Source organism: Pogona vitticeps, chromosome 14 (genome assembly GCF_051106095.1).
Source record: "Pogona vitticeps strain Pit_001003342236 chromosome 14, PviZW2.1, whole genome shotgun sequence".
In the NCBI taxonomy this organism is placed as follows: domain Eukaryota; kingdom Metazoa; phylum Chordata; class Lepidosauria; order Squamata; family Agamidae; genus Pogona; species Pogona vitticeps.
Genome location: NC_135796.1, coordinates 1,576,660 through 1,720,838, shown reverse-complemented (window position 1 = coordinate 1,720,838; position 144,179 = coordinate 1,576,660). Strand labels below are relative to the sequence as shown.

Below are 144,179 nucleotides of genomic sequence, written 5' to 3'. Positions count from 1 at the left end.
ACCACGAGATCCCTGTCTCCTGATCCCCCTCCCCTGCATCTGGCATTTCGAGGTACCTTCCTTCTAAGCCTGGAGATTGTACATCCCCATCATGGCTTGTAACTTGCAATTGACTTTTCCTCCAGAAATCTATCCAATCCCCTTTTAAAGGCATCTAGGCCAGAGGACATCACCACATCTTGTGGCAAGGAGTTCCACAGACTAATAAAACACTGGGTCAAGAAATAATTTCTTTTGTCTGTTCTCATCCTCCCAACACTCCATTTGAGTGGATGTCCCCTGGTTCTGGTCTTGCATGAGAGGGAAAAGAGCTTCCCTCTATCCACTTTATCCACCCCCTGCATAGTTTTAATTATAAAAGTCCAGCTTAATAGAACTTCTTATTCAATGTAGTGAACCTGGAGGCCAATCAAGACATTATCGGGAGTGTATCCCAGGGTTCTGGACCAATACAAGAATGAACCCTTTCCTATGTGTCTGAAATGGCGCCCTCATTGATACTCAAAAAGGCCTTAATAATCAGTCAGGTTGGTCTCCAAGCATGGAATCCTACAGATAAGTCAGCCTCGGACCATTTGAAACCAACATCCTAAGATGAACCAGTGAGAGAACTGGAAAACCGTTCATGTTCAATATAGAAATGGCATACAGTGGTGCCTCGCTGGACGATGATAATCCATTCCACTGAAATTGCTGTTTAGCGAAATCATTGTCTAGCGAAAAGCATTTCCCCATTGGAATGCATTGAAACTCGTTTAATGCGTTCCAATGGGGAAGACTCGTCGTTGTCTAGCAAAGATCGGCCATAGGAAAGCCGCTTTGCGAACTGCCGATCAGCTGTTTAAATCGCTGTCTTGCGAAGCTTAGGTTCTGAAAACACCGGTTTTGCGAGTGCGGAGGGAGCTGTCAAAATTGTCGTCTAGCGAAAATCGGTTTGCGAAGCAGGGACCAAACATTGTCCAGCAAAATTCCCCCATAGGAATCACTGTTTTGCAAATTGCTATAGGGATCGCAAAAAGTCAATGTATAGCAAAAAAAACCAACAAAAAACTGTCATACGGGGTAACTGTCTAGCGAGGCACCACTGTATTGGGGAATACCTATGTACTTGCTCCTGAGCCTCCTGTCCAGGTGCTGCTCCCTGTGGGCCATGAGTGACTTCACAACTTTTATCTCCTTTGTTGACTTCATTGTGTTTAACTTGGACTTGGGACAAACAGCCTTCCAAAGGATGACACCTTTGGAAAGAGAATTGTCATCTGGCAGGCCTTCAAATGAAGGGCCATCTTCATTAAGAAGAGATGTGGCCATGTCAGACATTATTGACATGGAAAGCAGAAGGCTTGGCTGCTGTTTTGCTGTTTCTGGAAGACTGAAATGGAGAAAAACAGTGATCTGATTCCCATTGCCTCTAACATCCCTTCCACAGCCATTGCTCCTCCACCCTGCTGTCTGACAGCCTTTATTTCTCCTACTTCCTTTGCAGAAGTCTAAGAACATCTGGGGACCCAAAGTTGGGAACCACTGATTGAAACCATCGGACTAAATGCTAGCTCCAAAGTTCTCAGCTATGCTCTAGATACCACCTTTGGAGCACAGAATTAATCTTGGCAACACGCAAGGTTTTGCTAACCGTTATTCATAATTTGCTTTTTTTGGGAGCAGGATCTTCTGCCCACCACTCCTGCCACGAATTATCCATCTGTGAATGCAATGAAATATATGCTCAACAGCATGACTAATATTTTCAAGTCCTAATGGGATCACATCTTTTGTTTGCATCTTCTCCGATATTTCTCTGGTTCGTAAGCCTTAACCACAAAGGATACATATAAGAACAGGATACCTGTAACCATCTGAATGACTTTCTTCAGGAGCCAAATGCTTTTGGTTCCTGTAATGGTGGGATCCAGTTCCTTTGGCAGAGTGATCTGCAGAATGAAGGACACTAAAGGTTGAGAACTTCTAGTTTAATCTTACTCTTCATCTTATCTGGAAGGGACTCAATGGATCAGCAAGTCCAGCCCTTGTCAAGGACACACTATGAGTAAATGAGCGCCCAAACTCTGGCTCCACAACCAGAGACCTGTCCAGTGAGCTGTCCAGTAATTCTTAATAATAATCTTAGACATGCAGACCCTCTGGATCATCCAGTCCATCCCCTGTCAAGGCACTATTAGGGAATCGAACTCCCACACTCTGGATCTGCAGCCAGAGACCTAAACCACTGAGCTATCCGGAGACCTACACAATTAACCTTCCCGTATTGTACAGTAAATTGCATATGTTATTATCCTTATCACTGGTTGATTAAAGATGGCTTCTCCTCGTCCAGGTACCCTAATCCTTGCTGCAGTGCATGCTTAGACACAGGTTGATAAGGTCTCATGACATCAAGGGGCTTCTCGAATACCTGGAAAACACCGGTCCCAATCCTGCAGGTATTCCATTTCAGCTCTATTTTATTGTCTAGACTGGGTTCTAGAGGGTCTAGACTGGGTTCTAGAGGGTTCTAGACTGATGGTCAATGCCAACAGGAGCTGATCTTTCTCCATAGCTTTTTCTTCTCACCTCTAGATGTGAGCAAATGACTTCTACTCAGCCTTAATACTGGCAAAGAGAGATCTTACAGAAGCTTGAGAAACAAGGCAGAGGACAGAAAAAGAGAGAGATGAATAAAATCATGAATTATAACTCACAAGAACAGGAGCACACGAGGTCAGTGACTCAGCTAAACTGATGCTCTGACATGTGTTAAAAATGAATCCACCTCCCTGCATGGGAGTCAGAAATATTAACAGTCAGCATGCCCAAAGAGGTAAAAATATGTTGTGGTCCTGAGGTGGTCTCCTCCCAGCCTTGCGTTTTGTGCAGACCGGGAAAAAGGGAAATGCATTTGGGCATGGAGACGGGAGTGTTATGATTAACAATAAATTAAGCAGGCAGGAAAAGGAGAGGAGGTACCCGGATCCAAATTAGCTTGCAGTCGAGTCAGCAAGACTGGGTAGATGATGGACGTTCTGTGCAATAACAAGTCAATTAAAGAATCTGAGGGGGTCAAGAGCGTATCCAGTGGGGTCATAATTCCTCCCTTAAAAGCTACAGAGGCAGTGGAAGCTGGTGGCTATGATGCCAGTGGGGCGCCAATGCACTTCAAGTGTTCATTTCAACTTTACAAGAGCTGTCCATGGTACTGAAGGCTGTTTTCCAAATAGGTTTGGCACAACCGCAACAACAAGAATCTTAGACCTGCAGAGCTGGAAGGGACTGTCACGTCCCCGCCTGTCCCTTGGTTGTTTCACCAACCACAGGGCACAAGTTACATGTTGTTTCGCTGCCGCCAGTTGATTACATCAACATTGTTCATTATTAATCACAGAGGTCCAGGCAATGTCATTTTCAAAAGAACCAAATAGAAATTGTTTATTGTTACAGGAAATGAAAGTTCAGTCCGTGTTGTTAACTCTCAACAAAACAACCTTCCTTTCTTGTATTCTCTACCACCTTCCCAAACTCTCTCTCAGCTCCAAACTCCCAAACTCAAACTCCAATCTCTTATCTCCAATCTAACTCTCTCCTCCCCCTGCAGAGACTCTTATACCTCGTGACTCCACCTCTCCAGCACTCCCATTGGTCCATGCAGATAGCACATTAATATTCATGATCTGGGCGGACCCTCTGGATCATTGAGTCCAGGCGCTGTCAAGGAGGCACAGTGGGTGAATCGAACTCCCAACCTCTGGCTCCTCGACCTGAAACCTGAGCCACTGAGTTATCCATAGCCAGGTTTCACACTATTACACTGCCATCAAAGACATGAACCTCCAGTGTTGCAAATAACATAAGAGGATGGGGAAATATATATCTGTTTTGTTGTGGTGGGGGGAGAGGAGAAATGTTGAGAATATACATTTTCTACAGTATTGTCTCATCTTGCTGCTAGGAAAGCTGAGCCCAGAGGCAGAATCAGTTCAGGCTCCAGGACATGTCAATAAGTACAGAGGGAATGCAGGAGTCATACCAGTAGATGAGGGAGGCCAGGTACATAGGAGGAGAGCCAAGGTCCACAAACAGTCCAACGGTCAAGCCAGGCCAGAAATACCAGAAAACAACATGAGTCCATGGAAGGTAGTCAAGCAGCATGGAAGCTAGCAGCAAAAGACAGGACCTAGAACAAGAAGTGACATCACCACCATCAAAAAATGCCAGTCCCATCCAAGGTTTATATAACTGAGCTTGTGAAGCACCACTCAGAATGCATCTACAGGGAATTAGCCCTCTGGGGACAGAATCTCTACGCAGGATATGGCTCACGGGTCTCTGTGGGAAGGAGAAGCTTCCCTCAATACTTGGCTCAGTAATATTACAAGTAAGAAGGATCTTGGAATTGCTGTAGATCAAAAGCTGAATATGAGCCTGTTACATAACAGCACTGATGTTACCTGTCTGTCATGGGTTTGGAGGGAAAGTTCCATCCTATGGGGAGTGGAAGGCGGGACATCAGGAGGAGGGGCTGTACTGTATAAATATGTGATGCCTGTGTGGTGAAGAGGAGATGCTGAGACAGACTGTGAGACACTGGGTTGGGACGAAGCAGCAGCTGGGGAAGAAGAAGCTGTTGTGGGAGTCTGGGTGTCTGACAGGGTACTACTGTGTGTCAGAGTACCAACCTGATAAGTTCAGGTGTCTGTTGGTTAGCCAGAACTGATGGGTTCAGGGTCTGTGCTTTAAGTTAAAGGTTCTAGGTGAACCAAACTGTATGCTGGTGTGTGTGAAAATAAGCCACGTTACTTTATTTTATTCACCTGATTGCATATTTTTCCCTGTGTGTATTTAAAATAAACTTTATTCTTTTTGTTGTTTAAAAATCCATCCCTGGTCTGTGTGACTTATTATAGGGAATGGTTGGTGGCAGCTTAGTAACTGTGTGATAGATCCCAGTAGGTCTGGGTTTGTCACATTGATTGGTGTCCAGCGTGTGGGATACGACTGGTCCAGTTGTCCAGCGGTCCAGCAAAGCCTTGGCAAGTGTGCCCAGAGCAAGGGGGGTCTAGTCAGGGACAGTCTGAGGCGCGTAGGTAATCTTCTAGGTGTACCTCACGGGGAGGTGCACTAGTAGAAGAACGTGCCAACTGGGGAGACTTAGATTAAGGTGCTCTGAGGCAGCCTGATTTTGGCGGGAAAACGCTGAGGCAAAACTGCGTAGCAACAGTGAGCTAGCTTGCCAGCTGAGAGGCCCAGCAGAGGGGGGTAGGCTCTGACTCGATACTGTTGCAAATTTAGTGCTGAAGAACAGCAGCAATCTCTAGGGAGAGCTGGTTCTGAGGCAAAAAGGAAAAAAGTGGTCGTTTTATTTTGAGGCTTGACTTTTTAAAGCAGCCTGTTCTGAGGGGGGATTATGCCCTTGACTCGAAGCAAGATAGCAGACATGAGTGAAGTGAAAGACCCCCAGATTGACCAAGGTTCTGAGGATGAATTTGGCTCAGTGCAAGGTGACAGCACAGGAGAGCAAGACCCAGAACTCAGAAAAATACTCATAGCCCAACAGCATGAACTGAGGGTGAGGGAAATGGAGGAAAGGGAAAGAGAGAAACAGCGGCAATTTGAATTAGAGAGAGAGAGAATGGCGTTTGAATTAAAGAGATTGGAACTGATGAACCAGAACAATAATAATAATAGGGATTCTGAGGGGGGCCAACTGTCTAAGGCTGACCTGAAGAAATTCCCTGTGTACCACAAGGGAGATTGTCCCGAGGTGTTCTTTTCCTTAGTGGAAAGAGCGTTTGTGGACTTCTCAGTGAGGGAAACTGAGAAGATGACCATCATGCGGTCTTTAATCAGTGGTAGCCTGGCTGAGGTTTATGCCGAGATGCCTGAGGAACGGATGAAAGATTTCGCAGAGTTTAAAAAACTGGTGTTTGCAAGACATGGGATAAATGCAGAGCAGCTGAGACAAAGGTTCAGGTCCCTCACCAAGAAGCCAGAACAGACTTTTACCCAAGTGGGGGCCCAATTGGTGAGGCTGCTTGAGAAATGGCTGTCGCAGGAGGGAACAGAGACCTATGAACAGCTTAAAGACTTGATAGCCCTGGAACAGTTCTATTCAGTCCTGCATGGGGAATTGAACTTCCAGGTGAGGGAAAGGAAACCGAAATCTGTGGCAGCAGCCGCAGAAATCGCGGATTTTATCTCCCAAATAAGAAAGCCCTTGGGTGAGGGGAAATCTGTAGGTAAACCCAAAGAAACCTACAGCAAGTACTCTCAGGGACCAGGGAAAAGCCAGCAAGGGGGAGGGGCCCATGGTGAAGGGAAGCCCTCAGGCATGAAACCAAGCCCTCAGAATTTGGAGGGAAAACCCAAACAAGAGGAGAGAGAATCAAAATACACCAGAAAATGCTATTTCTGTCAGGGAAAGGGTCATCTGATCTCAGAGTGTGAGAAATTGAAGCAGCTAAAAGGAATGGTGCCTCAGAATTCTAGTGGGACCAAGCCAAAAGCTGTGTTCTGTGTCCAGAAAGAGCAAGGCTCAGTGTCACAGAGGGGGCCTGTTGCCATAGCTACTCAGTCTGGAACAGCTACCTCTGCTGATCAGGCTGAGGAAAATGGTCCTCTGGTGGAGGTAAAGCGCTGCTTGCTGATAAAAACAGATTCTCAGTTGTTTGAGACAGCAGGGGTGGACGTAGGAATACTTGACCGGCAGTATAGGGGGCTGCGGGACACTTGTTCCCAGGTAACCCTGTGCCATCCAGATATTATTCCTCGGGAGTTTATAATCCCAAATGAGAGCATAAAGGTAGCAGGTATTGAGGGGCAGGTAATCTCTCTGCCAGTAGCAGAGGTACCTGTCAACTTTCAAGGCTGGAGGGGAGATTGGCGGATAGCGATTTCATCTACTCTGCCAGCAGCCGTGCTCGTGGGAAATGACCTGGCTGAACATGTGAAAAGGGTGCTAGTGATTACACGCTCACAAGCCACCACGGGGACAGTTCAGGGGGGTAATGATGAGCCAGAGGCGGAAGCAGAGGGGAGTTCAGAAGCTGTGGTGGAAACCTTAACCACAGACAGCAGATTTGGACAGGAGCAAAAGGCAGACGCCACTCTCCAAAAGTGTTTTGAACAGGTGACTGACGCCCAGCTAACACCTGAAACCCCAGTGAGATTTCTGGAGAAAAAGGGGATTTTATATAGAGAAACCCTGAGGAATATCTCAAAAGGGGGAGATGGGATCAGAAGTCAGCTGGTGGTACCTGAAAAGTATCACCCCATGATCTTACAAAGGGGTCACTCTGACATGTTTGCTGCACACTTAGGGGTGAAAGGGCCCCTCGATTTGATCAAACAAAATTGGGAGCAAATCACCCAGGATGACCCACAAGACGTTGTGACTTACATAGACACCTTGATGAATGACCTAAAGAGAAATCTAGAGCTGGCAGCAGAAAACCTGCAAGCTCAGAAGGTCAGACAGAAAACATGGTATGACCACAAAGCTAGAGAGAGGCACTTTGACCCAGGGGAGGAAGTGCTTTGGCTTAGGCCCTGCAGGGAGAACAAACTGCAGCTCAAATGGGCAGGACCATATAGGGTCATTTCCAAGATGTCAGACCTGAACTACCTAATAGAGCAGGAGGAGAACCAAGCAAGGAGGGTGGTTCATGTGAATGCCCTAAAACCCTACTACAGAGGGGAACAGAGGGTTTTATTCGCGATAAAAGCAGCTGAGAGTGAGGAAGCGGAATTACCCTTCTGGGAGGGTAGAGGGGAAGTAAAATACAACCCAGAGGAGGTAAAGATCAGTCCTGCACTCACCCAAGACCAGCAGCAAGAACTAAAAATGCTGCTTAGTAAATATCAACAGGTGTTTTCCAACAAGCCGGGGATAGTGAAGGGAGTGATGCATCGGATCCACACCGGGGATGCACCCCCGCAGGCAGTATCCCCATACCGAGTAACGGGACCCTATAGGGACAAGGTGCGGAAGGAGCTGGACGAAATGCTGAGGGAGAACATAATCGTCCCCTCTTCTAGTCCTTGGTCCTCTCCGATAGTCCTTGTGGACAAGCCTGATGGGAGCATTAGGTTTTGTGTTGATTACAGGAAATTAAACCGTGTAACCACTCCTGATGCCTACCCAATGCCCAGGCTAGACAACCTGATTGAAACCATAGGGGGTTGTCGGTTCATCTCATCATTGGACCTGGTAAAGGGATATTGGCAATTAAGAATTGATCCCAGGGATCAAGAAAAGACTGCCTTTTGCAGCCCTTTTGGTCTCTATGAGTTTCGAGTCCTGAGCTTTGGTCTCAGAAACGCACCAGCCACATTCCAAAGGCTGATGGACCAGACCTTGGCAGGGCTCAGTGACTTTACAGTGGCCTACATTGATGACATAGGGATCTTCAGTAATACCTGGGAAGATCACCTGATACACCTGGAGTTAGTGCTGCAGAGGTTAAGTGCAGCAGGGCTAACAGTAAAGGCCAGCAAGTGTCAGCTGGGTAGCCCAGAAATAAAATACTTAGGTCACATGGTAGGGGGAGGAATGATAAAACCCCTGGAGGCCAAAATAGAAGCTGTTCGAGATTGGCCTAGACCCACCACCAAGAGAAAAGTCAAATCATTTCTTGGGTTGGTGGGCTACTACAGAAAGTTCATCCCGAGGTTTAGCGAGATTGCGGCTCCGCTGACCGATCTGACGAGGAAGAAGGCTGATGACCGCATCCCGTGGACCAGCGACTGTGAGGCGGCGTTCCAGAGGTTGAAGGAGGCGTTAATCAACTATCCTGTCCTGCGTGCTCCAGACTTCGACCGGGAGTTTATCATCTACACCGACGCGTCTAACAGCGGGGTAGGAGCAGTTCTGTGCCAGGAGGATGAGAATGGTGACCAACATCCGGTGTCCTACCTGAGTAGGAAACTTCAAAAAGGTGAGAGACATTTGGCAACCGTGGAGAAGGAGTGTTTGGCCATAGTCTACGCGATCCAGAAGGCCAAGCCTTACATCTGGGGAAGACATTTTATTCTGTGCACTGACCATTCACCATTGCAATGGTTAAAGACGATGAAAACCCACAATAGCAAACTTATGAGGTGGGCTTTGAACTTACAGGACTATGACTTTGAAGTGAAGGTGGTCAGAGGGTCAGTGAACTGTGTTGCTGACGCCTTATCAAGAAGACCTGAAGAATGAAGACGGCGAAAGAACATGGACTATGTGTATATAATGATGACAAAAAGTTAAAATGTACCTGGTTTTGAATTTGGTTGGTATTAATAAAGGTAAATTGATGTACTGTATATGGTAAAATGTTTAAATGCATATTTGCTATGGTTAACTTTGGATGTAAGTATTATTTGGTATGTATTACTGTTGTTGTGTATTTTATACAGGTTGTTTTTTGGTGAAAAGCACTTTTAGCTTTCCCCCTACAAAACAACTTATAAAGAGGGGAGGTGTTACATAACAGCACTGATGTTACCTGTCTGTCATGGGTTTGGAGGGAAAGTTCCATCCTATGGGGAGTGGAAGGCGGGACATCAGGAGGAGGGGCTGTACTGTATAAATATGTGATGCCTGTGTGGTGAAGAGGAGATGCTGAGACAGACTGTGAGACACTGGGTTGGGACGAAGCAGCAGCTGGGGAAGAAGAAGCTGTTGTGGGAGTCTGGGTGTCTGACAGGGTACTACTGTGTGTCAGAGTACCAACCTGATAAGTTCAGGTGTCTGTTGGTTAGCCAGAACTGATGGGTTCAGGGTCTGTGCTTTAAGTTAAAGGTTCTAGGTGAACCAAACTGTATGCTGGTGTGTGTGAAAATAAGCCACGTTACTTTATTTTATTCACCTGATTGCATATTTTTCCCTGTGTGTATTTAAAATAAACTTTATTCTTTTTGTTGTTTAAAAATCCATCCCTGGTCTGTGTGACTTATTATAGGGAATGGTTGGTGGCAGCTTAGTAACTGTGTGATAGATCCCAGTAGGTCTGGGTTTGTCACAGAGCCAACTGTGTGATGCAGCTGCAAAAATGGCAAATGTGATTTTAGGCTGCATTAACAGAAGTATAGTCTCCAGATCCCATGATGTACTAGTCCTCTCTATTCAGCACTGGTTAGGCCTCTTCTATAGAGTCCTGTGTCTGGTTCTGGAGGCCACATTTCAAGAAGGATGCCAACAAACTGGCGCAACAAGGCTCAGGGGATTGGAAACCGACCCCTGGGAAGAAAGATGGAAAGAACTGGGCATGTTTAGCCTTGAGAAAAGAAGACAGAGGGGTGATATGATAACACTTCAAAATACTTGAAAGGCTGTCATTCAGCTGAGGGGCAGGATCTGTCCTCAGTCATCCCAGAGTGCAGGGCATGCAACAATGGTCTCAAACTACAAGAAGCCAGGTTTCGATTGAATATCAGGAAAAACTTCCTGACTGTTAGAGCAGTATGACAGTGGAACCAAAGACCTCGGGAGGTGGTGAGTACTCCAACGCTGGAGGCTTTTAGAGAAAATTGGATCCCCGTCCGTCAGACCTGCTTTGATTTGGATTCGTGCCTTGAGCAGGGGGTTGGACTGGATGGCCTCAGAGGCCCCTTCCAACTCCATTGTTCTACGATTCCAGGCAGCCACTTTACTTCTAAGGCAGCCCTTCTCCTGCAAGAGTTCCATAGCTTCTGTTGATTGGGCAGCATAGACCTGGGGCTTGGGACTCACTCAATGTGGGGATCTGGGCAGGAGTAGGCAGGTATTGTGATGTCTGTCCTTGGAATCTGCACAGTGGTAAGCTCCTCTGCAGGGGGTGGGAAGGTACCTACTCAAGAGTTAATACAGGTCTGGCCCCAGTTAAACTTCTCCTCTGTGTCTTGCTTCCTTCATTTAGGCTTGGGTGGTCAATGCAAGGCTTATAAACTGACTCAGACCGTGGAGACAGTGACATGGGTCCCGGATCACTCCTGGGTGAAGATGGATACGTTGCCCAGCTCTCAGAGGGGGTCCAGATCCGATCTGAATCACCGGGCACCCACCCTGCAGGCAACTGTCTTTTAAGGCATTTTGTTTGTAAAAGGTTGCATTGCAGGTTATTTTAGAAGGAACAGGTCCAGACAGAGCCGTAACAAGTAATTTGAGTTCCTCGTCTACCCACTCAACCCTGGTGCATGGGTGTTCATCTCTCCCACAAGAAAAATGGGAGAATGGGGTGATGGCCACCCCAAAAGGAAAACCTCAGCTTAAAAAAAACACACCCTGAGAGGGGTTATGTGATCAGGATCTTTTCCTAATACCTTTCCTAATACTCACCAGTAGCTTCGACTGCATATTGTTGTATCCTTTAAATTTCGGTGCCCTGGAGCCCAGCTTCGCTGGATCCACCCTAATTAGGGCCCGCAGTTCCATCATCGGTGCTAGACCAGCAGTTTCAAGGCTGTCGAAGGGGAGCGACCTCCTCAAATGACAGGTGATGCGGGGCAGGTGAGTAGGGTGGGGGGGACTCTGTCTCGCACACCCCCTAAGCCCGTCTCTCCCCCATCTGTGCTGATTCTTTACAGAAAGCCGTTGTGCTTGACATGTAAGGGAAGAGGTTGGAGGCTTGGGGATGACACCGATTCTTAGCCTCATTAAATTCCGTAATAAAAGTCCCATTGATCTGATGGAGATCAGCATTGCTCCAGGTTTCGGCTGGGCAAAATCCTCCCCCCTTCAAATACACACACCTCTCTGTTACCTGTGCATGCATGTGTGTTTGCGTGCCTCTGTGTGTGTGTGTGTGTGGTTTTTTTGGCACACCTTTTTAGCAGGAACTGCCGGGCCTGGCGGTCCCTGGAGAGCAGACCTCGGCAGAAGCTTTCTCTCCTTAACAAGCAGCAGGATGGTATGTTGACTGCAGGCAGTGCATCAAAAATTGTAATTCAGCCCCAGCTCCACCGATGGGGAATTCTCTTCCCACTCACAGAAAGCCAGGAAGAAGAAAAAGGGGGGAAGAGAGGGAGGGAGAGAGAAAGCGAGCAAGTGAGCGAGCAAAGGACCTCCCCAGCACTACCTCCCCCACAATCAAAGCCCAGTAAAGCCCAGAGAGATGAGGGAATCAGACACCTCCAGATTTTGCCAGCCTCCCCCGCTTTACTTCAGCTGCTCTGGAAGGAGGCAGGACCGCCTTACAAGGCAGGAGACGAGGAGGAATCTCCTGCACACTTGCAAGAGGCACCAAAGTGTATTTTGAAGGCTGCAGCCAGGGTGTGAAATGCCTCCTCGTCTTTCCAGCACAGCTTTTTTGTGCTGGCACCGGCGTCACTCATGGGTTGTGCAGGAGCCGCTTTTCGCTCTGCCTGGATTCCTCTCGCCATGCCGTGGGATCGCACAGAGAGTGAGATGATTCATACCAGGAGTCGTGGTGGGTTGGGTGGAATACGTAACAGCCAATGTTGGGGAGACCCAGGGTGCCAGGGACAAAAGGGAGTGTTCCTAGTGTGAGGGGGAAGCTCAGACCATCCCGGACAAGCTGTTTACCCTCTCCACCACTTGGGCGAACAGGTGGAGGATGGGTCAGGCTCCTTTAAGGAGGAGGAGGAAGAAGAGGAAGGAGGAGGAGACAGAGGACTCATCACCCTCAACAGTCAGAGAGGAGTAGGGGGAGGTAGTGGGGAAATTGGACCCCATGTTTTGTGCCTTGAGGGAGAACCACTGACAGAAGGTGGAGGACTCTTGGGTGAGGGAAGAGGTCCAGGTCCATCTGGCCAAGAGATGAGGATGCAGGAAGGGAGTCCTGCCGATCTTCAGCAGGCCATGGATGCCAAACCTCTGGAGATGGCAGAGACCTGGTGGGCACCCAGGGGCCACCTCGACCCAGGGAAGGAGCCCTATCTAAGAGGCATCAATGGGCTGGCATTAGTGCAGAAAACTAGACCCCAGCCACAGATGGTGGGCTGCCCTGGCCTCACGAGTGGCACTCAGGCTCAGAGGAAGACTCGGCTGATGGCCGGGACACCATATACCAGGCACCCAACCCTATCTTGTGCCCCATCCCATGATGTTCATAAAGTCCAGATCGAGCCATTCTGAAGGAGGCACCTTCGCTTGAGGAGCAAATGAGAGCGTAAGAAGACTGGAATGGTGGAAGACGTTATTGGCCATAAGCCATGACTAGAGATGGTATGATGAACCGTCGGTTCACCAGTTTGTGGTGGTTTGTTTCCCAGCCAGCCAGCTGATCTGCAATTTGTACAGCCAGGAAATGAACCACACCAAACCAGTGATTCAATGCCCATCTCTAGCTCTGACTACCAGGGGATAGGAAGTTCCCTCTTCTTAGAGGGCACAGACCCCATTTCCCACAAAACCGATGAGGACTGAATCTCTTTCTAGTCTCTTTGAATCAATGCCTCGAGCACCATCTTCTTCTTCATCCCCCAAACTAGAAGGGGTGTGCTTGTCATGGCAAGGTGGTCCTACGGGTAAGTGTTTTTCTCCCCAAAGTTCTGATTCGAGACACAGAAACAGGGCCACGTTTTGGAAAGACCACCCGGACTATCGTCTCGACGAGCAGGCAGATGCCTGCCATGGCAAACGGCCACTCGGAAACCACCCTGTGATTTACTGGTGCTGCCGTTGATGGAAACCTGGGCTCATCCCTGCTGGCTGACCTCCCTGAAGCCCAGAGCTTACAGCCGCCCGGGTCGCATGTGGCAACTTCACGCTTTAGCACAGTAAACAACATTTGTGCCCATTAATAAAATGCATTAGGAGAGGCTTCTCCATCTATTTAGGAGGAGAAAAACGGATCTGTAGCGCATGGCACAGAAGCCGTCTCCGCCTGTGCTCCCGTTCCGGCTCAGGTGGGCAATCAAGAGAGGCCAGACTGGAAGCAATTGCTGGGAGAACTGGATTAAGATGCTGAACCTGCCGAGTGTAAGGGCGGAGGGAGCCAATTTGGGCCTGAATCAGACCCGGCTGGGAGCCGGCAGCTTGTCATTGCAAGACTTTTCATTCATTTTTAATAAGGGAGCAGCGACTTTGGAGATGGGATCTCAAAAATAGCAGGCATCATCACACGTGCGGCTTTGTTCTCTCTGTCATCAGTTGCTCCTGCCCGATGAGCAAGGCTGCTCCTGAAGAGCAAATGGGTAAAGATCCCTCTGTGGGGCTGATCGTGGCTTTTTGTTTAACGCGCCGTTCAGAATATAGATGTAAAATCAAATTCTCCAACAGCCCGTGCTCCAGCAGTGTGCCAGTCTCTTGTGATCTTGCGCCTGTCACAATCATCCCATTTGATCTACCTCACGGGGTTGTGCTGAGTTCAAATCTGGGAGGAGAAGGACCCTTTGCACAACCTTGAGTTCGCTGAAGGAAATATGGAGTATAAATAAAACAATCCATCCATCCATCCCTCCATCCATCCCTCCATCCACCCACCCACCCACCCATCCACCCATCCACCCATCCATCCATCCATCCATCCATCCATCCATCCATCCATCCATCCATCCATCCATCCACCCACCCACCCACCCATCCATCCATCCATCCATCCATCCATCCATCCATCCATCCATCCATCCATCCATCCATCCATCCATCCATCCATCCATCCATCCACCCACCCACCCATCCATCCATCCATCCCTCCATCCACCCACCCACCCATCCACCCACCCATCCATCCATCCATCCATCCATCCATCCATCCATCCATCCATCCATCCATCCATCCATCCATCCATCCATCCATCCATCCATACATACATACATACATACATACATACATACATACATACATACATACATACATAAATGAACCTCTTAATTGTTAGTTCAACCTCACAAATATCAGAGACTTATAGAAGCATAGAATCATAGGATAATGAAGTTGGAAAGGGCCTCTGAGGCCATCGAGTCAAACCCCCTGCTCAATGCAGGTATCCAAATAAAAGGATATCTGCCAGGTGGTTGTCTAAATTTCTCTTGAATGCTTCCAAGGTTGTTGATTCCATTGTCATACTGCTCTAACAGTTAGGAAGTTTTTCCTGATATTCCACTGAAATCTGGCTGCCAGAAGTGCCGCAAGATGCTTCCAAAAGTGCTCAGCTGCAGAGAAAAACTCCTTGGGATAAGAGGCTTCCTCAAGAGGAGGAGGCATGAAGGGAAAGCGCATCTATCCATGGAGATCAACAGCTCTCAAAGGCCTGCAGCTCAGCTCAAAGTGGGGCTCCTGCAACCCAGCATTATAAGCCTTACCTTGGAACTGTGTTTCTCCCAGAGAACTCCTTTCTTCCTGGTTCCATCTTCTACAACGTCCCAGTCAGTATTCCGAAGATTGTAATTCAAAAAAGTAACTTTTGTGAGCTCCGGCTCTTTCCTTCTGTTCTCCTTGCCGAAGGCGAGCCAGTGAACCTGTGACAGAGCTGGAATCCGAACTCAGAGCAACAGCTCCATTGCTTTCTTATTCCCCATGCTGCGAAAGCTCCCTCTTGGAGCCATTTGTCCTCTGTTGCGGCAGGAAGAGGCAGACCTTCTGAAGGCATAAGCAAAGGGAAGCGCTGTGCGAATGTGAATTCTCGCCTCTGCTCCAGCCAAGTGGCAAACTGTGTCTGGGCTGGTTAACTCTCCTTCTCCACCCCAGGTCTGAACAACCGAATGCGTGTCTTGAGCTTGGAGATGAAAAACTATGACCATTGAATGTCTTCCAACACCTCACTAGTGCAGCTTTTCTTAAATCCAGCTGAATTCTTGACTTGTCCTTTGTTTGTACCAAGTGGCAAGATTTCGTACGTGTTTTCCATGCATAATTTCCCCACTGTTTCCATTTTTGTTTGCTCCACTCAGGTGAGAAGCCTTCCTTCTGATCCTGTTGTCTTTCCTTTACGTTCCTTCAAGTCAATTCTGACATGTAGTGGGCCTTTCCAGGGTTTTCTAGCTGGAGAGTACTCAGACATGGCTTGCCATTACCTTCTTCTCTGAGGGTGCCCTGGGACTGTGCAGCTGGCCCAAGGCTACAGAGGCTGGTTGTCCCTCTTGGGGGCACAGAACTGAGCTCTTGATGTCTGGCTTCACAGCCAGCTGCTCCAACTCACTGAACTATCCATTTCTCAACATAACAGCACACACATTGTTTTATGCTTTCTTCTAGGCGTCTTCTGGTTGATGGAGGCACATCTTTTGAGGGTGATCAGGAGCAGGTTTCCGTCCATCTGCTGTTGGCCAACGGTCAGTACAGCTTGCTTTGGTGCAGGGTATGGAGCTGGCGTTACGGCGTCCTTTGCGTCACACAGCAAGAAGTGTTGAGTGAACTTTGACTCAGAGAGGAGCTGCAAAGGTGTCCACATGGCAGAACCGCCGCATCCCTGCTGCAGAGATGACCTAACAACCAGGCCTGGCAGGCAGAGAGACATGGCTACGCCTGAGGGGAGACGGCTCTGTTGGATGCGTTGCAAAAGGTTAGTCTCGTTGCAGAGGAAACCAAGGAGAAACTTAAAAGGCCACTTCTAATCTTCAGAGGCTGCCGGTGAGCTTAAAGTGGGAAGCCGTGTGACAGAGAGGCAGCAGTGACACACACACGCGCACACACGCTGTCTCTGGATTATTTATTGGGGCCAGTTCACAGCTAAGCTTGTTATAAGGATGGTCTAATCAGATCTGAACCTGACCAGAAGCTGTGGATCATCTGATGTTTATGATTTCCCCGAGACCTCTGGGCAAGCGTAACTTAATTATTTCTGAACGGAGACACTGGGAGGCCTTTTTTCAGATTCGCTGTGCCTGCCTCAATTGCCGCTAAATTATCCCACCGTAATTAAGGCCATCGACAAAGCATAAAAAGCCCACACTGTGCTAACTCAGCACCAGCAAAGAGAATGGACCTCCAAAGTGCACGAACCACAGATGATGGTTTGAAGATGGTTTTAAGACAATAATTGTTGGCCTCAAAGGTTACCTGCTTACATCTCTTCTGACTGATGGTCTGGCACGCTTAGACCAGGCTCTAGATGATAATCTTTTGCAGCTAAGCAAACTAGAGGAAGAAGCTGTTGCAGAGTTTTGAATTTTAGTTAGACTCTTCTAGCTGTGCAGGAGAAGTGCAGGAACTTACTGAGCAGAATTAGCTTCAAGTCACTCCAGAGTAGACCACCCCTTTTCTCTCTCTCTCTCTCATCAACTGGCACTTACAGTCTCAGTAACTCACTCTGAGGCATTGGTAAGAGATAGAGGGGAAAGGGTTCCATTTACTCACAGCTGAGTAAGTCAAAACAACATTCTGTACAATAATGACTGCTTAAAAGTAGCAACAAGCCTCAACACGGGCTGCTCCCAACAGACTCCTGCAGACTGCATTCTAACTACTCTAACTGTATAACAGACTAAAAAGAAGGGCAAGAGCGAAGCAGAGGGGCATGGCTATCTTTGACATTAGTGAAAGGGAAGGAACAACTGCTTATGGCTGGATTGATTGCCAGTCACTCCAGCCCCTAAAGGTTTCTCCCAGCCAAACCTACTAAAAGCAGCATGCGTGATTGTCAAAACTCCCACAGAATCAAGCAGCAGGCAAACGAAGCGACTTTTTTTTCACAATGGCTGCGTTAAAGTACAGCTGTGGGGAAAAAAACCTTCCTAATTATTTTCCCAGAGATTTCTGCTTCACAGAATATTGGTATCACCTGTGAGGGACACTTCCCAGCTAATGAGGACCCACAATATTTTTTTGCAAAGACAGGGCTTTCTGAGCGGTTCATTTGCATATTAGTCTTCCACATCTTAGCATCTCTGCAATCCGTTCCCTGCTCAAAATGAAGTTATTACACATGATTGATGTTATTTGGGAAATGATGCTGGAGCAGCAAAAACAGTGTGCGTCTACGTGTGTGGCATTCAATACACCTGGAGAGGTCTTCGTGATGAGCAAAAGCTGCGTCTCTAGTTATGGATAGGCTGATTTCCCTTTAAATTCTTTGCTCTCCTCAAGATGGGCTATCTTCTTCCCTGGGTGAGACTACGAGCCAAGTGTCGGTTAACCCCTGGTGGCTCAGATGTCCGCAGGCAGGGACTCTGTTTTTTTGAATGCCAGCCTGAACTTCGAAAGAGCTTGCCTGGGTGCTGAACCAATTTGAAGGGTAGATTTCAGCACCTTGGACAGCCACTGGCGAACCAGACCGACATCGAGATGCGACTCTGCTTACCTCGGATCAACCATACTCCATTGTCTGCAGGATTTCTCCAGCAGAAGAACAACATAAAAGAGGAGGCAGGATCTGATCAAGGTTTCTCCAATGTACACAAGATGTTTCTGCATAATAGAAACATCTGCATACCCATTCTGAAAGAAAACACAAACACAGAGAGAGGAAGAGAGAGAGAGAGAGAGAGACTGCAAACACAGGCATATCTGATTGACCCCCCTAAAAAGACACAAGAAAGCCATCCAAGGCTTCATTCTTTCGAAGTCAGGGCTTTTGGCTACTTTAGTATCATTCAGTTCATGCGAGGGACATTATTTGTGCAAGTTTATACCAACTACACCAAAACAACTCCCAGGAATATAAGAATTCTTGTGAAAGACCATCAGAAGAATCTTGCCATCATGTAGGAGGCGACAAATACAAAGTTGTAGTTTCTCATCTGACACAAAAGAAGCAAAAGTTTGCCTCTCTACTTTTAGCATGTCCGGAAAATGTGTGGCCTCGAACATTTGGAAAACAGTGTGCCCGACGTTCCGAATGCTCCTGGAGCAGCCCCTTATGCATCTGCAGTGATTCAGACAAAAAAAGTTAGTGTAATTTGAACTCATCTCACCTGACCAGTCTCTCATTGCTAACATTAAGACCTCTAATTTGTAGAATAATTAATGCTTCCTCCATAGCCCTTGATACCATTAAAGCAAATAAATGCATCTCCAGAAGACCGCATTAGCCAGATTCATTTTGGTATAGAGATAAAACTGTTAAGTATCAAGCCAGGGGAGGTGTAATATCTATCTGTAACACTCTCGGCCTTCCATACTGTTTTATCTGCGCTGTGATAGATTTTGTTGCTGTGCACAATTCTTCCGGTGAGTCCCAGCATTAGCGAGAAAGCCATTTCAGCAGACATCAGATTAATCACTGCTCATTGGCAGACAAACTCTGTTGGAGGCTTTTCTTGTTTCTCCCGAAACACCGGATGACTTTTAGAAACAAGCCGAGAAGCATCGGTACAGATCTTCCCCTGCCGACGTCCTGACACCCGCTCGTTTATAATCGGGTTTGATGCAAATCCCATTGGGGTGGCTGATGCGGAAGAAACCAAATATTGTCATGTAGGACATATAAATAACAGGCCTTGGGATGGAGTGGCCAAAAAAGAATTGCACCCTGCCTGGAAGAGGAAAATGAGATACAGATTCTCTCAGGAGTGCTGTGTAACACAAGATCTGTTTTATTCAGTTCTGTGGTTTTGCACAAGGTAGGTCAGACCTTAGAGAGATTCATTTAAATGTAATGTAAAAGGAAAACCTCTCAACTGTTAGAGCAGTATGACAATGGAAGCCATGACCTTGGGAGGTGGTGAATGCTCCACTGCAGGAATGCAGGACATGTTATGATGGGCTTAAGCTGCAGGAAACCAATTTTCAGCTGGATATCAGGAAAAACTTCCTCACTGTTTGAGCAGTACGACAATGGAACCTATGACCTCAGGAGGTGGTGGGTACTCCCACGCTGGAGACATTCAAGAGACAATTGGGTAACCATCTGTCAGGTCTACTTTGAGTGGGATTCCTGCCTTGAGCAGGGGATTGGACCCAATGGCCTTAGATACCCCTTCCAACTCCATGATTCTATATGATTCTAAATCATTGCTGTTCACAATGTTGGTAATAGTGACAGCTCCAACACAGTTACAGCTTCTAAAAGCAAACACTTGAGCATTTCACAGAGCAAGTTCAAACACTTACCTTGCAAAGTTGCTTGCTTTAAAAGTAAGCTGTGAGCATGTAAGGGAGATGATATACCAATCATGCTCTCCCTGTCATCACTGTGAGATACAGAAGAGAGTGTGAAATAGAAGCATAAGCCGGCGCTTTGGCTAGTTCGTCTTCCTCTTCCAGATTTTAGTGAGGCCAGATCCCATAACAAAGCTAAATTTGCTGCTTATACACTGCCTATAGCACATAAAGTGCTCTCTGGTTTACAATTTAATGAGGTAGGCGACACACTGTCCACCCACCAACCCAGCCAGCTGAGTACTCATTTTACTGACATCAGAAGGATGGAAGGCTGAGTGAACCTCAAGCCAGCTACCTGAATTCATTAGGATAAAATTCAGGCCATGAGCATAGTCTTCACTGCAGTACTGCAGTTTAGTCTCTGTGCCATGGGACTCCAATAACTAATTACAGTAAATGCAAAAGAACAAAGCTACTCTTCTTAAATTGCAACAGTAGTGGCAGCTGATGTGGAAAAAACAAAATATTGTTGTGCGTTCGTTATAGGAAAGGAGAATCAAATGACATCACTCAGTTGAAGGAATGTGAATATCACAGCCTCCACCTAAGGTATGGGCAGTGGGAAGTCCCTCCTCAACCATGGGGTCTATAACATTGAGATAATCAGGGCTGCTGAAAGTAGACTTGATTAAAGTAGGGGAACAGGTTACAAAGAAAATTTGGGCACCAGCTTCAGCCAATCCCACCAGTTGACAGCGGGCTGAGTTGACTTCACTACCCCCACGCCAGGTCCAGACTTCGCCTGACTCAAGTTCTGCCCTATGGCCTCAGCCACTGCAGAGTCCATGGTTACTGCAAGGTCTTGCAGACACAGACTGGGGGGAGATAGGATAGCACTTTTTAAATACATGAAATGCTGTCCTACAGAGGAAGGCCAGGATCTGTTCTCCATCATCCGAGAGTACAGGGCATGCAACGACGGGCTCAAGCTACAGGAAGCCAGACTTTGGTGGAATATCAGGAGAAACTTCCTAACTGTTAGAGCAGTACAACAATGGAACCCATTGAGAGGTGGTAAGCACTCCAAGGCTGGAGGCCTTCAAGAGGAAATTGGTCCGCCCTCTGTCAGATCTGCTCCCATCTGGGTTTGAAAAGGGAGTTGGATTTGATGGCCTTCGAGGGCCCTTCCAACTCTATTATTCTATGATTCTGAGATTCTACCAAATGACATCCTTTAGTGAGGGCTCGTATGAATGGACACCCATCACTATTGACCTGCTTAGGAAGGAGTGAAGGGAGTTGTAATTCACCAACATCTAGAGGCCCACATCTTCCTTATTTCTGATTTGGACAGCATGGATGGATGGATGGATGGATGACTGGACCCAAAGTGGCTTCCCATGTCCTTCAGAGCTCCTGGCTCCGCCTGAGAAATTCACCTTGAAATATCCTTCTGGGCAAAACGAAGCTGTAACGATGGAGTTTCAAAGCCTTGCAAGGCTATTTCCCACCCACCTGCTTTCTCGAAAGCATTTCTTTTCCTGCAAAGTGTAATTCTGGCCTCAGCTTGACGGACAAAGACGAATTGATCAGTGAATCCTTAGCGATTGCCAGCTTGCCCGTAATCTTGACTTCAACGCATTCATTTTGTGCCAACGCAGGGCCCTCCAAACAAGTCCCTGATATATACTCGGAGTTTTTAAAAGGCTAATTTTCCAGAGCTGAAATCAATCACAGGGAAGCGTTGCCTGAGAGCAACGGGGGAAAAAAAACCCAAAACAAAGCAAAACAGGATGGTAAATAGGAACAAGTATTGTTTAACTCGGGTCCAGAGTGAAGGTAAAAAAGAAAAAAGAAAATTGAAGATCATAGAAATGAAAAGTCTGCTCTGATGAAAAAGAAAAACTGAGGGTAGGAAGTAACCATCAGAGGACATATCAAAATCCTAAGCTGTCAAACAACAGCTTGGATCCAGACCATTTTAAGGATTGTATCTCATCGTACGAGCCTCCCTGAAGATCTGAAGGGGGCACCATTCAGTCTCACTGCCATGGCAGGCACATTTGATGGGGAGATAAGACAGAGCCTTCTCTGCAGCTGCTCCCGGGCTGTCGAAGGCTCTCCCCCGGGAGGGTAGGTTGTCTCCCTCCTTTTTATCCTTCTGCTGAGCGTTGAAGACCAACATCTAGGGATACATTTTAATAAGTATGACTAGGTTCCCGGATGCTGGGTTTTATTGTATTTTCCAAAGTCTGTTTCTAAACACTTTTTAATGAATGTGATGTAAAAAAAGAGTCAGAACAAAGTCAAATTTGGTTAACAAAGGGTTTATTAGGTGCACTTTATGATTTCAAACATTTTAAACAGTAAACTTTAACTTTATAACATTTAAAAAACAGCAAACATGAGGCTGTTTAAACCATTGTTAAGCAAAACAGGGGACCCCAAAATATAATCGTTATGCGAAGCATGGTCTCAGCATCGCCAAGCGAAAATCGCCCATAGGGACCATTGTTAAACAGAGTGCAAAAACGCTCCAAAAAAGTCATCGCTAAGTGAATTCATCGTTAAATGAAGCGCTTGTTAAGCGAGGCACCACTGTAATGACTTTGATGACCAGGGGGTAAATTCCAGCAGTTCTAGAATGTGGAGGATAATGAAAAAGGCAAGGGTGCTTCTGAGCATGTATACATGCCATATCTAGAAGAAGTCTGAAGATAGTAGCTGGTTAGGTGAGCAGCATCTCACGTGAGGTCAAAGGCATGAGCAGAGCTTGGAAACACGTTAGCTGTAATGCCTTAATGTTAAATTTGTTGCCTTCTGAGCATGAGGCCCTGAGAATGAACTTGGAAACCTTGGACCTGGCAACCAAATCTTCAGCTATGGCTTCTCAAAGTTTCTTTGTAGACCTCAGGATGATGGAAAGGACACACGTGGAGGCACAAGAGGCCCGAGGTGGTCTCACTTTGCTCTTCTCCATACAAAGACGGGCATCTTCTCGATGTACGCCAAGTTGCATCCATACTGCCAACCTAGCAGAGGAAGCCATCATCCTTCTCCAGGGGTGAAATGCTGACAAGGAGGCAAAAGAGCCAATTAAGGCCAGATGGGGGGATAGTGGAATGTACAATCTCACATATTTTGGATTTTAGGAAACCGTAAGTCACTCAGCACCATGTTAGTGGGCATGCCTTGCTTAGTCACCCCCAGGGGGGATCGAAAATCTCAAGGTCCTTCCTCTTGACAAGAGACCTGACATTTGATAGACATGTAGTACCAATGAATAATATATGAAAAAAGGACAGGCAGTGTTTGCATAAATACCTCATGCAGAATTTACTCCGCAGCTCACAGAGGAATGAAATGCTCGGAAGGGTGTGAGGATCTGATAGTCTTCTGGTTTTATATTCCTTAAAATTGCTCAGTGTTCTTCTCTCATCCGACTTCGATCTTGAGTCATGAGGGTGTTTTTCTTCCTCTATGGACACGGTCCACAGCGGGCTGGATCGTTCAATGCTTTAAGTCTCCGGGTGCAGAGCCAGAGGTTGGGAGTTTGATTCTCCACCAGGAGAAGAGCCAGCCTGGGTGGCCTTGGGCCAGCTGCGCAGTCCCAGGGAGGACTCAGAAGAAGGGCATGGTCAACCACTTCTGAGTATTCTCCCCCCAGTGAACCTTGGAAAGGGTCACCTAAAGTCAGAATGGACTTGAAAGCATACATAATTATGATTCACAGGTAGGTGAATTCTTGTGGTTGTTTTTCTGAAATGTGTGAATTTTAACACTATTTCTAACAAGGTATGTATTTTGACCCAGATATTGCAGTTCTTACTTGGAAGGCTACCACAAGATTGAATGATTCTGAGAGTTACCATAAAAAATAAATAAATAATTATTCTATATTGTGGTTTGTGTGTGTGTGTGTGTGTGTGTGTGTGTGCTTGCACTTGGGTTTAGGGTAACAGGAATGAGCTCCTTTTAGAAAGTAACTTTCTGAGTTCTGCATTGGTCATAAGGCCCGATGGGCAGATGGATCCTTCACTCTGACAACCTCAGAGTTTAATTTGCCCTCGCTTGGTCTCAGTGGATACTCTCACAGCTATCCCGTTGGAAATTGCCTTGAGCCAAAGATGTTCAGCAGATATAAATGGAGCTTCCTATAAACCACCCAGAGGGAAGCCATCCTGCCTGGTGCAATGAGTGGTGCTCTGCTGAACTGGTATCTGAGGAGACATTGGGCTCAGCCACCCAGAATATGACTCCTTTCTCCATGATGGCACCAAAGCTGTCCAAGCCAGAACTTCGCAGAGTTCACCATGGCTGAGTTTTCGCCAGCCAGGCCGTCTCCTCCCTCACCTCGTTTTCCTCGTTCGCATTTACTGCAGGATGAAAAATGCCTCCCGACTTGCTGGTTGTAATTTGGAGCTAAGCTCCAAAAATAGTAGAAGCAACGGTGAGGAAGTTTCTCATGAGCACAAACCAGAAGATCTTTTCCCTACAAGGTGCTTGTGATCCTGTGTCATCAGGAGGAACACCTATCCATGCCTGTGGCTCATTGATATCCTGCTTAAGTATGCTTAGGATTACCGCAGCATCCTTAACTTTACAGAGGTGACCTTATGGTAACAGGGATACCTCAAGGGGTCCATCACTCTTACCTTATTCAAGGTTGGCTGTAAAATTATACATCCATTCAGACCGGTGCTTCCCAACCTTGGATCCCCATGATGTTCTTGGACTTCAACTCCCAAAAGTCCTGGCCAAGTGGTGAAGGCTTCTGGGAGTTTTAGTCCAAGAACATCTGGGGACTCAAAGTTATGGGAACCATTGGCCCTAAGAGTCCTGCAGGTGACCAGTCCTTCAAAAGAACTTATCAGAACATGCTTCCAAGATTTGGTTCGATGGATAGGAGAGAGCAAGGATCTTGCTCACTGCCATGTTTTCCTTGGAGACAACTGCAGAAAGAAGCTGAAGTCTCACATTCTTCCTGACCAGGCTCCCAGTTCCAGAGAGATGATTCTATGAGCTTGCTCCAGACTCCATCAGACTTCCCATTGCATGCTTCCCTTGCGTCAATTGCATGAATGATTATGCAACCAACTATGTGCCCGATTGTACAGCAGGGGGTCTGTCAGAGCCAGGCTAAGCTTACGCAACTTCTCACGTACTGGAAACAGGGCATGTCTTACTGTCTTCTCCTGTGGCAGCATTTATTACCCAAATACATGGTTTTTGGGCGACGGTGGAGTGGTTAGGACAACATTTAGGCTGAAAGCAAAACTATATTTTGAAACACATTGGTATTTTCTCTGTGTGTCTGATACCCAGTGTCATGTAGTGGACAGAGTGACAGACTAGGACTCAGGAGGTCTGGGTTCAAATTCCCGTTCAGCCACAGAAACTCTTCTATCTTCTAAGTGAGACACATAGCACATGTCTACCAATTAATCCAACGATCGATCCATTGATCCATTGATCCATCGATCCATCCATCCATCCATCCATCCATCCATCCATCCATCCATCCATCCATCCATCCATCCATCATCCATCCATCCATCCATCCATCCATCCATCCATCCATCCATCCATCCATCCATCCATCCATCCAATCTCTCAGTACATCCATCCATCCATCCATCCATCCATCCATCCATCCATCCATCCATCCATCCATCCATCCATCCATCCATCCAATCTCTCAGTACATCCATCCATCCATCCATCCATCCATCCATCCATCCATCCATCCATCCATCCATCCATCCATCCATCCATCCATCCATCCATCCATCCATCCATCATCAGTCTATCTATTTACCGACATACGTTAATGCTGCCGGGGGGCAAAAATAACCACTCTTCTGTTTGACTTGCTGTATTTCTGTGTTTCAAACATTGTTTTGAATAGTGTATTGATTTCAAGGGGCTGAGCCTTTGCTAAGAGTTTTTCCAGGAAAAAAAGGGCTTATTTCAGGATGTCTCAGATGTGCAGTGCAAATTACAACTCCATTTAATACCCAGGTCTTCACAAAGGAAGCACTTTTCACCTCAAAGATCCGTCCACCACCAAGAGAAGCAGAGTACATGGTAAGGCTGCATAAGTAGATAGCCAGCAGAAACCATTCTAGCTTTTGGGCTTTTTCCTTTCCTTTTTGCTCCTCTTGTACCAGCTTAGCAAACATTTCTCAGACTTGGTCAGACAAACTTCAGCATTTTCACAGTTCCTTCTTTCCAAAAGGTTCAGAGCATCCCTGAATCCAGGCTAGCACTCCCAAGAGTGCTAGAATTCTTTTGTATTGCTTTTGCTTCAGGTGAACGTCAATAGGTTTTCTGGACTCGAATTAAAAACTAGTGTGATTAGAATGTCTTTGCCTTCTTTCTTTCCCCCTTTATAACCCTCAGGGGGATTCTACTGAGATAAATTAAAATGAGGGGACAGATAGATGGCTGTTTGGATCTTACTTGTTTGTTTTTAATTTATCTAACAAATGAAAAGCATCTCTCTTCCTCTCTCTTCCTCTCTCTCTCTCTTGCATTCATCACACTTATTATTATTTTACTGGTCCTGCCTTTTTGATTATATATATTTTATTTGCTACATCTGTGGTGGTGGAGATCGTGGTCATCTTAGAACTGCAGAGCTGGAAGGCACCAATGGATCATTGAGTCCAGAAGGAACAGGGAGGAATCAGACTCCCAACATCTGGCTGTCCAATCCTGAGCGCCATCCCAATTAGGACGATTCCATCCAGCATATGGGATTCCTCTCAAGGGGATATGCAGTCCCCAATTCTAGCAGTGTGTTTCCTTTTCTTCTCTGGCTGCGTTGTCCAGAAGTTGTGGGCTTCCCCGGAGTCAACTGGAAGTGACCGGAAGACTCATGGTGGCATCAGGATGGGAGGGCGCCCTGTATTACAAGGTGGTACCCAGTCCCTAAGATTGGTTTGTGGACCCCCCCCTCTGGTCTTTTCGTTATGGGAGGAAGAGAATGAAAACTGAGATCCCTGTGTTGAAGAGAACCTCCCCTCTCTCTTGGTTTGGAGCAACAGAGTCCTGCCTCAAGGAACGGCCAAGGGGGCTGGTCTGAGATGACCCAATTCTTCAGCCCTTCCAAAGATAAGAAGCCCTGTGATGTATTTTTAATGCAGCAAGTGACAAGACGAGGCAGAAGAAGCTCTAATCAGGCTGAGAGCAGGAAGAGGATCGGAGGTGATGGAGGTTGCCCAGCTGTTCCTCACAACCGCGGTTCAATCTGGCAAAAAGGGGGGGGTATTATTTCCTCAGTTCCTTGCTGAGAAAAAGAGGCTCCATCAGCCTCCATCCCTTGAAGTTCCTTTCTGGTTTTGAACTTTCTCTGTTTTTAAAAAGGGGTTGAGAAATCACATCCATGGCTGGCTCTTATTCCTGGATCGATAGAGGCAGTTTTAGTCTGAACTTTACTAGACTATACAGGGTCCTGGACCTATACAGGGGATCAGGTTCATCAGCGTGGGCAGCTGCTTTAAAGTTTGGATTAAAAACTCAGAGTGGATTCTTTGCCCTGGACAACACCTGTTGCAGAGTTTGAATGTCTGGTTAAAATTCCTTCTGCTACACAATAGGACAGCGTTACACAAAGGAGAATTGCCAGAAGCTCCCCTAGATAATCCACCCCTTTCTCATTAACTGGCACTTACAGTCTCAATAACTCGCTCTCAGACATTTGTAAGAGAAGGAATAAAAATGTTTAATGACTTACGGTTGTGAGCAGCTGAATAGTGGACGAAGAGCACTGCTTCGAAGAGAAGGGAAAGAAGACTCAGAAGTGGAAAGAATGATTGGTTAGTGCTGGATGGATTGACAGTCGCCACAGTCCAGAAAAGGGATGACTGTCAAACACCTACTAAAGGCAGCATGCGAGTTTGTAAAAACTCCAGCAACATCAAGGCTCCTAACCTCCATTGACACCAATTGTGAAGGACCTTGTGCTGGGCTGGTGCTCTGGACCAGGGAAGGGTGTAAACTTGTTTCTTGCTCCACACAATGGCGGCCATGCCATTCCAGTATCGTAAAAATGTATGAAAATATTTGAGGGTACGGAGCGAGCAGCCCATATGTGATCTTCTCTTTATTATGGTTGCTGCCACCCTCTCGTTTACATCTAACTTCAGAAGCATGCCCTCATTGCTATGCATCACGAGCGGCTGCCTTCCAGGTAATCTGGTCTTAATTCCATGCCGTGATGATGGGGGAAAGCACAGAAACAGTCTACGTGTGTGTGTGAGAGAGAAGCTCTAATGAACTAGTAAAAATGATTGATGCTGCTTTCTTTGTCAGCCAGCCGAGCGGGCTGTTTGTCAAGAAACAACAAAAATGTCACAGGGATTTGTAAGCAATTGTAACCATTACATAAAAGCACTTTGACTAAAAATCACATCAGATCGCTTCCCGGGCTTGCTGCTCAAAGTGTGTTAATATAACCACTGGCTCTGCCTGACATTTCTGCAAACAGCTTATAAATATTCCATGGAAGGAGAGATGTTGCTGGTGGTGGTCGGGTTGCCGGATGGAAACAGCAGAGATAACAGGAGGAGGAGGCGGAGGTGGGCAGAGAGATGCTCAGGTGAACCGTACCTGATCAGGATCGGCTTGTTCTCTCTCTCTCTCTAACAAGACCAGCACCATGCTTTCGGCGCACGATGCCCAGGAGAAATCACAAAATGGCAGAGAAAAGAGATACACCTTAATCTCATCTTCCCACGCTGGAAGATGAGACTTTACCAGGGCATGAAACACTAGGGCTGTAAGGAGGGTGGGGCAACTAGACTTGGTCCCTGGACACCAGATTTAGAAGGCGAGGCCCATGGACACAGGCTTTCGACCTCCCCCTGGAAGCCAGATCCACCCCCTCAGGAAAAGAGAGCTGTTGGCTAGGCCTTCGGGGTGATGTTAGTAGAAGATCAGAAGATCAAGGGGAACATCAACCAGAAGATCAGGGTGAAAGGGCAGAGCAGAGGACAAGTGGGAAACAGACCGGCCTTGTTGAGACAGTGGAGGGCAGTTCCACCCAAATTTAGGTAGACCAAGCCTCTGTTCTCTAGACAGGATGGCTGCTCTTTGTACTTCAAGTGAGTAGACCCTGACTCCCCTTTCAGAGGCATAGTCTACCAAAAAGTAAGAGAGAACATAATTATAGGCCAAACAATATACGGCTGCAGTCACACGAGCCAAACGTTGCCTTCCTATCCCCCATTAGTTCATATCATAAATTTGCAGTCACACGACACGCTCTGTCCTGCTCCTTCATTAATGATCACTTTTTAAAAAAATCCATACTTTCACAAATTGAGATTCAAACCATTATTTAAATAGCTTTTAGGTACTCAATGTATACACTTTGGGGACTGCAAATCATCACATGCTTCCTTGGGTATAAAATCCATTAACTACCATGGATAGCTTGTGTTATAGATGTACTGCCTCTTGAATAACATCCCGGTAAGTGTGCTTTCTTTCAAAATTCACATTTTAAAAACTTTAAAAACATTTAATCATTTAAATATACACTAGGAACCTCATATCCACAGGCTCAGTATCCACTGATTCACTTATTCAGAGTCTGAAAATGTTAAAAATATATTTTTTTGAAATTCCTGGAAATGCATATTTTAATGATGAAGTTACCAGAACTGGCCATTAGATGGAGCTAGAGGCCATGCTATGTATAGAAGTTGCTACTGTAGTTTAATAAAGTTTTTTGTAATCCTTGTTTTTCAACATCTATGGGGGAGGGTGGGGCTTGGGACCAATCCCTTGTGGGTACAGAGGTCCTACTGTAATGGAATGTTCAGGAATCCTGGAGAAAGATTGATACCTCCAGGTTCTAACCTGGGATTCCCTCTGGATTGGATTTCAGTCTCAACCTTGCAGGAGCTATCCTTTATCTTGAAATGCATCACTAAAATAGATTCAGCACCTTGGACAGCCAACTGATGCCAGTGTCACCTGCCTCCCGAGTCAAAAGGACTTTATTACCGTTGGAGATCAGTAAAGCTGCCCTACACCATTCGTAGGTTGAAAATCTGGGTTGGCACTGCAGGATTTATCGAGTCCCAGAATAATGACGTTTGAAGGCACCTCTAAGGCCATCACATCCCAGCCCCCGCTCAAGGCAGGAATCCAAATCAAAGCAGATCTGACAGATGGTGGTCCAGTTTTCTCTTGATTGTCTCCAGTGCTTGAGTGCTCACCACCGCCCATGGTAATTGGTTCCATTGTTGTACTTCTTTAACAGTTCAAAAGAGGCAGGGATATATACCCTGGATTTCCACCGCAAAGCAATTCTGCTCCCTGCCTTTTCTTTTAATGCTCCTTCTGACTCAAGTAGACAGCAGAAAAAGTAATTTCCAAACACCATCACTTTACTGGTAAATTACTTCCACAGGTCTGGTAAAGATGTTCTCCAGCCATCAAACTGCAGAAGAAGGCAGCTAAATAATGTAAATAACAGCCACTGCACAAGGTTTCAGAGCACATTGCTTATTCTAGGACAGCCAGCTTCATTTCTTTTCTAACACCCTTTTGCACATAGAGAATTTTATTTTCTGTGCCTCTTAAGATGGAGTGGAAAATCTCCAGTGGGTTTCCCTTTGGACCTTAGCCAATCCAGACCTAGGCCCAGAAATGACCGCTTTTGGTTATTTCCCCCAAAAAATGCAAACAGGAAGCATCTGAAGGGGTTCTTGTTTTCATTTTTCAGGTGTAGTGGGGCCTTAGGAAGGGCCCAAGCACCCAGAGTGAAATCGATTACAGTGGTGCCTTGCTAGATGATGATAATCCATTCCACTGAAATAGCTGTTTAGCAAAATCATTGTCTAACGAAAAGCATTTCCCCATTGGAATGCATTGAAACCTGTTTAATGTGTTCCAATGGGGAAGAATCATCGTTGTCTAGCAAAGATCGGCCATAAGAAAGCCGCTTTGCGAACCGCCGATCAGCTGTTTAAATCGCTGTCTTGCAAAGCTTAAGTCCCGAAAACACCTGTTTTGCGAGCACGGAGGGAGCTGTAAAAATCGTCGTCTAGCGAAAATTGGTTTGCGAAGCAGGGACCAAACATTGTCCAACAAAATTCCCCCATAGGAATCGCTGTTTTGCGAATCACTATAGCGATTGCAAAAAGTCAATGTCTAGCGAAAAAACTGTCATGTGGGGTAAAACTGTCTAGCGAGCCACCACTGTACTCTTAGATCCTTCCTGGGGAAGAAAGAGGCCCTGAGGGAATGCAAAGCAAAAGTCTTTGAGATTCTAAACTTTGAGGTTCAGAGGGTATCTCTAAAAGGCCACACGGGACACATGATTCTCATCTCTGCTCTAAGGAAGGAAGCTGGTGGTGGACCGATCTTTGTGATTGATCAAGGAGTGAGTGAGGATCGTCAAGGTGATGGAGAAGGTTATGGTCCCAGCAGCAATGTTGACTCCACCCATCAGGTTCCTGAGTGGATGTTCATCTGATGTGCCGAGCCTCTTCATCCTAGGAAGCTCCTGCTCTTTCTTCCTTTCTTAGGAAAGGACAACCTTTAAACCCCATGCTTCATCAATCTCACAGCTTGGTTCCTCCTCCCCGACTTTGAAACCCTGTTGCGCTGAAGGTTGGCTCATGTTTCTTTTGTAAAGTTCTGGTCCTACAGTTGACGGAAAAGGTGAGCAACTTGGCAGGCATCCTTAATGAACAGAGCATCGTCTTGGGAAGGTGAACATTTGATGAGTACTGAGGACAGGTCAGTCATCCAACTCCCCAGGGTGATTTCTCAAGCTCCTGGGTTATCCCAATCAATGGGCGCTCTCTCACCGATTCTGGAGCTGGTGAAGAATCTTTCCGGGATCTCTACAGACTTGATCTGAAACTCAAATAACCTCCAACTTTCAAATAAAGTGGAAGCACAAATGGTAATTTTTCCCCATGATGGAACAGCCAATTGATTTCAAGAAGAGCAACATGACATGAAAGGAAGGTCCATCTGCCTCATATTTAGGAAAGCTGAAGGTGGCAGTAAGAAAGTCCAAATACAGTGGTGCCTCGCTTAACAACGTTCATTTGTTCCAGCAAAATCGCTGTAGAGCAAAAACATCATAAAGCGAAAATTAAAAAACCCATTGAAACTCATTAAGAGTGGTCTTAATTGACCAGATAGGTGGGATATTAAATAAATAAATAAATAAATAAATAAATAAATAAATAAATAAATAAATAAATAAACAAACAAACAAACAAACAAACAAACAAACAAATAAATAAATAAATAAATAAATAAATAAAAACCCATGCAATGCATTCCAATGGGCTAAAAACTCACCGTCCAGTGAAGATCCTCCATACGGCAGTCATTTTCAGTGCCTGTATAGTGAGGGATCAGTCCCTAAGCACGGAGGGGAGCCATTGTAAGCACCCGGCGGCCATTTTGAAAACCCGACTATCAGCTGTTTTGATCATCGTAATGAGAAGAATCTGTTCCTGAAGCCAGGAACCAATCTTTGCAAAGAGAAAAAAACCTATTTAAAACATCGCTTTGCGATCGTAATTGCGATTGCAAAAACATCGTTGTGAAGCGGATTCATCGTAATGCGGGGTAATCGTTAAGTGGGGCACGACTGTATAAGATCATAATAGTCATGTGCCATCAAGTCAATTCTGACTTATAGCAACCCTTTTCAGGGTTTCCCAGGTAGAGAAGACTCAGAAGTGGTTGACCATTCCCTTCTTCTGGCACTGTGCATCTTGCTCAAGGCCACACAGGTTGTTTCTTCTGGGATGCACAGTTGGGGGATCAAACTCCCAACTTCTGCCTCTGCAGCCGGAGACCTCAACCACTGAGCTCTCCAACCAGCTCAACCACGAGATAGATTGACTTTTTTTTTTAAAGGAAGTCACAGCCTTTTGGTTTTTAGGGATGAGATATTTTGCACGCCATTACCCCATAAAGTTGCCCTAAGTCCAAAATGACTTGCCAGCACATAAACAACACTCCCTCCCTCCTGAGATTGACCGTCATTGATTGACATTTGAATGGCGCTCCTTTCATTTCTCTCCGTTTGCACTCTCCGCCTTCCTTTTCCAATTTTCCTGCGGGCACCTTGCAGCCCATCGAGCAGATGGCTCCTCCAGATGGGCAGCAGCTGGTCCAAGAGCAGGGAGGTCATGCCACCTGCACAACAGGCATATGCTGAGGTGACTCACCTTTGGGCTTGTGGATTCATGATGGACACAAGCCTACTTTTGCTTGGAGGGCGTTAAAGCTCCCGCCGGCGTATAACAGGTGTACAGAAACACGGTTTGGACTATGGCAGAAGGCGGATGCCTGCAGCTGTATGTTTTTGGATTTAGCAGTTCTCAGAAGCCATGGAGGTGTTCCCTTGTCATTTACCAGTGGGCAGCCTAGATTTCATAGAGATGATTGTTTGGCAGAGGTGTGGAGGGGATCTTGTGAAGAGGCAGGATCTCCAACATTTCCCTCTTCCTGTTCTGGGGATCTGAATTGCCTGCCCTTGTTTTCTACATGTAACAGACACACTTGGAAGTCTTAGCATGGTAAGGCTTGTTAAGGCTCATCTCGTCCACTGGTTCCCATAACCTTGAGTCCCCAGATGTTCCAGGACTAAATCACCCAGAAGACTTCACCATGAGCTGTACTGTCAGGATTTCTGGGAATTGCAGTCCAGGAATTTCTGGGGACCCAAGGTTGGGAGCCATCGATCTTGTCCAAGCATCTTCCAGTGCAGGAATCCACAGCTAAAGCATGTCTGACAGACAACAGTCCAAACTCTCTCACAAGGAAGGAGCAAAATGGGCTACTATGCACTCAAAAAGCCATAATACCTTCTTCCATGTGCAAATGCTGTTTTCTGTGATTAGAAAGCACCCAGGAACACATGTTACATGTCAGAAAACAATCACCTAAAGAAATAATGAAGTAATGGCATCATCAAGACACTATGTTTTATGTGGCCCAGATCCTGTTGCTCAGTGAAGTACATTACACTAGAGTAGGTTTATAGCATCAAAGGAGATGTAATAAGTCAGCTCCTCCAGACGTTCCATAGATTCAAATGGGTCTACTCTTGTTGCAGTTTACTATGCTCAAGTGAGTCACAATTGAGTCATTGGAACTCACCAAATGCCCACTGATTTTGTGGGTCTACTCTAGTGCGATTTACTACACTAAACAACTGCTTTTCGCCTCTTTGTTCAGATACTACACCCCGATAATGCCAAAGGAAGAGAAAATGCAAATAAACTGAAAGCGGAGGCAAGAGAAATAGGTTTTGGTTTTTGGAATTTGTATCATCAGTTCTGCTCATGAAATCAGAGTTTAGAGGGAGTGAAATGCTGCCCCTAGTAGGTATGGCTGAGAGGACCTTTCTGGGCTGGAGTGACTGTCAATCTATCCAGCAGTAACCAATCATTCTCTCCCGCCTCTGAATTCACAGTGAGCCCCGCCTCTTTGCTTTTGAGCTTTTCCCCTCTCCTGTACTCCATTGAAGGTTGCTGCTGAGAGTAGTTGTGTTGGTCCATTTGCTGTTTGATCTGTTCAATATTAAGTAATGGAGCCTTTTATTCTCTCTGCCTACTGTATCTGAGTGAGTTATTGAGACTGAAAGTTCCAGTTAAGGAGAAAAAGGGGTGGGCGACTCCGGGGAACTTGAAGCTAATTCTGCTCTGTGAATCCCTGCACTTCTGCTGCACAGCTAGAGGAATTTAAGCAGAGATTTAAAGCTCTGTAATAATAATAATTTTTAAAAAACACCTCCACCAGTGAAGTGCTTTGTTATTTTAGCACCTATGTATCCTCAGAGACACTCAGAATATTTCCGCAGTGCTTGCTTCAGAGGGCAACAAGACAGGGAGGAACACTTCCATAATTTTTACAAACCCTTTGTAGTGTATGAAATTCCTTCCCTAATACAGTGGTGCCCTGCATAGCGACGTTAATCCATTCCAGGATTAACGTCGCTATCCGGATTCGTCGCTACGCGGGGTGGAAAAACCCATAGGAACACATTAAACTCCATTTAATGTGTTCCTGTTGGGGAAAAACTCACTGGTAAGCGAAGATTCCCCCATCCGGCCACCATTTTCGCTGCCCGGTAAGCAAGGGCAGGGTGCAAAAACGCTGCAGGTGGCCATTTTCTGCACCTGGCGGCCATTTTGGAACCGCCAATCAGCTGTTTTCTAAACATTGCAATGTGAAGATCGGTAAGCGAAACACTTACCGATCATCACAATGCGATGTTTAGCCTATCTAAACATCGCAATGCGATTGCATTGGCAATCGCAAAAAACGCGTCGCTATGCGGATTCATCGTTAAACGGTGCACTCGTTAAGCGAGGCACCACTGTACTTGGTCGCTTTGGTCACCCAAAGAAGCAAATGAAGGAGCTCACTTATTTATAGGGACATTTATTCTTTCGGTCGCTCCCAGGTGCATATTTTCATGCAAAGAAAATATGTGCATGATCTTGAAGTCGTCTTAGGCAGGAATTATTTTTGTCGTCCCATGGCACACACATTCCTGAACACATTGCATTATTAGAATGGAGCCAGACCTGCAGGTGGGCGCTTTGATGCTGATGTTCCTACTGGACAGCAGAAAAGTTCCCTGCTTTCAAGTCATTCTCAATGCTAGAGTCAAAAACTAGTTCCCTGTCGGGAGATACATAGCAGGACAGATGTTACCTTGAGACAGAGAGAAGCAGCTACACCAGGCAGAGGATTTTGGGGCTCAAGAAAAAAAACGAGAGCTTTTGCCATGTTACTTTCCCACACTCCAGGTCCCAGAATCCCCCTGTGAGATTCGCTGGCCGTGGGTTTTGGAAGTTCTGGTCCAAAATAACTTTTTGAGCCTTGGCCAAGAGCGGGACATCATGACCGCTTCATTACCGTGGATTTTATTGTCAGGAGAGAGAGAAGGGCTGTGTGACTCTTCCTTCCAAAATTATCTGGCTGGCATCAAGTTATGCATGCCTTGATTTGGATGTGTGCCTTTTTTTAGAGCTGTAAAATCTCCAGGAATTTCCATTCCCCCCCCCCTGGAAAAAATGGGGGGAAAACGTCTTTTTTCCCAGAAAAAAAATGAAAATTTCTGGAAATTTTACACCCCTAGCCTTTTTCTGCCTGGCCCTCGGCAGCAAAAGATCTAGCATGAAGATTTCAGAGAAGTCAAGAATGCCAAATCACCCACGCTGAACATCTCTCCTTCAGAAGACACATTCTGTATTGTTTTGTCTTTAGGTGTGAGCAAGTATCTAAGAACTCAGAGATTCTACCACCATATTCTGCTTTGTCAGGGCTGTGTGACTGTCTCTCTACCTCCTTCTGTGTACAGTCAGTTTTTAATCGGTTTCTAAGAATATCACAGATTCAGCAGCTTCTAGAAAGTTGTTTAACCACTCTCAGCCTTATTTTGCAATTAACAGAGAAGCGTTTGAAAAGGAGCGGTTTTGCCTGTGTTTAACTGAATGTCTGTTCCAGAACACAAGCTTCCTGCAGTTTGTGTGTGTGTGTGTGTGTGTGTGTGTAGAAGCAGCATAGTGAGGTGTGAACATAATTTGCATGCAACGGGCTCATTTCTGCAATGCACTCCCACATTTCTCTTGTATATATGCATATATATACAAGAGCTTTGAACCTAATGAATGAATTAGCTAAAAATACCACTCATGGGGCCAAAATGGATACCCGGTGTGGTGTAGTGGACAGAGTGATAGACAAGGACTCTGGAGAACAGGGTTCGAATCCCCACTCATACATGGAAACTCCCTAGGAGGGCTAGAACTGGTATAACCATGCCTTAAATCCCTCACTTATCTTGAAAGCCCCATTAGGTTCAGCGTAGGTTGTTTCTGTCTGAATGGCGCAGAATAACGCAAGAAAAAACTGCTAAAACGATGTGAATCGAGGCAGAAGGTTACAAAAAAAGAAGGTACCCACTTCGCATCATATCCCATCGTCTACAAGGTCTAGTGAGTTTTTGTTTCCTTTTGCTTCGTCTTCAAGGAAATTGAAAATTTGGGGGTTGTGGCTAATGGATGGAGGTCACAATCCGCTCCTCTTATTTCTAAAAATGTAGCTAGCATTTTACAAACTCTCTGCTCTCCTGCAGTTATAAGAAAGAGGCTATACTATAATAAGGAAAACCGAGATGTTACCACTAGCTATCCCTCTCTGTTTCTACTATTCCTGTATTTCTAGGGCACCAAAATACCATAATGGCTGAAAGAGGAGCCTCAAGAGATCAAAACAAGCAGTGATGGAGACAAACAGCCTTAATCTGAGTTTCCCGTTGGCTCAAGCTGGTCCTCTCCCAGAACAATGTGGGGTCAAACTATCAATAAGAAGTGTCCTTGCGATGACTCTGAAATAGCGATGGGCGTGAATTGAAAAAAAAACAAATCTCCAAATTTGTTCAGAAATCACTAATTCATTGATTTGGATTCGTACAAATAAATGCTCCTTACAAATACGAATCAATGATTTTTTTTAAAGCAATCTTTGATTCATCAATTTGTTTCACTGTAATATTAGCCCCCCCCCCCAATTAGAGACACTAAAATTGCAGGGAAACTTCCTCTGACGCTCTGCTACAATCAAATCACATGTTTGGTGAAGATTGGTTTTCAGATGTTCAAGTTATACATCCACAAAGTGGTTCCCTCCCCCCCAAGGAAAGTCTTATACTGACACACCTCTATAATTCTTCTAAGTTTGGTGAAGATTTGGTTTCCACAAGCCAGTTGCTAAAGGGCACTTTCCGGGGGGGGGACCTCACTTTGGGAGTGCATGATTTGGATGTCTGAAAACCAATCTTCACCAAACTTGGAGGGATCTTAGAGGAGAGTCAGGGGAAGCCTCTCGTTGATTCTGGTGCTTCTGGATGCCTGGGAGGAACTTTCTTGGTGGTGATGGGGGGCTCCTTCAGCTGGGGGGTTGTTTTATAAGAGTTTAAAGTAAAAAAAATGAATTGACAAATCAATTTGTCGGAAAAACTCATGAAATCATAATTCGTGATTCATTGACCTTGACGAATCACGAATAAAAACAAATCACATTTTTTTTTCTGAATTTCTAGCTGTCTGTACTCTGAAACCTTTCCCGAGTGGCTGGAAGTATCCATTGACCTTGCAGTAAATAAATTAATTCTGTATTGAAACGGGGTGGTGGTGAAGAATCACCTCTTTTCATGGATACACAGGCTTCCATCACAAAACATATTACAACCCCCCCCCCATTCAACTGAGTAAACTTTAGGATCTGGTAGATCCCACTTGGCCAGAGTTGCTATCTCTAAGCACTTTTTAAAACTCCGGAATCTCTAAGTCTTAGGTGGAGGAAAGGAGCCATTAAAGAAGAGATGAACACCCCTGAATCAGGATCAGGCCAATGACTGACCTACTGCAGGAGCTTCTCATTGTTTTCCTAACAATCGTTTGCCCCATACTTTCATTTCCCCTCTCCCACATCTTTGGATGTCACTTATAAAAGGGCAAGCGTCCTAAGGGATCACATCAAAAATAAAGGGCTCTTTAAGGAACTTCTTTCTCCTCCTCTTAACCCCCTTCTACTGCAGGCTGGGCATCATCAGACAAATCTCACTCGGGGTGGGGTAGCCTTGTGCACTTTGTTGCTCTTTTGTTTTACCTTGATAAACTTTAACAAACTGTCTCTTCTCCTCCCCAACCATTATAATTATATGGCTGAAGAATTGTAAACTTTCTGCTTCTTGTGTTTTTCGTGGTCATAAAATCATGGCGTTGGGAGAGGCTTCTAAGGCCATCAAGTCAACCCCTTTCTCAATGCAGGGATCCCAAACCAAGAAGATCTGACAGGTGCTTGTCCAGTTTTCCTTTGAATGCCTCCAGTCTTGGAGTGCTCACCACCTCCTGAGGTCATGGGTTCCATTTTCATGTCACCCTAACAGTTCAAAAGTTTTTCCTGATGTTCATCCTAAATGTTCAGCCTTCTTGTAGCTTGAGTCCAGATCTCCTGGTCTTTATCCATCTGTTTTAGGATTAGGACTAGTGTTAAGGTTAGGGATAAGGATAGGGTTTTATTTGTATTTTTTCTCTTCCCCACTCACACTTTTTGGAATTGTGATTAGAGATGGGCAGGGACCACTGAACTTGTGGTTTGTGCCAGTTTGTCCTTCAGCCAAACAAGTGTTCAGTGCTTCCCAGCCCCACCTCCTCTGGCAGGAACCCACTCAGAGGCAGTGCAACAGCTTCCCTGCCCCGCCTCCTCTGACAGGCACCCACTCAGAGGCAGTGCAACAGCTTCCCTGCCCCGCCTCCTCTGACAGGCACCCACTCAGAGGCAGTGCAACAGCTTCCCTGCCCCGCCTCCTCTGACAGGCACCCACTCAGAGGCAGTGCAACAGCTTCCCTGCCCCGCCTCCTCTGACAGGCACCCACTCAGAGGCAGTGCAACAGCTTCCCTGCCCCGCCTCCTCTGACAGGCACCCACTCAGAGGCAGTGCAACAGCTTCCCTGCCCCGCCTCCTCTGACAGGCACCCACTCAGAGGCAGTGCAACAGCTTCCCTGCCCCGCCTCCTCTGACACGCACCCACTCAGAGGCAGTGCAACAGCTTCCCTGCCCCGCCTCCTCTGACAGGCACCCACTCAGAGGCAGTGCAACAGCTTCCCTGCCCTGCCTCCTCTGACAGGCACCCACTCAGAGGCAGTGCAACAGCTTCCCTGCCCTGCCTCCTCTGACAGGCACCCACTCAGAGGCAGTGCAACAGCTTCCCTGCCCTGCCTCCTCTGACAGGCACCCACTCAGAGGCAGTGCAACAGCTTCCCTGCCCTGCCTCCTCTGGGAGCTGTCCCTAAGCGGATACCTTCCAGAGGAGGTGGGGCTGGAAAGCACTGAACCCCTGCTCATCTGAAGAACAAACTAGGACAATCTGTCAGTTCAGCAGTTCATGCCCATCTCTACTTGTGATCGAAAGCTTCCAGGTGGGTAGTTCTTTCCAGGCATCGGCTTCGAAAGGGAGCAGCCAAAGTACTAAACTCTGCTTTTCTCAGGAAAAAAAATACTAAACATAAATCATGCTTTAGGGAGGGAGGAAAAGTGTGCAAAGTTATAGGAAAATCACTGTGTGTGAAGCTGCTCATTTACAACATGGTTTATTCAGATTTTGAGGTCAACAAACCAAAACTGGGAAGAATTCAGTTCAGTCTTCTATTTTGCAATTGTAATCCCACCCTCCCAGTATCTCCCTCTTCCTCCTCGTGAGTTTCACAGGGGCAGGATAAATCACAGCTTCTTTCATTCTCCCAGGTGAGGGAACAGATTCAAGTTTCCCCCCGTTGGACCCCCAAAGTCCACAATCATTGCAATTCTGGACCTTTTTTTTTTTTTTTTTGGCCAAACCAAAAAATGTGGGAGTTGCCTTGTGTTGTGTTGAGTTCTGTGTGTGTGTGTGTGTGTTGCAAAGTCATGTCTTTTTCCCCAACCCACCCACCCCCAGATTTTTGCAAATGCTTCTTTCAAAACAAAACAAAGCCCCCCCCCCAAAAAAAAAACTCACACCGGGAGGGCAAGAGTCAAAGATCTCGCTGCGATTTCATCTACGGATGCAGGCAGCCTGTTTGGCCAAAGACATGCGCCTGCAATCCATTACATCTCGCCTCGTTTCTCAGCACTTAAGGATGGCTTGCACTTTGCTCTCCTGCTCGAAGGCTTTGCAGGGTTGGCTCCAGGCCTGCCTTCAAGATCCCTTCCCTATTCTGGGCATCTTCAAATATGCATGAGGCCAGGAGAAGAGAGTTTAGGGCAGCAGGGAAAGGAAGCGGGGCCATTAGCGCAGTGGGTTTGGTGTGAGGGAACCCTCTGCTGATGCTAATTAGAGATTGCATAATGGCCCACCGCGCATCGCTTATTCATTACCTTCTGTCCAGCCGATTCTGCACTGCAGGTAGAATTTGCAGGAGCTAAAACAGGAGGCAGAGGAGGTGAACTCAAGCATCATTGAATATATGACGTGTGTGTGTGTGTGTGTGTGTGTGTGTGTGTGTGTGCGTGCGCACTTGTGCGTGTGCGTGATGACACCATAAAGGGAAAAAAAAAGAAAATCTTTATTTCATATCTTTCTTTTCTGTACTTGTACACAAGTAAAATAAAATGCATATCTATATCTCTCTCTATATATATTTATATTTTTATATATATACGGCAGCCTTGAGTGGATGAAAAGGCAGCATTCTTTAACAAATGCCCCTCATCTGTAAACACGGCATAATGGAAACGGAAGATGATTAAACCTCGAGATTCAGAAATGCAGGAGTGGAAATGACATTGACGGGTCACTTCTGTGGCATGGGGAAAACTTACAACATCATCCAAGAGCCGTTTTCAAATTACAAGCAACACTTCCTTTCTTTTTTTTTCTTTTTTCTTTTTTAATTATAAAAAAAACATTTGAATTTCTTGCACCTTTTTTTCCCCAATTTTTCGCTTCTCAACGGTGGCTCGTTTGCTTTTCTGTTCTCACCCTCCGCTGCGGCTCAAGCCTTGCGGAAAGGAAAAGTGCCGTTTCGACGACCATTTAAAAAAAAATAATAAAATAAAACACAATCCAAACACATAGAATTCCAAGAGGAACAAATAAATTATATACAATTTTGTTGTGGCTGAGTTTTGCTTTTTATCGTCTGTCTGTCCTGTTTTGTGTTTTTGTTTTTTCTAAGAAAAGGCATCCAAGTTAACATTGAGTGTGACCACGTTTCCCCGCAGGGCGTAGAGCTTCCTTCCTTCTCATTTGCAACATTTGGAGAGGTGGCTTAATTTTTATTTAAAGGTTCGGGGTTGCTTGGGAAGCCAAAGGGCATCGCTCCGAAACGAAAAAGGCTCCCTTTCAGCAGAACCAAAACTGGCCCCACACCAAAGGGGCGATCAGGAGACTCGGAAGGAGCGGTGACGTGGATGAGTTTTGTGCTACCTGAGCAACACGGCACTGCGACCGGGATTTATTCTTTCGGGAACAGCCCTGCCTCTTTTTGGTGGGGACTGTAGAAGGTTCTATGGGACCTAATAATTCTGGCTTGAAATTGGTCAAGGGAGGGTCAACGGCACTGGGGAAAGTCCCAAAAGGGGAGTCATTGATCTGCTTGTTGCTGCCATTTTTAGAAGGGTCCACCTCCGCCTGGTGCTTCGTTTTGGCCATGTTCTCCTTGTCCTTGAGCGGATTGTTCAAGGAGGGCCGGCTGCTGTGGGAAGAGGGCCCCGCTTTGGCTTTGGCTTCATAAATGAACGACTTGTCCATCTCTGGCTGGCAGCACTTCCGGGAGCTGTCCGGAGGATGGAGGGGCGGGGCGGAGGTCGGCAACTTGCCAGATCTGGTCTTGGTGCTGAACACGCTCGTTCGGATCTGGTTGAAAGAGTCCACGCACCCTTCGAGGTCGGTGCTCTGCAGCCGCTTGAGATCCCGGCCCGCCAGGTGAGCCGGCAGGTGGCACTCCAGTTCCGACGACGAGCCCTTGAACTGTTTAAACCAATTCCAGAGGGACCGGGCTTGACAGTCACACACCCACTGGTTGCCGTTCAAACGTAGATACTGGAGGGACACCAAGGGCGCCATTGTCTCTCCCGTGAGCACCGTCAGGTTGTTATTAAAAAGATACAAGGTCAACACTTTCCCAAGGTCATGGAAAGCCCTTCGGTGGACCGCGCTCACCCGGTTCTGGTGCAAGAGCAACCGGTCCAGGTTGATCAGCCCCCGGAACACATTCTCCGACAAACTTTTGATTTTGTTACCATGCAAAAACAGGTACGTGAGGTTAGCAAGATCCACAAAGGTATCGTCCAGGAGGTTCTGCAGGTTGTTCTCCTGTAGGTAAAGGTACTGCAAGGAGAAAAGCCCTCGGAAGAGGCCCGTGGAGAGTTCCTGTAGCCCGCAGCGGTCAAGGTGCAAGGTATGAAGGTGGACGAGGCCTTGGAAAGTGGTGGGGTTGATGGACCGCAGGTTCATGTTGTCACTGAGGTCGAGCTCCTCCAATTTCTCCAGCCCGTAGAAGGCCCCGGGTTCGATGAGGCTGATGTTGTTGGAATGGATCCACAGGATAGACAAGTTCCGGCAGGAGGTAAAGCTGGTGGACCTGACCAGGCTTATTCTGTTGCTGTGGAGGAAGATCCGCTGGGTCTGGATCGGGATCTCTGCGGGGATGGCTCCGAGTCCCTGCTGCTGGCAGCTGATGGTGATCTTGGGTTCACTGTAGCATACACAAGCCCCTGGGCACGACTCCACCTCCAGCGGGAAGTTCAGGCAAAGCACCAAAATCAGCAGTTTGCTTGCTAAGCAGCAGCCCAAATGAGGAGAGAGAGAGAGAAGGAGACAGGGAGGGGGGGAGAGAAATGCAAATGAGAGATCATTAGCATATTCTTTTTTAAGGATGCATGATATTAGCTTGAAAGGCATTACAAAAAAGGCATTAACGGCCAAACCTCAGCAAACACTGGCTAGAACAGGGGACACATCAAGCATTTAATCCATTCCACCACCCTTACAGCCAGAACGAGGGATGCTAAATGAAACCCTGGAGGGAGGGAGATCGTTCTTACTTGCACCCATGCCCGTTCACTTGTCCTGAGTTCAAGTTGGATGGATTTGGGTTCTAAATGGGAGACATGTCTGGGGCAAGTGAGAGAGAACAGGAGCAGAGCAAAAGAATCCAGAGACTTAAAGCCTTTCCCTCCTGATTTTTCAGAGGGAAGAAACCATTGTCAGTGTCACCTTCATCATCTTCATCCTCGTTTACTCTTTGCGCATATGCATGGAAGTTTGTGTGGTCCTCGGCGAGTCTACTCTCCAGCCTGATCTGCTCCTACACATGCCTCTCTCGTGAAGGCTGGGAGGGGGTCCGCCGGGGTGTAAGCAGCCCTTTTGGCACCCAGGGTGGGCAGGGCCATCTCCCACGAACTCCCCACCCTGAGACAGGGTTGGAAGCCCCTCCCCAAGCCAGAGGAGAAGAAGGCGGCGTCTCCCTCACAAAAACGAGAGCATGAGGCTTAAAAAAGAAAGCGGGCAGGCAATCCCATTTATTTTCCTAGCCCTCACCAGGAGATTGACCCCTGGATTTCAGTGCTTTCCGAATGTTGGTGCCCGAAGGGGAAGCTTCACTCAGCTTTGCCTGGGATTGCAGGCTGAGATGGAAATAATATTGCATGAATTCCTCCCCCCATGGGCTTAAACTGTCTCAAAACAATGACATATTTTAAGGGTGAATTTTGAAGTCTTCAAGATGCTTTGCCTCCTGCCAAGAGTGAGACAACGAGGTCCTTCACCCCCCAAAAATGTTCATAATTTGTGCAAATTATTTCGTTTCTCCTCTCAGAGGAGCAAATCAATCTCTCTCTCTCTCTCTCTCTCTCACACACACACACACACACACACACACACACACACACACACACAAACCAAGCACAGACTAAGGACGAATGATTGGATGTTCATTAGGAAAGACAAGAATAACCCATCCGGTGCTTGAAATCCTTAATCAAAGCAGCAGCCATACGAGGTCTGGATAATTCACACAGGTGGTACATTGTGGGAATTCCAATATCACACCAGAATGTGCAATGTGTGGAAGAAATTGCTATTTTGTATGGAATATCTTTCTCACTCTCTACTATGAGAATTCAAGAAATATTTCCTCTTCCTTCGTGGCATGGAGGGGTCTGGGCAGCACACACTTCCTTTCAATGAGGGGCATCCATGGGCTGTTTTAATCCCACACTCACTTGATTTATCCTTTAACAAGTTAATTGTGTTAGCACTGTTCAAAGGAATGGTATGAAGGAGAGAGAATGCCCACCCCATGAGTCACTGCCTTTCTCCACTGAACCCATAGGGAGCAGAGCCATATGAACCCCTATTGCACCACTCTTAGAAGGGAAACCGGGTACAAGTCACTGGCAGCTTCTGGAGAAAACAGAGGAGGAATTAAGGTCATTTGGAGGGGCCCAAGGGTTAAGACCAGCAGTCGTAAGATCAAATCCACGCAACGGAGTCAGCTCCCGTCGCTTTGTCCCAGCTCCTCGCCAACCTAGCAGTTCGAAAGCATGCAAATGCGGGTAGATAAATAGGTACCACCTCGGTGGGAAGGTAAACAGCATTCTGTGTATAGCCGTGCTGGCCACGTGACAACAGAAACTGTCTTCGGACAAGTGCTGGCTCTACGGCTTGAAAAACGGGATGAGCACCGTTCCCTAGAGTCGGACATAACTGGACTAAAAATGTCAAGGGGAACCTTTACCTTTAAGGATTAAACATCACACCCAGGATCTCCCCATCACCTGAGTCATCCTGACAATCAGCAACAAGATATGGCAAATAATATACATTTCAAGAAGAAACACAACACAAAATAAAAGGGTGGAGGGGAGAGAGAGGACCTTGTGGCACCTTTAAAACTAACTGATATATTTTGATAGAAGCTTTTACTAAATGTTCTTCATATGGATGAGTTAGAATAAAGAGACTACAGGGTAAAACACTCACTCGAGGTTCTAAGATTTGCCTTTTCAAGCCTAGCCACGATTTACGGTCCCTGTTTGGTATTCTGTTCTTTTGAAGTTTGGTTCTGTAAACAGCAATACAATTTAATTTAATTTAATTTAATTAGTCAACGTTCACTTGTGGTTTTGTTTTAGAAGGCTTAGGAATTTTGTGGAGAGTTTTACTCATTTTATTTCCTGGAAAACGCTTACCTAGTAAGTTCCTCCTCTACGCCTTCCTTCCTTCCTTCCTTATTTGCCTGCCTCTTTCTGTTCATTTTCCTTCCTTCCTTTTCATTATCAGCTTCTTCTTCCCTCCCTCCCTCCCTCCCTCCCTCCCTCCCTCCCTCCTTCCTTCCTTCCTTCCTTCCTTCCTTCCTTCCTTCCTTCCTTCCTTCCTTCCTTCCTTCCTTCCTTCCTCTCTCTCCCCTATCCCTGGATAATAATACTGCCCAGAGTAGACCTTGGGTCTAGATGGGCGGGATAGAAATCTAATAAATAAATAAATAAATAAATAAATAAATAAATAAATAAATAAATAAATAAATAAATAAATAAATAAATAAATACTCGCAAATGGGCAGAGAAGTGGGCTCCAGCTTCACATTAGTTTTGGTGGGCAGGGTTTATGTCTCAGCCCTGCGACAGTCAGTATAATTTTCACCTTGGCCTGGACTGACCCAACTCTCCAGGTGCCTGTCTAATTTGTCTGGCTCCGTGTCATTGCCTTAGCCGACCTGACTCTCCAAACTTGGCAAATCAAGCAGCTGCTTGGCATTAAAGAGTAATGAGGCATTAAAATGCATGAACCACAGCCTCTTAACGAAAGTAGCCTTCTCGAAGGGAACCTACGCATAAACACAAATATAGTGAACCTGGAGGCTTGGCATTCCCCAGGTAGTCGTGGTGGTTGCTACCAAACCTCTCCAAACACGGGAGAACTACGATATTCATTGGAAAGGACTAGAAACAGTTGAGGGACCTCAGTATGTTAAACTTGGAGCACAAAAGTCAGAGGTGATAGAATGGGCCCCCTCCAGATGTCTGAAGGGTGTCCTGTGAAAGACAGAGTTAGCTTCTCCGTGGCAGCTCAGAAAAGGAGGACATAGAAAAACTGCTGGACAACTGGTTTAGCTGTGGTGCCAGAGGTTGGGAGTTCGATTCCCCCACTGGGCCTCCTTGGCAGGGGCTGGACTGGATGATCCATAGGGTCCCTTCCAGCTCTGCAATTCTAAGATTATTTAGTATTATTACTATATAAACCAATGGATTCTAACCGTAAGAAAAGACACTATGACTAAACATTGGGAAGAATCTTCTGATGGTAAGAGCTACTCAATAATAATGTCTCAGAGTGTAGTAGAAAGTTACTCAAGGGGGAAAATTGGAATTTTCTGGTTTGTCTCCTGTTGTGTCCTGGATCAGATTCAAGGCTCAAATGCTCACGTATAATGCCCTCCATGGTTTGGGACCCCAGTACGTGTCAGAGCATCTCTCCCCAAAGTCATCTGCCTGAGCCACCAGGTCCTCCCAGGCTGAGGCTCCTCTGGGTGGCCCGAAAGTCACCCACAAGAGGCAGGGCCTTCTTCGCAGTGGCACCGACCTTGTGGAATGAAGTCCTGGAGGAGCTACGCCGGGCTCTTTCTCTGCTAATGTTGAGGAGGCAACTTAAACTGCAGCTTTTTAGGAGGGCCTCCCACACCAACCCTGGTTGACTGTCCCACCATTATGGAAAGATGGGTGCCAAAGCCATTTTGTTTTAACAATTTGAATTGTTCCTAATCTGTTATCATTTTATGTATGTTTTGGCATATGTTTATTCTTCGTAAGCCACCCAGAATAATGCCCAGCACTAATGCAGTGGTACCTAAATAGAATTTTTTAAATGAACGAATAAATGAATAAATGAATGAAAGAAAGAAAGAATTCCAGAAGTCCTTTGCTATGGATTGCCGAACAGGATGCAGGTTGGACTAGATCAGAGGTCCCCAAACCCCAGTCTGCGGCCCGGTATCGGTCCATGGCCTGAGCCAGACTGGGCTGCGGAGAGAGACTTCACCCCCCCCCTGCATACACTCCCCCACACACAGCCCATTTGCACCTGTGTGCGCATGTAGAGCACTGCACCACCCTTCATGCATGCACACGTGTGCCCGCACGAGCGCTGCACTGCCCTTCATACATGCCCACATGTGGAGAGGGCTGCCCCACCTTCCTCAGCTGGTCCGCGGGGCTAAAAAGGTTGGGGACCACTAGACTAGATGACTCTTCCAACTCAAGCATTTTATGATTCTATGAGAACTTGTGAGTCTCTGGAAATGCATAGCATTATCCTATTTTATCTCAAGAACACAGAGGGGAAAAATTAGCAGACCCAGTATCACCCATTGTACAAATTCAAGCCAAGTTTTTCTCATCCATCTCCACACACTGGCTCCTTCACCACACCACTCTGCTACCATCGCACACAAACATTGTACGGAGGAATGTGTTTACAGAAGCCCTGTAGCCTACCGCAGAGAACTAGAGGGAAACTGGGTTATAAATCACCATCTATAAATTATTATCATTTCCTCTGTCAATAACACAGATATGGCTCAAATGTTTTACAGGGGCAATGAGCACGGTATTGAGGGAACGATCAGACAGAAAAAAGATTCTCTCTTTGGAGTAATGAAAAGCTGGGAATCTAAACCAGAGCTACAATCTTGTCATCATAACTCAACCCGAGCCGTTAATAAAGCTGAAAATCTGAGACAGACATGTGTTTCCTTGCCCGCTCAATGGGAGGAGGAGAGAGACGCTCACCTTTGCAGGGGAAGCTGATCCGTATTGGAGATGATTACCTCCTCCTGCACCGTCTGACAATGCTCTACGTCAGTCTCGTGGAGTCCATCCATCCGCGGGCCGGTTTGTCATGTTTTGACACATCATAGTCCATTGTATGGCATAAAATAATACAAGGCCCATGGAGTCCCCCGCTGACAATGTGTCACGCCGGGAGATGTCCCTTGGGAAATTAAAGCGATGCGGACTCGGTTCTACCCAGCATGATTTCCTTTCCAAGGCAGGAGAAGTAAAGGGAGGAATTGTTAAAAACACAGCCAAGAGACACCAAGACAGACACATTTTGAGGCCCAGTGAATCACGCTGTGTCAGGGGACAATGGGGGATATGAAATGGAGAATCATCATCTTTTCTTCTTAGGCATGAAAGGAGGACACTGGAAATATACTAGAAACCTAGAATAATGAAGTTGGAAGGGGCCTCTAAAGCCTCTGCTCAAGTCAGGAATCCTGGTCAAAGCAGATCTGAGAGAGGGTGGTCCGGTTTCCTCTTGAAGGCCTCCAGGAATGAAGGACTCACCACCTCTCGAGGTCATGGGTTCCATCATTGTACTGCTCTAACAGTTGAGACATATTTCCTGATATTCAGCCGAAATCTTGCTTCCTGTCCCTTGAGCCCATTGTTGCATATCCTGCACTCTGGGATGACTGAGAACAGATCCTGCCCTTCCTCTGTAGGAATACCTTCCATGTCCTTGAAAAATGCTGTCCTCTCTCCTCTCAGTCTTCTTTTCTCAAGGCTAAACAAGCCCAGTTCTTCCAGTCTTTCCTCCTAGGGCTTGAGTTCCCGGTCCCCTGCCCATCCTTGTTGCCCTCCTCTGAACCGGCTCCAGTTTGTTGGCCTCCTTCTTGAAGTGTGGTGCCCAGAACTGGACACAGGACTCTAGAAGAGTGCTGAAGAGAGGAGGATTAATACCTCATGGAATTTGGAGACTATACTTCTCTTAATGCATCCTAAAATAGCATTTGCCTTTGTTTGCAGGCACATCGCACTTGTTGGCTCATAGTACTACCATGGACACATTTGCTATTGTCTGGTTCTGGAACCTAAGCAGGATCTGACCTACTTAATGTCAGATGGGAGGCCGCCGGATGATGCCAGGGATCTATTGGTGGGCCTTGGAAAGTATCCCAGGTATTCCACAGTCTCTTTTGGACAGCGTTGATGTGAAAGGACAGGAATGATTTTGATTGTGTGGAAAAGAGAACCCACCCTCTGTGGAACTGATTCCACGACACCTTTCTACACAAGAAGGTGATTTCCTTGAAATAATGCTTCGCCTCAAGAAGAGTTACTTTTCAAGGATGGGAAGAAACCATCTGCCTCCATCTGGGAAAAACGAGGCCCGTCCAAGAGCTGCTTAAGCTGCGGTCATGTCTTTCCCATGAACCCAGTGAGCAGAACTTGGGTTCAGGAAAGGACTGGACAGAGAGCTAGTTAAGTCAGCACAGCTCCCCAGCAACCTAGCAGAATTGGATCCCCCTCAACACCTGTCCTTTCTTGCACTCTGTTCCCCTGATTTAGTAAAAATCCATTTCTAGAAGCTCTGGGAGTCTTTCTGTGCTGAGAGTCCTTCCTGACACCTCCATCTTGGTGCTCACCTTAGACTCTGGGTGGGTTAGGCTGAAAGAGAGTAACAAGCTCCCTTCCCAGCAAGGAAAAACAAGAGCATGCCCCTCGTACAAAATATCCAGGGCGCAAAGCAAATAACACCCGTGATGAGTGAAAAGAACTTTTTGGGTTCATCTATTGAGGCAAGCCCCAGCTTTCTGTAGCTCTACATTCTAGGCTCGGCATCTCCTCGCTTCGTTCCTATTGATCGCCTTCTCTTGCATCCTAGTTCAAACCTTCTTTCATGAGCGGTCTTTGGGCATTTACCGAATCCCTTTTACCTCCGCCTGGAGGTGAGAACTTGACAAGCTCTTCGGGGGGTCCCAAGCACCTCTTGAAATGAAATGCACCAAACGTGGAAAATGCGGCATCTCCCTCCCAGAGCCTGGCTTTGAATGGTACCTTTGTTCCTTCCGAGCTCTCTTCAAAGCGGGTTCCCTCCTCCCATCCGAAGGGCCTCGTGCTTCCCCTTTGCCATCTCCAAAGCGTTGAATGACTCAGAGGACTGGGAAGCAATTAGAGAAGGTCCATTATCTCCTTTCCCCGCCAGTCCCCGTGCGATCGCATTGTCAGACATGGCAATTAGACAGAAAAGGCTCCAGGGACCATTAATAGAGACTCGGGCACATTGGTTTGGTTTGTTGTGTGTGTTTTTTTAAAAAAGATGCCTGAACCCAACGCAATTTTCTTCCGTTTGCCCAGCCCTGGCCTTCTCCTCCTGCTGCTTTGCCTCTTGATTCTATTGATCTGGAGATATGATAATGCAGCTTTCCTTCAGAGGAGGGTCAATATCCATTAGAATTCTCCCCTGCGTGGACATAAAGGCGCTCGGATGCAAACTCAAAGGCGTTTGCTGAGTCAAACAGCCTTTTCTTCGCCTTTGTTTCTGTAGGGAGCGATGAAAGCCAGCCGGAGCGCTTTGAAACGTTTGCCGCCTGCCATTCTCAGCTTCGCCTCTCGGGCCATCGGGGAAATGGATGCCACGTTTTCAGAATGTGAAAACAGCGCACGAAGATGCTGGGAACCACATCCGTGCTAGGGACATAGCTGGACAAGGGGGGACGCAATGCCCCAACCCATGATTTCATGGGCCATTTTGTAGAAGTCCATTCTGATCATCAGGTCTCTAAGGGGCCAGCTGAAGGCTTTGCTTTCCTTCATGGTCCTTGACCTGGAAAAGGATAATCTCCCTTGCTCAGAACTGTAGCCACCAATTTTGCCACTTGGCGTACTACACGCCGTTCTCACCCCTCTCTGTCCCCAAAGCAAGGGCATAAGGCCTGCCCCACAAGAAAAAGGAAGAAGAGAATGTCTCACAGTTTTTAATTTTGGTTAAATTTCTCTAGCTGCATAGCAGAAGTTCAGGGAGTCACTGAGTAGAATAGCTTCAAGTTCCCTAAAGTAGTCCACCCCAATTGTCTCATCAACTGGCACTTTTAGTCTCAGTAACTCCCTCTGAGACATTAGAAGCAGAAGGGGGATTTTTTCCCCTTTAATTACAATTGAACAGGTGAAACAGCAAACTGACATACATGACTGCTTTGAGCAACAGACTTTGACGGACTCCAGGTGTAGAGAGACGTGGTTCTCTTTGATTTCAAAAGCAGGGAAGAAAAGATGGGTTGCTGCTGGATAGACGGACAGTCATCACACCCCAGAAAAGTTTGTGCCCTGGGGCAAACCCTCAGATGATAAACCCTCGTGACCAGCCTGCCCTCACCCAACTATTCTGAAACCTGGATTCAGATCCCCTATACAATGGTCAGTCTGGTGCCATATAGTGGGCAGACAGGAGCTTATTTTCCGCTCTGCATAAAATACCCCTGAGACAAAGGCGGTAAAACATCCGGCCGGCTAAACGCGCACTCCGAATGCTCAACAGTAATAACTGTTGTACAGGAGCTTAATCATGCAGCATTTAATAAAGCGTTTCAAGTGGGTGCTTGCTGGAGATTTATTGTTGCAACGGGTTGCCACTGTAGATATTAAAACCTTTTCTGCGTGATCCGAGAGGAAACAGCTGGCCGATTGTTCTGAACACGGGCAGCCTTATTGGGTCTCCCCAAGAATAGGAAAGAAGAGGAGAAAGTATGGAAGATGGAGAAACTGCTGTTGGGGTTTTATTTGCAATCTTGCTTGCTGTCTGTAGTTTGAGAGAGTGGGAGGGGTTTTTGCTGGGCCGGGGCAACTATCGATCCAGCACGAACCAATTGTTTCTTTCACCTTTTGACATTCAAAGAGAGGCCCGCCTCTTTGCTGAGGATTCCCTCCCTCTCCTTGTCAGTAAGTGACAGTTGTTTGCTGCTGTTGATCTGTTCTGTTGGTTGCTAGCTTGTGTGTAGTAAAGAAAGCAGTATACACAAGTCTCCAATTTCGAGCAACTGTAATAGAAATGTTTTTTCCCCCTACAATTGTCTCAGATTGAGTTATTGAGACTTTAGCGTGTCAGTTACTGAGAAAAAGGGGTGCACTACCTGGGGGACCTTGTAGCTATTCTCCTCTGGGGAATCTCTGTACTTCTGCTGCATAACAAAAAGAGAATTTTACTGGAAACTCAAAACTCTGCAACAGCTGCTCCCAATTTTACAGACTAGGAAATTGTCATGAGATTAAAGTGAGGGGTGGAGAATAAAGAAGAGTTTTAGCAGAGGAAAGTGCTGATGGAAAAATGATAAATGAAGAAGAAGAAAAATATTCCAACTCTCTCTGCGTCCTGAAAAACAATGATCTCTCTCATTTCTCCAACAGACTCCCCTTACAAAAGGGCAATCCGGCAAGCAGAGAAATCCCCTCCCAGGAGGACTCTGATTGGGAGTTCCCAGAGCAGCCTGAGTTTTTCATTGGTAGTTGAGCTGTCAGTTTCTTCAGCTTTGGCCTTTCTTCTTCTGTTCACCTTCACCAATGATCATGTCCCATTAAGTCAATTCTGGCTTCTGGCTGAATAGCTCAGTGAGTTAGGTGCCCGGCTGTAGATCCAGCGGGTTGGGAGTTCGATTCTCCACTGGGCCTCCAAGTAGAGCGAGGGAATGAGAATATTCTCCATCAAGAGGACCCTGAAAAGGGTCACCATAAATTAGAATTGACTTTATAGCATATTATTATTATTATTATTATTATTATTATTATTATTATTATTATTATTATTATTATTATTATTATTATTATTATTATTATTATTATTATTATTATTATTATTATTACTATTATTATTATTATTATTATTATTATTATTAATTATTATTAATTATTATTATTATTATTATTATTATTATTATTATTATTATTATTATTATTATTATTATTATTATTATTATTATTATTATTATTACCACTTTCCTTCTAATTTCTCTATTTCCAGATTGTAATCCTCTTGGGGCAGGGATTTGGACTCTGATTTCTCAATGGTGTACACACACACACACACACACACACACACACACACACACACACACACCAAGACTGTCCTGGCTGTTTTCCTGGCCCAAAATAAACTTGTTTGCGTGGATTATTGCTTTAATGAGGCTGAAGGAAGAGTTTGCCAACTCTTGATGATTTAAACCCTGAACAAACTACCCGAACAGGATTATGGTCTCCGTTAATAGCCAGATTCATCATCTGCAAACATTCACTTATTAAAACAATCACACCCACAGTATGGATTGAGGCTGGCCCTTGAATAAATATTTTCAAGTTCTTTGATAAAAGAGAATCCCATTTTAAAAATGTAGATTTGTAGAGGTCACAAGCGAAGGATCAGGGATGCGAGAAACCAGGAATTCACCTTGGGTACAACGTGCAGCTTTTCATATCTGCATTGGATGAACGACGGCAGAATGGATTGTCGTTGTGGGAGTGGCTGACGATGCAAATTGAAAGCTTTCTCCATCCATTCGCAAACCAACTTCAGCTCTCACACTTGCAGAAAGATCTCCTGCCGTCCCTTTCGAGTTCGAGAAATTATGCCGTGCACGACTTGAATTAATTCAAGTTGTTGAATAATTGAAGGTGGATACCGGCTCGCTCGTGGTTCAAGTTGGAGGGCACCTCACCTCCAAATAGCAGGTGACACCTCCTGCCCTTACATGAGGCATCGCTGAATGGAAGGTCGATGGGAACAGATGCTGAAGCTTCTGTTTTGCTTTCTGTTAAAGGCAAGTGTTACTAGTCCCTGTGCTTCAGATTTCTGAGCCAAGAAATTATGAACTTCGACACTGCTTGTAGAATTTCGGTGTTTGTCACAAGCGATCCAGGAATACCTGCTGCCCTGGAAGTTGTGTCTTCGTGGTCTTGGGCTTCCAGATGTGGTGTGGGAGGACAGAAATGGCATTCAATGGGAGAACCATTTCCTCACAACTTTGCCGCCTTGACGTTAATGTTCTAAGCCAGCGTAAAAAAAAAAAAAGAACTTAGAAATGCTTTCAAATGACTACAATAGAGAACCAGTGAGTTGAAACGACAGACATCCTTTCACTGATAGAACATAACTTTGCAGAGTCACTTGGAAATAAGATGGCAAGACCTTGGACAACCCCAGGGAGTGGATATATCTTGCAGTAAATGTTCTGGATGAAATCTACATGTAGGACAAACTCAACTCTTCATTCTCTCTCTCTCTCTCTCTCTCTCTCTCTTTCAGTCTCTTAATCTCCCAGTTCTCTGAGATCTCAGCTGGAATCTTGAGGTCACCAATCCTGCACTGAGAGTGAGCACCAGGTGTGGGACTTTGGGCTGAACCGGAACGGAAGAACCTATGAAAGAGGAGACTGTTATTTGCCTGTTCTGAGAGCCTTCCATGGCTTTTGAGAGCCTCTGAAATATGATAGAACTGGGATTCTAAAAGAGAGGACGACGAAACCATTGGATTTCATTCCGTTTTTCTCTTTCGGAAGGTCAGCGCTCTGGTGAATGGTGATGATGAACTCTGATGGAGCTTCCCTTTCTCATCTGTGCCATTTCCTGATGATGATGCTGACTAGGATGTGATGCAAAGGTCCAATGATGATCTACTGTTCCTCGGGCATGGTTGCTGTGTCATGAGCTTTTGGAGTAGATGGTTGTCGGTTGCCCCAACCCTGATTTTGGGGGTAGTTTTAAGGAGTTCTGTAGGGCTACAGTTGGTCTGGCGCTAGAGACTTGAAAGGGGAAAACTGAAATGGAGGTGCATGAAAGATCCGGAGCCCTTCCAGGTTTATGAAAAGACCAAGGAGCTGAAAATGAAAGAGGTGCACCAAGAAATGATAACAGATTGAAACTTTTCCCGCCATGCATCCCTGGTGAGTGCCGTGTGAGCTAATGGCTGAAACATTTGTGGGATGAGAATCCTTTTTTTATTATTTCAGGGTCTAGCCCTGTAAACTCTTCTGTAGAATCTTCTAAATCCAAGCCTTCTCTCTCTCTCTCTCTCTCTCTCTCAATTTTGACTTTTGGTGACCATTTTCAGGGTTTTTCAGGTAGAGAATACTCAGAAGTAGTTGACCCTTCCCTTCTTCCAGAGGCATTTCGGGGACTCTGCAGCTGGCCCAAGGCCACCCAGGCTGGCTCCCCTCGCAAGAGGCACAGGGGAGAATTGAACTCCCAACTTCTGGTTCTGCAGCCAGAGACCACACTCACTGAGTTATCCAACCAGCGTATATCACATGACATCAAGTCAAATCCAACATATGGTGACACTTCCCAGGGTCTTCCAGGCAGAGATTACTCAGAAGTGCTTTACCATTTCCTTCCTCTAGGGGCAACCTTGGGACTGTGCAGCTTGCCCAAGGCTGCCCAGGCTGGCTCTTCTCCCAGAAGGCACACAGTGGGGGAATCGAACTCTCAACATCTGGCTCCACAGCCAAACACCTAAACCAGTGAGCTATCCAGCCAGTTCATCTCTCTTTTTAAAGTCCACTAAAAAAAAAAAAAACCCATGCTCCTCTTCACAGCATCACTGCACTGAGGAAATAATTATGCACAACGTGTCATTCTAGGCACAGACAATTGGGGGGGGGGCTGAGACTGGGCACACGTACCCCCTGCTGTCCCAGGAGCTGGGTGTTCTTCGCCTGCTGCTGTTGATGCTGCTGTGCAGATGATCTGCTTTTAATGAGAGAACGCCGCTTTAATCAGAGGCTTCCCCTTGCACAGCCCATCAAATGCCAACCTGCCTTTGCTGCTTCTAATAAAATCATTAATGACACAGCAGCATCAAAGGATCGGGGGACATGGGGGAGGGGAGAAAGAGCAGCGCCTTTGGATGTTGAACATCCCGTTAGCTTTGATGACATTACCACCTCCCTGCAGAAAGATTGCAAATATCTGCAGATGTGTGGGAAGCTCTCATGCCAACAAAGCGCAGCCTTTGCATGAGGACGAGGAGTTCCTAATGCAATAGAGCTGTGAGGAGGGCACACACAGCTAAAAGTCACCATTTGTCTCACCCCGTGTATGTGAGGGCGCTGAATACTTCGCTTTGCTGTTCATATATATCCATGTTCTCACAAAATTGCCCGGGTTCTGTTCAAAAATTGCACAAAACTGGGATTCCCAATGGCTTCGTTTCAGAATTTGAAGCCCTGGATGGGTTTTTTGCTTCTTCCTTGGCAACCTTCTGGTCTTTCTGTGCTAGCTTGCTTCATTTGGGTGCTTTGATATTCAAAGAGAAAAGACACTAGAGGTGATTTATGCACCCAACACAACACTAAATTTGGAAAAAAGAGCTCCTTCCTTTATTGTCTGGTGGAAGGGATGAATCTTAGATATGAGGAAACTTAGATTTTAAAAAAATCTTCCTTGAGGTTTCTTGTTGTATCAGGACAGCCTAAACCAATGGGTATGAGTAATATAGAGCAGTGGTTCCCAGCTGTGGGTCCTCAGATGTTCTTGACTGCAACTCCCAGAAGCCTTCACCACAAGCTATGCTGGCTAGGATTTCTGGGAGTTGTAGTCCAAGAACACCTGGAGACCCAAGGTTGGGAACCGCTGAGATAGTACATTGCCATCTCTAAAGGAAAATACATTTCATTCTACTGCAGATCTAAAGGAAAAGAGCAGGTTTCCAGCAGGAAGGAAAACGCCAGGGATGGCAACGATCAGTAGTTATGGGTGAAAATTTAGTTCGTATTTCACTAGAAATTCCCCAAATATGAAATCTTCTACAGCAGGAGAAATTGACAGGTTTGAAACTACAACTGGAGACAGATATGCTCCTTCCTTAAGTGTTTTCTGGACTTTATTATATTTTTGCAGAATGATTTTGGACGGCATGAGGAGGGGAGAATCCTTTCCACAAGCAGGTTCACATTTAAAATGCTGTTGAATCTCTGAACTGCCTTCCACCAAAGGGCTACATGGCTGTTGTCAGGATGTGTAAGTTTTATTGTTCTCGTTGCTTAAAACAAATTCACTACGTACACAAATGCAGTGTCAGACCCCTCTCCCCAAAAAGCCAGTAAGAAATCTTCAGGTTGAGTCTAGGGTCTGTCGCCTGCAATGAAGAGGGCCTCAGACTTTCATAGAATCATAGATTCAGACATTCATAGAATAGCGGCACTGGAAAGGGTCTATATAAGGTCATCAAGTCCAACCCCCTGCTCAAGGTAGAAATTCAAATCAAAGCAGATCTGAGAGATGGTGGTCTCATTTGAATGCCTCCAGTGTTGGAGTGCTCACAACCTCCCGAGATCATGGGTCCCATTGTCGTACTGCTCTAACAGTTAAGAATTTTTTTTCTGATATTCAGCCGAGATTTCGCTCCTATATCTTTAGCTCATTATTATGTGTCCTGTTCTGTGGGATGACTGAGAACAGACCCTGCACTCCTCTGTTTAATAATCTTTCATGTATTTGAAGAGTGCTCTCTCATCTCCCCTCCATCTTCTTTTCTCAAAGCTAAACCTGCCCAATTCTTTCAGTCTTTCTTCCTAGCGCTTCGTTTCCGGTCTCCTAATCATCGTTGTTGACCTCCTCTGAACTTGTTCTAGTTTGCTGGCATCTTTCTTCAAGTGTGGTGTTCAGAACTGGAAAGAGTACTCAAAATGTAGCCTAACCAAGTATAGAAGGGGTCTAGTCCTTGACAGGATTTGGGAACTATATTTCTTTTAATGCAGACATTAGCCTTTTATGCAGCCATGTCGCATTGTCTCCGCCAACAGGTCTCTGCCTGCCACTCAAATTTTGAACGCATGAATATAAATCCAGAATTCCAGTTTTCCAAATTGAATGTGAAGCTAGATGTCAAAACCTGAGTGCTTTTAAACTGGTTGGCATCTCGGTCTCTATCGTTTTTGGCAGACATTGAATATGGACTGTCCTCAGCTGCCAGGACTAAATGCCAAGGTGTATTCTTTCTCAAATGCTGCCTCGTATTAGCATACCAATGTATAGTATGTCAGCTATACAACAATGTCAAAACACTAAGCTCAGCCACAACAGGGTCTGGCAGAAGAGCACGCACCTAATAGAAACAGAACAAGCAGGGTGGGATCCGACGTTAAATTCACAGAGGCAAATTTCTTACAGACCTGACTGTGCCATATGCCAACAAAATTTCGTACACACAAAATTGTTGGCACCAGACCTCCAAATTATACCACTTTGTGTTTTTAATAGGAAATTCCATGTGAGCAATTTCAGCCATCCTGTCCATTACAATGAAAAGAATAAGGGGGATATTCTTTGGTTCGTGATTATATGCAATTTCCATGCCTGAAACATCTTAATTCCTGTTTCCGCATGGACCGGGTGGACCAGCCATAAAAACAGTGCAGAATTCCATGAAGAACAGGTTTGTCCTTCTGCATCCAAATCATTTCTTATCTGCTACTTAAGAAGTCATGGGAAGGACTCTGTAAAGAAAATGCAAATCTAAGTAAATCCAGGGCATTTTCACACAATTAGCTGGGCTGATCACTTGTACGCTACCAAAAAGGAACGCCACGTCCTTTGTTAAAGAAGACATGGCAACTTATGTAAGATTTAAAGTGGATGCAGATGTTAAAGATGCCATGTGAGTGTTTAGAGACATGACGGAGGAAGAGTGTTTGTGTTTGAGCAATCAAGCAAGACCAACAGCCAACCATAGATGAGGTTCTTAAGGCACGTAATGCTTCCACTAGAGAGGAAGAGCAGGACTTGAAATAAGCCCAAGGTCAAAGGAGTGACCCCCAATTTATGAAGCTAAGGAGGCTTTGGCCAGCAAAAGATAGTGATGCAAACTCTCCGTGTTTTCTCCATGAGTTACATCATGCCCACAATGGTTGGGAATGTTACATATAGGTCTTTATATGTGACATACAGGAGGGAGTGGTGGTTCTGTAACTTAATTTACTTTGCTCAAGCTCTTCAGAAGACAACCAAGATGATAAAGAGGCTGAAGTGATTGGTTTGAGGCTCACTAGCTTTAGGAGAGTAGTCCACAACCTTGGGTCCCCAGATGTTCTTGGACTGCAGCAATGGGTAGCCAATGTAACTTAAACAGAATCAGCTTGATATGTTCCCTAGCGGCCCCACCACTCACTAGCCACGCAGCTCGATGCTGGACCAGTTGCAGTCGTCGGACCATCTTCAAAGGCAGCCCCACGTAGAGCGCATTGCAGTAATCTATACAAGATTATCCGTGTGTAACTGTCATGAGACTCCGCTCATCCAGGTAGGGCCATAGCTGGTTTAATTTCCGCAGCTGAAGGAAGGTGCCCCTGGCCACTGAGTCCACCTGGGCTTCCAGTGTTAGACTGGGGTCCAGGAGCACCCCAAAGCTGCAGACTCTGTCCCTTAGGGGGAGTGTAACCCCATTGATGGCAGGGAAATGGACCTCCAGCCTGTCCGGCGAAGCACCCACTAACAGCACTTCCGTCTTGTCTGGATTGAGTTTCAGTTTATTAACCCTTATCCAGTCCATTATCAGGTCCAGACAGGGAAGGAAAAGGTGCTATGTAAGTTAGCTGCCCTGCTTTCCTTCAGTAATCTTGGGCAGTATATTTTCTGGTCCAGGAGGGCACTCATTGTATGGTCTGAGTGCACCCTACGTCGGAGAGAAGGCTAATTTCATGGTCCATCAATACAAATTCCCCCCTTAGCTTACACACACATTGCAATTATTCAAAGAAATGCATAAAAGCAAAGGGAGGATGCGTCTGAAATTAATTACTTTCCAACTCATTTGTTCAAGAGCTACGCTGGGAGCATGGGAAGAATTACAACCTTAATTAGGGAGTAAACGACCCCTAACTCATAACAATGGTCTCCTGGCTTGGGGAGCCATTTGCGAACCATAATGAAATGCATCCAGTGTTATTGCAAAACCTAATAATGAAAGGTAGACACGCACGCGAGCTTAAAATTAGCTCCAGTACGGGAGAGGTTTTCCGAGGTTCTTTCCGGAATAAAGCCGGATCCCACCCCAGCATTCCCACGTGATCTCTTCTTGGCAAGAATTAACCCAAGAAGAAACTGGGTTGGGGAATTTCCAGAGGGGGGGGTGGATTCGTCGGTCGTCTGTTGCAACCAGAACAAAGGGTCTTAATGACATCTGGAAGACTAAGGTGATACCAGCAGTTTTCTTAGTCTGTATGACACAAGACCTTTCTGTTTTCACTGTAGTAGGGAAATATCATTCCATACAGTTTTTAAGGATACATTCCCTCTTTTCTCTTCTCTTCTCTTAGCACTAGAGATGGGCATAAACCAGAAAATGGTGGTTCGTGATGGTTTGTGGTTTGTCACTATGCACAAACTACAAACCACGGACTTTCACACATTTTTACAATGAACAAGCTGTTTTGTAGTTTGTTCCAATTTTTGACTTGTAGGAGTGATAGTATGACCGTGTGAGTTAGAGATGCCAGATTCACAGAGAGTCTTCAGACGATGCTCCTTGTCATCCCCTCCAAGTTTGGCAAAGACTGGATTTGGGACGTCCAAATTAAAGCTCCCCAAATCATGTCCTGCCCCAGGAAAACACTCTTCAGTAGTCAGCTGAATGCTGAGTTTGGCATCTCTAACTTAACGCAGGGATCATTCTGTTGCTCCCGGATGTCCTGAAATCACACGAACCACAAAGTGTTGTGTGAACTGTAGCTTGAAACCTCAAGCCTTCCCCAATGGGGTGCCTTCTAGAGGGAGAGTACTACAATTCCCAGTAGCCCCAGCCAACAAGACCAGTGATCGAGGATAATGGAGGCTGTAAGCCAAAAACCGACGAAGGCTTTAGGGCTCCGTTATGGTGGAAAGTGTTTGGAAAGTGTTTGTCTTCCCAAAAGGTTGTGTTCTGCAAGAAGAGGGCACCTGTGTTCGGCTTCCCCCATAAAGCTGTCTCAAGAAGGAATTGCAATAAAAATAATCTTGTAAAGTCCTGGGCAGACCAAGCACTCCAGCAGCGTGTATAAAAAGCTGCCGCTTGCCTATGCGATATAACGGCTTGAGCTGTCCGATTTCCAAGGCAGTGAAACTTACTTTTTAATGAGGTTCTGTTTGACATCTTAAGCTAGGGATGGCTAACGTGTGTTTAAAAAAATATGCAACTATCTAAGAAAGAAGCAAAGGTACACCTCATCCAGCATCTTGCTTCCCATAGCGAGCAGATGTTAAGACTGCTTGAGTTGTTGTTATTCTTATGTGGCTTCACTTGTGGTTGCCTTGGTGGGTTTGCTCTTGCCTCCCCTGGTGGGTTCTTGTGACCAAGCAGGGATTTGAATCCAGGTCTTCTGAGCCTACCACTCGATCCACCACAACACACCAAGTCTCAGCATCTATAATGGATTGTATAATGTGGGGCTAGTGTCGACTCTAAGTTGTTTTCAAACCAAGATGGCTGTTGTCTGGTGTCAGGAAATGAACACCTGTGTTGTTGTTGTTTAGTCGTGTCCGACTCTTCGTAACTCCATGGACCAGAGCAGGCCAGGCCCTCCTGTCTTCCACTACCTCCTGGAGTTGGGTCAAAGTCATGTTGGTTGCTTCAGTGACCCTATCCATCCATCTTGTCCTCCGTCATCCCCTTTTCCTCTTGCCATCACTTTCCCAACATCAGGGGCTTTTCCAGGGAGTCTCCTCTTCTCATGAGATGGCCAAAGTCTTGGAGCTTCAGCTTCAGGATCTGTCCTTCCAGTGAGCACTCAGGGTAGATTTCCTTCAGAATGGATAGGTTTGTTCTCCTTGCAGTCCAGGGGAATCTCAAGAGTCTCCTCCAGCACCACAATTCAAAGGCATCCATTCTTCAGCGGTCAGCTTTCTTTATGAACACTACAGAGGCCTTATCCAAACATACCGCACTTGAAGAAGGATGCAGACAAACTGGAGCAAGTTCAGAAGAGGTGCAACCAGGATGATCAGGGGACTGGAACCCAAGCCCTAGGAGGAAAGACGGAAAGAACTGGGCATGTTTAGCCTTGAGAAAAAGAAGATGGAGGGGAGATAGGATTGCACTCTTCAAATAGTTGAAAATAGCTGAAAGGCTGTGATGCAGAGCAGAGTCAGGATCTGTCCCCACCATCCCAGGGTGAAGGGCATGCAACATCTGGGGACCAATGTTCTAGAGCAATCATCAGCTTAGATTTCCTCTGCACAGGCATCTCCCAAAGTATTCTCTACCTGGAAAACTCTGAAAGGCGTCGCCACAGGTCTAAGACATCTAGAGAGACATCTCAGGTGATCTTGCCCTACCTGTCTCAGGTGAAGGTTCACCTGAAGATTTCATTTCTGCTAAGCCTCTCTCCAGCTGGCCTGCTGACCCAGAAACTTCTCCCTCCTAGGCCGTCCGAATTAGAAAGCGGATGTGAAGAATTTTGAATTCCCCCGAATCTAATTTCCAGAGCCATAAATAATACAGCAGCTGGAGTCGCAACAAGCCGAGACTTCAAAGGGGAGAATTCTTACTCTTGTTACATTCTCCAGAGCCCCCTCACCATGGCTTTCTCCCCCATGCTCCCCTCAACTATTTTTCGCATCATCTGATTAAATCAGTAATTACGTTAGCTGGATGGAAACTGAGAGGGACGCTTCCCCTCAGCAGGTAAGATCACACTTTCAGATGAGTGCTGAGGACACGAGAAAGCACCGGATCCAGAGGAATTAAGTGCCAGATACTTTTCCTTTCTTTCTTTTAACAAATGCACAATATTTTAGACACACACACCACCACATTATTCTCAAACAAGGCACTGGGGTTTAAAAGTGTTATTTTCTGCAAATGAAACACCATTGCCTAGGCATGTGTGACACCCCACCCCATTGCACACGTCCAAATAATGATGTACTATTATTTATTTGCTTCAAAAGTGTATCTCGCTTTTCTACAAAAGCCATATTTTAGGTAGCACCCAATGTTAAACAAACCAGCAACATTACAAGTAGGGCCAATGCTGACTTATTGGAATAGCAATAGTTTAAAGCAGTGTAAAAAAGCAGCACTAATCACCACCACCACCATCATCTTAGAACTGCAGAATTGGAAGGGACCCTCTGGGTCATCCAGTCCAACCCCTGTCAAGGAGGCCCAGTGGGCGAGATTCGAACTCCCAACCACTGGCTTTGAAGGCAGATATTTTAACCACTGAGACATCCAGCAGTTCATGACAAATGATGAAATTCTTCCACCACCATCTTCCCCACTTCAGCTGCTTAGTTCCGGCATGGATTTCTGAGTTCACCTCTAAATTTTGCTTTACTCCATAGCAGTGGTTCCTAACCTGGGGTCCCCAGATGTTCTTGGACTACAACTCCCAGAAATCCTGGCCAGCTCCACTTGTGGTGAAGGCTTCTGGTAGCTGCAGACCAAGAACATCTGGCGGCCCCAGGTTAGGAACCACTGCTCTATAGCAATTGTCAGCTCAGATGTTCTCCACTCAGGTATATCCTAAGGCAGTGGTTCTTAACCTTTGTTACTCAGACGCTTTTGAACTGCAACTCCCAGAAACCCCCGTCAGGACAGCTGGTGGTGAAGGCTTCTGGGAGTTACATTCCAAAACTCCTGAGTAACCCAAGGTTAAGAACCAGTGTCCTAAGGTATTCTCTTCCTGGTAAACTCTGAAAAGGGCCGCCATGTCAGGATTGTCTTGATGGCAGACAATTCTTCTTCTTCTTCTTCTTCTTCTTCTTCTTCTTCTTCTTCTTCTTCTTCTTCTTCTTCTTCTTCTTCTTCTTCTTCTTCTTCTTCTTCTTCTTCTTCTTCTTCTTCTTCTTCTTTCTTTCTTTCTTTCTTTCTTCTTCTTCTTCTTCTTCTTCTTCTTCTTCTTCTTCTTCTTCTTCTCCTCCTCCTCCTCCTCCTCCTCCTCCTCCTCCTCCTGCTCCTCCTCCTGCTCCTCCTCCTCCTCCTCCTCCTCCTCCTTCTTCTAAGATGCTATCCAAGGTGCTGAAGCTGTCCCGGATGGTATGGTGCAGCACCCTGGACAGCACCCATAAAATTCAGACCCAAACTCAGAATGGCTTTACTGCTTCCACAAAATCAACATCACCCGCCTTTGATGGGCCACATCAAACCAAGGACTGGTGAAAGACTCTGAAATAAGTGGTGGTGGGGAAACCCTCTTCAGAGGCTGTCCTATGTTAGCTGAGTTTTCTGATTGCGGAATGATGTGAGTCCCACTTACCCTTCTGCTTCCAGGAAACTGCCAGACACTTTTTGCCACCTTAAGGGCAGGAGAGGAGAGGCCGTTAGAGTGTTTTAATTATTATTTTTCACATTCCACAAGAGGGTTTTTTTTTTCAGAGGACAATGACAAAAAGATTAGTCGGCAGGCTTCCGATATTGTTAGTTCAGTGCATGCTGGGTAAGTGCATTATAATTAGGTTTGCTCATTTGTCTATGTCGTCCATGATATGCATTTACCCAGAATGACCTTCAGGAAGCTCCAAGAGGAAAAGGCTTACTCTGGATTATGAGCGACAGGGTTAAAGAAGGCCCCATTATTCTCTGTCTTTTGCTGGAGACAGACATTAGCATGCACCTTTAAGAATAAGAAACCCCTCATCAATCATTGATTCGCCTTAGCCAGCTTCACTTAGAGCTTGGAGTCCATTTCCTCTCATCCAAGCTGTTGATAAATACTAGGCACAGAGGAAGCAGAAGAGAAAGGGGTTGTTTTTGAGGTCTCATTAGGCAGTGCAAAGCATTAATGTTTTCCTGCAAAAAAAAATCTTTTCTGGGTTTTTCGGCAGGGGGCATTTAATTTATTTTGCATCCTTTGTAAGCTGCATTTCTCCTAATGAGAGGACCCAAGGCAGCTCACGAATCATTGGTTTGTTGGTTCGTCCTGATTCACTGACCACATCAACAGATGTTGGGGCATACAGCACTCTGTCCAAGCAGAGGCAGAAGTCCCAGCTTCCCTGCTCTGCCTTCTTCAGGTGCCACCTCTGAGTGTACACGACCAGCGACAGAAGAAAACAATATGGCGCCTTCCGAGATGTCTATTAAGAATCTCTTGTCTTGGCATCTTGCACATAGCAAGGCCCATTGGTTTGGGCCTTGCTGCTTCAAAACAATGTTAGGAAGGGCCAACATTGAAGGATCAAAAAGTGATGTCGCTATGGATGCTTGGCTGCCACAAGCCAGTTTTCCCTGTGGTAACTTTAGAAGACTCCCTGGAAAAGACCCTGGTTTGGGGAAAGTGCGAAGGTAGGAGGAGAAGGGGACGACAGAGGACAAGATGGTTGGACAGTGTCACCGAAGCGACCAACATGACTTTGACCCAACTCCGGGAGGCAGCAGAAGACAGGAGGGCCTGGCATGCTCTGGTCCATGGGGTCACGAATAGTCGGACACGACTTAACGACTAAACAACAACAACACTTCAAAACAAATGAAAATTGCTCTGTTTTGTTCATTCAACAAATCCCCACTTCTATGAGCCAGGCCTGGATGGTTTTATGGCACAATCGTACTTGCTTTGGGATCTCGGACCGGGAAGGATCACTGTTTCTAGCAAGGGGGGAAAAACACTGTTTTGATGTGTTTTGTTTGTGTAAAGAGGATTACACCGTGAGTTGCAGCTGCTCCTCAAGCAGCTCTTGGCAGTCTGCCTGAAGAAATATGAGTTGCATAAGTGGAACAATTCAGACCTAGCGAAGTACTTGAGGATGTTTGGTGCAGCCCTAGATGTACATAAATTAAGATATTCCCTTTTCCCTGATAGCTACTGGGTTCTGTCATTCCCCTCGTACACGGAGCAGCTGCGTCTTCCCCTTTCATAATGTTGTCCAACTCAGCCACCTGCAGAGATGTAGATCCCCATTTTCTCAGTTGACAAAATAGTCCTCACACACACGTTTGAGAAAGGATAAAGGTTTCCATTCTGGCTTTGCATAGTTGTCCAGATGAAAACAGAAGATGGCAGCCTCCCCTACACTGATGTTGGGATTACAGTGTTTATAATCTCCCGGCCAATTCAGCTCTGCTCACTGGGAGGGATAGGACCCTTCACCTGTCTTGTCCTTGAATGCAAAGATAAGAAACTACAAAACTATTAGAACTGCAGAACTAGAGGTTGGGAGTTCGATTCCCCCCCACCCGGGCCTCCTTGACAGGGGCTGGACTCCATGATCTCATAAGGTCCCTTCCAGCTCCGCCCTTCTAAAATTATAATCATAATCTGTCTGTGAGAAGACAAGGTGCTCTGGGGTGCTTTGGATCAGAAAAGGGAATGAGGGGGAAAAAGCAGACTACAACTTATGTTGCTGGTGTTGTGTTATTTTAGCAAATTAGCTAATAGGCACAAAAAGGGCCCAGCACAAGTAAGGAAATTTGCACAAACAGTGCAAATTAACGCCATTAGCACTTCCTATGTGAAATGAGTCTGAAGCTGGCTGCTTTGGGCTTTTAAAGGTTATAAACCCAAGTGAGATTGTTTGCTGCTTTTTAAAAAAATCACCCTCCGGTCCTTCTGTGCTGTCTTTGGCCCTCAAAGGAGAAGACACGAGATCTGAACAGATTGAAATCGAGCAAATTAGAGAGAGCGGGAGACAAAAATTTGCACTTCTTATTTCATGGTCAGCTACTGGTGCTTCTAAGTGACCTAGTAGGTGGCTTAATGAATCAAGCCAGGAAATGTCCATGAGAATGAAGGATTTCCTAAGTGTTCTTTTCAGCCTTGTTCTGCTCTGCTGCCTTATGGGATTTGTAGTCCCATATAGCCAAAAAGCAGATGTAGGAGAAAGGATGCAATACAGGCAGGCATTGGCTTTAAGCCAAGTAGATTGAACTTTGTTTTGAAGTAGAAATGGTAGCAATCAATCCAATCTCATGGCACACCAGTTAGGGTGGCATCTCTCTCTCTCTCTCTCTCTCTCTCTCTCTCTCTTCACACCGTCGGAACCTGCTGAGGATTGGGAAGGCCCTCAAAGACCACAGCGTTCCATCCATGCGCGTGGGCGGATGCTTCCCACTTGAGAAGGATGATGTTTTATTTAAGCACAAAGGCTTATGATTCCAGCTCGTTTCAGAGGAAACCCTTCCTTGAAAAGTTTGTGTGTATGTGTTTGATAAATTCACCTCTCTTCACCCTCTCCCACAAATTCAGTTATAGGGTGGCCCCATACTGCTTGCTCATCTTTCAGCTCCAGCATTGGTGAGCATGAAGTCGTGCAGATCTACTGGGCACTGAGATGATTTATATATTTATTTAGCTTTTTTTGGTGTCTGTCACCTCTAGAAACTCTGAGGCTGGTTTATATGAGTAGATTAGTGGGGTTAATTGTATTCTCTTTGTATATGTCTTCCCTTACCTTCTCCCTTTCTACCTCTGTATTACTCAGCTGTAGTGGAATAGGGCCTGATGGCTTCTTAAGTCACCCAGCCTCAGATCCTTGATTCTTCCTGTTGCACACACACACACCTCATTTCCAGCTGACACGTGGCACCTTCAAACCACCCTGCAACACTGGTATGTTGAAGAAGTAGGGATGTTGGCAAGACATTGGGTCCAAGTCCCAAGTCCGTCAGAGTCTTTGGTACCAAGTCCTAAGCACCAAGCTCCAAGTCTGAGTCCCTGATCATCACCACCATCATCATCTCCTCCATGCGCACAGGCGTTGCTGAGGTGGAGGTGCTTGAGTGCTTCCGTGAGGTTGAGAGCTATACTGAAGGGTCTCCCAAGCCAGAGAGGTCTCAGCTGAGAAACCAGACCCATTGTGTCCACCAACCATCAATTATGATGAAAGGGAACAAACAGAAATCTATATCAGATCAGTTTGCTGCCAGGGTCAACAAGGACCGTGACAGATGCTATAGCCCCTGGGCATCTGGGCAACAAGTGTTCTTACAGCAGACCCCATTGAGGAACCAGGGCAGGCAGCTACAAAGCGACTGGAACAACATAAAATGCAAAACTTGGACTCTTGCCGGAAATCAAGAAATCATGAAATGTTATTAAGCAGTTGCAGATCTCAGAAATCACACCATCCCAGCTACAAAAATCGGCAATATTAGGAACGGCGTACACACTCCACCAATATTTAACAGATACTGAGCTATGGGGTTAACACTTGTGTCTGTTATGGAATGCCAGTCAATAGTTCTATAACTATGCCTGGCGTTTTCGAATAATAATAATAGTAGGGACGTGGTGGTGCTGCGGGTTAAACCGCAGAAGCCTCTATGCTGCAGGGTCAGAAGACCAGCAGTCGTAAGATCGAATCCACGCGACGGAGGGAGCTCCCGTCACTTGGTCCCAGCTCCTCGCCAACCTAGCAGTTCGAAAGCATGTAAAATGCGAGTAGATAAATAGGTTCCACCTCGGTGGGAAGGTAAACAGCGTTCTGTATATAGCCGTGCTGGCCACGTGAGAACGGAAACGGTCTTTGGACAAACGCGGGCTCTATGGCTTGGAAACGGGGATGAGCACTGCCCCCTAGAGTTGGACACGACTAACTAAATGTCAAGGGGAACCTTTACCTAGTCTTGGAACTGCAGAGCTGGAAAGGACCCTGTTGATCCTCAGGTCCAGCCCTTGTCAAGGAGGCACAAGCGGGGGAAATCGAACTCGCAACCTTTGACTCCGCAGCCAGAGACCTAAACCACTCAGCTGTCCAGCAATTAAAAATAAGATTTTTCCCCCCCGAAAAAAGAGAGGTGTGTGTAGGTTCTGAGTATTGAGTCAGGTCCAATTCATGGGGGGGGGACCTCAAACTCACTCAAATCACTGGTGCAATTTAAGTCTGATTTGACAGCAGGACCCACAACTCAAGCTCCCATCCCTGTCAAGCAGTAACAAAAGGAAGTGACTCGTCAGCAAAAAACAGTCGAGGAGCACAGACCAGCCCCCTTCCCGAATGAGAGAAGAGAAGGAGAAGTGGCTGACCCCTATTAGCAATGCAGCGCCTGAGCCCACCACCCTCAACCCACCGGAGGCTTTGAGAACATGCTGATTTTTTCACTTGGACATCTTTTCCTCCTCTGCCATGGGATGGAACATCGACTCTTGACCAAACTTACAAGTTGGGGGGAAAAGAAGCATCGAGACTGTCAAAGGAAGAGTCCTTGGGTCAGCAGAAGGAGAGTTTCTCTTACGAGAACCCACAAGATGGGTCTCGGAAAAACCAACGGATGATAAATTCCTCTCTGCAGGACTCAGGTGGCCCTCCTGCACTGAATTTTCCCCATGCATATATTTAACTGAATTAATACATGTCAATTAGTCTTGGTTTCCAATGTGGCTCTTCTACCCTCCAAATGGGAAAAAAAAAAGAACTGCATTCACTGATTTAACACAGACACAGAGTCGATTTCCTACTCCCATCAAAACTCATAATTTGGCAAATTCAAAAGGAATACATCATTTTGTGCTCATGGCTATGCAGTGTTAAGATCATGACTGGAAGCTATGAATGCAGCCAGATTCTTAAACCACTGAGCTATCTGACCAGCCTATACATAATTTTTTTTGTGTGCAAAGGGCTTGCATTTAATGCTTTTGAAAAAATGGTATTGCCAGTAAAATGTGACGTGCTTGCAGAAATGGAAGCCTGTAGAGCATTTTCCATAAATGAAGGGGAGAAGAAAAATACCTAAATTATAATCTTGCATGGTGGGGAGAAGGCATTTGACTTTTGTTTTTCATCCACAGCTGAGAGAAATGAAATATTCAGAGATTTATGTCCCTAAGTAGACTACTCCACTTCTCTATTCTACTGGGAAAGCAGCTTCAAAGGGGTATTCCAGCACATACATCTACTGAATTACGATTTAGTAGGAAATTCAGTGGTGCCCAGAATTGAGATGCCGGGTAAATACATTGAGTCAGATTTCTAATAATGGAATGTCTGTGTTAGCAGCACTGTTTTGAAAAAGGCAGCTTTCGCTACTCCAATGGGCTCGAGCTACAGGAATCCAGATTTAGGCAGAATTAGGAAATACTTCTTAACTGTTAGAGCAGTACGACAATGGAATCCATGACCTCAAGAGGTGGCGAGTGCTCCAATGCTGGGGGCACTCAAGGCAAAACTGGACAACACTCTGTCTGATCTGCTTTGATCTGGATTCCAACCCAGAGCAGGGGGTCAATGTATCTATGAATCTGATTCTATGCAGGAATTAAGGATGAACAGAGAACGTCCACCAGGGTTGGAAGGAAAGAAAATTAGAGTGATAATTAAATCCTGTTGAGGTCATACTGGAAGCGCAGAAAGTGGAGGAACTGTGCTTTTTCCCCTTTATTTCTTCCGTGCTGACAGCATTTCCATCTTGCTTACATTCTCCCTCTAGTGAGTCCCACTATAGACCAAAGTCATGGTTGATATGACTTTTTTCCTCCTGTTCTGGGGTGGGAATGAAGCGGTTGAGCATCTCATCTTCCTCAAGAGCAACTTCCAATATCTCTTTGCCCTCTGTGTTGGAGGAACCACAGTCACTGATCTTTCCATTACCGCCTCAGCACAGCATTGCAAGGCGAGCCTCCCTCGGTGCCTACAAATGGAGAGACCTCACGCATCCTATCCTTTGGAGATCATGAGACTTGTTCTTCATCATAACAGTCCCAGGCTGCACTTCTTGATTCCCCTTTTCCCCGACTTCCTCATACTCATGCCTACCTCCCGATTTGTGGTGGAAGCAGACACTACGGATTGCAGGCTATTACAGCTGAAAGCCCGCTGGTGTTCGAGAGACGTGATTGAGCCCTGTTTGACAGATCGGACTTCAAAGGAGCCCCATGCTTCAAGACAAAGGGCAAAGCAAAGCAAAGTTGCTTTTTAAACTCCAGAGGGTGATAGAAACCTTGTCCATGGCACTAACCCTACCTATAGCCATATTTGCTTGCTTGTTTTCCTTCTCAAGTGATGGACCATCTTTAACATCTGTCCTGCCCTCAGGATAACAGTACCTATCTGATGAAATGAGCTCTAACCTACGGAAAGCTTCTGATGCATTTGTCTTTGAGGTGTGCCCTGAATCTTACACATTTGGATCACAAACTGTGTTCCATTCCCTGGAATTCATTTCTTAAATCCTCCAAGTTGGATTAATATTAAAGACGTGTGGAGGAAACTTCATCAGAGGTTTGGTCCTTTACAGACCTCAGCTGACATTTTTGATGGACCACAATGGGTGTCCAGGATTGCAGAGAACCTTTTCTTCTGTTTCTACATGGAGATCCTTAAATCATCTCCCATCCATTCACTGATCATGTCCGACCCTGCTTAGCTTCTAAGACATTCGCCCAAATCCTTTCAGACAGTTACGCAAACGACGTAACTTTTAGCAGCAAGTTGCTCTAAGTTAAGACATCTCTGTTGGAGTTACCTGTTGCTTACTGAGTCATGTGACTTGATGTACAATGGATAATATCTATGGAGATGTCTTAATTTATGGCAATTCTCTGCTTTTGTATAACTGAGCCACAGGATTCCACCCAGAATTGGGAGAAGTCTGGGATAGTTCAGTAATTCCAAAATTCCAACACAATAAAAGATGGGAATTGGGTGCTGGTCCTTAACGCAGCTAGCTTTAAAGAGGAATTAGAAGGATTCATGGGTATGTCTATCTGCAGTGATTAATCATTCATGTTAGCTAATGGAATACTCCTGTTCTTGAGGATTTATATCAGCTGTACCAAATGAGGGGAACAAGGAACAGAAGTTGGCCATCGCTTTCATGCTTCAGAGCTTCCAAAAACATCTCACAGGAAGTGGTTGAAACAGGGATCCTGGGCTTGAACTACCTGGATCTTGGAGTATTCTCGGTTGCACGCTGAGTCTCACACTGATTGTGAGACTGATGGCACAGATGGCTGCACAATCGGTCTCATGATTGGGGTCTACCAGAGTTTGGGAAGAGTTTACACAATTCTCCTTGTACTCTAAGCAAGCTACTAGTGCTCAATTCATGGAATAATTTTTTTTTTCCAAACTTCTTATGCCTGTGTCTTACTCCAATCAATCCCCACTTGCCTCATCCTCACACACAAGGACGAAGAACTGAAAAATTACTCTTCTCCTGCCCCCACATGGTGTGGTATGTTTTGCTGCTCTTTACTAAGGGAATAGAAGGAGAGTCAGCAGTTTTTGTGCCAATCAACCAAAATTATGTGAACCATTTTTTTGCACAAATCAATTAAAATTGTGCAAACCATTCAAATAATTGCGTGGAAAATTCAATTAATCCGAACTTTGCCAAACAATGGCAGCTGTTGTTTTGTTGGTTTTATCCGGATTAGAAGCATCACAGGGAGTATCCGCATGCTGTTGAACAATCAACAAATAGTGATCCTTTCCTTGCACTCTCCTGGAAGGGAAGAATCTTGAGAGTTTGAGGATGCTCATTGAGCTGAGACAGCCTTCATATATCGATGGGAATGAACCAAACTACAAACCGGAGAAACTAATGAATCAGGCAAATTTGTGCTTCGGTTCATGATCCAGTTTGGGGATCCTGTTTTGCCAAAGTCAAATGAAGTGCCACGCTTTTTCTCCACAAAAAGAGATGCCTGCCCACTCGCCCCCCTTCCCACCACCCCTCTCACCTCCCTGTCTGGCCTTGCTGTCTCCATCACTGCCGTCATTATCAAGAAGCGAAGCCAGCCCATGCTTTCTGTGCATGCGCCAACTTCCCAGCTAATCAGGGTGCAATGCAGCAGTGGCAGCAGTATGATTGGCGCAGGTAGCCACACCAGGTGTGAACTGAAAGCTGAATCACAAACCAGTTTAGTTTTCTGGTTGGTTCGTGGAGAGTCATGGTTCGTTGCGAACCACGAACCGCGAACCATTGCGAACTACTTTTTTTCAGGTTTATGCCCATGTCTTTCTTCATCTATACATTTAAGAATTAAGACTTTTCTGTTTTCACCCCTTGCCAAGTTCCTTCCCGACCCTTCCCAATTTCTATCACTGTGTTTACACTTCACTTCTTGGAAATAACAAGAACTGTTCTTCAATACTGACTCAATCTCCAGAAGGAGAAAGCTGGGGCTAGGCTCTGTCCGCCAAGGCTCAATACCGATCATTTCGGGGAGCAATCACTCAGCCAGCCCAGGGACAGGAGAGACAGATCGAGGCCTCGGCACTGATAGACTGGGATGGCTGGGACATTTCTGACAAGCTGTGCCTCTTGTGTGGCTCCTGATTACTCTGAACTGAACAAACATAGCCGAGGAAATAGGCAGCTGAAATGACTCCAAGACTGAAATTGATCTCTCTGACTCATCAGAGGGATGGAAGAGCCGGCATTGTTGGGATGGCAAGCTACCGGATTCTTAAAGCGCCACGATCAGTCCTTAAGCTGCAAGTGTACTAAGAGAACCGGTCCACGTTTTGGTGTTAGAATTGTGGAACAGCATGGAGTGGAAAGGTGCCTCTTGGTCATCCAGCCCAACCCCTTGCCAACGCAAGAAACGACAACAATTACACCCTGAAGCAGACCTGGGCAACGTGCAGCCCTCCAGATGTTGCTGAACTGCAAATCCCAACACTCCTCACTGTTGGCTGTGTGGGCTAGGATTGCTGGGAGTTACAGTTCAGCAACATCTGGAGGGCCGCATTTTTGCCCAGGTCTGCCCTGAGGGACGGCCACCCAACGTTTGTTTCAAAACCTTCCATGGAGGAGAGGCCACAGTCTTTGAGGGCAGTGGTTCTCAGCCTGGGGTCTCCAGATGCTCATTGATTTCAATTATTTATATGCCGCCTCTCAACCCAAAGCAGCGTACAACAGATAACACATAAATATCATATTTAAAAAAATAATTTGACACATATAAAGATTTTAAAAAAACAAGTTTAGAAAAAATTAAACATCTGTAAGATCAAAACCAGCTTTCCAGGGACAACTTGCTGCTTAAAGGCCTGCCTGAAAAGGAAGGTCTTTGCTTGATGGTGGAAGGACAAGAGGGAGGGGCCCAACCTGGCTTCTTGGGACAATCCCTTCCAAAGCCTGGGAGCCACCAATGGGAAGGTCCTGTCTTGTGTCCTCATCAAAGGCTCTTGGGAAGGTGATAGAACCGACAGAAGGGCCTACTCAGAAGATCTTAAAAGTTGAAAAGCTACATATGGGTCAGGATCAGGGTCAGGAGAGAGACAGAGATGGGGACGAGGTTAGGGTTAAGGTCCCAGGGCAGAAATCTGGGCAGTGGGAGCTTACATTTTATAATGGTGTATGTAAATAAATGACCTGTGCTGGAATGTCCAAATAGATGCACACACATGTTTTTAGTAAATCTAATTGAATATTTATATACATACCCAGAGTATTTGTGTCAAGGTCACCTCGTTTTAGTACTGTGGAGAGCAGGCTTAACATCCACTCCGCTGTCTTGAGGTCAATCAGCTTTAACAGGGGGAAAATCCATTTTCCATTTCATCAGCCACCCATTCGTATCTCCCTGGCTTTCCTCTCTTTGCTGCCTGCTCAAGTTTCACACCCATAATTGCTTATTTGGAAACTCAATGTCCAGCAAAGCTTGGCGGCTGAGTCACAGAAGCCCATCTCCAGGATGGCAAGAAACCAGTCAATTCAACCGGTCTTCCTGACTCTCTTCAGCCCCCAAAGCAACTTGAGTTGTGGGGATAGCATTTGGCCCCAGAGTTGGAGGTTGCAAGGGAATACATTCACCGCAAATAATTTTTATGAATCAGATTCAAACACACCCAAAGTCACACAATTTGCCCACACTTATGCAGCTGGTGGCTTCAGGCAGAAGAAACCTGACCCCCTGCAAGGATTCAGACCAGAGTTATGAGTATATTTTTAACTGGCAGAAGGCCACTAATAATGTCCTGTTTGGACTTTTAAATGGAGAAATACAGAACTATCAGTTTTGCGCAGTGCCTCCTGCAAATCAGGAGGCCTACAGAAGGACTTTGTCAACAAGCTGCAAACAAGGCTTTTTGGTCAATTTCCTCCTCTTCTTGCGGTACATGGTTAACCCAGATTCCAAGGTGTGTCTTCACAGCGAGTCAATGCACATTTTAACAATCTTGGCCAGGGCGGACAAAGGGTAACCCTGAATACTGGATTTTGTTTTGTTTTATTATGTTTTTGCTTTTGTTTCCCACCACCACCACCTGACCCCTTTTGACACCCAAACAAGGTGAATTGACACTTTGGAAGGTTGCAGGAGCGGCAGTTCACTTTTTGAAGTAATATTCAACCACCTGCACCGTTTTAACATAAAAAAGATATATATTTTTCGAAACTGAAGGTATATTTCTAGCCCCACCTGGTTTTACTTTGGTCTCCCCTCCACACACACATATTTCTTTTGAAGACTGCACAGTTTTCAAAAAGAGTCACAGAGGGAAAAAACACACACACACTCCTGTGCCCAGACCACCTCAGGTTGCAAACCCTTCGCTACAGCTCAGCTCTTACACAAATTCAGTTAGGATATATCTATGTGTGAATCTTCTTTTCCACCCTGTTTTAAAACACTGCATTTCAGAGCCAAGAGAGTCAGAGAAATGATGGGGCTGAAAAATCTAATGAAGTCATAGAGGTGAAACGAAGCTGAAACGCCATCACTCTCCCCCAATCCAAGCTGTCGGCTCCTTGTAAAAAAGTGACATGTGGCTCCCCAGGTCCGTATAAGCCGCAAAAAGGAATTTATTTGGCTGTAAAAAAGAAATGTTCCAGGAGAGTCAGCAAAACGGCATTCAGGGGAACAGCATGCCCGCAGCCACATAGACGAGTTTGCACAAACAGTTGTTCCACTTTCTTGCAATACCTCCATCCATCGCCATTTGCCTCTCCGGTCATCTTGGACTGAGAAGAGAGAACCTATGCTTGGAAAGTTCCCCAATTAAACCTGGAAAAGGTGTGTCATGATTTGCAGATTAAACTCTGATTGATTCCTATGATGTCCCAACAGCCTGGATTATCAGACGAAAGTGCTAAAGAGGAGGCAGGTAGTTCTTTTCAACTTTTCTGGGTTTTTTCCCCCTTCCCCACCCCTCCACCTTCTAATACTACAAAATCTCCTGTACTTCAAGCCTTCTCCTCTCCACCTCTCAATCCAAAAATGAGTTCATGATAAGTCAGGTGTCTAAGATGAAATGCTCTGGGGCCCCGATGGAAAGAAAAGAAAACGTGGGCTTCGTATCTAGGCAGCAAGCCAAAGGAAGCAGAGAGAAAATGGAATTTGGATCGTTGAACGCTGTAAATTGCTCTTACGGCTTTACATAACCTGATGGAGGGATCTGAGACTGAAAGCTCTCAGATGTTGCTGCTGCATCACCCAAGGTACAAGATCTTTCAGAACAGGATGGATTCAAGTCTCGGCTCCTCCAGGACCGGTGGAGCTCGGAGGTCACAAACAGAGCTGAAACAGGTCCTTCCAAAATGGGTGGTTTTCTTACTTTTGATGAGGAAGCCTCCAAAAATTCAGTTTGGTTTGGTCGGGAAGATTGCAATGCCCCCTCCCTCAGCATGGTGGTCCAGATCCAAATTAGGGCTCCATATGTGGAGTGCAAGAAGTGAAAGGGCAGTTGTGCACTTCCGATCAGTGTAACGTGTAGTTCGGCTGTCAGTGTAGCAGGAATGAGCATTCACAGAGTTATAAGGAATAACCTGTCAGAGCTACCATCTCCGAGGGAATAACCCAACTGGGTCCATGGACTTCACTCAAATGGTGACCTCCTGAAACTGGGTTGACAAGGGGGAAGCCTTCACTTCCTCCACGTTGGGACAGCTCAACCTTATCCAATACGCTTGATTTCCGGAAGTGTTAAAATAAGAAGATGAGGTGGTTGACCATCATTGGTCTAGAGCAGTGGTTCCCAACCTTGGGTCCCCAGATGTTCTTGGACTGCAACTCCCAGAAGCCTTTGCCACCAGCTGTGCGGGCTGGGGTTTCTGGGAGCTGTAGTCCAAGAACATCTGGGTGACCCAAGGTTGGAAACCACTTGTTAAGGGCAAACAAGTAGATGCCATGTTGGGGAAGGTTACTGTAGATAGCATCTGTGCTCTGGCATCCTTTTGTCCTATTCAAATTCTGTTTCCTGACTCCTTCCGATAACTCTATAAGCAAGATGTGCCTCTGGTGGAATGCTGAGTATAGACTGACCCTGTTGCCCAACCCAGATTGACCTACAGCCTAGTGCCTCCTGCCTTCTCCTATTCTCTTTCTGAGGAGCTCCATTATCCTTCTGCATCTCCCTTTCCCTCAGTCCTTCACCTTGACTCGCCTCACTTTCTCAACCAAATTATTGCCTGACCCACCTGGTGACCCTGCATGCAATCACAATACGTGTGTTTGTGACAGAGGACCAGCAGCAGTGATGGACAGAATGGTGAAGCTGGTGGTGATGGGGAAGAGAGAAGTTTCTCTTTCTCCAAATGGAGGGAGTGTTAGAAGCGTAAGGGTGCTCCTTAAACGAGATAGATAGATAGATAGATAGATAGATAGATAGATAGATAGATAGATAGATAGATAGATAGATAGATAGATAGATAGATAGATAGATAGATAGATAGATAGATAGATAGATAGATAGATAGATAGATAGATAGATAGATAGATAGATAGATAGATAGATAGATAGATAGATAGATATCAAACAGACAAGACAACGGTGGTTTCCTGCCTCTGCCTCTTGTCCATGGAAGCTCACATTAAAATATAGCAGTCAGTCCTTAAGGGGCCACAACATTTTTGTCTTCTTGATTTTTCATTTTTCCTTTCATTTTTGCCTGCGATGCTAGCACAGGCTAACACGGCAGCCTCTTTGAAGGCTTTTCATTACACTGCCAAGCTGTCCTACAGAACAGGGCCTCTAAAAAACTTCTTATCAAAGCTTATCAAAGCCAAAGAAAATTCTGGGATCCCGCCAGAGGTCTTTCGAGGGATGCCAGCAGAGATCCGATAAGATGTCCAGGATTTACGGGAGGTGGGTGTTCATATGTCCCCAACTGAGAGACATTTCACTAGTTAAAGAGGAGACTCTCAACATAGCTTGCCACCCGCAGGGCCCTTTTCTTCCAAGCTGACCCTCCCTTTGCTTGTCCCCACCCTACCAACCCCAACCACATAAGAGCTCTTGCTCCTCTCTGATGGAATCGCTGGCAAAGGTGCCCGGTGTACATTTCCCCTGTTTCTTCCCCTCTGCAAGTTAAGCAGGTGCCACATTAAGAAAGCTGTAAGAGCATTAGCATCAATCAGCTGCATTAGCGGTGTGGTCGAACTGCTAAGACTTTGGTTTGCTGGGAGACAAAGATAAGCTGATTCTCCACTGCAGATCTTAACAGGAACGTTAATTCACTTGGTTCATTGATCTTCCGAGACAGAAAGAGACTCAAGTGTGTGACCTCACAAGTCCTGATGCAAACAAGGAGCCTGAGACCGGACAGAAGGAGGCCACTTCCCTCCCCCAACGCCAAGATCATGCTGTTCAAAACAAAGGGTGCAATCAGACAAATTCAAAGATATGTGCCTGATTGCACCAGAAAGGGTCACTTTTAGGGCAGTGATCTTCCTTAAAGCAACCCTTCCATTAGGGCATCGCTCCAGTCTGGCCTGCCAAAAAGTGGAAGCCCCCAAAAAGGTCCAGCTTGGGCATGGATTGAAGTTGGGCTGGATTGCATTTCCCTGTGTGTTGTGTGATTGCCGGGAAACAGATCGCCCTGGCTCACTCCACAAAGTGGTCCAAATTGCAGTCTATGTCCCTGTAGGATCACACCCTAAGTGACTGAGCATCAGTAGGAAAAAATCTGTCTTTATCAAGGGAAACAATTTCAAAGATGCTGATGAATTGCTCCTGTTCGGGGCAATTTTTCAGCATTCCCTCTGAAAAAATGTATTTGTTTAAATTGCTTTCATTTGCTTATCTCTTCAGTAGCCTTCATCTGCCCTTGGTCATCCCATCTGGTTTGCCAAATTGGGATAGTTATAGCAAAGCACAACATGGGGGTGTACTGAATTGATAAAGTGGTTTGCAAACTGGGGTCCCTAGATGTTCTTGGGCTACAACTCCCGGGAATTCTGGCCGGCACAGCTAGTGGTGAAGGCTTCTGGGGATTTTAGTCCAAGAACATCTGGGGACCCAAGGTTGGGGACCACTGCTCTATAAGGTTGCAAGCTCCAGGCATAGAATCCTAGAATAATTTTGGAAGGGGCCTCTAAGGCCATAAAGTCCAACCCCCTGCTCAAGGCAGGAATTCAAATCAAAGCAGATTGGACAAATGGTTATCCAGTTTTCTCTTGAAACCCTCCACATTGGTGTTCTAACCTGGGGGAATTGGTTCCATTGTCATACTGCTCTAACAGTGAAGAAGTTTTTCCTGATATTCAGGCTAAATCTGGCTTCCTGTAGCTTGACCCCATTGTTGCATGTCCTGAGGTCTAGAATGATTGAGAACAGATCCTGCCCCTCCTCTGTAAGACAATCTTTCAAGTTCTATCTCCCCCCAGTCTTATTTTCTCAAGGCTAAACACACCCAGTTCTTTCAGTCATTCTTTCTAGGGTTCGGTTTCCATCGTTGCCCTCCGAACTTACTCTAGTTTGTTGGCATCCTTCTTAAAGTATGGTGTGCAGAACTTTACACAGGACTCTAGACGAGGCCTCAACAGTGTTGAGTAGAGGAGTACTAGGACCACATGGGATTTGGAGAGTATACTTCTGTTAATGCAATCTAAAACTGGCATAACATTGTGCCACTCCATGATACCCGACTGGGTGGAATCACAGATCCCAGCCAATTAGGAAGGTGTTTCTTGAATGTAAGCTGCAACTGGAAGATACAATGTTCTACCAGAAGGAGCTGAATATTCTCTGGGCTATCAAACTGTTTCCAGGGGGGAAAGTCCAGTCAAAAAATGCTAATTTTGAGCTAAAAATGGAAATGGCTATGATCTTATTCATAACTTTTGGCTGAAAGTTCTAACTCGGAGTATATCTCCATTGCACAGTCGAAGAAGTTTGACCCCACATTAACTGTCATGGCGCCATCCTGCAGAATGCTGATATTTATAGTTTGCTGGAGCACTCAGAAATCTTTGCTGTAGAGCCAAATTTTTTAATGAATTGAAATCAAAGGCGTCTTGCAGATTGAATGGTTGAAACCAGACTTCTGGGTTTAAAACAAGCCATGGAGTTCATTAACAGACTCTAAATGACAGGTGCTCTAAATCAAATTAAGTATCTTATTCCTCCTGATACAGGCATAGCATTTCATTCCCTCTATGTGTGACTGAAATGAGTGTCTTACACCAAAATCTTTCACCCTTGTTTTATCTGATTTTCTCTGGCTTTATTTCATCGAATTTTATGCGCATATGCTGGTCATGGTTTCTGTTTCTACATCAGAGGAAATGTTATGGACATTCAGATGGTGGAATAAGTCTTGCATTCGCAGTAAGAAACCTTAAAGAATTCACTTTTCTCACAGCAATTGTGAGATATTCTTCTAAGAAATCTTGTGGGATTTCTAAGTTGTGTCCTCTCTTTTTTTTATCTCCAGAAGAAATGCCAAGCTGTGAAGGATGATGACAATTCCTGTGAAGGCTCTTTCCTGCACAGGATTCACGTGAAAAAGCTGGAAGGAGCACCAAGCTGTGCAGGATTGCTACAATTCCTGCTCAGGATGGTACCCCTCCTGCACAGAGTTCATAACAGTTTGGCACTTTCCTACATGGGACAATGGGGGGCGGAGTCAAGGTGAGAAACAGAAGGATGAACTTGAAGTAGAAATAGGCAATACCTTTCTTGGACCATTAAGAAAGTAAAACAAAAAAGAACAAATACAGTGAGCTTTTGATGATAATTCACCTTCTCAAGCTCTGCACCAAGTCCTTGTGAGTAGATATAATACATTTATATTAGAGTCACAAAAGTTTCGTGGCTGCTGTTGGGGGCCAGGCGCAGCTTCATAGATGGGGAGAGCTATAGTTCGTAGTCTGCAAGAGCCACTGGTTTGGAATTTATGACCCATCTCTCCGCACAAAAGGTGGCCAGCCATCTGATTTTCCCCCTTCCTCTCCCCCTTTCTGCCTTCATCTGAAACTCAGAGCCCAAAAAACCCACAACAACCTCAAAGTTTCTGTTCGGCTAGAGAAACCCTTATGTTCCAGGATACCCCCTTTTGTATTTGGGAACCCTTCAAGAGGTAAAGGGTTGCATGGGCCAGCCCCATACACCATTTCCAGTATTACACCTCCAGTCATCTACTCACTCAGCACATTTGATGAAGACCTCGAGACACATACTTGGAGCTTATACAAGCTACTTTTGTGAACCACCGTTCCAGAATCCTGTAGCTGGCAGTTCTCTCTCAGGTCCTCACCAAAGGCATCTTTGCAGGTGGCAAGACAGAAAGAAATTTTCCTCGCGATGATTTAAAAACCTGGCCAGGCCCATAAATGGAGACACAGTCTTTCAAGTGGTTTAGAAAAAAGTCATTCCGGTTTTTATAGGTCAACACCAACATTTTGAATTGTGCCTGGAAACGGACCGGCAGTCAGTGCAGCTGCTGTAACGGTTATGTGATCCCTCTGACCAGCTCCGCTTAACAATCTGGCTCCAGCATTTTGAATCCATTGAAGTTTCTGAACACTTTTCAAAGGCAGCCCCCACCACAACATGTGACAGGCAATCCTGGTTTGCCAAAGCAAGCAAAATGTCAAGGGAAAAAAAATTGGCATTTCGTGTTGCGTCAGCAAAACAGGATCCCCAAATTCAGTTGGGAAACAAATCACAAACCAGCCCTATTCGTTGGGTTGTTGGGTTTGTGGTTCATTTCATGCCCATCTTGATTACAGACCTGTATTTCCCAGGACAGTGTAACCCCATCCAGGACAGGCTGAAACCCTAACGCCTTCTCTGCCGTTCAACTGACCAAGCCCACCTCTGTCTTGTCTGGATTAAGCTCCATGCCAGAGATGGTCTCAAGCAGATTTTAAGTATATAATTACCTGTGCGCTTTGGTATGAGTTACAGCTCTGTGCAATTTGTCGCCGGTGCAGAGGTGAACTGCAAATTTGACAATAACTCTTCCCTTGGTTCAGTCCAATTATCGATGCCTGGCCCCATTTACGTCCTGCTCAAATTCATCCAGATTGTGAAAGCAGTTGGCAGAAACATTTCAATTTACAGATTCCAGGGGTTCTCTCAGGTTACTCATTCTCTCTCTCACATACACACATATGCACGCACATAAACACATGCAAGCAAACTCACATGGGGAAAATACGTTTGCCTACTGGGAAGACAGTGCCTCCTTAATAAATCTTTAAGAAGGACAAGGTACAGGAGGTAGCCTTGTCTCCTTCCGAAATCGAATCCTTTAACCAGAGCTTTTATACAGAACATCTGAAAAGGAGATATAAAGCACATGTACAAAAAAGAAGAAGAAGAAGAGAAGAGAGGAGGAAGAGACAAGAAAGTGCGATCTTCAAAATGAACTAGACCACTCTCCTGGAAATTACACCAAAGCGGATTTAATTTGCTTCTTGATCTGTTGCCTGCAAAGCGCCTTCTATCAGAGGAAGGCTGTTTATAATTTATTCACTACCAAGCGCATTTGGAAGTCTGTCTGAAGTCCTCGCAGAGATACAGCAAGACGGGGGTGGGAGAATTATTTTTATTTAAAGAGGCGGGGGGGAGGGGAACGCTACAAAAGTGCTCCAGTCCCCGATTTCCAAAGCATCAGAGGGCTCTTCAAACCATGCCAGAGGTGGCTTTTTCAAAAGAAAATGCTCTCAAAACCATTGCAATCTTTTCCCAGTCACAAAGCGGCTCCCTTTTTTGTTCTGCACCCTCTCAAAGCAGGAATGACACATATAATGTCCTATATTCTGCATGCTTGGTACAGCCCTCGGACATGAACTAGACAGCTTTTCTCCTCAAAGTCATTGAAATCTAGAGGTAGAGATATACTCAGCAGAAAGAGGGTCATATGGTATTGAACTATCCTGTAGGGGTTGAAGATGGAGAAACTCTCAGAAACACACACACACACACACACTTAAGCCTGTAGCACATGGCTGGCACAAATATGGAGGGGTCTAAAGGCAAACCACTAAGGCTTAAGTGACTGAATTGTTGAAAGCATTTTTTAAATTCTCAAGTGCTGGTCGTGACTTATAAAGCCCTCTACGGCTCCGGTCCAAGGTCCCTGAAGGACTGTGTCTCCCCATATGAGCCGTCTGGGTGCTTAAGATCATCTGAAGATGCTCTCCTCTTGGTCCCATTGTCAGCGCAAGCATGGCTGATGGGGACACCAGGCAGGGCCTTCTCTGTGGCTGCTTCCAAGTTATGGGATGCTCTCCCTCGGGAGGTCGGCTCGGCCCTCTCCCATCTATCCTTCCACCGACAACTGAGGACCCACCTTTTCAGGCTGGCTTCTAATAATCATGGCAGAGTCCCTGAATGCCATTTTTAAAGTTAAGATTTTCATGTTTACTTGTTTTAAATCATTCAATGCGATTTTAATTAGCATATACCGTTTTTTTTGCTCCATAAGACGCACCTTTCCATAAGACGCACCAATTTTTTAGGAGAAGAAAACAGTAAAATATAATCTGTTTTCTTCGCTCCATAAGACGCACAGACTTTCTACTCCCCTGTTTTGTGGGGAAAAAGTGTATCTTATGGTGCGAAAAATACGGTAGTTTGTTTTTTAATGTTAACTTGTTAATTTTTTAAAAAAAAATTATATTGTGAGCCGCCTTGGGACCCCTTATCAGGAGAAAGGTGGCCTATAAATAAAACAAATAAATAAATTTATCTAAGTTTTTTTACATCCTAAACTCTAAATATATGAGATGTATGCACCTATACACACATAGTAATCTCCCCAGAAGCCCGTACAGTGGTGCCTTGCTAGACGATGATAATCCATTCCACTGAAATCACTGTTTAGCGAAATCATCATCTAGCGAAAAGCATTTCCCTATTGGAATGCATTGAAACCTGTTTAATACCTTACAATGGGGAAGAACCGTTGTCTAGCGAAGATCGGCCATAGGAAAGCCGTTTTGCAAACCGCCGATCAGCTGTTTAAATACCTGTCTTGTGAAGCTTAGGTCCCGAAAACACCCATTTTGCGAGCACGAGGGAGCTGTTAAAATCGTTGTCTAGCGAAAATCAGTTTGCGAAGCAGGGACCAAACATTGTTCAGCAAAATTCCCCCATAGGAATTACTGTTTTGCAAATCACTATTGCGATCGCAAAAAGTCAATGTCTACTGTCATGCAGAGTAACTGTCTAGCGAGGCACCACTGTATTTCCCCTTCAGAAGAGGTCAGCACAGGACTCATTGAAATATCACCACAAGAAATGTGCAGCTTTGCTTAATCTTGAGCAAAAATAAATATTCTCCTTCCATGAAAAATAAAAGCAAACTACCCCATAGCATTCAATAAACCAGGATTTCTACTGATAAGAAGTGACTACAAAGCCACTGAGGGGAGCAGAAGCAACACCTCAACTTTGGAGAACCTGTCTATTTAAATACTTTGCTAAACATGGCTAACTGGGTTAGCTAGACCTACCAGCTAGGGAGATTTCCCAGGTTCTCAGCTTACTTCTTCTGATGACAGCAGTGAATTATTAAGAAAGTCACAAGGGGAATCACACTCAATCCATCGCTGGACACAGGTGGTGGGAAGCCATTCTGGAGCCAACCTCAGCCCTGGGGATTTCCATCAAAAAAAGAGCATTGAATGGTTCATTCAGAAGATGAGTATGAAATCTTCATGATGGATTAATCACTTAGACCAAACAGAGAAGATCCTTGAGAATCTCCGTCAGAACTTCAACACCGTTAATGCCAGCAACCTCCTGAGCCTGGAGCCAGTCAAAACAGTGGCTTCCCTTTCTGTCAATTATGGTGCAACCATAAAATGCAGTGACCTTCTACTGAGTCACATCCCCGGTCCATCAAACACAACGTTGTCAACTGCAGTTAGCAACAGCATCTGCTGAAGGTGTTCTTTCAGGTAGAGTGCTTTCTCAGCCTTGCCTGGAGATCCCAGGTACTTCCTGGTGGTCTGTCATCCAAACCCTGACCAGACCTGACCCTTATCTGCAAACAGATGAGATATAAGGCATGTTCAGGAGAGCAACACGGTAGGGAATGCACCAGTTTGTAAGCAGCACCAGTTTGTTTTGGATCTGATACTAGAGATCCTCTCTAAACGAAAGATCTTAATAGGTTAGAACCCAAGACAAGATATAAACCAACCATGGAATCCTAGAACACTGGCGTTGGAAGGGGCCTATAAAGCCATCAAGCCCAACTCAAGAGAGAAATCTAAATCCAAGCAGATCGGACAGAGGGTTCTCCCATTTTCTCTTGAGTGCCTCTAGTGTTGGAGGTCTCACCACCTCCCGAGGTCATTGGTTCCATTGTCGTACTGCTCTAACAGTTAGGAAGTTTTTCCTGATAGTCAACCAAGAACTAGCTTCTTGTAGCTTGAGACCATTCTTACGTGTCCTTCACTCTGGGACAATGGAGAACAGATCCTGTCCCTCCTCTGTAGGACAGCCTTTTGAGTCTTCGAAGAGTGCTTTCCTATCTCCCCTCAACCTTCTTTTCTAAAGGCCAGACATGCCCAGTCCTTTCAGTCTTTCACATGTTCTCCTACAATTCTGTCATCCCGTTGCACGACTGGGAAGGAAAGTCATCCGTGCCTTCAGTCCTATTGGGAAGCCAGGTCAGCTGGAGAAATATTCCCCAACCTGCCCTCTTCTTCCTCATCTGCATCTCACTCACCAGCTGCAGAGAAATAATCAGGCACCTTGAGAAGCAGCCCTGAACTCTGTTTCCCCTCAAAATCCTCTTAGCTAGCCCTTCGCCACCATCCTGAAGGTGTCGTTCAGCAAAACAGCCTTTTTCGCCGATTGATAACGTCGAGGAATCCTCGAAGGAGACGCTCAGCCTTCCAGAAACGAAGTGAGCTGACACTTGGACATTTTCAGGTTCCTACCGAGCACTTAATATAGTTTATATTTACAGCGTAATGGCTTTTCAGCCTCACTAACTTCCATTTCCAACAGAGAGGCTCCGACTGTATTGCCTTCAGCTTAAGTGCTAACTACAGCTTCGTGTTAATAAATATTTTAGAGCCATGCAACTTTAAACTCCACTGGCGCCGGGCCAGGCTGTGTGCAGACCCTACCAAGGCAAAGATATTTAGGACTGCATGAGCCCCTCCTTCTATTACGTTGCAAAAGGCAGGACAAAGGTGGTGTGGGGATGCAGGGCGGAAAAAACAACACACCACTGAGTTCATTTTTAGGTGTGAGAAGGAGAAAAACATCCATAGCCTGTCCTCCCTTCTGAGACAGCTAGCTCGTTCTGCCTGCAGCAGAGAGAGTCTTCCGATTTGAAAGAACAAGTCTTGCAGAAAATGGGTAATTTAATTGTGCAATGTATGCAAATTACATCAAACTAGGATGGCTGCTGATTCGCTGCACAGACATCAAGAAATTATAAGTTTTAGAAGCTGTGCTAGTCTGGGCTAGCATGTCAAGAGAAAACAAAAAGTGAAAAAAATAAGGGTTACAAAAATGTTGTGGCACCTTAAAAGGCTAACGGCAATTTCTTGAATGTAAGCTTTTGTGGAGAAGTCCACTTCTTCAGATGTCTGAATAAGGGGACCTTGTCCACGAAAGCTCACCTTAAAATATAACAGCTGGTCTTTAAGGTGCCACCAAACATTAGAAATATTCATTAGAATGTTTGCAACTTATTTTTTAATCAATCAGACCGTCCTTCTATTTGATTGATTGATTGATTGATTGATTGATTGATTGATTGATTGATTGATTGATTGATTGATTGATTGATTGATTGATTGATTGATTGATTGATTGGATTTCCATCCCGCCCATTTAGACCAAAGGTCTACTCTGGGCAGTTTACAAATTTAAAAACAAAAAAACCAATAAACATATACGGTATTATAGATCCAAGGTGGGGAAAGTATAAGAAACTTCTGTGTATGTGTTTGTCCTGTTTAGCTTTGAAGAGGGAGAAAAGACCGTAATTTTTCCCAAAATTGCTTTGCACAAATTGTGAAAGCCTCCATGAGAAAAGTGCTCTGCGTGTCACTCTCAAACTGGAGGGGGAAAAGAGATCTTAAAAGAATGCCCCTACAGTTGTAGGTTCTTGGATTATTTGTTTGCTTGCAAACCACCAAGGCTATGCTTTTGTTTTCGATTCAGGCTGTCTGAAAAACCTCTCCCACAAGCCTAGCTGGGCGTTGAGATCCTTTGGGGAGGCCCATTTCTCCATCCTGTCACCCTCAGGAACAAATCTACTGAGGACGGGAGACGGGGCCTTCTTGGTGGCTGCTCCCAGATTCTGAAACTCTCCTCCAAAGCCAGTCCGGGTTGCCCATCTCCTTGCATCTTCATTTGCAAACAACAACCTTCATAAACCTAATCCAGAAAGTGCTCCTCATCACTTGAAAGGCAGATCAAGGAGTAGGGATGCAGATGGTACTGGATGGAGTTAGACTCCATCTAAGCTTGGGGGTGCTCCTGGATTCACCCCCTGAGTCTGGGTGCCCAACACAGGTTACGCCTTATCTCGGTGGTGGCCAGGAACACATTTCAACAATTAAAACCAGTGCACCAGCTATGTCTGTTTCTTGAGAGATCTGATCTGGCCACTATGATACACACTCTAGTTACTTCCCGGATGGATTACTGTAATGCGCTCTATGAGGGGCTGCCAATGGAAATCTCAGCCAGTCCAAAATGCAGCAGCTAGCTGGGGCTGGTGATGGGGACCGCACAACCTCACTGTTACAGCCGCTCCACTGGCTGATGATCAGTTTCTGGCTACAATTCAGTGCTGGTTCTAAGCGACAAAGCCAGAAATGCCTTGGGTACAAGCTATCTCAAAAACGGTGTCTCCCATTATGAGCCAGCTCAGGTGTTAAGATCATCAGGAAAGACTTTTCTCTCAATCCCTCCACCTTCACAGGTATATTTGGTGGGGACACAGGAGAGGACCTTCTCTGTGGCTGCTCCCAGACTTTGGAACTCCCTCCCACTGGAAGCCAAGCTGGTCCCACCTTTGCTGTCCATCCACAAGCAGGCCAAGACCTTTCTCTTCCGGAAGGTTTTTCCTTAGTGACTGATTGCCTGGGGGGGGGGGGAATGGATTGCTATGCTTTGCTGCTCTTACTTTATCTTTAGCACTACTTGCGTTTACCATCTCTCAGCGTGGTACTTGTTTCTTCCTTTTTAATATTTGTATACTTATTGTTTCAGCTTTAATATAGTCTCTTAATGATGCAAGCTGCCTCTTTACAGTCATTGGTCTTTAAATATTGTCTTTTAATGATGTAAACCACTCTGTGTTTTCCACTGTAAATATTGTCTTTCAGCGATGTGAGCTGCCTTGGGCAGGGTAACAATATTTATATAAAATATTGTTACCCTGCCTTTAAGGGTAACGATATTTTAAATAAAATGATTTTTTTTTTTAATCCAGGAAGACTTTCAGCAATGGATTGGCTGCTACCAAATCGCTAATTTCAAGTAGAGTAGACATACTGAATCCATGAGATTCGCACAGGTGTTGACCCATTCATGCATTGTGTTTACATCCCACCTTTCTCCCAATCAAGCCACTCCAGGCAGTTGATGGAATATTTCAAGGACACATACAATTTGCAAAATACAATAAATTACGCTATTAAAAGGCAATTGAACATACTATAGGAAAACCAATGAATTTTTTAAAAGCATTTAGCATGGTTTAAAAGCTGATTTTTTTTTTTACATTTATCAAGTATAGCATCCGGCATTAAAGCCCCTTCTATGGAAGGAGGGAAGGAGGGAGGGAGCTGCCCATTGCCCACTTGAGTGGAAGGCTGTTTTGCCAGCTGGCAGAAGGCGGGAGGGGAGGAGGTTAGCCTTGGCCTCTTGAGAGGGAGGTCCATGGGTGTACCACCTAAGCAGGCATCAATTATTGGGTTCAGACCAGGTCCAATGACTGTTGTAGTTACTTGGATAGAATCCTATGGGTTTGTTACACCAGCGTGGATGAAATAGTAAAAGCTGCAGCCCTTAATTGCTGCTAGTCAACCAGTCCAGGCTTACATCTCTTCGTCATGCATCAGCTGTCTGTGGTGGTGCACACCTAAGAACTAGAAGAAAATGCTGCTGAAGTTCATGCTATTTAACTTGTGCCATGTGGTTCTTTCTCCTCCTCCTCTTTCCATTGCATCTCAGGATCATTTTGTGTCCAATGACACACCATGGAGAGGAGCAAAAGGCTGTGTGTTTTGCACAAAAAGTGGGCAACGCATGGGGGACTTCCATTTCAAGCTTGACTCACCACGTGAAGTGGATTCTTGAGCCCACCTCGTGTCTAGGCTGGACTTAGTGAGTGGCAAAGGACCACTTTGTGGACCATGAAATTCAAAAGTCCAGGTCAGGTGAAGTACTAGTCTCCCTCTAATCAACACAGGTTAGCCTTATCTTGGGTTCTGTGTCCAGTTCTGGACAGCACACTTCAAGAAGGATGCTGATAAATTGGAACAAGTTCAGAGGAGGGTGACAAGGAGGATCAGGGGGCTGGAGACCAAGCCCTAGAAGGAAAGACTGAAAGAACTGGGCAGGTTTAGCCTTGAGAACAGAAGACTGAGGGGAGATGGGATAGCACTTTTCAAATCCTTGAAAGACAGGGCAGAATCTGTTCTTGATTGTCCTAGAGTGCAAGACATATAATATTGGGCTCAAGCTATAGGAAAGCAGATTTAAGCTGAATATCAGGAAAAACTTTCTAACTGTTAGAGCAATACAGCAATGGAACCCATCGCAGGTGGTGAGTCTTCCAATGCTGGAGGCGTTGAAGAGAAAATTGGACCACCACATCTGTCAGATCTGCTTTGATTTGGATTCTTGCCTTGAGCAGGGGGTTGGAGTTAATGACCCAGAGACCCCGTCCAACTCCATTGTTCCATGATTTTGCCAATCTCACAACCTCTGATATGCGCCTTGCATTAAGGAAACACTCATTCCAAAGGCAGGTGAACATTACTGCTATGCTAGTTATGCGTCTCCCATGTTCTACACTCATTCCTCATCTTTCTGGTTGCCATCTACTTCATCATGGCACCCTTGCCCGTTTCATTAATATGAGGAATGGTGTTTGTTTGACATGGAAATCGGTCCAAGATGAAGGTGAGAAATGATGTTATTGTCGCAGTATGAAAACAATGATAGCTTCTCCAATTCAGGGAAATATGGTGGACATACAAGACTATCCTGAGGGGCAATAGAGAGACAACAGTTCCAGTAATTATAAAGCCATGGGCAGAGAAGGAAAGACACTTGCTTTTTCAGGAGGGAATGGAAATTCTAAGAAAATCTGAAATACATAAAATACTTATTCACATATGAAACCCGCACATATTATCTATGCATATTTTAATGCTTCAGCAACATAAAATGTTCATGTCTAGCATACGACCTAGTTGATGTATTTATGGCATTTAAAGATATAGAAAAATGGTGAGTGTATCTTATAAAAGAGCAACCTACTGCTCCATCCAATAAATAGCAATTCACAGCCAATAAAAACCCTGCGTTGTTTCTCTCATTGAGATGGCAGCACAGTTAAGGGGAAGATTTTTTTTTCTCTTGGATTTGAATGTCATCTCTGTTTATAACGTGAAAGGAATTATTGTCTTCTCATTCTGTAGACGGCCTTATGTACAAACCTTTCATATTAGGGAGATGATGGCATTTTGAACGAGCAAGCCCTTGTCTGAGAAGGCATTACTCTTTCTGAAAAGGGAAGTATTTAATCAGGATCTTTCCATAGTCTCCAAGGTTTCCATCTTTCAGTTCACTGGAAAAAGAGAAAAATTTGCAAGGGGCAGGGGATCCACCTGCCGTCCTTCCCAAATTTAACTATGTTTCTTTCCTGAGGCCTTTCCGTCTTTGCAGGAGGTGCATTTTGTAATAAGAGGGTGCTAGTTTCCCAAATTAAAAGGTGCAGCTTCTCCCGTTCGTCTCCTACTGACTGCCCCCTCCTTCGAAACAGTAACTGTCTGGCCCATGCCAGCAAAGCAAAGAAACAATGGGAAGGCAAGACCATCTTATCACTGTGTGGAGTGTGATTATAGATACTTTGGACCATTTCCCATATTTTTACAGCAGTCATGCATCAGACCTGCAAGAAGCCAAAGAAGCCCCAAAGTACTCACAAATAAATCTCATTTCAATAGCCAAAGTGTGTGTGGCTCACAAATAACGAACAGCGTCCCCCCAGGCATGTTGACTCCAAGGTTTGATTCCAGTATGTTTAGTGACATATCATCCATGTACGCACACATAGGATAGCAGGTTTAGTCTCAAAGTTGGACTTGCAGGTAACCTGTACAGATTGGGTCCAGGCTATCAGAACAAATGTATCTATTCATAGATGTTTTCTTTGTCCTGGAAATCTTCAGAGAAGGCTCTCCTCTGAGTCCCATTGCCAGCGCAGGAATGGCTAATGGGGCCATGAAACAGGGCCTTCTCTGTGGACAGCCGCAAGTTATGGGATGCTCTCCCTTGGTTGGTTAAGTTGGCCCCCTCCCTTTTATCCTTTCACCTGCAGTTGAAGACCCAACTTTTCAAGCAGACTTCCTGAGTCGGAATGAAGACGCGGAGTGTCCATATATCTGTATTCTCGAAGGCTTTCACAACCAGGATCCAATGGTTGTTGTAGGTTATTCGGGCTGTTGTTCTGGAGGTCTTTCTGCCCTAACTTTTCACTAGTCTCTGTGGCCGGCATCTTCAGAGGACAGGAGTCAGAACTCTTTCTGTGCTCTGGACTCTTATTGTTTCCTAGACAATTCCTGCAACTGTGTTGTTCTTCCCCTTGATTTCTTCCCTTTGAATATGAGGAAGGCAGCCTCAGCCACAAAACGGTCTTTATTCTGATTCTTGTGCCCAATCAGAACAGAGGACAAAAGGAACCTGTGGAGCCGAGAAGCCCAGAAGAGCTGTTTGGGGAGCCTGGGACAGCATAGAATCAGTCTCCTGCAAATGGTCTATGAAGAGGAATCAGAACAGATACGGAGAGGAATGGAGACAAAGCACATGGCTGAGAAGACTTGATTGCCCGGCCCCAGACGCCTTCAAGGCGCTTCACCAAGGTCGGCACTGCTTAGTAATGGGGCATTCAGAGGGAAATTGGGCCTGAGCTTTTCTGAGGAGCTGCCAAAGACCGGAGCTTCATGAATAAGAAGGAAGCAACGCTGTAGGAAATCTACTTTAAGAGATCGGTTGAGTGAAAGGTAGCTAACTGTGAGGCAAACCTGCTCTTCATACTGATCACAGCAAACAGGGGTGGGTGAAGGATGGCCTGGCCTTTTCTTTAGCTCCTTGTCAGTCTGACATTTGGCTTCTAGGTGCACATTTGGGTTAACAGGGGAGAGATTGTCCACCAGCCTTCCTTCCTTCCTTCCTCCCTCCCTCCCTCCCTCCCTCTCTCCATTCCTTCCTTCCACCCATCCAATCATCCATCTTTCTATCTTTCCCTCCCTCCCTTCCATCCATCCATCTTTATATCTTCCCCTCCCTCTCTCCCTCCCTCCCTCCCTCCCTTCCTTCCTTCCTTCCTTCCTTCCTTCCTTCCTTCCTTCCTTCCTTCCTTCCTTCCTTCCTTCCTTCCTTCCTTCCTTCCTTCCTTCCTTCCTTCCTTCCTTCCTTCCTTCCTTCCTTCCTTCCTTCCTTCCTTCGCTGTCTCTCCTCTTCCTTCCTTCCTTCCTTCCTTCCTTCCTTCCTTCCTTCCTTCCTTCCTTCCTTCCTTCCTTCCTTCGCTGTCTCTCCTCTTCCTCCCTCCCTCCCTCCCTTCCTTCCTCCCTTCCTTCCTTCCTTCCTTCCTTCCTTCCTTCCTTCCTTCCTTCCTTCCTTCCTTCCTTCCTTCCTTCCTTCCTTCGCTGTCTCTCCTCTTCCTCCCTTCCTTCCTTCCTTCCTTCCTTCCTTCCTTCCTTCCTCCCTCCCTCCCTCCCTCCCTCCCTCTCTCCCTCCCTCCCTCCCTCCCTCCCTCTCTCCCTCCCTTCCTTCCTTCCTTCCTTCCTTCCTTCCTTCCTTCCTTCCTTCCTTCCTTCCTTCCTTCCTTCGCTGTCTCTCCTCTTCCTCCCTCCCTCCCTCCCTCCCTTCCTATTTGGCACACTTATTAGCAGGAAGCCCAGCAGTCGCCGTTCAGATTCTTCTCTCCACCAGCCTTTAATTGACATCAATTGATGTGAAACGAGAGGCAGTGACAGTCGATTTCTGACAAGGAGTGTTCCCACAGTCATTCAAGGAGTCACATTTTTTTAGGGAAGACAAACAAGAAACCTCAGCAGCAGCTGCCACCTGTGAAACCTCCCGGACTCATCTCGCACGGCAAAGAACTTAATGGCGACCCAAAAGCGCACATACCTCCCCAAGACTCAGCATCTCTACAGCCAGGAAAGGGTTAGGGATGACCCTCCCTCCTCAAGTTTGAAAATAATGAGGCCTGTGCAATCTGGAGTGTGAGCATGGCTGTGTTCAGTACCCATGCATTTGAGGTGAGAGTGTGTGAGGAGAATTGAGTTGTGGCTTTATATGAAATAAAATAAATTTCCTCTTTCTAATTGTGCAATTGATGAAATGGTTCAGGCAGGAACCTGCAGGACATATTGGGTTACACATCTCCCTCAGCAGATCACCCCTTATGTGTTAGTTTTCCTCAGCTGGCACTTACTGTCTCGACACATTCCCTCAGAAACTCTGGTCATGAGAAATAATAAAATGCTTCTGTTTACTTACAGTTCTTCATAGATAAAAACAAACGTATTGTGTAAAATTGTTATCTTATTACATCACTGAGCTTAGCTAATTAACTAGCTTCACTGCTGGTTAAATGGACGAGAGTCAGGGTGAAATGTTCTGTCAGCTAAGTAACCAGGCCCCAGTGCTAACAATGATCTAATCCTGACTGGCTGAAAAAAAACAGGAAAATGAATGAGGTAGAGAAGGAACTATTGACAGTTGCTGTGTTGACTAACATTCAACTCCAGTCTAAATAAGTCCCTCTGGGCTTTAAAAAGAAAACTCTCAACGATATCATATGTAAGTTGTAATATATCCGACAGACACAGGCCAGAAACAGGCAGAGTTCTCCACTCCCAACTCATGTTGGGAAACTTGGCAGCCCCATCGGCCCCCCGGGTTCAAGCTAATAGATGTCACCTGGCGACCACGTCTCGGTTCTCCGGTTGTCATCCAGCAATCAGGCATTGGCATATTCTAGCCCAGAGTGCTAATTAATTAAGGTGATTGCTACCCTGGCTTGTGATGGGCTTGTAATGGGTTTTATCTACAGTTAAGAGGGACTGGTGAGAGATTAAGGACGGCTGAAATGGCCTCTTAATTGGCCTCCAGTGGGAGCTACTAGACCCTGGGAAGAGCTCTTACTCAGCCCTTCATGGACCTCCCGGGAACGTGGACAGCATTTCTAAGTGGCATAAGAGTGTCCTAGTTCGTGGAAGCCAGTGATTTTTTGGGTGCCCAAGAAGGAAAATCCAGCTGGTATCTTCACTTCCTAACTATTAATCAACATTGATCTTAGAACTGCAGAGCTGGAAGGGACCTTCTGGATCATCTAGTCCAGCCCCTGTCAAGGAGGCACAGAGGGGGAATCGAACTCCCAATGTTTAGCTCCTCAGCCAGAGACCTAAACCGCTGAGCTACCAAGCCATTCTTTTTTTAAAAAAAAATATGGAGCACAAACTTTGTACGCAGAGGGGGTACCTATCATTCTGTGCAACCCCCAGTGAGAAGAGCATCCGACAAAGAAGGACCTAAACGTTCAGAGCTGTCTTCTGCATTTGGAACCCCTCCAGAAGTCTACCCGTTTAGCAGAATGTGGCCAGGTCATGACGTGGACATCAGTGCCAGCCATCCAGTTCTGAAGAGTTGAAGGAGCCATCCCTTTTCCATCCGCGGGCAGGTCCGACACTACCTCCTGGCCAAGGTAATGGAAGGGTTCTTCTACATAATCACTGATGGGAAGGGGAAAACACAACAGAACCTGGGGGGGAGGGGAAACCAGCTTCAATGTCATGGCTACCTTGGCATTGCTCCAGAAACATCCCAGAGGTTGGATGTAAGGGGGTGAAAATACTCACTAGCAAGGACACTATTGGTGTCCAGCTAAGGTTCATGTGACATGCCACTGCTAATTGTGGTTAAATCAAAAGTTGCTGGCGTGCATCTCAGTCACACCGATCAATATACCTACTTGCATGCTTCGAGCTTTGATTCTAAACTCGGCACACAATCTCTCTTTTACAGCCAGGTCCTCAGACACAATCATCTCTGCTTGGACCGACAAGACAGAGACTCCTAACTCAAGGATCTACAAAATGTGTCTCTCAGACTACAATACACGTTCAATGTGGTTAAAGAACAAATTAATTGGGCAAGATGAATACCCACAAGCGACATATTGCAGGACAGACCCAGGAGAGAAAAACAACAGAACAATGCTCGTTGTCATTTTCGGCTCATAACTAAGACCACTCGCACGCATCATAACTAACCTCCAACCCATCCTTGAGAAGAATATTTCATTTTCCCAAGCCCTTGGTGGTAGCTCCTATAATTCCTTACAGACAACCCACAACCTCAAACAATTATAAACACACAATGAGTTACACAACACTGATACAACAAGGGGGACTATACCTTGCTACAAACCCAGATGCCCCCACATTGGTGGCACAATCACAGCACCCAACAAGGTCACACACAATATCAAGGGCTCATTTATGTGTACCTCCACTGATGTGAACCCTTCCAGTATTTTGCCAGCAATGTCCCCTCTGCACATTATATAGGGCAACAGGAAGATCTCTGTGCAGAAGAATGAATGGACATAGTCAATGAGCATTATGATTGTAAAAGTGTTATGTGAACATGGTTGTTATGGGGGTTTTTGGCTCTTTGGCCATGTTCTGAAGGTTGTTCTTCCTGACGTTTTGCCAGTCTCTGTGGTCAGCATCTTCAGAGGACTGGAGCATGGACAGAGTTCTGACTCCTGTTCTCTGAAGATGCCGTCCACAGAGACTGACAAAACATCAGGAAGAATAACCTTCAGTACATGGCCAAAGAGACAAAAAAAAAAAAAAAAACAACAACAACAACAACCATCAGATCCCGGCCATGAAAGCCTTCGAGAATACATTGTTATGTGAACACTTTTGCTTAAGTTGTGGGGGAAAAAAAACATGCTTAGTTTGCATACACACGTGTGCCTTTTCCGGTGACAAGAAGCAGCACAAAATATGTCACCCTATCACTGGGTGAGAATTACTTTGTGATTCCTTTTGTCCATCTATTCCGAGACAAGACCAACGAAGATTGATACCCCAGTCCATAAATCTCCAGGACCTGCCCCGGCAGTCCTCCACGGAGTTGAGCACCATATCAGAGAAGCAGCATGGAAACCAATGTGCTCATGCTTGTTGGAATGGCATTGTGATTTTTCCATTCATTTATACAAGGAAACACACAAGAGATTTCCCTGGCTGTTTTGTGCTGCTAGAGCAGGGTGGCTATGGCATTTTGGTTTTCTGCTTTAGGAACCAACAGGTCTCAATAAAAATCCTTCCACTCTAAAGCATCACCGGCTTAAAAGAATCCAGAGATCTGGTCGATCAAATCCTCCTAGACACTTAAAATAGAGATCAAAAGAATGACTCATCACTACAGCTTTCCATAATCCATCTAGGCTGCCTGGGGGTTTCTGGAGCTGCAGTCTCACACACAGCCTTCCCTTGAACTTTGAAGTTCATCTCACGTTATCCCCCAGAAAGGACAACAGAGCAAATCTGCCCACCTTCCATTTCATGTTGATTCATAGCAGCCTAAATGGTGATGGCTAAGACTCATTAAAGCCCAATGACACCCTCCATAAATGAATGGACATCTCAGCTCTCTTCTCCTGCCTATGCATCTAAAAATGGTGAAATGTTAAAATTAAGGAACAGATGGCAGGGCACCGAAAAATTGGCACACGGTTGGTGTGCTTTTATTGATCTTTTTGGAAATAGATAAAAACACTTCCATTGTGATGGGGTTTTGTCCCCGAATATTAATGCAATTTTATTCCTTATTCAAGGCATCCAGAGAATTTTGTTCCAAACTAACCGAGAAATATATAAAATTGGAAACTTGCACCCTTCTTATAATTCGAGGGTGTTTTAAAAGAATGGCTTCCCACTAAGGATGCTAAGACTGAATTCCTTATCTACATATTTAAAAAAAAAGAAAAGAAATAGGAAGTTTAAAAAAATCCTTTACTGAGAATACTGTGTGGACCCATCAGAGTCTGGCATTTTGAAGGACATTTTAAAGATGGAAACAGGAGCAATAAACTAAAAGGTTATTTTTTGCATAATTCCTAGGACATTTTGATAAGTAAGGCAGTTGCGCTAGTCATGCCCCTTCTTCTTCTGCGACAGGTACATTTTTTTCTAAAGGGAGGACAGACACAGAGGTCAGCCTTGGGTAGGTCACACCTATTGGTCAAGAAGATCAAGTTCCATAGGTTTTATTCCGTTTATAAGGGTGGTGCGAGGTGGGGGGGGTCTGAGATAATCCATTTTGAGAATGTCTCACCCACTGGAGGTTGGTGACTCCAGTGTCCGTGGGGTGGTGAATCCATTCCAGACTTTGATCCATGCTTTACAGGAGCTATGCAAAGCCATGAGCCTTATGGCCAAATGTGTTCAGCACCACGGACAACTCCTTTGGATTTAAAACCCAGATCAGATCCACCTGCATCAGGCCATTGCCTTGTTAATATAATGGCTGCCTGAGGGAAAACTCTACTTTATTGAGAGCCTACAGTAAGAAGGTGAAATCCGATTGGTGTTCCAGAAATAAAATCAAATGGGCCTTTATGACTGAGCACCACTGTTTGCCCATGAAGGCAATGCTTACATCTTGATAATCAATCACGACACTAAACAGGAGGGCACAAGATGCTCCTGACGTGACAAACAGATGTTCTTAATCACTTACAGAATGCATCTCCTGGTCACAGGCTATTGGTAGGGTATAGCTTGGGCCTCAGTTTTCTACTTGTAAAAAGCCCTATGAGTTCCAGACTGGTTAGTTTTAAATTTTTGCGGTTGTATTCTAAAATCAGTCACCTTAGTTTCTTGCCTTGTGTAGGTTTTCCTGTTTCCTGGAAGCCTAAGCATCATTATGGGTAAGTACCCCACGAACCACTTGCCTTCACCATGGAAAAGGTCTTCAGTAGAGACCCTTACACAAGCAAGGAAGCATGCATGCAACACCAAAAACTTTGGGGTGCTGATGAAGCAAGAGGAGTTAGTATTTGTTTGGAGAAAAGAAAAGGAGGATGGGTTTATTTCAAGGGGGAAAAAAACTTCCCTGCCTTTTCCATGCCTTAAACAAAAGAGCACAGCTGGAATTCAAGCTGTTAGAAAAGCCCCAAGTCTTGATGACACCTAACCTAGCCAACAGATGCTGAAATGACCTCTACTCCTTCAGCCTTGGAAGATCTCCCCTGCTAACTGGCCATCGTCTTCAGAGACTCTCTCTGCTCTCGGACAAAAACCGCAGGCCAGCCAAAAATAAACCCGAGGAAAAGTCGTGCATTTTCCGTAGGTGAGACAGCTTGTAGCCTGTCACTGGTGACCCACTTTCCCAGGGATGTAGGCGCATTTGTCAGCAATAAATGGACTGCTGGCTTCTGGCTGGAATTTTTTTTCCAGTACCCTGGGCTGCTCTGTTTCATCTTAGGACGGAGCCAGATCTGACATCCCATGCATCTTTGCCTTTACGCCTTGTTGAAAATGCAAAAGGGCATTCTGGCATGCTTTAAAAGGCAAACAGGCAGATTCTAACTCTCTGTGCTGGTGTGAAAGAGAGACAGATGGATAGAGAGAGAAGGGGAGGAAATGGGACCAGGGTGGCAGTGAGATTATTAGGAATGAAGCAGAAATGGAAAGAACTTGAGACTTTTTTTAAAAAGAAAAAGCGGAAGAAAGGAGAATGTGCAAATTCATATCTGCTTTAAAAAAATATGCCAAATTTGATCCCAGTGTATCAGGTCTTCCTTCCTCCAAGGGCAGAATTAGATGAGATGCTGTCAGAAGGTGAAGACATGTTTTCCCTCCAGGTAAACATTCCTTCAAACCTCCTCTGTCTGAGCAATCAACTTGCAAATGAAGCCCGTGCTTGCCTCCCAATGACCAACCACAAAACGAGGGAAACATGCACGTCAACGGGTGGTGTTTCAAAAGAGCACCTTGTGTTTATGCCTTTTCTGCAAAGGTTCCCGTCTCCACCAAAGAGTGTTTCGTTGAAATGGCATTCAAAATGCATACCCAACTGGGAGAAAATACATATAGAAATGCATTTTTTCTCCAGATTTTTATACAGCTGGTGCTGTATAAAATGGGACAGAAGGAAGTTTGAGGTGAAAACAAGAAGCAGGTCAGAAATAGTCATGCTGGGGATGAGAGGAGACATGTTCCTGGGAGAAAAATGCAACAGAAACAGATGTGCCTAGGAGGAGAACAGTAGGAGAGTAACGAAGCAAAAAAGCTACAATGATCCAACACAATCCTACGATCAGGATTCATGCCCATCTCCAGAGGACACCTTCAGGGTCTTCTCTCAGGCCTTCAAAGGGAACCCTGTTTTCCCTGAAAGAGGATATGTGGCCCCCTGAGGAGGTGGGAGCCAGCTAGAGCCACTTGCCATAGTCCTGGCTGAGCCATTTAGGGAAACCAAGAGGCTACCCAGGAGTAGGGTGGCCAAAATGTGACTCAAGACTCTACAAAAGACCCTTCATTGTTGTTGTTAAATTGAGGGTGGGGTTCCATTTCTGGAGACCTTCAGGAGCAAGTGTTTGCGCTTTTCATGGGACTAGGGTGGTCTATGAGGCCTCTCCACGCTGCCAAGAAAATCAAAAATAAAACTAAACCAGAAATGCACATCATAGTTAGGTTTTAAAGGCCCAGACACAGAAAATGGCCACTCCATTATGTGTTATTCTCTGGATGATCCTTGTGCTGCCGGACCCCACTGGAGGTGCCAGAAGGTGGAGAAAAAAGGGACCCCACCCCTGCCTTTTTCACCCTTCATGCTGGGCTTTGAGGGTGGAGTATATCGTTCAAGGCACCGCTACCGACTGCCAAGGGAGGCAGAGGCTGTTACACAAAGTGCAATGCTAGCTATCATTTCATCTGGCTGGCAGTTACAACCACAGAACTGGAGGTTTAGAAGGCAACCCAAAACTCATCTGCTCCAACTCTCTTCTAGCACAGGAACCATACCTGACTCTTAACTTACACAAATTTTCTCCCAGCTGCATACAAGATGCATAAAGACTTAATGGATAATGATTTTAAGCCACAATTTTCCTTTAAGTCTTTCTTATTCTCTTTTAGCATTGTGACTGCCTCATACTTTTAACCTGTATTATGTTCCATTTCTTTTGCTGGTCATGGACCATAATAATAATAATAAACTAAACTAAACTTACTTGACAGGTGGACTTCCAACCTCCATCTAAAAAGCCTGGAATGGAGGAGAGTCCACCAACTTCTAAGGAAGTCCAATCCACAAGCAGAAGTACTTCCTGCTCCGGACAGATTAAACCACCTCTACTTTCTTGGTTTAAGTGACTCTGGACTGGGCTAGGCTAAGGGTTAGGCTTAGTATACTGGATGTTAGGGCTAGACTAGGGAGTTTTATATTTCCTAAACCCACTGATTTTAAAAGTATTGGGTGTGGGAGATGGCACAGGGAATCTCCCCTTACTCGAGCGAGATTAAATTGTCTAGGTGTACATTGCAGAGTGTGCAGAGTTACATCATCATTCTGTTCATGGGGTGTTAAATAGAGGGATAGTGGTCTGGTGAAGGTGATGGATTCCTCATTTTTTGCTTCTGTTATGAAGAGCGGTGTTTTCCTCTCAATTTATGGATCTGGGCTTTTGCAAAAGGAATCGGAGAAGTTTTGAGCATCGGATGCAATCCCACAAGAAGGCAGACACCAGCAAAGCACTGAAACTCCGGCCAGTTGTTGGCATGCTGATGGAGGCCTTTCCCTGCTTTCTGGCTGCAGCTCAGCCTTCCGCCTTCGGCTCTGGTCGATACCTCTTGTTTACACGCTTCTGGCTTTTGCTCTGTGCTGTTCCCCCCTTGCTGCTGGGCTGGCCCCAACATGGAGGTGGTCAGCTTGGAGATTAGGGAGAAGCTGAAATACCCAGATCATTAGCTCAGCCTACAAAATGTTGTTAGCTGTGGGTAATAGCTTTACGCCCCTCTTTCTGATTCCTGCTGCTGCGTCAGAGTACGTTATTTCCCCTGCCGTGGTGTCCGAAGAATATGATCTCCTTCGCCTTGAGTTTTCAAGCAAATTTAATTTCCTAATTCATTCCTAGAAATCCCCCCTCAACGGGTTGCGTTCAGAATGTGGCGTGGCAACATCATGCCTGCATGTGCTCAGAAGTCAGTCCCTCAAAGCTTGATGAGGGCGTCCTCTGTGTGCCAGGAGTGATGGAATGATTCAGTCCCATCTGGTGCAGGAAAACCCCCAATTCTCCCCCGAGAAGAAATGGAAAGGAACCTCTGCGGGGTGAGCAAAGGAACTATCCATGGTTGTAAGGCTTCTCGCCGTGCAGGAAATGGCGGCATTGCTATGCTAGGTTTCTACTCTCACAGGGGGGTCTTTCCTAGGCTCCACCTGGTGCAGTGGTTGAACCGCTGTACTGCAGTGAAGACTCTGCTCTTGATCGGAATTCAATCCTAATGGGTTCAGATTCACTCAGCTTTCCATCCTTCCACCCAGAGAGTGCTTTAAGTGCTATGGGGCGGTATATAAGCAGCACACCAGAGGCGCCTGGACCTCTTCTCTGCCTCCTCCAGCAGCTGCCCACTCAAAGGCTGCACTGCAGCAATCCCTGCCCCACCTCCTTGTCTGAGTGGGCAGCTGCTGGAGGAGGTGGAGAAGAAAAGTTCCAAGCTTCTGCCGCAACTGGTGAAACAACCAAAGGGGAAGAGGAGTGGAGTGCACACCGGCTGGTGAGTGGGGGAATCCAGGTGGGAGATGGGACCCTATGGTGCCAGTACGACAATCCAGCACTATCCAATGATCCAGATTCACACCCATCTCCAATGTCCTCCCTTTCACTGGAAGGGCCATGCAGTCTAAATCTCATCTGAAGACAAAGAACCATAAGTAATAAGAAGGGAGGTCAAGACCTTTAAGGCAGTGGTCCCCAACCTTGGGCCTCCAGATGTTCTTGGACTACAACTCCCAGAAGACTTCACCACCACCTCTGCTGGCCAGGATTTCTGGGAGTTGAAGTCCAAGAACATCTGGAGGCCCAAGGTTGGGGACCACTGCTTTAAGGTGACCGTCCACAGAAGATTCAGCAAACAGGTTACTTGGCCCCAGCCTTCACCACTGGCAGGAGATACCTTGTGATTCTGTTTGAATTCTAGACATCCTTTCTAAATTTTGCTTTTGCCCCTATTAATTAGCGAACAAGAGTCCCATGAATTGATGTTCTTTTTAAAATTCCTCTCCCTTTGGTGATGCACACATTTCCTTTCTGGTGATGCCCATGTCACCAGCCTGCTTCCCCACTTCTTTCAAGGCTCTGCTGGCTATCCTGACCCTCTCTGCCTTCACAGGGAGCGCACCGTCTCTGCCTGACAGCTAAGCTGAACAATCAGGGCAAGCAACGCCCTCCTCTCCGGGTATCAGCTGGGCCCTGTCAGGGATGATGGATGAAGCCAGCCACTAATAGGCCTTCTCCTGTATCTGCTTCCTCATTTGCAAGCAGTTCCTTTCCGTGGTTTCCCACAATCCATCATTCTTTGTGTGGCCAGGCTCTGTAATTACAATTATTTATTTCCCAGCTATTGTCAGAGAGATTAGCAGCACATGCTGAGAGAGCACCACAGAGGAAATAGCTTCTTCTTATCAGGTAAGAGGGATCCACCCTTCCCACCCACTCCCTCATGGTAAGACAGAGGTGACACCACATTATTCAGGAAGCAGATGGACCCAGGATATTGTGAGCACTAACCTACTGTAGGCATAGCTTTCAAGAGATGCATGAATTCATCTAGAACTTTGGGCTGCGATACCAACCACAGGCTTTCCTCCTTCTTTACATGTGATTCAAATCAAGGCTCGGATGTGAATCGGGTTGTGGGAGCAGAAGAATAGACAAGAGTAAAAACCCTTGAGTTGAAGCTTAATCCAAAAAAGACAGGAGTTCTCTAGGTGAGAAGTTCATCTCAACTTGACATGTAGCCCTGGAGAAGTTGACGGTGGTCAACACTTCTGAAAGTTCTCAACTCTAGGGACCATGTTTCACGGCTGTCATCTACAGACATTCATTTTTTTTCTGGCCAGAGATGCTATATTAGGTGTGCCCCATCCTGGAGAGTGGTACTTGGCTACCTATATCCACTGAAGACCTTTGTGCTTGACTACTGTACTGAGTTTCATGTGGGGCTGCTCTTGAACACTTGTTGGAAATCTTAGCTTGGCTGTTAAAACTGCCAACACCAGGTATATCCTAGAACTGCAGAGCTGGAAAGGACCTGGGGATCATTGAGTTCATAAGCAAGGAGGCCCAGTGGGGGAATTGATCTCCCAACCTGTAGCGCTGCATCCAGAGACCTAGACTGCTGTGCTATCACGTAGTTATGTAGCACTTCTCTTCAGTGTACTTAATGGTGATTTTAAAACATACATCGAATGTGGGCTCACCCATCCATCCATCCATCCATCCATCCATCCATCCATCCATCCATCCATCCATCCATCCATCCATCCATCCATCCATCCATCCATCCATTCATGCCTTTCACCCCATTAGTGTAAAGCTCTATTCTGTCTGGTTAACCATCAGTGAATCCAACAATAAAGCAATAAGCAATAACTCATCTATAAGAAACAAATAAAGCAAGTCAAACACCAGCTAAAACAAGACAAGGACACCACAGCTTTTCCCACAATTGGGCAGCAGGGCAGAGTCAGGATCAGGTATGGTCGCTCTTGAAGATGTCCATAAAAAGAAGCATCTTGGGCAACCTTCTGAATGTGGACAGGGAGGGGGCCAGGCACGCCTCAACCAGGAGCCTGTTGCAAAGGGCTGGTGCCACAGCCAAGAAGGCCTGGCTTCTGATAGAGCTTTTCCTGGTCTCCCTTGGTGTAGCAACTCAGAGGAGAGTTGCCTGGAAGGATCAGGTGGCACGGCTCAACATTCTTGGGGCCAGACACTCCGACAAGTAACAGGGTTCCAAACCCTATTACTAAATGTGTTTAGACCTTGCCCTTCCTTCAATAAAGTCATGTTGATGTTTGTCTCTCTCTCTCTGGGTCCCCACTTTTACCTCACATCCACCTTATGTGGCCGCCTTGTGCAGGTGAGGCTTAGAGAGACTGGCCCACAAGGTCATCCCTTGAGTACGTTGACCTAAATAACCTAACCCTAACCCTAACCCTAATCCTTTACATACTTGTCTCTATACCCATTCCCTCTGAGCAGACTAATGCAATTTCTTTTCTTTTTTTAAAGATGGTGCCAGCATTACTGCACCAAGGCACAGAGAGAGAGAGAAAGAGGAAGGAAGGAAGGAAGGAAGGAAGGAAGGAAGGAAGGAAGGAAGGAAGGAAGGAAGGAAGGAAGGAAGGAAGGAAGGAAGGAAGGAAGGAAGGAAGGAAGGAAGGAAGGAAGGAAGGAAGAGGAGAAAATGGTGATGTCACCATCCTCCTCCTCATCGTAACAGAACTAGGGAGCTGGAAGGGACCCTCTGGATCATTGAGTCCAGCTCCTGTAAAGGAGGCCCACTGGGGAATCGAACTCCCAACCTCTGGCTCTCTGGCCAGAGACCTAAATCCAAGCTATCCAGCAGAAATTGTTGCTGTTGTTACGTGCCATCAAGTCATCTCTGACTCAGGATGACCTTATGAATGAGTGATCTCCAAGCTATCCTGTCTTCAACAGCCCTGCTGAGCTCCTGCAAACTCAAATCTGTGGCTTCTTTTTGGGAGTCAGTCCATCTCATATTGGGTCTTCCTCTCTTCCTGCTGCCTTCCACCTTTCCCAGCATAATTGTCCTTCCCAGAGAATCTTGACTTCTCATGATGGGCCCAAAGTAGGAAAGCCTTAACTTTGACATTATTGCCTCCAGGGATAGTTCAAGCTTGATTTGCTCTAGGACTCCCCTTGTTGGTTAACTTTATGCTCCTTTGAGGCATCTTTGAGGCAATTCTATTGTATATGGTCATTTATTTTTAGTAGTCAAGCTTTAAAGTCGTTTTATAGTGTTCTTAAAGGTTGCAAGCCTGCAGATTGTACTGAAGGGCAGGATAAAAAGTCCTTTAAAGAAATTAAATTAAATCCTTGCAGTGAGAGAATTGCAGGAGTTACTACTTGCCAGAAAAAAGCTCTTGGACTGACCCGTCAGGCAGGCAGGGGAAGACCCCGTCAACAATTTAAACAGAGTTGCACAAAATGTTCACAGGTACACAAGTGTTGAATCTAGACATAGCCTAGTCCACCCTTGCTTGGAGTGGTTAAATACTTTCCAGCTCTCCTTCATGTATAATCCTTCTCAGGCTCTCTCTCGAAACATTTCCAACTCTGGCACCTTCTTTGCTTGAGGGGGAAAAATTGAGAAAGAATTGTGTGTTTTTTTTCAATAAACCCCAGCAAAAGGTCTCAGCAGCATTCAATACAAATGGCTTCAATGTGATAAACAGTGCTAGAAAGCAAAGGGGGAAACGGGGGATGGGAAACACCAGTGTTTGTATGCAGTGCAAATAGAGCGGTAAATAAAAACATCCAAAGTGACGCCCACCTGAGAAGGACGGGGGGGCAGCTCTTGAGGAAGAAGGCAACACAACACACAACAAGCAGAGGGAGGAATGTGTTTCCTCTCAAGGAAAAAGGAACAGGCGGCCCTCTAGTGTAAAGTCGGAGAGGGAAAAAATGGTCTGCATGGCGCACAGAAACCGCTGCCAGCCGGCTGCAGCGCCGAGACGGTGCCTGAATAGAAAGCAGAGAAGCTGTTTCTCTGCAACCGAACCCAATGAGGCCAGAACTTGGCAAGGAGACCGGCGGCGTGCCACTGCCTTTCTAGATCTTAATTAATGAGCTACAATTGGGTCACCGGAACACACATCCATGTGCGGGTATGCGCGCAGGCACAAACGCCCCGCGGGCTTTGAATGGCAGAATGAATGAGCAGAGAGAGAGAGAGAGAGGCAGAAGATGACCTTGAGAGGCATTCTAGGTTTTCAGGTGAACATCAATAGAGGAGGAGGAGACCTTTGGCACAGGCAGTGTGCCTTGGCCAAGGAGCCCAGCGGTGGTCAAGAAATGGACTTAGGAGCTGAGGACCTGGTGGAGATGAGAGCGGGTCCAGGCTCCGCCACACCCTGACCCAGCCAAACTTGACTCCCCAGATCTAGAGGTCTCTTTGAGTGCGACAACCTTGGTTAACTTTTGTTTGGCCTAGAAGAGGGATACATCCCCCTGCTCCAGAAGCTCCACAAGAGAAGGTCCTCTCCCGTGTCCCACATCAGACGTACATACCTGCGAGGGTGGCGGGACGGAGAGAAAGGCCTCCCCTGATGATCTTGACACCCAAGCAGGCTCATGATGGGAGACATACTCTTTGAGATCTCTTAGAGAGCTCAAATCTTGGGTAGGGCTTTATAGGTCAAAGCCAGCACCCTGAATTGTGCCCGGAAACAGATCGGTAGCCCGTGGAGCTGCTCTGACAGGGGAGTAAGGTGAGAGTGGAGGTTGGGCTTTGCAAATTTCTTCCTATGCAGGATAATTCGTTTAAACCAGTGGTCCCCAACCTTGGGCCTCCAGATGTTCTTGGACTACAACTCCCAGAAGCCTTCACCACAACTTCTGCTGGCCAGGATCTCTGGGAGTTGAAGTCCAAGAACATCTGGAGGCCCAAGGTTGAGGACCACTGGTTTAAACCACCAGATATGGAAGAATTAAGACCCATGAATAATTAGTTCTGTCCACCCAGATTCTGGAATTTGAGTGTTTAATGCTTCACACCACCATGTACTCAACCATGGAAGTATTCCATCTCTCTCTCTCTCTCTCTCTCTCTCTCTCTCTCTCTCTCTCTCTCTCTCTCTCTCTCTTTTTCTCTCTCTCTCTTTTTTTCAGGGTTTCCTCATTCATGCAACAGGCAGATGGACCAAGCTGGGGTTAACTCTACCGATTGATTTTGACTGGTGGAGGTCAGAGAGAATTCTGTTTCATTGCTCCCCTACTGTGAGAAGCACGCACAAATTTTCCACCTGTCTTTGTCTCTTGGATGGAAAAAAAACTTGAGATGTTTAAAAAAAACAAATTGAAAAAGGGGAAGATGCAATTAGTCAAATTCCCACCTCTGCTCCGAACCCTTGCAAAAATCAACCGATCAAAACTGATGCAGAATTTTAAAAAACAAGCCAAATCACTCACATTTTTAACAGCCGAAGAAAACACTTGGTGACATAAATGCACAGAGCACCATGTCAAGGTGGGAGGTCCAAGCTGCCAAACGCACCCGGGCTGTGTCTGCAGGCTTTCAGGGTTTGACGGAAAACATGCCAACTTGAAGTGCTTTCGAGAAATCTGGCTTGCAAAAAAAATCTGTCATGTTGATGGGAGAAACACACCTCACTTCAGACTCATCCATCACCTTGAAGTTCCTGCTTAGTGCTGTTCCCAGCAAAATGGAACCAGCGGGATGAAGGAACCTCAGTCTGAGAACCCTTAGGAGGTCTGCGTTCGAATCCCGCACTCGGCCAAAGAAACTCACTGAGGGCATGGAACTTTAAGCCGCTCCTTACCTTAAATATTTCACTTACTTTAAAAGCTCACTTAGGGTCACTGTAAATCAGTTCCAAGTTGAGGGCACATGGCAATTTTTATAATCTCTCTCTCTCCTCGAAAATAATGACCACGGACAGCTCCTTTGAACATCTCATCTCAAACGTAAGTGGCACTCAATTTCGGAGCGCAAAGAAAATGAGAACACAAGAATTCATCTCTCAAATCAGAGCAAGTTCAAGTCTGCAGAGGAAAGCCAGCTATTTGCTCTGCAGTCAACCGGATGGATTTGAGGACACTTTATATCCCATCTTTCTCCCTAACTCCTGACACGCCCAGGTATACTGCTCTTACACATGGATGTGCCATTAGGTATCTTGACAAGCATGCCTGGGCAGATCTGCCTCCCCCTTCCTGGGAACACCATCTCCATGGGATGGCGCCCATCACATCCTCTTCGGGCAAGTGGGGGCGTGCAAAGCATAACTTCCCTCTTTTCTCTCCATATTTTTTTCTCTCTCTTTTTGTTTTCCAAAAGAGCTGCTGACTCTCACAGCTTTCTCCTTTGAAGATCCAGAGCAGCACCCTGAGGATCTCAAACAAAAGATTTCTGTGTATTCAAGCTAAAGACCATTCCAGCAGCTGCTTCTGCCATTTTTTTCTGCCCCAAAGCGTGGATTGCTACTTTCGCTCCCCTCCTGGATAAACAGTGCACGCACGCACACACACACACTCCCTAGAAGCATCAAAGGAGGCGTTGGGCTGCCAGAGGTACATCTTAATGAAGGTGACGGCAGCTGAAAATATTTCAGGTCCAGAGGGAAAGGAGAAAGTACACCTAATTAAGTCGGCAGCTTTCTTCCGTGGCTCTAGCGCTGCATCAGAAATCCCCATTTACATTGGCCTTGCAGACTCTCACAAGATTTGGAAACCCTGCATATTCTTCTCTGAACAGGGTCAAATCTGCAGGTGTCTCCCTCTGCTTTTATCGGCTCTCCAAGAACTGAATAATAGGCATTGCTACTGGGTCATGGCAATGTCATGCAATACTCTGCAGCATTGGGGGGGGGGGGGAACTGTTGCAGAGTTCTGAATTTCTGGCAAAATTCCTTTTTCTACACAGCAGAGACTCATAGAATAGCTTCAAGATCCTCAGATAGCCCACTCCTTTCTCATTAACCGGCACTTGAGGTCTCAGTAACTCGCCGAGATATTTGTAAGAGAAAGAATTAAGATGTTTCATTACTTACAGTCATGAACAGGTCAACAGCAAACTAACAAACGGTGCTTCCAACAGACTAAAGAGAGGGAAAGCGACACTCAGCAGAGAGGCGGGACTCTCTTTAAAGCAGGAGGGAACAATTGGCTAGTGCTGGATAGATTGACAGTCACCCCAGACTAGAATGGTCCCTCCCAGCCACACCTACTAGAGGCAGCATGTAAGGTTGTAAAAACTGCATCAAATCCAAGTGGGGGGATTAAGAATGAGCTTCAGATTCATAATTTATTTAGAAAATGAAGTGAAGCAAGGTATTTGCCTATTTCCACAGTGAAGCGAGGAAGCCTAAAGCTGATTCAGTGACATGGGGGTTCTCAAGTGTCTCCCAAGATTTAACTCCCATTGCAGAAAGATTGACCAAACATTGTAGTCTATTAACCAGATATTTAACTATGAAAGGAGGCATAAAGTCTATAATTGCACGAGATTCATGGTTCCAGCAACTTTTCTGTTGCCCAAAGAGCAGATTTCAGATTATATATCCAAATTCTAAGAACCCTGTTGTTAATGTTTGTATGTTTGTTGGTGGTGATGACCATCAAGTTGCATCTGAGTTACAGTGAGCCCAAGAAGGTTTTTGAGGTATGAGAGATGTTCTTTAGCAGTCCTCATCTGAAATACCTTCAGGGAACAACCTTCTTCTTGAAATTTGAAGGGCTGCACCATCGAAGTCTGATTAAAAGTTTAAGATTAAGAACCATAAGATGGAGGGAGATAAAGGACCTGGGAGTGGTTGTTGTGGGTTTTTCGGGCTCCTTGGCCATGTTCTGGAAGTTGTTCTTCCTAACATTTTGCCAGTCTCTGTGGCCGGCATCTTCAGAGGACAGGACTCTGTCCTGGGAGTGGCTTATCTTTCCCAAGAAGGATGGTTTCCATCACTACAACCAAGTGAGTTACCAGGAGTGATAACAATTTGAAACAATTCTCTTGCATCACTTTGTAGATTCCTAGAATAATGGAGTTGGAAGGAGCTTGTAGGGCCATCCAATCCAACCCCCTGCTCAAGGCAGGAATCCAAATTTAATTACATGCCCTACTGTCACATTCCCGGGGGTTACAACAGCAGAGTTCGATAAGCCAGTCCTATGTCAGGAATTCAGGGAATGCAGAGCCAATATCCAAATACCAAAGCCAACTCACACAACGTAGTCCAGGGTCAGAGTCCAAAGCCAAGGGTCCAGAGAACAAGGTTCAAGGTTGTTTGGGAGCGTGGATACAAGCCAGAGGTTTGACTAGTTGCTTCCATGGACTTTCAGCCGTCTGAGAGCTGCTTATATAGTAAAAACAGCCCTTGAACTGCTGGAAGCCTTTTCATCATGTCAGTACTCAGGGATAGTTGATCGGATGTTTCTGCGGGGAGCCTTCAAGCGATCCTCTGACCTTTTTGTCATAAGTCTTCCCCGAAGCCTGGCCCTCAGCCTGTCTACTGGGGGAGGAGAATCTGGAGGCGATTCAGGTGTATGCATTTCTAATTGCTCAGCATTCTCCTCAGCTACAGTTAACCCTTCAGGTTCCAGATCTTCGGCTGCACTCATGACACCTACACTCTGAGATGATTGAGATCTTGCCACTCCTCTGTAACAAATCCTATATTTTCTTCAAAAATATAGTAAGACCCTTGTATCCACAGGATCAGTATCTGCTGATTTACTTATCCATAGTGTGAAAATATTTAAAATATATTTTAAAAAATCCTAGATATATATTTCTAAAGATGAAGTTATCAGAACTGGCCACTAGAGAGAGCCAGAGATATATAATGTTCTCCTAGATAAATGTATTTCTATGATATAATTATGAGACTTGGCCACTAGAGGGAACCAGAGACCATGCTCTGTATAGTGTTCACAATTGAAATAGAGTTCGCTAAAATCTGTGTTTTTCAGCATCCACAGGGGGTCCTATGGTATAGGAAAAATATCAGAGTACTAGATACAAGAAGTGGAACTATGAGTCAGTAGCAACACATCTAAATACACCTCTTTTTTTAATTTCCAAGAAATAAATTTTCTCTGAAACTGTTTTAGGTGAAATGTGAATTCAACCTGTTATCAAATGATGATAAGAAAATCAATTGTCACCCTTCAGAAGAAAACAACCACATGGTTTAAAGCAAGTCTAAGAGAGTGGGAACAATTATGAACAATCATGCGCTGTCAAGTCAGTTCTGATTTACGGCAACCCTTGTGAGGGGTTTCTAGATAGAGAGTACTCAGAAGTGGTTTTCCCTTCCCTTCCTCTAGGGGGTGCCCTGGGAACACTGTGCAGCTGGCCCAAGGCCACCCAGGCTGGCTTTACTTGGAGAAAGCAAAGTGGGGAATCTAAATCATTGAGCTATCCAGCCAGTTCCTGATTAATAAGAAATTTGAATATACGTTATCATAATAAGATTTTAGAACTGCAGAGCTGGAAGGGACCCTCTTGGTCATCAGATCTAGCCCCTGTTAAGGAGGTCCGGGGGGGGAGGGGAATTGAACTCCCAACCTCTGGCTCCACAATCAGAGACTTCAATCCTTGAGCTCTCCAGGCAGCTTTTGAACATCTACAGCAGCATAAAAACGCACATGTTACAGAGGTGGATAAAGAAGCGAACATGGTCTTACATCCATCCCAGGCTTAATCTTCGTTTATCTCTGCTACTATGTTTCATTACTTATCATCCCTCAAATCCTGTCAACTGCTAAATACTATTTATTTCACGGCCATTCTCGAGCCCTTTTGTCTACGGAATTCTGATATTAAATGTCACCGGAAGTCAAACTTGTGTAGGCAATATTGGGGTGAATGTTTGTCAAACACGGAAAAACTGGTATCAAAACGATTTGACATCTAGATTCATGTCGCCGCCTTTTGAGGGGGAGGCATCGTTTCAGCTCTGCTTAGCATTTCTAAAGTGCTTGTCAAGTATTCAAACCGCATGACACATATTCTCTCAGTAATCCACCCAACCGTCCTATAAGATAAGCCGGCATTATATCTTGCTCAACCAACAGAGGAGTACAGAGATTGCTTCAGGAAGAGCAGATAGAGAGCCCACAATCTAACGGGAACTCTTTGTAGAAAACAAATACACAGAAAAGCACAGTGTGATTGATTGGGCCAGTAGCACAAGGCATACCCACAAAAAAACAACAACACTTTTTTTAAAAAATTCAAAACACTGTCACGGATCAAGAGGAACTGGCCAACATTTTGGGCTTTCCCTGGCACGGAAGCGTGAAGGTCAAGAGCCAGGCAGCCTCTCCAAAGCAAAAGCTGATGCAGGATTTCCGATCATACACAGAAATTATAGAATTACAGAACTGTGGATCTGGAAAGGACCCCAAAGGTCAAACAGTCGAATACTGCAAAAAAAAAAAAAAAAAAAAAACGAAGACATCAACATTCTTGGCAAGTGGCTAAGTCATCTTTTTTTAGATGGCCAGGAGGGAGAGTCTACCCCATGGAGACCCTTCTTCAGAACACCTTCTTTGGCCAGGAAGACTCCCTGACAAGGGAGCGAGGAGTCCAGAATCAGAGGTGGCTTGGGGTTAGAGGCAGGAGCTGCACCACCCCAACCTCTAGGGGTGTGGGGGCCCTGACACTCCAGACACTTGCCACCAAGAGTAATAAATATAAGACAAATAGGTATCATTAGCAACAACCGTAGTAGAAATAGTCAAAACACTTTTACCTTGCCTAGCATTCCATCCAGCATTCCAAATAAGAAGCTGACAACACACACTAAAATCCAGGTCTATAGAACCTGTGTCCTGAGTACACTCCTGTCCTGCAGTGAGTCCTGGACCCTTTGTGCACGGCAGGAGAGGAAGCTGAACACCTTCCATATGCGTTGTCTCCGACCCATCTTTGGTTTCACCTGGCAGGACAAAGTTCCAAATAGAGTAGTCCTAGAACGAGCTGGAATTTTCAGCATGCATACATTACTGAAACAGCGCCATCTATGTTGGCTCGGGCATGTCGTGAGAATGGCCGATGGTCGGATTCCAAAGGATCTCCTGTATGGAGAATGAGTGCAGGGAAATCGCCCCTGAGGGAGACCACAGCTGCGATACAAGGACATCTGCAAGCGGGATCTGAAGGCCTTAGGAATGGACCTCAACAGATGGGAAACTTAGACATCTGAGCATTCAGCCTGGAGGCAGGTGGTACAGCATGCCCTCTCCCAATTTGAAGAGGCACTTGTTCAGCAGGCTGAGGCCAAGAGGCAATCCCAAAATGAGCAAAACCAGGGAGCTGGACAGGGGACAGGTTGGATTTGTCTTCAGTGTGGAAGAGATTGTCACTCTCGAATTGGCCTTCTCAGCCACACCAGATGCTGTTCCAACACCTCCGTACAGAGCACGATACCATAGTCTCTCGAGACTGAAGGATGCCTACAAACATTCCATCAAGACTTGTCTATTATAAGGCAGCTCATAACACATAAAAGAAGTAGCAAACTAAGCGGTGACCATCAGTAAAGACCCTCCAGGTCAGTGGTCTCCAAACTTGGGTGCCCAGATGTTCTTGGACTATGACTCCCAGAAATCCTGGCCAGCACAGTGAGGGGTGAAGTCTTCTGGGAATTTGAGTCCAAGAACCACTGAGGACCCAAGATTAAGTGGGCTTGGCTGCCGGATGGGCAGTATATAAATCAAATAAATAAATAAAATAAACCATGGCTATAGATAAAATGCCCACTGTGGAATAACACCAGTGAGAACCTTAGCCATTATACAGGAAGCTGGTTAGGGTGAAACAGACACGGGGAGCAATAAGCTCAAGGTGGCCCACATTGAATGGGAACCATGTTCTGGGCTTTGTCAAGCCTTTCCCAGGCCTATCTGAAGATGGCATGGATGAAACTTGAGATTCTTTGGCATACAAGGCCATTCCTCTTTCAAGGAATAGTGGCTGTGTTTGGTCCTGGCAACCCCAAGGGAAACTATGTGGGGCTTCACAACACTACCTAAAAGGTCCTCTCTCATAGGTTAAGTCCCACTGCAGTAGAGACACTATTATGCTGCAAATCACTCCAAGAAGGTTCAGCAGTAGAGACGTATCTGGTGGAAGACCTTCATGGGTCTAGAAACCAAATCCCATGAGCCATTGTTGGAGGGTGCGGACATGTTTAGCCCGAAGAAGATGGAGAGATTGCGTGATGGCCATCATTAGGTACTTGAAATGAAGCCCTATAGAAGATGGAGGAAGCTTGTGTTCTCCTGCTCTGGGAAGCAGGAGCTGTACCAAGGGATCCAACTGACAAAAAAGAAGATTGTGACTAAACATTAGGAAGAACATCCCAATGTTAATGATATTTAGAAGCTGGATGGATTCAGAAGGAGGTGGACTTTCCTTTGCAGGAGGTTGTGCAAAGAGAGGTTCCAGCCTTTGGTGGAGGGTCATGTCTGGAACCACAAAGCCATGGCGTTGACTGTGCTGGGGCTGAATATCAAGAATCTGGACAGGATCCCATCTCTGATTGCATCCCAGCAGTCTCCAAGCTGCTTGCTTTGCAACTATCCAAGCACAGAAGCAGTCCCATGCTCTTCAATGTAGCAGAACATCTGATGGGGAAATGCTGAGCTGGGTGCAACCAGTTATGACTCAAAGGAGAGGGGAAGGACAAAGCTATAGCAAGTCAACCCCAAAACCACTACTGTACATTGGTTTCCCTTATTCAGCATCTCCTAAACGTTTCCCTTCCAGGTGTGTTGAACTCTTGGCTGATTGGCTTGCTTGTTTGACTATCAAACGTCCTTGGCTTCACCTGGATGAGAAACACATTGGTTCCAACCCTGTGGTCCTTCTCCTACCCCCACCACAATTTCTTCCTCATGGTGACCTTTCTTCTTCTCTGTCTTTGTACTCATTGAGCCCATACCAGTTTCTTTAGGGTTACACACCCTTCCATTTCCTGCCAAACAGGTGCCTCTCTAGACAGCCATATCTGTTCATCACGCAAATCATTTGCTCCTTTTAAAAATCATGTGATGGGTTATGGTAAGGGTGGCCATCACTCAAAATCACCACTTCCAAAATTCTTGCCAGATTTGTAACTCAGAGACTCACAACATGTAGCCCAAGGTGGTTGGGGCATCTTACCCATTGTCCCACACAGATCTTGTTCACCTCGAAGGCAAAGAGGAGGTGAGGTCCACTTCTTTTTCTTCAGAAATGGAGCCAATGTATCCATGACCTTTCTGGACCCAAATTATCGGGCACCATTTTCTCCAGTTGGGGAATGGATACGACCCTGTCTCAGGTGGCATTCCCTTCAGGAACGATTTGACCCTCGCCATCTTTGATCAGAGAAACACAACCCGTTGGACCTTCCCCTACCTTGATGAACTTAAACCACAGTTGTGGAGTGGATGAACATTTAATTGAAACCGTTTCCTCGCTGAAAATGAGACCAACGGGGAAGGGTTGGGAATGAGAGTTTGTGTAAAACAGTCGCGGCGGCATTCATGGGCAGTGACAGCTGATGAATACTGCATGAGATAAAGGCGACGGAAGGGACTTGCCACTCTGCGTATCAATTCAGTGCTAAGGAAAGCTAGATTCCGGGGCCATTCAATTAAATGAACGTCAGCCCGCTTGCTGGATAGTTTTGTCTTTTTGTATATAATCCATGTCGCAATGTTTACTACTTTGCATACTTAAGTTTCATTTCTGCTTCCCAGCCAAGGAACACAATACGAATTCACCAGGGTATATATTGGGCTACATAAAGGCTAGACATGTCTGTCTCGCTGTATGTATGTGCTTGTGTGTGATTCACTGACAGCTGAGTTTCTCGGAGAAAATCATTCTGCAACATAAGGCACAGCTTGCATGTTGTAGTGGAACAGCGGGGCAAAGAGACTGATGCAAACATAGCGCCATCGGTTGGTCAGTGATTTGAAAATGGCCCTTTCCACATGATCCTGCTCAAGGTGACCAAGCAGGCCAATATGTCAGGCTGAAGCAAAGATGGGGGAAGTTACTTTCCTTGCACTGGAGGCTAGAGATGCCAATTGTGTTGGGTGGTGAATCCCCACCCACATGTCGCCTTGTTGTGCTTTGTTGTTTTTAAATGTGGTTTTTTTGTGTGTGTCAATTTTACTTAGCGTTTTCAATGCAATATTTCTTGAATTCTTCTCAAAACCGGTGTATCCTTTTAGCTTTTAAATGTTGTCTTTTTCATGGTGTAAGCTGCCTTGGGTCCTTTTTTTAAGGCGGGTAAAAGTATGATAGATAGATAGATAGATAGATAGATAGATAGATAGATAGATAGATAGATAGATAGATAGATAGATAGATAGATAGATAGATAGATAGATAGATAGATAGATAGATAGATAGATGGATGGATGGATGGATGGATGGATGGATGGATGGATGGATGGATGGATGGATGGTCTATCATTTAAAGGAGCTTTCCAATACACTGAACCTGTTTTGGGGATAGTATTCAGCACTTTGGAGAGTTTCCAGTAGAGTTTGGACTAAAAACCGGAAAGAATGCAACAAGGCACCCTTTTGAAATCCAACTCTTGAAATCAGTGTCATGAGCCTCAATTAGAAAGGATGAACAACCCCTCCCAAATACACCTTCTGGTATGGTCACCAGCCATGATGGCTGAGATATTTGGGGAGCCATAATCCCCCAAAGAGTTTTTGCCATTCCTGATGGTGGGCCATTGATGGGAGAAGATGATGGCATCTATCATCATGAGAAGGGCCTCCATCTAGATGATGAGCCCACCTGCTGAACGACAACAAACCCATGACTTTCCACCACTGCCCCCAAATCTATCTGAGGGTTTGTGAAATAATCTTCCCATTGGTTCGTCCTGTTCTGTATTTAGATGTGTGTTGTTTTCTGAAGCCGATGGAGGATTTCAGTTTTGTGCTTCCCGAAAACTGAGATATAAATGTTGTGACTAATTTCTCAACTAACCTCTGCTTTGAATACAAGGCTATCATTCTCTTTCGCTCCTTTGAAATTGTATAGCCTGCCTTTGGATCAGACAATCCTGCAAGTAGCATGTCACATATGGGGGGGCGGGCGAGTATTTTTTGATATAGAACTGCCCTCACTGCACACATATTCATGCATGCTCTGAGCACTTGCTTCTCTAGGGTATGAAAGGGGCCAAAACTAGCAATACTCCTTCCCGAAGCGGCATGCCGTTGAGCCAAGCCTGGAAAGGAGTAAATAAGCTCCTTCCAGCTGCTTTTCCTTTGCCCCATGGAAGAACAACAGAAATGATTTCTAGGGAGGCCATGAGAATCCTAGAACTGTAGCGTTCGAAGGAGACTCCAAGGTCCATTGCTTGCAAATCATGGTTGAGGCAAAATAAAAAGAAATCCACAGCGAAAGCACCTCTGGTGAGTGGGCAACGGACTTGGGCTTGTAAACCTCCAAGAAAGGAGAGGCCACCACCCTCCGAGGCAGCCTGTTCCACACTCATGCGGTTTCCATGGTCAAGATGTCCTTTCTGATGTCTAGGTGAAAATGCCTTCCTTGACACTTGTATCCCATTTTTTTCCCAGCTTCCCAGGGCTCAGAAAAGAAGCTCCCTCCATCGTCCTTCTGGCACCTTTCAAATATTAGAAGATGGCCGTCGCATCGCTCCCCAGCCTCCTTTTCTGCTGCTAAACAAACCCAGCTCCCTCAACTGTCCTTCATCGAGCTTGGCGTCCAGACCTTCTACCGTTCTGGCCAGCCTCTTCTGGTGGACCTGTCCCCGATACCTGATCTTTTCAAACTGGAGTGTCCAGTACTAGACACGGTATTCCAGATATGGTCTGACTGAAGCAGAAATGCAGTGGTACAGTACAATGACTTCTGCCAGTAAAGCGTATAAGTGAGTGGGTCCATGATCTGGAGGGCCCAGGATGAGTGGGTCCACACCCCCATCTCCCCATAGAGGCTTCAGCCTGTTTTCCACCCCTAGTCATTTGGCGGTCACTTTTTCCCATCCCCCGTTCTTTTCTTTAGAAACCAACCATCATCAGGGCAGCTTCCCAGCATCCCATACAATCTGTCCAGAGCAGATACTCCAGGTGGTTTGAGCCACTCCAGGTAAAAACGGTCAAGGAGAGAGAACAATCCAGGGGAGAGGCTGACCCACACTCCCAGATGCCTTTTGACTCTCAGACCGCAGGAAGTCCCAGCTCTTGCAGGCGCTGCTTCGGACGTCTGCCGGCGCAAGCTGTTTCCAGATGAATGCGAGGCGCTGCTGTATCGCTCCCATTCCTACCAGCGGGCTTCGTTCCGGACCGGATCGCACCCTGCAGCTCAGAGCCCTTGGGCTGTCCTGCTCTGCGGTTCCACGGAGCCGATCCCTGGGTCTGTGGCGTCTTCCAGCCACCTCCCCTCGCCTTATAGCATCAGTCTGAAGGGGGTCTCATCTCCTTACCCAAGACATTTCCATCTCTATCCCTGAAAGAGATCTTTGCTTCTTTCGCCTGGCCAGACGTTACACAAAAGCCGTTCCTAGCCAACCCAACACGACCCCTTGACTTTCCACCCCGCTTCTCTTCACCCTTAATCCAATTTACCACCAGCGACCGAAGCTCATCGAAATGCGGGAACAAGTAGTGAAGGATGCTTGAGATCCCCCGTTGCTTATCACGCCTCCAATGACCCTCCCAGCTCCTTCCCTGGACCACCCCCTTTTCCAGGACCATCCTGGGGGACACCAGCCCCTCCTCCAGCCCCCCCAGTCCCTCTCGAAGGGGATCTCCATAGACAACCTTGTCTCCCACTGTTCACCGGCTTCAACAAAAGCCTTTCGCCCACAGAGTAAAAAAAAAGACACACCGAGGCTCATGCACACGCACCCCAGAATATTTGCGGGTCTCTCTCCCGAATTGGCTCAGCAGTTCACACCATATAAAATAATCGTGGTGAGCAGAATCCGTCTCTAGAAGATAAAATTCCTGGGGCCGGCGGGTGTGTAAGGCACCCCCCTTCTCGAGATCCCATTCCTTTTCAATAGCTCTGTTTCATCAAATCGCTCAGGAGCGAAAGGTTGAATGAAGCCGCAGAAAGCATTCAGAAACTTTGGCCGACTCGGAGGGCTAAGAGAAGGCTCTCCTCTGTCACACAGGAGGTCGTCAGGTCATCATTGGGGTGTGTCGGGGGTCTTCTTTTTCAGACACAGCCTCTTCCCTTCCCCCCACCCCCGCCAGCTTCCTGCTCTCCAGTTTCACACCCGGGGACCCACCGCCATCCACCTTTGTCTCCCCTCCTTTTTAAAACGATGCAATCAATGTTCAAACCTTCCTACCTCCAGTTTCCAGAACTGGGACTAAAAATAAAACAGGGGGTCCCGAAACACGCCCCAACTCTCCAACGCTGGACTTGATCCGCCACTGAGACTTGGGGTGAATTATCAGAAAGACACCCGGGAAGGCTAAAAACCACCCGCCCCAAACCACCGACTCTTCTAGACCCGCATCATCCACGACACGCGTGTTAGCGGATCAAGACAAGCGGCTCCTCTCAAGATAGGTGGGTGGGGGGGTCAGAAGCCCACCAACCTCCACCCTTTCCGGGCAGCGCTACCTCTGCGGATACCTGCCGGAGTCGCAGAGCTCCGAGGCCTCCGGGAGGCGCTGTAGAGTCGAAACCCAGGGAAGGTATGGGGGAGTGCGGGGTGTGTGCGCGCAAGGGGGGGGGGTGAGGTCTCCTCGCGGTGTGCACGCCCTGCCCAACCTAGAGCCCGCGCCCTCTTCCTCCAGGGCGAGGGGGAAAGGGAAACAAAGAGGGGGGTGCGTCCTCACCCCGTTTAACGGCGATGGTTCCTCAACCGCCAAGCTTGAACAAAACTGACACCCAAGAGTCCTTCACACGAAGAAACCCGGAAAGAAAAGTCCCCCAGCCACCGCTTTTGGGAACGACAGCTCACGCTTCTTCTGAGCCTCTCTCTCATCCTCTTTGCAGTTAGAAAAAAGATCCCAAGGGTCTACTTTCTCTTCCCCCCCCCCTCCATTCCAGGCTTTAACTCGTACGCCCCTCTCCTCAGCACACGCCTACCCCCATGCCGGAGGCAGGGGAAAGCATCAGCAAGAGAGGCGAGCCGTTCCCCGCAAGACCACCCCGCGCCCGACCAGCCGGCGCACAAGGCGCTCTCCGGTCCGCACCTTCCACCCCTTCGCGCAATGGGCAAGACCGGAGGTCTTTTTTCCAGGCGCGCGATCCTCTGCCCAAAACCAGGGCGGACCTCTGCGCCAAGCGGGGTGTGAGTGTGGATACCTCTTGAGGGAGGAGGTTCCAAGGGCGTGGTCCGTCCCGCCTGCCCCCCCGAAACAGATAAGGGGGTCTCTTGTTCCCCCTTTAGCCCGCTCCCCCCCCCCAAGGCTGGCCAAAACCCATCTCTCTCTTCCCTCGTCCGCCGCTGCGTAGGGCTTCAGACGGATTCACCGGCGAGCTGGACCGGCTCTAGGATCCTGCGCAAAACCCTCCTCCCTCAGGATCGCCGGGTCTGAGCTGGCTCCGACCCTGCCGGGGGGCCGACCAGTGTCCCGGCACCACGGATGGCCTTTGGCCGGCGGCTTCTCCCCGCTCCGCTTACCTTCCGCGATCGCCCTCTTCATTTTAGGGACTCGGGCAGCGCACGTCCGGGCGAGCAAGGGGGCAAGAATCCTTCCCAAAGGCGGCGCAGCGGCAGCCGGGGCAGGCGGCGGCGGAGCCTCATGCAAACTTCCCCCCGGGGGGCGCCGGGACAGAGGAGCGGCGGCGGGCGTCGGGGCGGCTGCGGCGGTGGCGGAGTCGACGGCCGCGGTGGCGGTGGCGGCCGCGGCTACTGCTGCTGCGGAGGAGGAGGCGGAGGCTCCCTCTGCCGGCGGCGGCGGCGGCGGCGGCGGCTCCGGTCGTGCCGGGCTGGCTGCTCGGGGCCCCGAGGCGCAGCAGTCCCGCGGCCGGAGCCCGCATCCAGGCGAGAGAAGAGCGGCGCGGCGCGACACGGCTCTCTCCTTCCTCGCCTCCCCAGCCAGGCTGGCCGCCGCGGGTGCTGCGACGCAGGCAGGCAGGCAGGCAACGCTCCCGGCTGCGTCTGGAGCCCTCGCGCCGGTTATCTCTAACCTCCCGGTTTGGGGAGGGAGGGGAAAAGCCGGGCTCTCCCCCTCCTTGTCGTTTCCCCTTTCCTTTCCTTTTTAAAATAAAAATCCTTCCTCGCGTTCTGGGACCGGAGACGCGGGCGACGCGGCTGCGCTTCGGGTTGCTGGAGCGGCGGGGACTGAAAGGTGATGAATGTTTTATGGGATCATGTGGTTTGACGTGAGAGGAATCGGCCTACATCGGATTTACTGGCTGGAAGAGGGAGGGGAGGGGAGGGGAAGGAGGGGAGAGAGGGAGGGAGGGAGTGGCCGCCGTGCGCGCTGGCGAGGGAGCGCCTGACACAAGCGGTGCCCTCTGCGCCCTGGAAGGGGGACCCTGGAAGCTCCCCGGGCAGGCCTGGGGGACAGCGGGTACCCAAGCGACCTCTTTTCCTTCAGGATCGACGCCCACAGAGCATCCACCCCTCAGCTCGGGGTCCCAGGAGCCCGGCATCAACCCTTCTCCAAGGAGAGAGAGGGAGAGATCGCCTCCAAAGCGCGCAGCATTTGGGGACTGGTGAAACAGGCAGAGGGTCGGGCTTCGGAAAGAAGTAGAAGCGGATGAGGGAGCCGAGAGGATGCTCCTGTGCCTCCCCTCCACACACACACACACACACCAGCAAATACTCCACCGTCCCGCGGGAGAAAGGAAGAAGAGAGCCGAGAAGAGGCTGCAGTATGCCGGGACCGGCTCCTCCGGACGGCGGGATCCTCCGCGGGAGCGCCGGCCGTTCATTCCTGAACCGACGGTGCCACCTAAAGGAGACGGCGAGGAGAGCGCCGCTGGACGGGAAGGGACTCCCAGGCTTACGGTCGGGGACCTGGGACGGAAGAGTCACCCTCTTCGGGGAAGAGGTGCGCTCATGGCCCGACCTGGGTGACTCCGGAGCCGGACACACACCTTCCTGTGTGGCTTGGAGATCCCACCCGAAGCTTTTTTCTCTCTCTCTCTCTTTTTGGAGCAGCGCACCTGGAATGACCGCTGCCTTGGGGAGGAATTCACACCCTCCTTTGGGGAATGCGTGTCTGAGGTCCCCGACCCCCACCTCCGTGGATCGGGACCGTCCCTTGGCGCAGGGCGGCCCAGATTTGGAAGGCGCGCGTAAAAAGGCTTCCTTCCCGCGGCGTCTCTGCGGGCTCGCGCGCCCGGGGAGGTCGCCTGCGTCGGAGCGACGCCAAGGACTGAAAACAGAAGCCAGGCCCGGCCCTTGGTCTTTCTGTTGTAACACCCGGGTCGGGTTTCCTCCCCTCTTTTTCTCTCTCCTCGGCCGTCTTCGGAGGACCCCGTTTGAAATGCTCTCCCTGCCAGTCGCCCAGATTGGGCCACCGAACATTACCGGACCCTGCCAAGGGGAGGGTATATGGCTGGCCGCCTTTGGGAATAGGGGCGTGTGGCTTGAGATGGAAAAGGGGTGCAAGCGCCTCCTTTCAGTGAGAAAAGAAGAGGGAAACACCGCAGGGGCTGTATTCGGAGCCACAGAGCTCTCCAATGACATGCTGTTGTTTGCACTACAATTAGACCGGTTTGGGGTTGTTTTTTGCGTCCTTGAAAATCTTAGACCTGCAGAGCTGGAAGGGGGACCCTCTGGATCATCCAGTCCAGCCCCTGTCAAGGAAGCACAGTGGGGGGAATCGAACTCCCAACCTCTGGCTTCGCAGTCAGAGACCTCAACCCCTGGGCTATCCAGCAGTAAAATGAGGACACACACACAGAGAGAGAGATACAGGTCTCAGCCAGGCAGTTGAGAATGACCAGTATCCACTGGGATTTTTAAGGTCTGATTGTTGTACATCGTCCAGTCGTTTCTGATTCATAAGTTAAGGACTTCCCAAAGATCTCATTCTCAGCTAAGAGGCTTTGGCCTCCCTTACTGTGTCGGTCCACCTCATCTTAAATCTAGCTCTTCTACTGTCTTCAGCTTTTCGCTAGCACTATTGTCTTTTTCCAGGGACTCTCTCAGAGACACACCTTAACATGGCCAGCTGGACTGAATGTGCCAGCGAAGCTGAGAACAACACTGCTGGGAAGCTATGCTCGGTGAAAATCCTGGATCCCAAACACTGATACCCAAGGAGGTATGATCAGGGCTGAGAGAGACTAAGAGGACCCCATCCTCTTTGGAAATGAATGGTGGCCTCAGCAAAAGAGAAGGGGGTCCCTGGAGAAGTCTTGGAAGGGCGGTGAAAGGGCAGCAACAGCAATGGAAGGCGATACGGGGCAGAGTATCTTTCACAGACAACAGCAGCAGCACTCATGCTAACTCTTGTTAGTACTGCATGGTACTGCACAATGGTAGAGACCGGCTGAATGTGCTATAACTTGGAAATTTTATGGTGAGACAATCCCAAACGTTTTACACACTTCTTCTCATAATGCCAGTGCCCAGCTCTCTCCCAACCCCCTGTCTGAGCAATGAGAACACGTGAAGCTGGTACTTAATTCCAGGTGGCCAATCACAAAAGCCAAGGAAACAAAGAGGTGAAGCACATGATCTCGAACCTTTTGGGTCTTTCCATCTCACGTTAGGTCTTCCTCCTTCCCTTCTGCATTCAGCTTTCAGCCCATCAGGATTAGGAGTAGTGGGCTGTTGACACTTAGGAAATTCAAAACGAGCCTCTGCTTTATTCCCAAGGGTCTCGGGCTATGATGGAATGAGGCCCATCCGCTTGGGAAGCACATTCTTGTGGTTATGGGAAGGAGATGCTGGACAGCATGGCTCTTTTGCTGCAGAGGAGTCCTGCAGCCACATGGCTAGGCAATTGGGTGCCAAAACTCAGATCTGTGTTGGACTTCTGTAGAGAAGCAGTTCTTTCAGGATCTCATCTTGGAGAAGGACCTGGAGGAGAGAACTTGCTAAAAGCCACACAGTGGAACTTTCTCTGCCAATCAAAGGACAAAGAGCTGTGTAGCATTTATTTGTCTACTGTAGGTTCATTAGCGTTCCAAGATTCCAGATCACAACAAGCCTGAACACCTTCTGAATGCAAAAATGACTTGCACGTCATGAGACAGACAAGCCTGCTAGCAAAAGTGGGGTTCAGTAGGGAAAGAGGAAGCTCTAATGTGCAACGGAGTGACTCAGAAAAGAAAATCAGGGCTTTTAGTGCCCAAAATTTGAGCGAGACAGTTATTACTATAATTTTTGAAGGTCATTATTAATTTAAAGGGTCTCTGTTAACTTGGAAAACAACTTGATGACTCTGAACGACCGTGGGTTGATTATAGCATGAGTTTTTGCAGAAATACAGGCCACTTCCTCAGATGTGTGAAATACTGTTTTACCTGGAGAGGAAGAGAGAGGGAGGGAGAAAGAGAGAGAAAGAATCAATACAGTAGGAAGTAAGAGTGAATTATCATTAACAGCTATACTTTCATTAATATGAACGTTCTTGCTTTAGTTGGCAAGGCAGAAATCCGTTATCTAATACTAAAGCTTCCCAAGAGAGCAGTTTTCAATTTTTCCTCTACTTTCTGCTGTGAGGGTACCACACATCACATCGGATGAGATGTCTTGCTTCAGTCCATGAATGCTTCCACCAAATAAAAATGGTTAGCCTTTGAAGTGGTGCACAACTATTAAAAGATAATTGCAAACTTCCAAATAGATATCTGTTTTTTGAAACAACCCACAAGGTACACTGAACTATTAGGGTGAGCAAAGAGCTATTTGTTGATCCATGCGAAGGATTCTGAAGTCATGATCCCCATTCAAACCTTTGTAGGTAGACTGGAATTTGTCAAGGTATCTAAATCCACCAGTTTCTCATCTGGTCCCGGTTCCTTGTCAACTCCGAGTATCAGGTGCTGTTGAGAAATAAATGCTGGGCCATCATGCCATGCTTCCAAACAGCACTTACCTGATCATCAGTGAGAAGAGACTGGTGGTCTGGATGACCTTTTGGACTATGGTTCATTTGTTACTGCCTTTGGGGGGGGGCTTTCTTCTCATTCCTGGGTGGGGTAACTGTCAATCTGTCCATCACTAACCAGTCATTTCCTTCTGCTTCTGGATTCAAAGAGAGCTGCATTTCTCTGCTCAGTGGTTCCCCCCCCCTTTATAGTCTGCTGAAGTCTGTTGTTGAAAGCAGTCATGTTTGTCCATTTGCTGTCCGATCTGTTCATAACTGGAAGTGAAGAACCCTTCCTATTCTTTCTCCTAGTGGTATGTCAGAGTGAGTTATGGACTCAGCAAGTGCCAGTTGATGAGAAAAAAGGGCGGGCTGCTCTAGTGAACTTGAAGCTATTCTGCTCTGTGAATCCCTGCGCTTCTGCAGAATTGGAAGCGAGAGGAATTTAACCAGCAATTCAAAACTCTGCAGCACATGCTGGGTGTCCCGGCCACAGCTTCTGCTTTGAACTCAGGATTCATGCTCCTCATTCCAACAAACTGCCAACACTCAAGCTACATGTCAGAAACCAGAGATGAGAAAGTTTACCTTCCAATCTCTCTCTCTCTCTCTGTCTCTCTCTGCATAGACGCCTTTCCGTAGATGTCTATAAGAGTGTGTAAACAAATGAAACAGCAAACTCTTGTCACTGAAGAATAAAGAGATGGTTTCATTTCCTGCACGTTAATTTGTTCAGACTGTCTTGTTTCTTCTCTCTACAACTAAGTGGGATGTAATTCAATCAATATTTTCTCTCTATCGCTTCCGGCAAGAGATATGGGCGGGCTGTGTGGTACCCGTTGTTCCAATTTACAACAACAAGAAAAGAGCCCCATGTTTCAATCTAAGGATTGTCTAAGGCTGAACACCGGAGTATTACATCCTGCACGCATGGGGAGGTGGGGGGGGGGGACCAAGAATGGAGCTTTCCCCATTTTCCCAGGTGTTTATGGGGCACCTGCATGTGCCAGGTAGGATGGTAGCCAGGTAAGTTTCAACGAGTGCCTCTCCCTATATCAACCTGCCCCATCACTGAGATCTTCTGGGGAGGCCCTCCTCCGTGTCATTATGGATTTTGCAAAGGATTTATGTATTGGGGAGGGCTTTTTCTGCTGTAGCACCCTGACTGCGGAAGGGACTCCCCCATGGCAGCTCAAAAAGCACCACCCCCTGGCATCATTTTGGGTACCCAGTTAAAACATCTTTATTTATTACAGCCCTTAGGGGTTCAGGGTAAGGGCCTGGGGATGCTTATTGCCATTTTTAAAAATGTTTTAATATGGTGCTTTAAAGTGTTTGATTTTAAGTTGTTTCAAACACCTTAGTTTTTAAGACAAGATGTTTAAAATATCCAATATTCTAAAGCTGGTTGGAGAGCTCAGTGGTGCAGTTCTCTGACTGTGGAGCTGGAGGTTGGGGGTTCGATTCCCTGCTTGGGAGAAGAGCCAGCCTGGGTGGCCTTGGGCCAGCTGTACAATAGTCCCAGGGCGCCCCCTAGAGGAAGGGAAAGGGAAACCACTTCTGAGCATTCTCTGCCTGGAAAACCCTGAAAGGGGGTTACCAACTCACCATAATTCAGAATTGACTTGATAGCACATGTCTAAGCTGGCCAGACAGCTCAGAGGTTTCAAAGAGGTTGAGCGTTCAATTCCGCATGGGGATTCCCGGGAGAAGAGCCACCCTGTATGGCCTTTGGCAAGCTGCATTGTTCCACGGGAAACCTCCAGAAAACCTTAGAAAGGGTTGTCATAATTCAGAATTGACTTGATGGAACATCATCATCATTGGTATTAAAGTCATTTTACACCACTCTATAACCTCCCCTGAGATCCTGTGACAGAGGGGGGTTATGTATGTTTTAAATCAATCAGTCCAGGAATCAATCCATCAACTCAAGCGTGGGACAGACAGCTAGCAAGATTGTGCAAAATCGTAAGACAATTGTCAGCTTCGGCAATGTGATTTGAGTCCTATAAAATTCTGGCCTAAGGATCTTTCTTCTCTTAGCTTCTGTCTTCTCTATAATTCTTCCCTCTTCATATTTTCAACCTTTTGATTGGTATTGCCTTTTGATTTTCCACCGCTGCTGTTTTGTGTTTTAAATTATGTTGCAAAGTGAAATGATGCTTTTAATTGTTTCGCGATTGACTCGGCTGGTAACTCCTCAGAGAGAGGGCGAGGCATAAATGTTTTTAAATAAATACGCTATTTCAATGTCCCCGAACCTCAGAAGTCATTTATCAACAGTAAGAGGGCATTAATCTTTTTTTCCTCCCCGATCTGAAACATAGAGCTGTAAAAGCGGCCGTCAAAATGAACAATCATTCCTAAGGCTTCAAGGAAAACATTATGTGTGACATAAGAAAATAAAATCGCTATCGGAGGCAGAAGGCAGTTTATATCTTGAAAAGCTTTTGCTTTCATTTACAACAGAAATCAAGTAGCTTGTGATTTTACAGCATAATCATACGTGTATTATATACTTGCTCTACAGGAACTACATCTGCAACCAATTCTTTTATAAATTTATAAATAAATAAATAAATGGGTGTCCTTAGTATTTACACGAGCACATGCCAACTGTACTTTAGATGTTGCTCATTTACTTTCCCAATGAAATCTGTTTCCCATCATTCTGGTGTATAGTTTGTGCTGAATCCAGGTCATTGATTATTTTACATGTGTAGCTCCTTCTCCTTGTGGTGGACTATTGGGGATCATTCATTCATTCATGCATGCATTTGCTTGCTTGCTTTCTTGCTTGCTTGCTTGACTCTGTCTATCTGTTTGAAATTAAACAATCTAAACCTGTCTTTCCCAGACTTGAGTAACCCACATGTTCTTGGACTGCAATTCCCAGAAATCCTGGCCAGCACAGCGAGTGTTGAAGGCTTCTGGGAATTTTAGTCTAGGAACATCTGGGGACCCAATGTTGGGAACCATTTATCTAAACCATTCCTCCCTCCCTCCTGCTGTTGTCATCATATGCCATCAATTTGCTAAGAAGTCTCCAACTATAAAACCCAAACAATAAACTGACTATTTCGGAAACAGCTGAAGTTCCATCTTGAAAAGGCAACAAGGCTATTTCCCAGACAGGAGAACCACTCGCCCGCAGAATCTCCATCTAATTGGCTTTCAATTGCTCCTCCAACCTTTGATTCAATCCGAGCATCTTTTCTGCACTTCCTGCATCCATTTTGAAGTCTAATGATTGGAACAGGACACAATGCAAGAGGACTCCCCCCAGCTAAGCCTTCCAGCCTTCCAGTTTAGGCTTTTCTCCCAGATGAGCAACATTTAAGTGTCTGTCTGTCAGACAGAATTCCAAGAATGGAGAATGATGGGACTTGCAGTCAAAGGAAGAAGGAAAAAATCCTCTCCTTTGTAGGGAATTCTGCAGCTGGCATAGATGTATGGTTTGGCTTGCCAGAAGGTTTTCTGTTTTCCCACAGGGCTGCAGGAGGGAGGCTCATTTCAGGGTTGAAAGATCCATGTTCCCTTCTTGGTAGGCATTCTCAAAAGGTATAATATGGGGTCACCGCACTTGAGAGCACACTGTGCAGCTGTAAAGCCCAGAGTCAGCTGTAATCTTCTGAGGAGCAGCCTGCCAATGTCCCTCTTTATGGACTCTGCTTTGGGGACAATGAACATTTCCAAACCCTAGTTCCTGATTCGGGATGCTTCTATGGACCTCCCTATTAAGTAAAGTGCTGGGAACCAGGGACCAGCTTCAGCTTTGTATATGACCCGAAGCCAGGAACCAGGGAAGAAAGTCCCAACAGAGTTGGGTCGTGTGTCCTAGGAAAGATGTTTCAGGCAGGCAGCTCCAGTGTGATGAATTCTATCCGGCTTTTTTTTTGTGTCTTGGAATCAAGCCAGTTTCTCTGATCTCGCAAAGACACCTTGATTTGGCACTGTAATTATATGTTCATCTCTTCCTAATTCTTAATTACAGTGTGATACATCCTTCCCCTTAAAATCGGGCAGTCTGATTGAAAGGATTCTTTCTTGGTGTGTCTATCCACTCTCTTTAGCCTGTGTGATGGAGAGAGGAGGAAGGGGAGGGAGAAGCAAAGCAATCTCTCTCACCTTCGGTTTCCTATCCCTTCTTCCAATATGCCAGCCTCCTCCCACATCTCTGTGACCTTGAACTATATCCCTATCCATGACTCTTAACCTCCAATTTTACGAGCAGTGTCACCCACACATGTGTTTCAAAAGGTGGGTGTCTTCCTCCTGCTTCAGGTATGCCATGAGTGTCATAGGTGACTGGTCTACAGAACATGGGGGGGGGAGGCATCATCCTCAGGCAGGAGACTTGGGGTGAAGTTGGCCACTGCATTCTGCACCTGTTGTAATCTCCAGGCCAGTGTGAAGGGTAGCCCCAATCCTGAAAAGAGTCACGTCGTCATCATCATCATCATCATCATCATCATCATCATCATCATCATCATCATCATCATCATCATCATCAGTAATAGCAGTAGTCAAAAACACCAGGCACAGTCAATAAAAATTATTTAAAAATTGGATGGAAATATTATATATTATATAATAGATACAAGTTTTAACCAAATCCTAAGTATCTGTTAAACATTGGGGCAGTATGCACGCTGTTCCTAATATTGCTTTTTTTTTTTTTTTGGTAGTTCTGCTGGTGTGATTTCTGAGATTTGCAACTGCTTATAGTACTGTGTGAAATTTCTTGATATTGTTCCCAAAGCCTCAATGACTACGGGGACCACTGAAGTGGGTTTCTTCCAGAGGAGAGATGTTTCGATGGCCAGGTCTCTGTACTTTATACATTTTTCCAATTCTTTATTTTCAACTCTGGCATCCCCTGGAATTGCAATGTCAATGATCCAGACATTTCTTTGTTCTATTACTAGTATGTCTGGTGCCTTATGTTCAAGGTGTCTATCCATTTGGATCCGGAAATCCCACAGGTCACCTTCTGACACCTTCTCTACCCAATGTTCCCATGGGCTTTTGGAGGCTGGCAAGTTACATTATTGTTATTGTCATTGTATACAGTTCTATCACCAGCTTTGAGATCCTATGATTGAAGGGATTTATAAATGTTTTAAATCAATCAGTCAGTCAATCAATCCATCAATCCATCAATTAATTCAAGTGTAGGACAAATGGTTAGCAAGACTGCGCAAACTCTTAAAACCATGGTCAGCTTACATGACGTAATGCGAGTCTTACAAAATTCTGGCCCACATGTCTTTATTTTATTGATTTGATTTGATTTATTTGATTTATACCCCACCTATCTGGACCGATGGACCACTCTAGGCGGCTTCCAATATAAAATTAAACAATAAAATACAACAGATACATGGATAATACAAAACAACTAGAATAAACTAAAAAAATAGGAAAACAAGAAGAAGAAAATCAAGAATTGGCTGGAGAGAAAGTCTTTCTTTCTTCACTTATTTTCTATGTATTCCTAAGTGCCATCATCTATTCTTCCCTATTTGTATTTTCAGTCTTTTGTATTGCCTTATGATTTTCCACATCCTGCTATGGGAACTAGGCCTCTCTGATCAAGAGACTCCATGCCATCAGTAACGGCTGGTGTCCTTGGGACTGATAATAGAATAGGAAGATGAGAGCTGAGCTGACAAGCAAACATTCATATGCAAGTCTACACAGAGGTAGGCTGGCCAGAGAAGTGAAGACTGGATCGCACAGGTAAAATCAAACACAAGCCAGGCCCACCTTTGGAAGGGATTTGACATAAGTGGGGAAAAAAAGCACCCTAAAGAACACAGTGCAATTAGAAGAAGGAATTCCTTAAGTTCTGAGAGCACTGATCATCCCAATATACCGTATGTTTCCATGTATAAGACACCTCCCCACTTTTCTAATCCAAAATTAAGAAATCTAAGTGGGGCTTAGCAAGTGTAGAGGGAAAGGGATCAAAGCACTGCAGGATCGCTTTGATCCCTGCTTTCCCCTCCACTTGTTTTTGTTCTCTCCTCAGCTTACTTCCGTGTATAAGACAACCCTCAATTTTTAGTCTAAAGATTTTAGACAAAAGTATAGTCTTATACACTGAAAAATATGGTGGTTGGTTTTGTCGCTTTCTGTAATTTCCCTTTTATAGAATCCTAGAACCAGGGAGTCGGAAGGGGGCCTCTAAGGCCATCAAGTCCAACATCGAGTCTTGCTCAGTGCAAGAATCCAAATTAAAGCAGCTCTGAGAAAGATGGTGGTCCAGTTTTATCTCTTGAAGGCCTCAAGCACTGAATCACCGCCTCCCAACGTCATGGGTTCATTGCCACGCTGCTCTAACAGTGAGGACATTTTTCCGGATATTCAACTGAAATCTGCCTTCCTGTTGCTTGAGCCCTTTGTTACATGTCCTGCACTCTGGGATGATTGAGAACGGATCCTGTCCCTCCTTTGTAGGACAACTTTTCAACATTCCCAGTTCTTTCAGTCTTTCCTCCTAGGGTTTGGTTTCCAGTCCCCCAATCCTCCTGCTTGCCTTCCTCTGAACCCATGTTGGCATCCTTCTTTGGTGTCCAGAAGTGGATACAATACTCAAGAGGAGGCCTAACTAGTGCCGAATAGAAGGGAACTCGTACCTCACAGGATTTGGAGGCTATACTTCTGTTAATGCAGCCTAAAGTCCGCTTTGTTTCATGACTGGTTTTCGGCATGGAAACATCGACTTCCTTTGCAAGTCCGTTTGCTTGCCCACGGCAGCTTCGAAGAAATGTGTCTCCGGAGGGAAAATGGAGTAAAAACCTGACATTTTGAAGGTCTGTTGGAATCACCCCTTTGAAACTCTAAAGTCATTTCAGCGATGATAACATGTTATTCTTAGCATAAAGTTTGGCACTTGGAAAGATGGTACCTAAAGAGTTGGAGCTGTATTTTGAACTCACTCCCATCACTCTTTATTTAATTGACTTTGCTCCTAATATTTCCTTGCACTCCCTTTTTCCTTTTTTTGCTTCTTTGGAGTTGCTTTCTCCCAAAGCAACTGTGCATGGTTGCATACACACCCACATATCTAAATTTAGATGGCCAGTCATTAGGGAAAGATAAATAATAACGAAACACGCAACCCTGCCATGTTCTAAGCTGGCATTCTCTGAGAACTGCTAGCTGAAGCTACCGCTCAGATACTAACAGCAAACTTCCTTATCGTGGCCCGAATGTGAGAAAAGTGTGCTGAGTTTCCAGATGGTCCGTTTGCAAAAAGGAAAAAAAAAAGCAACACACACCAACCTCTAAATGATTCATTCCGAGTGATAAACCAGGAAATTAGCAACCTCTTCCCCTGGTTTCTCCTCGAGGTAATCTTCGTAGGGAGCTGAGCTTCTGCACCACCTTCGTAAGATCTGTTTTCTTTGACAGAGGGGGGGAAAATGACTGAAGACAGGATTCTTGGCAGCCTCCGTGAACATCTGTTTGTTTTACAGTGTAGAGCTTTGCTTCTCCAATTTTCCATCTCCAAATATTGATGCCCAATGCCCATTATGTATCTGCATTTTTATTTTTTGAATCTGTCCTTTGGCATCGAGACAAAATTGGATTTTTGGTATATTTGCTCACACAGCTCCAGGCTGCATCGAACAAGGTATAGAACCCAGAACAAGGGGATCAGTATCATGATTCTTGTTCTGCTGTGATCAGACCTCACCCGGAGTCCTATTTCAATGGTGGGCACCAGAGCTGGGGGGAAAAAAGATATTGACAGGCTTGATCTTGTCCAGAGGAAGATGAGTGAGAAAGTAGAAGATCTGGAAACCAGGGAGCCTGACTAAATGTTATGAAGACCTTCCCGGTGTCAAGAGCTGTTTGACATTGGAATGGGTTCTCAGAGATGGTAGAATCTTCATCACCAAAGGTTTTGAAACCAGGGTTGGATGGCCATCTGGCAGGTATGCTTTCACTGTGGATTCCTGCATCAGCAGGGGGTTGGATCCGATGACCCACGAATTCCTTCTGACTCTAGAGTTTTGTGATGCTTTACTGTTGGCCATGTTTTCATTGACGCCCTTTAGCTATGAAATTGATCTCAAGATGTAGTTTTAGGAGCTCCTGATGCTTTGATTAAGACCCCGGCATATCCTGGCACCGCCATGATGACAACCTGTTTTTCCAGCTCTTTCATTCTTTCTTTGCAATATTTAGATGCTGCCCTTTGGTTAAAACCTCCCTGAGGCAGCTTACATTAAAACAATAAAATACACTTAAAAACTCAATAACAAATATTAAGATATTAAAACTGCGGAAGGGCCCAGGCACGGCGGGGCCATAAAATGATTCAAAGCAATAAAGCAGTCCATTAAAAGCAAGCCATGCAACATGCAGGTGCCTCTGGGCAAATAGACGACATCTTTGCCTGGAGTTACAAAAAGCATCCTTCTTAGTCCCCGCTGAGGGCATCACAGCAGAAGGCTCCACTTGGTAGGCATCACTGCCAAGGATAAGAAACATCTGTGCAGCCAACATCTGCCTAAGTGGTGTACAGTGGTGTCTCACTAGACAGTAACCCCACATGACAGTTTTTTTTGCTAGAAATTGGCTTTTTCTGATCACTATAGCGATTTGCAAAACAGTGATTCCTATGGGGGAATTTCACTGGACAATATTTGGTCCCTGCTTCGCAAACCGATTTTCGCTAGACGACGATTTTGACAGCTCCCTCTGCATTCGCAAAACAGGTGTTTTCGGGACCTAAGCTTCGCAAGACAGCAATTTAAACAGCTGATTGGCGGTTTGCAAAGCGGCTTTCCTATGGCCGATCTTCGCTAGACAACGGCGATTCTTCCCCATTGGAACGCATTAAACAGGTTTCAATGCATTCCAATGGGGAAATGCTTTTCGCTAGACAACAATTTCGCTAAACAGCGATTTCAGTGGAATGGATTATCATCGTCTAGCGAGGCACCACTGTATTTGGTGGAAGGAGTCTGTTCCTGAACAGAATAGTTGGAGAAACTCACAGTTCTGCATTAAGTTCCTTTGACCCTACAGATTCCAGGATAGAAGTAACTTTTAGAAGCCCTGGAAGGCAACCAGGGTCACAAGTCACTGAGGACTTTGAAGATGATCATCAGCACTCTTCATTGTATGTGGAAATGAACTCGCAAGCACTCACATTCGTAAGCATTGGATATTACAGGATGTCGGATGTTTGCTCCTTGAAACAGCTGGTAGGCACCAGTATTGATCATTTGGTGTTTCTAGCCATTGGCCACGTGAGAATAACAGCAATGCTGAATTAAAACCTCATGCTCGGAATAAGCGACATACAGACAACAAAGGGCAATCTGCTTGTTTTTATCAGAATTTCAATTTCTGAAATTGGAATTCTAGCAGGTTTCCACTATTTTTAACCGTTTCTTCCAGCTCTAACTCTTCTGAATGTTGAGACGTACCGTTCTAGGGAATCGTGGTTATTTGTGAATACTTCTTTCACTTCTAGCTTCTCTAGCTGTCAAGGTTCGAAATTCTCCTGAGTTTTTGGGGTATTGATGAACATGCGTATTGCTTTACGTATCTGGTTGTAGAGCCAGAGGTTTGGAGTTCGATTTCCCACTGTCCTTCCTCGGGGGCTGAGCTTAATGATCCATAGGGTCCCTTCCAGCTCTGCTGTTCTAAGATATCATCAACATCATTTCCTTCAGCTCTAGCTTAAGTGTTCCCAGCCATTCAGTCATTTGCAGCTAGCAATTTTCAGATAGCTGATTCACCTCCTCACTACCTTAGGAGTCTCACGGCACAGTGGTTAAACTCCAGTACTGCAGTCCAGACTCTGCTCATTCAATCAGAGTTGGGTCAACTTGAGGTTGACCCAACCTTCCACCCTTCTGAGGTCAATAAACTGAGTTTCCAATTCGCTGAGGTGGGGGCAATGTGTAGCCAGCATAATTAAATTGCAAATTGTAAACTGGCCAGAGAATGCTTTAAGAATTATGGAGCGATATATGGGCAGCACACTTTGCTTCCACCACCACCATCCTCGACCATTTCATTAGAAATGTACAAGAGTGCACCTCTGATATTGCATGAGCCATTGAACCAGCATTTTGTAGGCTATTGCTGGCAAAAGATTACAAATTTCAAATGAATTTTTGAATAATCATATAATAAATACCTAAAGAACATGTTGAAAAAGAGCCATGGCAACTTCTTGGTGTCTGGGTGAGATGTGATTAATTAATGGGGGAAAAATGAACCAGAATCTGGGATTTCCCTTGCTTGGTGTCTCTTTGTGAATGGCAGTGAGGATAAGAGGGAAGGATGCCTATAGAGAGCTTCTTGACCGCTGCCGTTAATATCATCAGGGTTGCCAACTTTCATGCTGGTGTTCGCTTCTTAAAACTTTTAATCCTTTTTCCTGCTGGCAAAGGCGGGCACAAACATTTCAAGACAACACCAGACTGTCTGCGGGCATTTTGAACCATAGGTCTCCGGAGCAATATCCCGTATTCATAAACAAGAGGGTAGATCTGTAACGTGTCTCTCCTTCCCGAGAAGCCATAGCGTACAGCTCTAAAACAGTGCTTCCTCTTATTTGGATCCAAATAATATTTTGTTTTGTGACTCTCAGCAATTAGCTTCCTGCAACAGATGTATTCTCTGTTCCTGTTGATGACTGAGGGAGAGAAATGGAAGAGGGACAGACGATGGTACACAGGCGACTCTCCAATCCTGAAGATTCATTTTTTTTCCCTATTCCTTGTTTCCATTTGCTGTAATGAGTCATGAGCAGAAGAGGGATCAACCCAGATCTGACATGGGCCCAACATCATATGACATATTGCAAGAGAGGATGGCAAGAGGTTTTCATCCTGCCCGCAGCCCCACTGCTTCCCCATAGCAGTGCCATGTGGGATCTGCTTCCTCATAGGATTGAGAAGTAATCTGGGACCCTAAAGGGGTGAGAAGGGAGAGGATAAAACATTCTCCTTGGTTTGATCTCAGGGTTTGTGGAAGAATTTTGTGTGTGATTCCTGGTGTCTCTAAGTGTAGAGTTGGTGGTGTCTTCAAAGATCATCTAGTCTGACCTTTGAACATGGACCAAATCCACCCAAAAAATCTTCCAAGAGTCATCCATGGTCTCTTTTAAATAGGGCAGACCTTCAATCTCTTAATTATGGGTTCTTCTGTCCAACATTACTTCCCGTTAGATAGTTTGTCCCAGCCTTCAGTCAGAATCAATTTCACTATAATTTTGGTTCACATTAATCCATGGCCACTGGGACCCTGCCTTTCTGTGAGTTCCTGAGATTATATCCATCTCCTGAAGAGCAAGGGAAGGAAATTCATGCTGCTTCACCCTCTTCCCTCCTAGTCACTGCTCAACAGAGCCCAAGAAAGGAGGATCTAAATCGGCATGGAAAGCGGAGTTTGATGTACACCAATGGTCCCCAAACTTGCGCCTCCAGATGTTCTTGGACTTCAACTCCCAGAAATCCTGGGCAGCAGAGGTGGTGGTGAAGGCTTCTGGGAGTTGAAATTCAAGAACATCTGGAGGTTCAAGGATGGGGAACATTGATATAGACCAAAGAAGGAGAGAATGTGATGTTTCAGATGTTGCTACATTTCAAGACCCATCCTCCTTCATTTTGGGTGATGTTGGCCAAGCTGATGAGGGGAGTTGCTGGCCAACCACCTTTAATGCATCAAGTGTTCCCTGTTCTGTCTCCAGAGCCTACAAACACACTTCCACCCCAACACACAGGATATCTCATCCATGTAGATGCTTGAACTGTGAGTCACTGGGACATGGAGACTTGATGTGGAAGAGGGATTCCCTGGGGACATCTTGGATGATGGAAGAAAAAGAAGGAAAGGTGGATGTGGCCGTTCTTTCTGAGCAGGATGGTGGCCCTCAGTGGCCACACCTTCTCCACAAGGAGACCCCTTCTCATCAGTACCAAGTCAGGGGTTTTGACGAATTCCCAGGGGCAAGTCAGACTCCCTGTATCTCTCCAACTTGGAAAATAGAGAATGGTAGTGTCAGGATCTGGCCCGTACTGCCCTGGCAGCTGCAGGATTGGGGCCAGCTTGACTTGGGTATTTGCAGGATCAGGCCCTGGCCTGGGTAGCAGCTGCTGGGCCACTCATGAGGCTCACCTGGAAACCTGGAGGGAAAGCCTATTTAAGGAGTGGCTCTCCTTCCCACAACCAGCTTCAGCAACCAAGGTCTTAGGCTCTGCTCCTGAGCGCCAGAGTCCCTGCATCTCTGTGTTCCTGCCTCTGCTCCTCTTCCTGCCTTGGCCTCTGTTGGCCTCCTGCATGTCTATGTCTGGACTCCTGGGTTCCTGCTTTGCTTCTGCTGGCCTCCTGCCTCTCGGCACCTTGTTCTGCCTCTGTTCTCCCAGCTTGGTGTTCCTGCCTCTGCTTGGTCACAACCTGCTGTGCGGTGAGTGTTTTTGGACTTGATACCCTGTGTGGTGGGTGAATTGGGGTCCTGGTGCCCTTGCCCCTGGCGAGAGGCTGTCTAGGAATCTCTTGGACTTTGACAGATAGAATGTTTTTGTTCTGTTTCTTGAGATCTTTATTGAAGATGGTAGCACTTTAGGAGCAAGTTGCCTTTTCTACCATGGTGGCCACAGGGCCAGTTTTATGGAAAACCATCTTCTTCTCAAAATGCTTCCAGAGGACAACTTTCTTTTTAAAGGCATCCTCTTTCTCAAGGGTTTTCCTCCCCTTAAGTCTTATAGAAAGGTGAGGAAGCATAAGAAGACAGGAGCTCAGAACTTGCCTACCATCATAGAAGAGTGGAGTTGGAAGGGGTGTGCAAGGACATACAGCCCTGCCTCCTGCTCAGTGCAGGAACCCAACTTAAAATACATTGGATGAATGACTGTCCAGCTTTCTTTCGAATGTTTCCAGTGTTGGACTGCTCACTCCCTCCCGAGGTCAGGTGTTCCATTATCATACTGCTCTAACAGTTAAGAAGTTTTTCCTGAAATTCAGCCTAAATCTGGCTTCCTGTAATTTGAATCCATTATTATGTGTCCTGCACTCTGGGATGATTGAGAACAGATCCCGCCCTTCCTCTGCATAAACGCCTTTCAAGTATTCAAAGAGTACTATCCCATCTCCCCCCTGGTCATCTTTTCACAAGTTTGAACTTGCCCAGTTCTTCCAGTCTTTCCTCCCAGGGCTTGGTTTCCAGCCCCCCAATCATCCTGGTTGCCCTCCTCTGTACCTGTTTCAGATTGTCAGCAACCTCTTTAAAGTGTGGTGTCCAGATGAGGCCTAGCCACTTGCGGAGATCAACCAGAGGCTCTGCAGCAGAAATATTGGCTATCTCAGTGCAATTATAATTCTAGTTCTGTCAAATTCTGAAAGTCTGCTTGCATCTGTCAATAAACGTGCATAAGCAGTTTATGCAGATAACCATTCTCATTTGTGCGCGTCTTTGCTGAGGTGTAGGTGGCCACCTTGGGCCCTTCCCAACGGTTCGTAGGAAATAGCCAACCTCATCTTCACCAGAATCTACCCTATTGTTTGTTCAAACCTAATACATACATTTTTTTCTGTTGAGAAGGGTGATAAATATAGCCCGCTCAGCATGGTGCAAAATACAGACTGCCTGGGAAGAAGGGAATGAGCCTTTGCGTCAACAGTTCTGAGGTGGGGAGATGACAGGCAGCAGCCCTCGATGCTCAGTGATGCTAATAAGTGTTAATTGAATCGTTAGAGCTCAGAAGAGAGTGGGGACAGGCCATGCAGAGGGGAACGCTCTGTTTAGAGCCTCAGCTGACAGATGCAAGATTTGGGGGGGGGGGGGTTGTGGCTGTTGTTTAAGGTAGCTTCGGCATGCGAACAGATTTTTTTCAACTGGGAGGTGCAAAGAGGTGCAGGGCTCAGGAATAGAAGTGGTGGGTGGGAGGATAACTCCCCTGCTGGGCTCGGAGGGGATGATGCAGGATGCGATTCCCCATAAAAGGTGGGGCTCGACCTGTTTGGAGGAGCAGCACCCAGCCCGGCCTTTGCAGCAGCATCAGCCACCCCAAAGGGGTCGAAAGAGCCTCATCCTTGAAAAAGACCCACCAGTTGTGCAAATTTTGGGAGGGGGAGACAAAAAGAGACGGTGAGGGGTTTCCTTTCCCCCTCCACCCTGTAATTTCTGGCAGGGCATAGGGCATGATTGATGCTACAAGGGCAGAAGGTGAAAGGCAGAAACAGGGTCTTAAACTATGGGAAGTTGTAGGTCTTACAGGATGAGCAAGAGAGGTGAAGTCAGATGCAGAGAAGGTGTTGGGGTGTGTGTGTTTGTGTGTCATCTGTGTAAAAGCTGTAAGGTGATTTTTTAAAAAAATACTTTGCAGACATATGTGAATAAGCCAATAGACTTGCACTTCTCAGGGCATTTCAATCATTCTGGATTCTGCTAAATCCAGGTCCAAGTTGTGACCCACCTGTCCACTTAAAAAGGACGTGCATCACCGATAGCTATAGAGTAGGACCCCCTTATCCACAGGGGATTGGTTTCAAGCTCCCCCACGGATGCTGAAAAATACAGATACAGTGACCAGTATTTTTTTACAGCAAACACTGTACATAGCATGGTCTCAAGCTCCCCCTAGTGGACAGTTCTGTTAGCTTCATCTTTAGAAATATATATTTCTAGGATCTTTCTTTTCATATTTTTAGTATTTTCGGGCTGTGGATAAGTGAATCAGCGGATACTGATCCTGTATCAATTTAAAACAACTGAAAGAGTACTGTTGCATCGCAAGATAAGTTACTCCACAGCAAACCATAGATATAATGCCACATAGTTAGACTTCTATTAACCAGGAAAAAAGAATTTCATGTAATTAGTTATTTGCAATGATTTACTGTACTTCCAAATTCCAGACCTACGAGCATTGTGAGCTGTTAGTTTTGAAAATAATGTGTCAGTGTTGCCTGTGGGTCAGAACGAGGAACCATCCACTGCCTGTGAGGCTTTTTTGCATCTTTTTTTGTGTTTTGGGGGTGATTTTCTGATGCAACCCGAGGACCCCAAAATCAGTGCGGCTCATCCATAGCGAGGACCTGGAGAGCATGCCCAGGAAGAATGCCAGTCATTTGAGTCCCGCCCACTTCATTGGGCTGCATTGCCATTCCGTTAAAATTATACTGAAAACATGCCTATGTTTGTGCATGGACCTGTAAATCAGCATATGCCACTTGATGCAAATCAGTGCCTGCTTTGGTCTTCCCGGGGGGTGGAGGTTCATGTAGCCTCCCTATTCCAGAACCTAGGGTTCAAAGCAACTCAACCCAACCTCAAGAAAGAAGATTCCAGGTAACCACCAGGAAGGGTGGTAAGAAATGCTCAACCATTGACTGTATTGCCTCATGAGGTGGCCGGTTGGCCAACAAAGGCCAACTGATCACCTTATGAGGTAGTCTTGAGTTTGGAAGGTCACCTGTAAGAGATGACTTATCTGTAGATTCCCGCCCTGGCAGGAGGTTGGACCAGATGGTCCTTGGCTGTTTTCACAGCTCCACAATCCCATGATTTTATGAGGCATCTGGGGAATGGGACCCAGCACGTTACGGCATGTAGCCAGAGCAGCAAAGCCAGAACGAGCAGTGCTCCATATCCATTCCGCTGTATATTCAGATAATGTTCATAAGAGGTGACCCCAATCAGAAATTAATGCAGTTCATGCTATCAAATATAGCATTTAAACGCTGCAGCTTGCATTTTAATAGTTATTTCCGTGGGAAGACGGTGACATACAGTTTCTGCTTAAACGCTATGTTCCCCTTTGGGCATGTTCCTGTCTTCACTCATTTCTCGAAGAGCTTGCTTTTTCATCTTAATTTCAGCACCCATATTCATTTCTAGAGTTTTTTCTCGCCATCACTGAAAGGACCAAGTTCCTCTAGGGAAGTTCCGTTTTCAACATGATGTGTCCCTGTCCGTTATCACAGTGTTCAAACAGCGACCCTGGTGATGACTTGTCACATTGCTGGGAAAAAAAACAATAAGTTGTCATGCTGTGTGTTAGCTTTCATTTGGCTGCACAGCCAGAGGTTGGGAGTTTGATTCCCCTGCTGGGCCTCCTTGAGAGGGGCTGGATGATCAGTTCCAGTTTGATGATGATCAAAGGCTCCACTGGAAGGAATTTAAGTTCTTTGGACAGCCGGTGGTCAACTTTGTACAGCTGTCACCAGCCTTTTAACCAAGGAAAGAGGCTGACACCAGGATTTCACCCGTGCCACAATGCTGTAGGGTTATTATTTCCTTGGAAATAATAGGGTTATTATGGGTTATTATTTCCTTGCTAGCTTTAGGAGATGACTGCTTCTAAAGCTAGCAGGGGATCTCGACCGCCCTCCTTCCAAATCCAAAGCAGCATCCTTCTCTCTTACCACCTTCTTTGTCCATCTCAGAAGTGATTCAGTGGTGCTTCCATGGCAGAGGGACAAGCCAACAGGATGCGACCATTGCTCAGGGGACACCCAAATGTGTTCACATCTTCCATGGGAACGGAGAGCCTTTCTATGCCTCGTTGGCTCTTCATTTTCCTTCAGAAGTTAAAAGAAATTCAAATGCTTTGGATTGTTGTTTTATTCTCGAGAACTAAAGTCTGACTGGAATAAAATATAACCCCTGTTTGACGGCAGCGACCTGGAAAACGTAGATTCACTGTTCAGTCCATAGGACCCAAGCCTCTTGGCATAGTGGTCAAACTGCAGCGCTGCTCTTAAGACTCTGCTCACAACCTGAGTTCAATCCCAACAAGTTCAGGGAGCTGGCTCAAGGTTCACTCAGCCTTCCATCCTTCCGAGGTCAGAAAATGAGTACCCAACATACTGAAAGTTGGGTTGGAAATGTGTTACTTGCATAATTCTGTTGTAGACCGCCAAGAGAGTGCTCCAAGCTCTATGGGGCAGGAGATAAGTCAAAACTACAAACAAAAACAGTGTCAGCACATTGGTGCTTTAAAAGATGGAGACAAGGACCTCATTGTTTCTGCCTGAAACCCATCTGAAATTCTTTGTCTCTCTTTCTCCCACCCCATCCTCATTTCCACCCTTTATTCCCATCTCCTCTGTTATGAGTATCTGCTTTGGACGCTAGACATTTTTAACTATTTCCCAGTAAGCGGCTTTGTTATGGATGGTGTTACATAACAGCACTGATGTTACCTGTCTGTCATGGGTTTGGAGGGAAAGTTCCATCCTATGGGGAGTGGAAGGCGGGACATCAGGAGGAGGGGCTGTACTGTATAAATATGTGATGCCTGTGTGGTGAAGAGTAGATGCTGAGACAGACTGTGAGACACTGGGTTGGGACGAAGCAGCAGCTGGGGAAGAAGAAGCTGTTGTGGGAGTCTGGGTGTCTGACAGGGTACTACTGTGTGTCAGAGTACCAACCTGATAAGTTCAGGTGTCTGTGGGTTAGCCAGAACTGATGGGTTCAGGGTCTGTGCTTTAAGTTAAAGGTTCTAGGTGAACCAAACTGTATGCTTGTGTGTGTGAGAATAAGCCACGTTACTTTATTTTATTCACCTGATTGTTTTATTTACCCTGTTTGTATTTAAAATAAACCTTATTCTTTTGTTGTTTAAAAATCCATCCCTGGTCTGTGTGACTTATTATAGGGAATGGTTGGTGGCAGCTTAGTGAAAGTGTGGCAGATCCCAGTAGGTCTGGGTTTGTCACATTGATTGGTGTCCAGCGTGTGGGATACGACTGGTCCAGTTGTCCAGCGGTCCAGCAAAGCCTTGGCAAGTGTGCCCAGAGCAAGGGGGGTCTAGTCAGGGACAGTCTGAGGCGCGTAGGTAATCTTCTAGGTGTACCTCACGGGGAGGTGCACTAGTAGAAGAACGTGCCAACTGGGGAGACTTAGATTAAGGTGCTCTGAGGCAGCCTGATTTTGGCGGGAAAACGCTGAGGCAAAACTGCGTAGCAACAGTGAGCTAGCTTGCCAGCTGAGAGGCCCAGCAGAGGGGGGTAGGCTCTGACTCGATACTGTTGCAAATTTAGTGCTGAAGAACAGCAGCAATCTCTGGGGAGAGCTGGTTCTGAGGCAAAAAGGAAAAAAGTGGTCGTTTTATTTTGAGGCTTGACTTTTTAAAGCAGCCTGTTCTGAGGGGGGGGTTATGCCCTTGACTCGAAGCCAAGTAGCAGAAATGAGTGAAGTGAAAGACCCCCAGATTGACCAAGGTTCTGAGGAGGAATTTGGCTCAGTGCAAGGTGACAGCACAGGAGAGCAGGACCCAGAACTCAGAAAAATACTCCTAGCCCAACAGCATGAGCTGAGGGTGAGGGAAATGGAGGAAAGATTAGAGAGAGAAAGAAGGGAGGAAAGGGAAAGGCAATTTGAAATGGAGCAAAGGGAAAGAGAGAAACAAAGGCAATTTGAAATAGAGAGATTGGAAAGAGAAGAAAGATTGGAGAGAGAGAAAATGGCGTTTGAATTAAGAAAACTGGAACTGATGAACCAGAACAATAATAACAATAGGGATTCTGAGGGAGGCCAACTGTCTAAAGCTGACCTGAAGAAATTCCCTGTGTACCACAAGGGAGATTGTCCTGAGGTGTTCTTTTCCTTAGTGGAAAGAGCGTTTGTGGACTTCTCAGTGAGGGAAACTGAGAAGATGACCATCATGCGTTCTTTAATCAGTGGTAGCCTGGCTGAGGTTTATGCCGAGATGCCTGAGGAACGGATGAAAGATTTTGCAGAGTTTAAAAAACTGGTGTTCGCAAGACATGGGATAAATGCAGAGCAGCTGAGACAAAGGTTCAGGTCCCTCACCAAGAAGCCAGAACAGACTTTTACCCAAGTGGGGGCCCAATTGGTGAGGCTGCTTGAGAAATGGCTGTCGC

The 144,179-nt window shown here is 46.1% G+C and overlaps 1 protein-coding gene and 1 long non-coding RNA gene across 2 annotated transcripts; one reads left to right on the top strand and one right to left on the bottom strand.

Moving 5' to 3' along the window:
• Window positions 1-40,987: 40,987 nt before the first annotated feature.
• On the bottom strand, window positions 40,988-121,728 carry RTN4R (reticulon 4 receptor). The gene is made up of 2 exons (XM_020799075.3): window positions 120,941-121,728; window positions 40,988-43,221 (listed from the first exon to the last, which is right to left on the bottom strand). Exons 1-2 carry the CDS (start codon window positions 120,960-120,962, stop codon window positions 41,786-41,788), a joined length of 1,458 nt encoding a protein of 485 aa, XP_020654734.1. The 5' UTR covers window positions 120,963-121,728; the 3' UTR covers window positions 40,988-41,785.
• Window positions 121,729-122,073: 345 nt separating this feature from the next.
• Window positions 122,074-126,033, top strand: LOC140702633 (uncharacterized). Its single transcript, XR_013539260.1, has 2 exons — window positions 122,074-123,539; window positions 125,625-126,033. It is a non-coding gene; the product is annotated as an uncharacterized LOC140702633 (long non-coding RNA).
• Window positions 126,034-144,179: the final 18,146 nt, after the last annotated feature.

Coding starts and splice junctions, on each gene's coding strand:
- RTN4R (XM_020799075.3), bottom strand. CDS start 120,962: ATGAAGAGGGCGATCGCGGAAG. Junction 43,222..120,940: donor GAAGAGGGCGATCGCGGAAG/GTAAGCGGAGCG, acceptor GCTGCTGCTTAG/CAAGCAAACTGCTGATTTTG.